Below are 144179 nucleotides of genomic sequence, written 5' to 3'. Positions count from 1 at the left end.
CATATCACAGGCTGAAGTGCTGCTCCTCCCTGTCGGCGCTACTTAGTGTGCCCTCTGATGGCTGATCGGGACACAGCTAGAGCAAGCCCGGCCCCAGTAACTGATTAAAATAAAATAAAAAGGTGACGGCAGGGGGCAAGTCAGGAGGCGGCCGGCCCGTGCTACTCTCCGCATTAGGCAGCCAAGCAAAGGGCCAGCTGCTGCCGGCCCACAGAGCGGCAGCCTACCGGGAATTTCCCCGGTATCCCGGTATGCTGAATACATATCTTACTGTTTGTCATAATCATCTGGTACTGTCTCTAAGCTATGGACAAATATGGAGGTTACTAACCTTGGCTTCCAAGCCTGTCTATTTTACTGCAGCTATGCATGATATTTGTTTCACACTCTGTATCTAATCTCTGTATCTGATCTACTAAGGCTACTGCACCAGAAAGTTGTATTCAAATTAATTTTATTTTACTACTTTTAAAAAATTTCTACTTTTTGTAAGAAAATAAATATGGTTACAATTGCCCTATAACTTTTTTATTTCTCCATATGCAACTGTAAGAACCCGAAGGGATAATCTGCACTGAGGTGTTTTGTTGTTCTGGTTACTGTGGAAAAGCCCTGTTCTCTGAATGGTCAGCTGACCTTGTTGGCTTTTCACCTGTTTTGCTCCCTATTTTAACTCTCAGTATTCATCCAGGCCCTGCCTGCAAAAGAGCTCATACACCTAGCTAGTGTTGTACTGTATCTTGTATTTCTGGCATATTTGACCCATTGGCTCCACTCTCTGACTCCTCTCCTGTTTCTGCAATTTGGCTTTTCTGTAATTTCTTGTGGACAGCTTGTGGACTGTGACATATTGTGCGTGTATGTTTAGTTATTATTTCTGTTAGTGTGTGTTGCGGTTCGTGGCTTGGGGTAAGCCATGTGCCTCTGGGGTTAACAAAATGTCTGCCAACCACCTGGTGAGTGTAGACCCAAAATGTCCGACCAAACCATGTGGTCAGTGAATACAATATTACGAAGCCCAGGTAAATTAGACACTTTAAGCAGACTTAGTGGAGCCTAAATGTATTCATAAGAACCCAAAGCCAACCTATTAATATGAGGAATTCTGGCAGAGTTATATCCTAACAGTTAACAAACAATATTGACAGGCACTCAGAAAGCAGCAAAAGATAATAGTGTTTAATAAGATAATAAACATATTCTAGTTAAACACTTGTGTTACGCCGAGTGCTCCGGGTCCCTGCTCCTCCCCGGAACGCTCACGGCGTCTCTCTCCCTGCAGCGCCCCGGTCAGACCTGCTGACCGGGAGCGCTGCACTGACATTGCCGGCGGGGATGCGATTCGCATAGCGGGACGCGCCCGCTCGCGAATCGCATCCCAAGTCACTTACCCGTCCCGGTCCCCGGCTGTCATGTGCTGGCGCGCGCGGCTCCGCTCTCTAGGGCGTGCGCGCGCCAGCTCTCTGAGACTTAAAGGGCCAGTGCACCAATGATTGGTGCCTGGCCCAATTAGCTTAATTAGCTTCCACCTGCTCCCTGGCTATATCTACTCACTTCCCCTGCACTCCCTTGCCGGATCTTGTTGCCTTGTGCCAGTGAAAGCGTTTAGTGTTGGCCAAGCCTGTGTTACCTGATCTCCTGCTATCCATATTGACTACGAACCTTGCCGCCTGCCCCAACCTTCTGCTACATCTGACCTTGCCTCTGCCTAGTCCTTCTGTCCCACGCCTTCTCAGCAGTCAGCGAGGTTGAGCCGTTGCTAGTGGATACGACCTGGTTGCTACTGCCGCAGCAAGACCATCCCACTTTGCGGCGGGCTCTGGCGAACACCAGTAGCTTCTTAGAACCGGTCCACCAGCACGGTCCACTCTAATCCCTCGCTGACACAGTGGATCCACAACCTGTAAGCCGAATCGTGACAACTTGTAATACTAACTAGACAATTATCTATGCACATATCACATGATGGCCATAAAGGCAGATCAAGTCTATCCAAGTGATTTAATCTAGACAAATATAAAATACACAGAAATGATACAGTTTTATGCTTAGCATCCCAGGATCTTAGATGAAAAATGTAGATGGAAAATTCAGCTGTTCTGGCAGATGGATTGGCCTTTGTTGACCCTTGAGGCCTACATCTTGGAAAATGTTCCATCCACAGCCAGAGGTGAAAAAAGGAAAAGAGACACCCAATAATGATCAGCAAAGTCTTTTATCTAAAAGAAGCCCCTCCCAGATTCTACAACCCCCAGGTTATTTCCTGTCCATAAAACACCTCCTAGAAGCTGTCAGGCAGGTCTATAACAAAAGGCAGGATGTTACATTGAAATGAACCCTTCCTGTGTTGAAAAGGTGTCATTTAACTCCGTGAAGCTTATGGGAATAAAAATACAAATATAGCAAATAAAATGTATGTCATTTTCATATCCATAACAGTGTGTGATTCCATTCCAGTGTCTTGACCTCCGTCTGTATTGTAAGTTTACTTTGTTGACGTTTTACTCCCTGCACTTATTCAGGCACCGTGGTTGTGGACCCGTCGCTTAGGGCGGATGCGAAAGTAGGCAGGGCTAGTGGGAGCGGGTGAGTTCAGGGCTTCACTCTTCTTTGCCCAGATGTGACAGCAATGTAATCTTTAGCTTTCATCTGTACCATTTTTGTTTTGATGGGACTTTTTAATGAATTTTTTTTTTATATATACGAAGTAACCAAAAATCTGCAATTCTGATGTTTGGCATTTCATTAATATTCAGTTTTCCACACACTGTGATACCAAGTATGTTTATTTTTGTTTAAATTTTGTTTATTTTTGTTTACATTTTTTAAGTTAAAAATTAGGAAAAGGGGGGTTATTAAAATTTTTGCTAGAGAGAGGCCTATTTATATTTGAATTCCCTTTTTATTTTATTATTTTACATGCACTTTTTAAGTCCCCATAGGGGACTATTAAAAGCAATCTTTTGATTGCTTGTACTGTTCAGGGCTGAGCCATCAGCACTCTACTTGCACAGTCTGCCTGATGCAGACTATACAATTACTGTGATGATCATTGGGATGGAGGCAAGCAGAAACCATACAGCTGCCATTTTAATTGATTTGGGCCACCGCACTGAGCTGCAATTAGTCCCCCAAACCCATTAGCACATGTAATTTTGTCTTTAAGATGTCACAATTTGACCTCATCTGCTTCTAAATGGCATCTATAGGGTTAAATGATGAACATCAGCCTGATTGCTCATGTCCAGCATTACTGGTGACTCCCAGCTGCTAATAACAGCCAGTACTCACTGGCTATGAAGCAAACTCAGCTGTTCAGTTTGCTTGAAAGTCTCTTTGTGCACACAGGGTTTACATGTGCACCCTCTGTCATCTAAGGGTTAGTAAAGGTACACCAAAGGAGAATGCAACAGAAATTGTAATGTAACTGATGAGAAAGTGTAGCTTAACATAAAAGGGGTGTGTATGGGCTGAAATGGGGTCAGGCCTAAAGTAAGCCAAAAAAAGAAGAAATGTTCTTAAATTAGAACAAAAGGGCAAATTAGACAATTACGAATGTATTTAAAGGGAACCTGTCATAATTTCAATGCTGCTTGAACCACAAGTCATCAAGACAGTCCCCAGCAGCCTCTCCTGGTCCCCCTTCCCCCATGGCCCCATCGACTTTGATTGATACTTTTCTTCCTGTTTGCTTGTAGAGTGAGATCTTTCAATTAAGGTCGATGGGGCAGGCAGGAGCCATGAGGGACTTCTCCGATGACTTTTGGCAGTGTAATCGCAATGACAGATTTCCTATAAAGGGGTACTCCGGCGGAAACCAATTTTTCATATAAACTGTCTCCAGAAAGTTAAACAGATTTGTAAATTACTTCTATTAAAAAATCTTAATCCTTCCAGTGCTTATCAGCTGCTGTATACTACAGAGGATGTTGAGATGTTCTTTTCTGTCTGAACACAGTGCTCTCTGTTGACACCTCTGTCCATGTCAGGAACTGTCCAGAGAGAGGAAAAAAGCCCCCATAGCAAACATCTCCTGATCTGGATAGTTCCTGACATGGACAGAGGTACCAGCAGAGAGCACTGTGGTCAGACAGAAAATAACTCAACTTCCTCTGTAGCATACAGCAGCTGATAAGTACTGGAAGGATTAATAGTTTTTAAAAGAAGCTATTTACAAATCTGTTTAACTTTCTGCCACCAGTTGATTTAAAAAAAAGTTTTCCACTGGAATACCCCTTTAACTTTAGCTGTGTCCAGGGTTTGGTATGTTTCCTACCTATAACTGGCTATAGTACACATAGAACACGAATAGTTAATTTCCATCAGCGTTAACCAACACATTTGTTTTGCCCCAAAACTTGATTTTCAGCAATTGTTTTCGGTCAACCCAGGCTAGTAATAGATAAAGGACAGAGGTAGAGGGAGACAGATCAGCCACTTAAATATGAATACATTCTGTAAGAAATGAAGCACCTAAAATGATGGTACATGTACAAGTAGAGCCAAATCAAGGTTCAGTTATCTGTAGTATCAGCTTACTTCTCCCATAGTGGCATATTTACTTTTTATGGGCTTGACATATGGGAAGTTATTTGGTGGTGTTTATACTCTGGAAAACTTTTCAGTCACTGAGAAAGTCCTCTCCGTAGTTCCCAACCTCCGGTATCTATAACTGCCTGCCCTTTTTACTGCTAACTCACAGACTTTTCCTAGGTAGGCAGTACTGAGTTCTATGTGAAATGGCTACATGTGTCTTTTGGCTCATGTTCTCCATCAAGCTTATCTTCAGTGGAATGTTTTTGTTGGATTAGAAAGATTCCATTACTCATGACCTATATGTGATTACATTCATTCAATGACAATAGTTTTCTGAACTCAAATGATGATGTAAAGAAAGACAGATATCTATAGTGTTTTTCTCTCCCCTGAAGTCTTATTCATTTCCGAAAATTATTCTACCACAAAGTATTGTATATGTACAGTTTTTCCCTATCAAAATGTTACCTTACATGTCTAAAGCACATTTTACTATTATTATTTCATTCATAGTTACCACATTGCTAAAGTCAACAAATAATGCATACCGGCATCATTGTGGTGCCCAATGAAAACTGAGTTAGTGAGTTAGTCTCAAAAGTTTTTTTTAAGGATTCATCAATATTCTTCAAGAACACTTGTTAATTCCATGTATTTTTGTACTTTATTTTTTATTATAGCCTGTTTGTAAATGACTGTTATTTATGGATGGCAATAAAGCAGTGGTCTGGATCATTAAAATAACGTAATGCTTGCTTACTTCATCATTTTACATGTAGAAACTGAATTGGCAATATTCTGTTTCCAGGAGTCATAGGAATACAATGTTGTCCCTATCTTAGAAAATGGTTGTTGCTCAACCAATCCGCATCAGAATCAAGAGTTATTAAAAACTTGGCCTGAATCTGTTCCTCCATTCTCATGATCAGTGGGGGATATGGATTAACTTTTCAAGCTGGGAATACTACTTCAAAGGCAAAAGATATTACAATATGCGCATTAATATACAAAAAATGGGAAACAGATAAGACATACAAAAGCAGCCAAGTGGTGACTTAAAGGGGTAGTCCTATAATTGATATAAAGGGGTGTTTCCACCATTTAAACGTATCCTCTATTCATAGGATAACATTGCTGAGTGCCACTCCATAGTCAATGAACCACCAGCCATGCCTAACCAGGAAACAACTTTCATTGCAGGGGGCATTTCACCTCCATTCTGGTGATAAACGGGGGTCTCAGAAGTCAGAACAACACTGATCACCTATTAATTCCCTATACTATGGATAGATAATACCTTTAAATTGTCAGAATACTCCTTTAAAGGGAATGTGTAATCATAAATTGACTTGTTTCAAACAATACTTGATTTGTTATTTACATATTCCCTTTAAAGGGCTATCCCCACAATTTAAAGTATTCCCTTTACATCAATTGTAGGAATACCCATTTAATTCGGGTGCACTTCCAGTTTTGTACAGATCGCTTTTGAGCAGTGTCCTCCTTATCATCACAGACAGGAGTACAGTAAAAGGGGATACCAGTATGTAGAAATGACACCATTCATAACCTCTGCATGGGTAACAGAGCATGCCTTAAAAACTGTCCTATTTATGTCAATAGTGTCTGGGCCAGGCTATTTTTTTTTTGTTTTACTTTCATTTTATTCCACAATATACAAAATACAATCTTTTATACAATATGCAATCTTTTCCTTTATTCTCCGCCCCCTCCCAAAAAAAAAAAACACCCTCACCAGCAATTAATGCCTCTCTCTCTAAATTCTTTGCATGTACTCACTGATATTTCTAACCATTGCTCTCCAGCTCTGTATATTTGGTGTTATTGGGGACATCTATTTTCTAATTATCATCAATCGAGCTAGAAAAGGCAGTGACAATAGTTTTCTCTTCTCACTTCCAACCAAATTTATCCTAGAGTCTTCCCCGAGGATCACAACCACTGGGTTTGCCTCTATCCATCATTTCCTGATCAAATACTCCCTTCCAATAATTTTGAATCTTAGCACACCCCCACATAATATGAAGAAAGCCAGAATCTTCAAGTCCACATCTCGGACAATTACCATCTCCTCTTTTCCCTATTTTATACAAGCATTTTGGTGTATAATGAATTCTATAAATGATATTCCATTGGAACAACTAATGATCAACATTGTGTTTTTTTTTTATATTCATAAACATGTTAACCCATTCATTCTCTTTGACCTCCAGTTCCTCCCGCCATTTTTGGAGACTTTTATGTTTTAAATTTCTATCATTCATTTTCCTCATTATATCATACATATAAGCAATGCATTTTCAATTTATTTTACTTTCTTGTAGCTTCTTGATTAGCCACATACTATCTTTCAAATTATATCTGGGCCAGACTATTAAGTCTATGTCCATGGGGCTTGCTTGAAAAGTAAAATAGAAAACAAATCTAGATGATACATTCATTTTGAAGGACATCTGGAGCCTAAATACACTTATCCCCTATCCACAGTACAGGGGATAAGTGTTTGATCGCGGGGGGTCTGACCGCTGGGACCCCCAGCGATCTCCCGAACGGGGCCCTGGCATTTCTGCGCTTTGCTGCGGCTAATGCACATAGCGTCGACCTCACTGAGGTCGACGGTTTGCCCCCTCCATGCCCCATACAGCTCTATGGGAGAGGCAGGGATGCACCAATGCTGCCTCCCCACCTCTCCCACAGAACTACATGGAGGAAGAGTGTCAGCCGGGCTGTCATGCTGGAGCCAGCACGCCTCCTGCATGGGAGAACCACGACAGAGCCGTGGCCCAGTGCAGGAGATTGAGTGGGGTCCCAGCACTCGGACCCCCTGCGATCAAACACTTATCCCCTATCCTGTGGATAGGGGATAAGTGTATTTAGGCTGCAGTTGTCCTTTAAGCTTACGATACACATAATTTTTTCCACCAGGGAAGAACAATTCTTAAACAAATCCACAGGCATGCTTATAGCTAGAACAGAGCAACACACACTAGGGTTACCTGGTGCTTGTCCGATTTAATGGAGAACTACTGGACAGAACAACTTATCCCCTATTCTGATCATGGGGGGTCTGTCCACTGGGACCCCCCCATGATCTGCCCGGCTCTCCCCGGGAATGCGTCATTTCGTTCCTCCGCATGAAGCAGTGGCCAAAATACCCCCTTCATGTATTTCTATGGCAGAGATGGAGATATACAGTTGCAAGAAAAAGTATGTGAACCCTTTGGAATTATATGGATTTCTGCACAAATTGGTCATAAAATGTGATCTGATCTTTATCTAAGTCCCAAAAATAGACAATCACAGTCTGCTTAAACTAATAACACACAAAGAATTAAATGTTACCATGTTTTTATTGAACACACCATGTAAACATTCACAGTGCAGGTGGAAAAATATGTGAAACCTTTGATTTAAGAACTGGTTGAACCTCCTTTGGCAGCAATAACTTCAACCAAACGTTTCCTGTAGTTGCAGATCAAACGTGCACAACGGTCAGGAGTAATTCTTGAGCATTCCTCTTTACAGAACAGTTTGAGTGGTTGAGGTCAGGACTCAATCCAGAAGGTGTATTTTCTTCTGTTTAAGCCATTCTGTTTTTGATTTACTTCTATGCTCTTGGTCGTTGTCCTGTTCCAACACCCATCTTCTGTTAAGCTTCAGCTGGTGGACAGATGGCCTTAAGTTCTCCTGCAAAATATCTTGATAAACTTGGGAATTAATTTTTCCTTTGATGATAGCAATCCGTCCAGGCTCTGAAGCAGCAAAGCAGCCCCAAACCATGATGCCCCCACCACCATACTTCACAGTTGGGATGAGGTTTTGATGTTGGTGTGTTGTGCCTCTTTTTCTCCACACATAGTGTTGTGTGTTTCTTCCAAACAACTAAACTTTGGTTTCATCTGTCCACAGAATATTTTGCCAGTACTGCCTGATGAAGCGCAGATGCGCGAAACACATTGCATACTGGGAATAAACGTATTGTTGTCTTGTGTCCTGAGACTTGCCTGGTCCTTCAGCGGCTGAGCTCCATCCTTCCTTAGAGGTGATTGTTCTTTATCTTTACAGGATGGCCACTCCTAGGGAGAGTAGCAGCAGTGCTGAACTTTCTCCATTTATAGACAATTTGTCTTACCGTTGACTGATGAACAGCAAGGCTGTACTTTTATGACCCTTTCCAACTTTATGCAAGTCAACAATTCTTAATCATAGGTCTTCTGAGAGCTCTTTTGTGCGAGGTATCACTCACATCAGGCAATGCTTCTTGTGAAAAGCAAACCCAGAACTGGTGGGTGTTTTTATAGTGCAGGGCAGCTGTATCCAACACCTCCAATCTCATCTCATTGATTGGACTCCACTCCAATTAGCTTTTGCAGATGTCGTTAGTCTAGGGGTTCACATACTTTTTCCACCTGCACTGTGAATGTTTACATGGAGTGTTCAATAAAAACATGGTAACATTTCATTCTTTGTGTGTTATTAGTTTAGTCAGACTGTGATTTTCTATTGTTGTGACTTAGATGATGATCTGATCACATTTTATGACCAATTTGTGCAGAAATCCATATAATTCCAAAGGGTTCACATACTTTTTCTTGCATCTGTAGCATTTGACAGCATCTCCAGCTCTCCCATAGATACATGGATACATGGATACATGTGGGCCACTTCATGCGGGGGGTCGACACGCTCTGTTCCGGGGAGATTCGGGGTCCTGTGCAGGAGATCACGGGGGATCCCAGTGGTCAGACCCCCTGTGATCTAAAACTTACCCTTAATCCATTGGATAGAGGATACATTTGTCTGTGTGATAGTTCTCCTTTAATCTAGCCCTTTGCAATGTCACTAGGCCCTTTGTCTTTCTTCCTGGAGCAGGCAGTACCTGGATCCTGGAACAGCTCAGAGCTGGCATACAATATCCACTTATCTCCCCAGTAAAAAAAAAATTCCATTAATGGATTACAATTTGTAGATTCCTTCTTATCTTCAGCCCACTCTCAGAATATGAATAGTTTAAGAATTTCTTAACAGGAACATAGTTCAACCTCAGCAGTTCAGCATTCACAGTAGAAGCTGTAGGTATCCCAAGCTGTCTTTAGCTATTCTTCTCTGACACACTCCATTTTCTCACGAAGAGGCTAACTTCCCCACCTCTCAGCTGAAAGGCAGCCTCAGAATATCCCTTATTACGAGCCTTACTCTAGACTCCCCATGTAAGGGAGGCTAGCTTAACCCCTTAAGGACTCATGGTTTTTCAGTTTTTGCACTTTCATTTTTTCCTCCTTACCTTTTAAAAATCATAACCCTTTCAATTTTCCACCTAAAAATCCATATTAGGGCTTATTTTTTGCATCACCAATTCTACTTTGCAGTGACATTAGTCATTTTACCCAAAAATTCACGGTGAAATGGAAAAAAAATCATTGTGCGACAAAATCGAAGAAAAAACGCCATTTTGTAATTTTTGGGGGCTTCCGTTTCTATGCAGTGCATATTTTGGTAAAAATTACATCTAATCATTATTCTGTAGGTCCATACGGTTAAAATGATGCCCTACTTATATAGGTTTGATTTTGTCATACTTCTGGAAAAAATCATAACTTCATGCAGGAAAATATACACGTTTAAAAATGTCATCTTCTGACCCCTATAACTTTTTTATTTTTCCACGTGCAGGGCGGTATGAGGACTCATTTTTTGCACCATGATCTGAAGTTTTTATCAGTATGATTTTTGTTTTGATCTGACTTTTTGATCACTTTTTATTCATTTTTTAATGGTATAAAAAGTGACCCAAAGGAAGCTGTTTTGGACTTTGGAATTTTTTTGCACGTACACCATTGACCGTGCGGTTTAATTAATGATATATTTTTATAGTTCGGACATTTACGCACGCGGCGATACCACATATGTTTATTTTTTTTTTACACTGTTTTATTTTTTTTATGGGAAAAGGGGGGTGGTTCAAACTTTTATTAGGGAAGGGGTTAAATGATCTTTATTAACACTTTTTTTAAACTTTTTTTGCAGTGTTATAGGTCCCATAGGGACCTATAACTCTGCACACACTGATCTCTCATGCCAATCACTGGCGTGTATTAACACACCTGTGATCAGTGTTATCGGCGCTTGACTGCTCCTGACTGGTACTCAGGCACGGAGCAGTAATTCGTTGATCGGACACCGAGGAGGCAGGTAAGGGCCCTCCCGGTGTCCTGTAAGCTGTTCCGGACGCCGCGTTGAAATTTTAACACGGCGTTCCCGAACAGCCCGACTGACTAGCCGGGATAGTTTCACTTTCACTTTCAGCTTTGACCGCCGCTTCTAAAGGGTTAATACCACACATTGCCGCGATCGGCGATGTGTGATATTAGCCACAGGTCCCGGCCGTTGATGAGCACCGGGACCGACGCGATGTGATGTGGGGTCGCAGTGTTACCCTGCTTCATATCGCGGGAGCCGGCGCAGGACGTAAATATACATCCCGTGCCGTTAAGGTGTTAAAGGGGTACTTTACTTGAATTTTTTTATTTTTTTTTTAAATCAACTGGTGCCAGAAAGTTAAACAGATTTGTAAATTATTTCCAGTACTTATCAGCTGCTGTATGTTCCACAGGAAGTACTTTTCTTTTTGAATTGCCTTTCTGCCTGAGCACAGTGCTCTTTGCTGACATCTCTGTCCATTTTAGGAACTGTCCAGAGTAGGAGAAAATCCCTATAGCAAACCTCTCCTGCTCCGGATCGTTCCTAAAATGGACAGAGGTGTTAGCAGAGAGCACTGTGGTCAGACAAAAAGGAAATTCAAAAAGTAAAGAACTTCCTGAGGAACATAAAGCAGCTGATAAGTACTGGAGGGGTTAGGATTTTTAAACAGAACTAATTTACAAATCTGTTTAACTTTCTGGCATCAGTCGATTAAAAAAGAAAAAAAAATTTCCAGGGGATTACCCCTTTAAGGCTGACTAACTTTCTTTACCTCAGTAAAGGGGTTGGACAAGAGCAAGCTTCTCTCTGGAAGGTATTAAACTGTGTCAATGCATGTGCATGCTAGCAATGCTATTCTCAGCAATTCTTGATACAATGCAGTTTCAATATTAACCCAGTATCAAAATTAATACCAGTATCAAGACACATTTTGCCAATGATTCCTCTATACAGGGGACAAATAATCAGTTACACCCTGATCACATATTACTACCCTTTAAAGGAGAACTCCTGAATAGAAAAATTGTCCTCCATACTGCCGGCAGTAAAAAAATAAATAGATATATACCTTCCTTCGCTCCTCCAGTAACCCACTCCGGTCTCCGCCACGATCCTCTTCCTGATTGCCGGTGGTCGGCGAGTCATAATGCACTTAGCCAATCACCGGCCGCAGCGGAGTCCCGATTAGGCCGGCGATAGGTTGAGAGGCAGTGTAACGTTTTCAACCCCGGCAGTATGACTCGCCGACCACTGGCAACCAGGATGAGGATCACGGCGGAGACCGGAGTGGGTTACCGGAGGCACCGGGGGAGCGAAGGAAGGTATGTATCTATTTATTTTGTACTGCCGGCAGTATGGAGGACAATTTTTCTATTTTAGAGTTCTCCTTTAATGACTAAACAATGCTGCCATACTGTTACAGTATGCCAAACACTATAAACAAACCAGCATTATTCCCATACAGTCACTATACACTGCAGTTACATCCAAGTGACATACAGGTGATGTCTTCTCTGATCTGAGTAATTCGTTTTTAATTTTCTTTCTGGCCTAGTTGGCAACTTCATTCAGCTGCGACTTGTTTCCACAGAATCTGTCAGACAAAAATTTTAGGCTCTGCACTTTTCCTGCATCCTACACCTATACAAACTTTGTATCCATAGCGCCCCATACAGTTATAATGCCCCCGTTTAAGCCCCCCTAACAATGCCCCTAACACAGTAGTGACCCCCTAATAGTCCCCAATAAAGTGCTCCTCACAGTAGATAGTAGGGATGTTCCGATATCGGTATTAGTGCCGTAACTGGACATTTGCATGATATCCCTATTTCAATGCCTGGCAGGTAAACAAAGAAAAAAGGGGCACTAGGCAGCATGCTGAGCGGTGGTGTCGCAGAGTTAGTGCGAGGGCCTATAAGAGCGGATGCAGGGAGACAACCCAGCTGTCATAATACTCAGTGACAACTAGTGGGAGGACAAGCAGCCCATCACATCTGGGATTTCAGGAGCCTGGGAAAGCTGGGTGACTGGCAGTACACAGTACAGGGCTTACAGTACTTCCCGAGCTTTATGGATTGCATGTCACCGAGCTTTCCAGCTTTCTCAGTCTTGGCCCTGGGTTCCTTCAGGGTTCCTCCTAATACAAGACAATGCTAGACCTCATGTGGCTGGAGTGTGTCAGCAGTTCCTGCAAGAGGAAGGCATTCATGCTATGGACTGGCTCGCCCGTTCCCCAGACATGAATCTGATTGAGCACGTCTGGGACATCATGTCTCGCTCCATCCACCAACGCCACGTTGCTCCACACACTGTCTAGGAGTTGGGGGATGCTTTAATCATGGTCCGAGAGGACATCCCTCAGGAGACCATCCGCCACCTCATCAGGAGCATGCCCAGGCATTGTAGGGAGGTTATACAGGCACGTGGAAGCCACACACACTACTGAGCCTCATTTTGACTTGTTTTTAGGACATTACATCAAAGTTGGATCAGCCTGTAGTGTGGTTTTCCAGTTTGATTTTGAGTGTGACTCCATATCCAGACCTCCATGGGTTGATAAGTTTGATTTCCATTGATAATTTGTGTTTGATTTTGTTGTCAGCACATTCAACTATGTAAAGACGAAAGTATTTCATACGATTAGTTCATTCATTCAGATCTAGAATGTTTTATCTTAGTGTTCCCTTTATTTTTTGAGCAGTGTATAAAGGACCATATAGAGGTAGATACCATCTGAAAACAGGATATATATATATATATATATATATATATATATACACCCTATAAGTGATTACAGCACCAGAACACCTTGCCTGGCACTGCTCATGGCCCAAACTCACATCTGTTGTTTTGGGTAATCAGGCCTACAGTCAGGTTTTGATTTGTGGGTAACATAAATGAAAAAATGTTCCCCCACCATTATGCTTGTGTGAAACTAGCCACAAAGAAGGAAGATAGGAAGATATAAGCAAAAGTTTAAAGGGGTAATCCAGTGGTGAAAAACTTATCCCCTATCCTAAGGATAGGGGATAAGTTTGAGATCGTGGGGGGTCCGACCGCTGGGGCCCCCTGCGATCTCTCTGTACGGGGGCCAGGCTCTTCAGCCAGATAGCGGGTGTCGACCTCCGCACAAAGCGGCGGCCGACACGCCCCCTCAATACATCGCTATGGCAGAGTTGGAGATTGCCAAAGGCAGCGCTTCTGCTCTGCCATAGAGTTGTATTGAGGGGGCGTGTTGGCCGCCGCTTCGTGCAGAGGTCGACACGCCCCTTCCCGGGGGCTGGCGGGGCTCCGTACAGGAGATCGTATGGGGCCCCAGCGGTCAGACCCCCCGCGATCTCAAACTTATCCCCTATCCTTAGGATAGGGGATAAGTTGTTCACCACTGGGTTCACCACTGGACTACTCCTTTAATTTCTTTGTAAGTTATCTTAAAGGGGTACTCCATTGGAAAAAATGTATTCTTACCAATTGGTGCCAGAAAGTTAAACAGATGTGTAAATTACTGTTAGGATCCGGCTAGCTGGATGTGGATCCTCTGTGTCAGCGAGGGATTGGCGTGGACCGTGTCGGTGGACCGGTTCTAGGTTGCTACTGGTTTTCACCAGAGCCCGCCGCAAAGCGGGATGGTCTTGCTGCGGCGGTAGCAACCAGGTCGTATCCACCGGCAACGGCTCAACCTCTCTGACTGCTGAGAAGGCGTGGGACAGAAGGACTAGGCAGAGGCAAGGTCAGACGTAGCAGAAGGTCGGGGCAGGTGGCAAGGTTCGTAGTCAATGAGGATAGCAGAAGATCTGGAACACAGGCTTTGGACAACACTGACGCTTTTTCTGGCACAAGGCAACAAGATCCGGCAAGGAAGGAAAGGGGAAGTGAGGTTATATACACAGGGAGCAGGTGGAAGCTAATTAGACTGGTGCACTGGCCCTTAAAATCTTAGAGAGCTGGCGCGCGCGCGCGCCCTAGAGAGCGGAGCCGCGCGTGCCAGAACATGACAGCCGGGGACCGGGACGGGTAAGTGGCTTGGGATGCGATTCGCATCCCCATCGTGAATGTCAGTGAAGCGCTCCTGGTCAGCGGGTCTGACCGGGGCGCTGCAGAAAGGAGAACGCCGCGAGCGCTCTGGGGAGGAGCAGGGACCCGGAGCGCTCGGCATAACAGTACCCCCCCCTTAGGTCTCCCCCTTTCTTTGTCTCCTTGTCCCTTTAACTGAGAAGAGAACATAGGGGGCGCCTCTTGAGTTTCCTTCCGGAACAAAAAAAAGTCCTGGGTAGCAACATCAGCGGCCGGTAAGAAGTGGGAATGGGGAGGGGGGCAGAGGGGGAAGCTTGTCACGGGGCAGAGTGTCACCAGGACGGGGGCTATGAGGAGGCACTGCACAGTCCTGATAGGCCTTGGGGAGACAAGGCACAGGAGGAGACACTGAGGCCCAACAGACAGGACTGGGAGAAGACGTGAGGCATTTCTTGTGGCAAGCAGGACCCCAATTCTTGATCTCCCCGGTGGTCCAGTCAAGGGTGGGAGAATGATGCTGGAGCCATGGCAGACCGAGGAGGACTTCAGAGGTGCAGTTGGGCAGGACGAAAAATTCAATTCTCTCGTGATGCAGACCAATGCTCATAAGCAAGGGCTCTGTGCGGTAATGCACAGTGCAATCCAACTTCACTCCGTTGACCGAAAAAATGCAGAGCGGCTTGACGAGATGGGTCACCGGGATGCAGAAGCTATTCACCAAAGAGGCCAGAATAAAATTTCCAGAAGAACCAGAGTCCAAGAAGGCCACGGCTGAGAAGGAGGAGTTGGGAGAAGGAGAAATCCGCACGGGCACAGCGAGATGTGGAGAAGCAGACTTCGTACCAAGAGACGCCACACCCACGTGAGCTGGGTGCGTGCGTTTCCCAGACATGGAGGACGAATAGGGCAATCCACCAAGAAATGTTCGGTACTAGCGCAGTACAGACACAAATTTTTATCCCTACGGCGAGTCCTCTCTTCATGGGTCAGGCGAGACCGATCCACTTGCATAGCCTCCTCGGCGGGAGGCACAGGGGTAGATTGCAAAGGATACTGTGAGAGAGGTGCCCAGAGATCAAGGTCTTTTTCCTGGCGGAGCTCCTGGTGTCTTTCAGAAAAACGCATGTCAATGCAGGTGGCCAAATGGATAAGTTCTTGCAGGTTGTCAGGAATCTCTCATGCGGCCAGCACATCCTTGATGTTACTGGATAGGCCTTTTTTAAAGGTCGCGCAGAGGGCCTTGTTATTCCAAGATAATTCGGAGGCGAGAGTATAAAATTGGATGAGTACTCGCCTACTGAAGAATTACCCTGGACCAGGTTCAGCAGGGCAGTCTCGGCAGAAGAAGCTCGGGCTGGTTCGTCGAAGACACTACGGACTTCAGCGAAGAAGGACTGGACTGTGGCTGCGGTCCCAGAGCGGTGTGGCCCAAGACAAGGCCTTTCCAGACAGAAAATTCACTACGAACGCCACCTTAGACCGTTCTGTAGGAAATTGGTCCGACAACATCTCCATATGTAGGGAACATTGAGACAGAAAGCCACGGCAGAGTCTAGAGTCCCCATCAAATTTGTCTGGCAGGGACAAGCGGAGGCTAGGAGCGGCCACTCGCTGCGGAGGAGGTGCAGGAGCTGGCGGAGGAGATGGTTGATGCTGTAGCAGTGGCAGAAGTTGCTGTAACGTGGCGGTCAACTGCGACAGCTGCTGTCCTTGTTGGGCAATTTGCTGCGATTGCTGGGCGACCACCGTGGATAGGTCAGCGAGACTTGGCAGCGGCACCTCAGCGGGATCCATGGCCGGATCTACTGTTAGGATTCGGCTAGCTGAATGTGGATCCTCTGTGTCAGCGAGGGATTGGCGTGGACCGTGTCGGTGGTCTTGCTGGGGCGGTAGCAACCAGGTCGTATCCACCGGCAACGGCTCAACCTCTCTGACTGCTGAGAAGGCGTGGGACAGAAGGACTAGGCAGAGGCAAGGTCAGACGTAGCAGAAGGTCGGGGCAGGCGGCAAGGTTCGTAGTCAATGAGGATAGCAGAAGATCTGGAACACAGGCTTTGGACAACACTAACGCTTTCTCTGGCACAAGGCAACAAGATCCAGCAAGGAAGGAAAGGGAAAGTGAGGTTATATACACAGGGAGCAGGTGGAAGCTAATTAGACTGATTGGGCCAGGCACCAATCACTGGTGCACTGGCCCTTTAAATCTTAGAGAGCTGAGAGCGGAGCCGCGCGCGCCAGAACATGACAGCCGGGGACCGGGATGGGTAAGTGGCTTGGGATGCGATTCGCGAATTGCATCCCCATCGTGAATGTCAGTGCAGCGCTCCCGGTCAGCGGGTCTGACCGGGGCGCTGCAGAAAGGAGAACGCCGTGAGCGCTCCGGGGAGGAGCAGGGACCCGGAGCGCTCAGCGTAACAATTACTTCTATTTAAAAATCTTTATCCTTCCAGTACTTATCAGCTGCTGTATGCTCCACAAAAATTGTATAATTATTTTCTGTCTGACCACATTGCTCTCTGCTGACCCCTCTGTCCATGTCAGGAACTGTCCAGAGCAGGATAGGTTTGCTATGGGGATTTGCTCCTACTCTGGACCGTTCTTCACATGGACAGAGGTGTCAGCAGAGATTACTGTGGTCTGATGGAAAAGAAATTCAAAAAGAAAATAACTTCCTATGTAGTGTACAGCAGCTGATAAGTACTGGAAGGATTAAGATTATTAAATGGAAGTAATTTACAAATCTGTTTAACTTTCTGGCACCATTTGATTTAAAAAAAAAAAAATGTTTTTCACTGGAGTACCCCTACAAAGCAGAGCAGGATGCTGTCAAGTTAAGAAGAGCAGCTTGCAGCAGGACTTGGCTGTGTGCTAACTGCAAAATTCCTCCCTAATACAATGATTTAGAATACCCCTTTAAATACTTCATTACTACTATCCAGGCAGCTATAATGTGCTGTTACCACTCATACCAATCCGTGTCTGCTGTGCAATGTTTCACAGCATTGTGCATTCTGCTAAGCACTCTTGCAATAGCAAATGATAAAAAATGTTCATCAACCCTGCAAAAGTAACATAAGATTACCTATATGCAAATATACTGATAGCACCAAAGTAGCTTGGGAAGTAAATAGTGAAATAAAGTAATAAAAAAATAATAATAATCAGTAGTCTAAGCATGTAAACAAAATAAAGACGTGTGCCTTATTTGTGCCATGGACCTATGCCAGCTTGGTACAGTATAATAAACATGAGGATTTACCTATGGCTATAAATAATAAATATCCCACTTGCTGACATCAGAGATCTTGAAAATGATGAATTAAAACAGTGTATTAGAAAGATGGATAATTCACCTAAACTTCCATTTATTACTCATTCATCTATCATGTTGTGACTCCAAATGTATTCACATTTCTTATAAAACAATCAAATCTGGACTTGTCTCTGGAAATTCCTGAATTCCTAAGAGATTGCTGAAATTGTAGTATTAACTGCAGATATTTGCTTTTCATTCAGCTAAGTGCGCCCAAACATTAACGCAAGCTTGCTGTGATTATTTACATCAGTATTTTCGCTTCTGGCCAGTAGGGGGAAACGTTACCATGTGATGATAGAAAACTGAGACTCCAGCCTCCCGATTAATTCACACGTTGGTATTTGTATTCCATTTTACATTTTGAAGCATGTTAATATGGACATATAAAACTTAACAAGAGAATTCCCTTTTCTATTAAGCATTCAATCCAACCATCATTACAAATTCTCCAGAGACATTTAGAGAATGCTTACTCTGCAGAAATCAAAACTCGTCCAAGATATTTTCAGAATCTTTGAAATAACTTTGCATTTTTCAAGCTGGGTAAAGTTTTGTATAAATAATGATGAAGCAAAAGCCTTATACTTACTTAATGATATCCATGACTTGGCCTAATAGCATTTCTGCTCAAACCCTACTACATTTCCATTTGCTATGTCTTTTGCAGATATTTAAATAAATTGTAGAAATAATTTTGCTTAGTTTTTCAAATTCATTTTTTCTACTTTTGTATACTTATACTGAAAATGAGTTTGGCCATAACACTGTTTTACTATACTGGATTTTTAGCTAAATCGGAATTTGTAACAAATTTATTATAATTAATACTAATTTCAAGACTAAATTAGGGATTTCCATAAATAACATTTCCCTTATATAAGCATATGTAGCTCTGCTGCTCCTTTAACATTAACTGTGTACTATAAACAGCAGTTGGTATCCACTGAACAGGTTCACATGGTAAAAGTTATGATTTGCTAATGCTATGTGGCCAGTGGCATAAGTATAGGAGTCACAGCTATGATTGGGTCCCATAGCCCAGTGGACTATGTCACCCACAGGCCCCCATTCACATCAGCTCTTTTAGCATCCAGTACACAAGGCCCAGTGCATACAAGGTCTTTCTTTAGCATCATCATATGCATTTACATTGATCTATATAAGAAATTCAATAATTGCTTATAAATGTACTAAGTTGCTTATATTTGTGGAAAAACAAATATGTGTTTTTTTTTAAATATTAAAAAATCCCTCCCCTAATAAAAATTTAAATCACCTCCCCATTGCCAAATAATAAAAATGGAAACCCACTTTATAATGTGGTATCACCATGTGCAAAATTGTCCAAACTATTTACTCATAAAATAACAAATAAAAACCACAAAGCCCAAAATTACTGATTTTAGGTTGCATTACATCCCATAAAAAAATTAAATGTAACTAAAAAGTCACATCTATGCAAAAGTGATACCAAGAAAATTGAGCCCTCACCACAGCAGCTCAGTAGTTGGAAAAAGAAAAAAAAATATAGGGGTTAGAACATAGCCATGCAAATATATATATATATATATATATATATATATATATATATATAAATATATATATATACACATAAACATTTTTTACATTTCTTCATAGTAAAACAAAATAAAAATAATCCCAACTTGGTATCCTTCAAATTGTTCTGATCCATAGACCATACAGTAAACTCAGAAACAATTATTGCCCCACAAAATTGACCAATTGCATTTCTATTTCAATTTTGCCCTACAAATTATTATTATTATTTTTTGGCTGCGTAAAGCATTATAGATTAAAATAAAGGATGCAAGTACAACTTGCAATATAATCATTCAAGGGACCTTTGCTGTTAAGAAGCACAATTTGTCCAGCAAGAAATAAAAAAATTAATAAATAAAGCAAGCCAAAAATCCTGGAGGGGTTTAAAGGGGTGAGTACATATTTAAATGTTTAAAAGTGGTAGTAAAACCCATTTAAATGTATCAATAGCTCCCTGTTACCAAAGGGGACCAAAAGTGTATCATTTTGCTCCATTTGTGCAGAATCCATAAATGTTTCTGTTTATATTATTTATGAAATAGAGCTGTAAATATATTTGATATATATGGAGATTAAAAAAGAAGCCCACAAGTGGCAGATGCCACTATATGCTATTTAGGGGCATCCATTTGTATATCAAAAGCTTTTTTGGCAAATAATGGGAAAACAGCATTGATATGTATTGAAGGGTTCATGTGGTGACCCTGCATCATATCGGGTCGGTTACGGCGGTACATCAACGGCCAGGACCCGCGGCTTTTACCGGACATCCCCGATCGCGGTGATGCCTGGTATTACCCCTTCAGACGCGGCGTTCAAAGTTGATCTCCGCGTCTAAAGTAAAACCTTCCCAGCAGCTTAGTGGTGCTGTTTGAGACCGCCACGGTGAAATCTCTGTGTCCCCAACAGCCTGCAGGACACGAGGAGGATCCCTACCTGCTTCCTCGCTGTCCGATCTCCGAATGATTGCTCCGTGCCTGAGATTCAGAACTTCAGTGCCGCATCATTAGTCATCAGGCACAGAGCGAAGTTTGCTCCGTGCACCTGATGACTACGGTGCCGCAGCAGAGCCGATGTTCTTAATGAGCGCGGAGTGCTACAGGGAGATCACGGGGGGTTACAGCAGCGGGACCCCTGCAATTAAACATCTTATCCCTTATCCTATGCACAGGGGATAAGATGTCTTGGGGTGGAGTACCCCTTTAAACTAACTTATTCCTTATCCACATGATAGGAGATAGGTGACAGATTGGGGGGGGGGGTGTCTGACTGTTGGGCCCACTCAAATCTTCAAAATGGCACTGTGGCTCTGAGGCGGTGGGTCAGCATGAGTACTATTGCTCCTTTCAATTTATATGGAGCCGCCAAAGATAATACTCTGACAATCCCCTGTGGATAGGAAATAAGTTAATTTAATTCAGAATACCCATCTCAGCTTCCACACTGCTAGTTTTCAATTACTTCTCTTTCTGGGTAAAACTAGAACTAACTATTTAAGAGCAAGGTGGGGATATTTTCTGGGGACATAATTTTAAAGGAGTACTCCGATGGAAATAATTTTTTTAACCAACTGCTGCTAAAAAGTAAAACAGATTTGTAAATTACTTCTATAAAAAAAATCTTATTCCTTCCAGTACTTATCAGCTGCTGTATACTACATATCCTTACAGAACTTATCTCCTGCTCTGGACAGTTCCTAACATGGAAAGAGGTGTCAGCAGAGAGCACTGTGGTCAGAAATAAAAGAACTATACAATTGCCTCCGTAGTATACAACATCTGATAAGTACTGGAAGGGTTAAGATTTTTATATAGAAGTCATTTACAAATCTGTATAACTTTCTGGCACCAGTTGATTAGAATTTTTTTTTCAACAGAGTACCCCTTTAAGATAACTTACAAAGAAACTAAACTGTTGCTGTCTTCTTCTTTGTGGCTGGTTTCACACTAGCATAATGGGGGCATATTTTTGCATCTACTGTATATTACCCACAAATCCAAACCTGACTCTGGGCGCGATGACCCAAAACAACAGCTGTGAGTTTGGGTCATGAACCCAATTTGTATGTGTGATACTACCATATACCACTAAATAATAGTTATACAGTTATACAGCTACTAAATAATACCAGTATACAAATGACAAGTAATACTGCCACATCATAACCACATAGCATAACAACTTAGAGGGGTAGTTCTCATCTGCAATTTTTGGGACCTGGTAAAATGGCAAAAAAATCACATGATTTTGGCCTTAGATGCAGATGTTGTGTGAATTTTTGCATTGTTTACTGTCTCTTGCAAAAGAGGTGTGTGCGATTAGAAAGGGGCGTGGTTATGGCCAAGGGGCATGGTCATCCCTGGTGTGTGGGATTTATGTAGAAAGACTGTGCACTGGTGGGGGAGCCTGTTTGTCGGGGAAGGCTTATTAACTACCCCCTATGTTAATGAATATTACCTCTATTCTGTTACTGAACAAAATATATCCTATACACAGACCAATATCACCCCCATACAGTTACCATATAGTGGTGGATACACAGACTCTGCAGACCATATAAGTGATCACATACAGTTACATCCAGTGACATACAGGGGGCATCTTTTCTGATATGTAGATGCTCTCTTTCCTTTTCTTCTTCATGCAGCCAAGACTGCTATAATGACTACTCCCATCCACAACTTATATCCGTAGAATCTGTCAAATAAACATCTTAGTCTCTGCACTTTTCCATCATCTTTACCTTTTCCCCACCAAAAATGTCCCAAATGTTCCTCTTAGTAGGTAGGTGCCTCTTTAGGTATCTGCCCCCAAGTAGGTAGATAGCTGCCTATGAGAAGGTAGTCAATTCCTCCCTAGTTGATAGATAGGCACTACTAACAGATAGTTTCCTCCCAGTAGGTAGATATGTGCTCCCAGAGTAGACAGCACCCCCTTTAGAAAAAACAAATACTTCCTTTCCGCTCCTTCACTGGCAGGGCCTGCTCCTCTGCCCAGGAGGATGTTACTGTTAATTCTGTGCTATCGGATTTCTGCAGATTGATGCCCAGGTAGTGACTTGCATCTGTTATTTACATAACCAGTAAGACCTGGTCTACATATAAAGCCAACACTTGCATGGCTTATGATGGTTAATTTCCAGGAAAATTATTAATTTTGGTTACATTTTTCTCTATATATTAAAAAATAGATCATTTATTTAACATTATGTTTATACATTGAGGGCAAAAAACAAAAAAACTTTGCAAATATATTCTGGTGATTACTCATTTGTTGCATTTAAAATATACAAAGAAATCAGAAATTGTAGATTTCCTGTGCACATTAGAAAGAGTAAATTCTGGGGTTTAATGCTTCAGTAATTTTTGTATAGTTGGTAACTGTCTACAGTTGAGCAGAGAATATGTTTATTATGTAGAGCTGGTAGAACCACATGTGAGGCCTCCAAATTCTATTAGGTTGGCCACCACTGATTTAGACTAAAGTGGATTTAAAGAAAGTCTAGTAATTAAAAGGCACATGCTGAATAAACACAAAGCTCTGTCGAGATAACACTCTGCGTGGTACATTTGGAAGCTCTTGCTATATTAGTCTAAACTGGATCTGGTGTGCATCTGCTTGATGTGGAGGATTAAAAAAAATCTCATTGTATATTTGTACAATTTGTTCTGTAGCTATTAAAATAAATACCACTAACAACACTTTCTCGGAAAAGGGTATTTCTACATACTTATAGTGAGATTATTATACACAGATAACTACATGTAAGTGTGCATATACCAAAAGTACAGAAAAACAGCAGGACCATATACATTAGCAAACAAACAATCCGTTTTCTATGAAATATACTATTAAAAAAATCCATTAATACCTAAAATTACTGGAGACGATAAATAGTGATGGGTGAATCGGAGAACATTGATCTCGTCTGTATTTACCTGATTTTCTATAATGGAGCCATATTTGCCCCATAAAATGTAAATCCAATGGAAGAAGAAATATAAATTTACAGTTCAACATTTCAGCTTCCAGTGACTTATATGAGACAGTAGAGTAGAATATACATTTTGTACTAGAAGTTGGAAATCTTTTCTGATACTTTCTCTAGCTATTTGTGAAAGTATGTTTATTGAGACAATGACTGAATGGGCATGGGGACAAATTTTAAATTGAATTCATTTCAATCTATTTAAATAAAAATACTTGATTTATAAAAGTGTGCCCTATATCAGCTCTCAATTATAAGTCTATATCAGCATTCCATATGATAGCCTGTGTAATATACAGTGGTCCCTCAACATACGATTATAATTGGTTCCAAATGAACTATCGTTAGTTGAAACCATCATATGTTGAGGGATCCGTGCAATGATAAGTATAGGAAGTTATACTCACCTGTCCCCGCTGCTCCGGACCGTCACCACTGTCCTGGATGTTGCCCTCCATTGCTGTCGCCGCATCCCTGGGGTGTCCCCGCCGCTCCGGACCGTCTCTGCTGCTTGGGATCGTCGCTCTTCTGCACGGTGGCATGATTGCGACGAAGGAGAGCAACGACAATGCAGGGGATCCTGAAGAGAACAGTCCGGAACGCCGGGGACAGGTGAGTAATCATCACCGGAATACACGGGGCACCTTAAAAGGCTATCCGGCGGCAGCTGAAACAGTCTGCGCTGCCGGATAGCCGTTTATGCGATGGCCCTACATACAAAAGCATCGTATGTTGATGCTGCCTTCAACATGCGATGGCCTCTTAGAGGCCATCGTATGTTGAAATCATCGTATGTCGGGGCCATCGTAGGTTGGGGAGTCAATGTATTTGTAAATCACTTAATTTACCAAAAATGACTCACCCCAGAAAAACAGCATTAAAGAGATACTCCTCCCCTAGACATCTTATCCCCTATCCAAAGGATAGGAGATAAGATGTCTGATCGCGGGGGTCCCGCCGCTGGGGACGCCCATGATTGCGGCAGAGGCACTGCAGACATCTGGTGCACAGAGCGAACTTTGCTCTCTGCTGGATGACTGGTGATGCAGGGTGGAGGCTCGGGACGTCATAGTAATGCCCCGCTCGTGACATTACGGCCACGCCCCCTCAATGCAAGTATATGGGAGGGGGCATGACGGCCATCATGCCTCCTCCCATAGCCTTGCATTAAGGGGGCGTGGTTGTGACATTATGAGCCTCCGGAGCTGCACCTGATGCTCTAAACGAATGCCGGGTGCACCAGGGAGATCGCAGGGGTCCCCAGCGGCAGGACCCATGCAATCAGACATCTTATCTCCTATCCTTTGGATAGGGGATAAGATGTCGAGGGGCGGAGTACCCCTTTAAAGTCATGGCCACTAGGTGTCTCCCTTCTCTGCAATCTCCTGTTTACTACCTGTTCAAAGGACAGAGGTCACAGAACATGCTCACAAACCAGCCCATAAAAAGAATAGAGTCTGAAGATGTTCATTGTGTCTATGTTCATCATTGGGCTTGGCGAAAGCATATCTGTAAATGCTGTTAAAACTGCGCAGGCAAGATGGCTTCCCGATTAAGATGTTCAAAAAGGGAAATAATAAAAGTCACAATCAGAAAATAGAAACAGATTAAAACAAAAACGTGTTTTTGTATCTGGCTCTAATCAGAAAAAAGTTTTACCAGTACGGGAAATGTACTAAATAGCCCAACGTGTCGCTTGTTTTAATTTTTATATATTTTAAATATAGTATTTATTGGGTGAAGGGCATCAATACTGCTTTTGCTTGGTGTGACAGGAAAAAATATTAAAAATAACTGACATACCATTATTATAAATTTGAGCCTTTTAACCTACAATAAGGGTCGCTTATCTATTATAAGAAGCAGAATGTGCCCCTGCTGTTTGAGATGATCATATGCAGGGAACACTTGATCCCTCTATGCTTCTCAGTAGAGCTGCAGCTGCACATTATAGGCAGGACTGTACAGTGATCACAGGACATGCTTTATATGTGACTCTGGGAATTAGTTATAGTCATTCCAAATTGAGCTTGTACATCGGACAAAGCTGTCATTGTTACTAGTGGGGATATTACAGCTATTCTGCCTGCATTCCCAGCTCCATATTCTGAGCAAATCACTTTGAGATCTAGTGCTAAAAATGGATCTCATATGCATTCTACTCACTAGATGCTCAGGTTGGCGTGACTTTATATTCGTCAAAAAGTAGAACGTCTGCAAAGTGTACATCTGTCACACAACAATAAATTTCTGTCTTTTTACATAAACCACCAAGTTGCGAACTGTGTCTCACACCCAGCTGAAATCTACATATCTCATTGTAAGCTTGAATGAATTTATGTGGAGTTTCCCAACCAGCCACCCCATGTACACAATCAGCGCATTCACATACAAGAAGAATAGAATGGGTTATTAAAGGCTTTTTTGTTTCACAGTTAAACATTTTCTCTTCTGACAAAAGGTTCGCTTAATGACTAAAGGCCTCTGTAATGCATTCATTATCAGCACTAACACAGAAGAACATGCACAGGAAGGCGATTGGACCAACACAAAATCAATCCCTTTAGAAGGTTTATTTGCTGCCTCTTTACATTGGATATACTTAGATTTAGGATTTTGTAGTCAAATCAGCAAATGTTACATACGCTAATAGTTATGTGTGAGAAGTGAAGTAGAAATCTAGTATTACTGGACAAATAAGGGATACTGGTATATTTCTAGATTTTTTATAATGATAAATTAAGATTTTATGCTGCCATTTGGGAAGAACTGAGGAATGCAAAAGACCTGGCTTTTGCTCATTCAGGGCTTTATTAAATATAGTAACATTTATTGCTTGTACATTGTGAGCTATATCATGGTGCATTTGGCATAGAGGTAGAGGTAAGCTAGCTTTGCTACTGTATAATTGACTAGATAAGATAGTTAAAGTGAGTACAGGATTAAACAGTAAAGCTGGCCATACATATCAGACATGTTTTGGTTGAATTATTATTTGGATAGTCACTGGCTTTGCTGAAGGAATGGATCCATGCTGGGTTTTGGGTTTATGTGGTTGTTATAGGTAGGTCTTCCTATTCTGTCCTACCATTAAAGGAAAACTGTCAGATATTTTCTCCCGCACTATCCACAGTACTGATGGATAGTGCGGGAGACGCTGATTAAAACGAGCTCTAACTTACCCGGATCCGCCCGGCCGTTCGCCCACAATTGTGGTTTTATTCTATGTGTACATCTTGCTGTAACTGGCATGGGCGGAGCTTCTGCAGATTAACTGGCACTGATGTCAGTGCAGCTTATCAATTTCATCCCCCCTCCCACCAGCTCTTCCTCTCTTCGTTGCTCCTAGCTGGAGGGAGGGGGATGAATATTCATAAGCGGCACTGATGTCAGTGCATAAGCCCCGCCCGTGCCAGTAACAGCAAGATATACACACAGAATAAAACCACAATTGCGGGCGAACGGCCAGACGCATCCGGGTAAGGTAGGGCTCATTTTAATCAGCGTCTCCCGCACTATCCACCAATACTGTGGATAATGCGGGAGAACATATCTGACAGTTTTCCTTTAAGTCCTGGAGTAAGGAAAGCTATTGTTAGGAACCTGTAATGGTGGTTGCTAAAAGTTCTGCAGTCTAGTGATCTGCCAGCATTGTTACAGTATGGGGGCCTCCCTATCCCCCCTGACTGTCAATGTCTTTAGAGAGAAGGATTGGATATTGGATTTCTAGTGAGCAATCCTTTTTGTTCCCAAGGAGAGAAGATGCCACCAAAGGAGCCTGCCTTTCTTTCCTCTTCCATTTTAGTATACATGCATGGTTGGGTGAGCTGGGCATTCATGTGGATGGGTGAAATCAGACATAATTCTGTGTACCAGTAGCTTAGTTTAATGGGGGGAGATTTAACAAAACCTGTGCAGAGGCAAAGTTGCCCAGTTGCCCATAGGCTACTGGGTATGGGGGAAGCTTAAATACACTTTGGAAGAGTTTGAATGGGTTTGCTTCTTTTGTTTAAACTAAAAAAAAATATGGATGTAATTATTAATATTGTTTAATAAAACATGATCTAAATTATTGTATTAGATCAGTGGGTTCGGCTGACTTTTATTTAATGTGAACGACCAGCTTTATAGTTACTGTAACTATGTGTTATATTCAACAATATTTTATATTATTATTATTATGTATATTTACTAAAGAAGTTACCTTGTGAAACATCTGGTATAATCAGGATTGTAATTTAATTAAGCATCTTTAAACTCAAAATTTTCTGTTACATAATTTCCCCATGTAGTTTCCTTATTTGCATAATTCAAATGCCAGTCATCCCATCTGTAGAAATTCAATTCCTGATACCTTTTAGCCATCAAGTCAATACCTAAATATCTATGTGTAAATACTATGTCAAAGTAAAAACAGTATACAGTAAGTACTAAAACTCTATTTCATATTATATTTCATGAGGCCGGATGAAGCGCAAGTTTGTGCAAAAACACCAGTAGTTTGCCTCTGAGCGCCACTCATCTCTGCAGCCCAAGTCCCCGGTTAGTCCCGGTTTGAGGAGCATCGAGTCGCTAGTCCAGCAGTGAGTGTATATATATATATATTTCTTGTTACTTTCGTGACTTTGTACATTGATTCCACTTTCCACATCATATCTTAGCACCTCCGACTACTCAACATAGGATAGAAGACTTATCTACAACTACTGCCGCTCCACACCTGGTAACCAGTTAAGTGCCGGATTGAGCAGTGCCGTCTCAGTATCTACTTTCTATATGACTATTTCATATGTTGATTTCACTGACTTGTAATAAGGACCATCAGCACTAACATCAAGAGTAGCATGTGAACATGTAAATGTAAACAGAGCCTAATTTTTCTTTTGACAAGCCACTGGGACATTTCAGTAAATAGCAATAATTGGGGTTTGTTGAAAACCTCACTAATAGAATGAAGGCCTGTATAGCTTTTATAAGGTCCCTGACCTTTGGAATAAATATTCAGAGATTTCTGTATTGCAAAACTATGTTCACATAGATTCTATCTAGGAACTAATATCCTTCTAGTAGTCAGTAAGATCCTGGTTGGATACCAGCTAATGGATCCTAACAAAGCTTTCTTCAGAGTTATCTGAATGACATAGGAGAATACAAGAAACAAACCCACAACTGGTTTATGGCTATAAAAGAACAATATGCATATCTAAGCCTACTAATCGGTATTGGAAGTAAAAGTGAAAAGAAAACCTAGATATGGAGTGGTGCTGCTCAGACACACTCTCCTTTAAATTATGTATATTTTAAATGTGGGAAGTCAATTCATTGACAGAACTACAAACATAGTTATATAGATAAAACCAAAATAAAAGAATTAAAATACAGATAGCAGTGAAGCAATGGTGCATTTTGAGGGCTGCATCTCCTTTCATCAGACTATCACCAATATTCAAATAATTGTTCCTGGATCTCTCATAAATGGAAATCATTAACTTTCATAGACACAGAGGGAGATTTACCGAAACCTGTGCAGAGGAAAAGTTGACCAGTTGCTCAAAGTAACCAATCACATTGCTTCTTTAATTTTCAAAAAGGCTTCGAAAAATAAAAGGAGCAATCTGACTGGTTGCTATTGGCAACTGCTCCACTTTTCCTCTACACACGTTTTGATAAATTTCCCCCATAGACCCCAATTGTAGGTTTGTATTTATGGTCCATTTTGTATACAGTGCCACCATTTATAGAGCATTATAAAGTATATCTTCATTCATACCATGGTATTTGAAAGTGAAGCTTATAATCTAAGTTTCCTATGTATGCCAGGCTTTGGATGCATTCATGAGAAACTATTTTAATGTACTCTTGTTGACCTAAAAGTAACATGAAAAGTAACATGGTGTAATTATAGATTGCACATACTGTAAGTAGACGTTGCACCCAGGCTCTGGTGCGTAAGTAGGCTAAAAAGCTTCTCTACTGCATCAAAAGAAATGGCACATGGTATAAGGAGGCCTGCTACAGCTTTGTTCTTTGGCTCTGTTAAGCCTCAGTACTAGCCTGTTCTTTTTGTAGAATTCACCCTTGTTAGAAATCAAACCCATTGCATTAAATGGGTTGTACAGAACAAGAAAACCATGGCTGCTTTCTTCCAGATATAGTGTCGTACATATCCATTAGGCCATGTCAATTATTGCAGCTTTGGATGGAAATTAGGTTAAGTTGCAATACCACACAAAGCCTGTGGACATGTGTGGCATTATTTTTATAAGAAGCCATCCATATTTTTTACTCCTGGACAACCCCTTTAATTTTCTTATCATATATTGTATACTAGGTGATGCTGAGCTGTCATACATGCTTCTGTAGGATAGTCTTGGTTCACAAGTGATTAATTGCTAAAAATGATTATTTTAAGGTCTATATGGTTACAGAAGACTCTTAAAAGCTAAATATGAGTCTTATGGATTTTAAACCATTATTATAAATGCTATAACCTCAATCTACGACCTTTGCGGTAAGGAAGTAGCAGCCAAATAGTTGTTTTGCATAATCTAGGATAATTTATCATCCATAAAAATATGTATGAAGCAAATGGAAATTGCCTGTTTAACCTAATAGAAAGTTTGGCTTTTTGACAATTAATATAAATAAACACGTTAGAAAATATGGTCTATTGCCTCATAATCATGTTATGCTGCAATCCTCATTTCTTTGCAGTACTGACGCCTTTTCGACTTGAAACCTTGAATATGATATTTGTTCAAAATACTTTCGATTTAGATTGATGAGCTTGTTTGGAAATATTGTGTGCAAGGTTTGGGACATAATGTTTAATCTTCTATCAGTGGTTTCATCTCTGACTCTTGGATACATGAGCAGCCACCAGGCAGATATGGCTTTACATCAGTGATGAAGGAGCATCATGCCAGGAACATGCTGTATTTGGGAACAGCTCAGACCATGGATTTTGTAAAGTGGATTAGGTAGTAATTAAAATAAAACAACAGTTGAAGAAATGCAATTTTTGGGAGAGCTTAGCCTCATGTGAAACATCAATTTCAATACTGGCTTTGGGTTTGTGCTCCCATGAATTATAACGTTAAAATGAAATTTAAAATTTAAATGCTGTCCACATCCGCTGATTGTCTGGCTCAAACAGAGTCGCACATATGGTACAAGCATAAGTTTGTGTCAGTCTGCCTGCGATCGGAAATTCGAAATGCAAATAGTTTTAGTGCTGAAGTTGAGGTGTTAAAATGTGTTTAGTACACTTAAAAATATTTGCAATGCAAATTAAGGAAAGATCTTCAGTGGCACAATAATCGGGTAATATATATAACATTTAGAAGGGTTTTTCAGGGTTTATTTTTTCTATATCACAAAAGCTTTTCTCTATAGTGTTGTAACAGGTTTGGAATAGCAAAACAACTTAAAGGAGAAATTTGCCTTTACGGATTTTTTAATATACAGTTCAGCATGTCACTATGAATGTATCAATGACTGAGAGGCTGAAGTTCTTTTTAGAGTAAGTTCACACGTTCATGTTTTTAATTGCAATTATTGGACACCAAGCCAGGAGGGAACTTAATAGAATTAAAAGCCTGAGTTTTTCCTTTATTCGTATCCTCCGTTTATGAACCTTTCCTGGCTTTGTATTCTATAATTTCAATTAAATAACTGACCGTGTGAATAAACCCTTACTGATATTTCTCTGAGTGGGCGTTATGCGCAGATGTCTGAAATTTTTAATAATGTTGCAGGGTCTATGATAAACTAAGCAGAGCTATACACCTGCTTAGAAAGGCTTCTGCAATGCCAAAATGGATGCTGTTTCTCAGACAGACGGGATTGTAATATTTTCAGAGCAGCATCGCCCGGGAAGAGTGGGTGTAAGTGTGTTTTTTGCACAAAAGAAAAACAAACAAACAATGGGTTGTATCAGCCTATTAACAAAATAAATGCAGTATAGACGAAAAGTTTGAAAACACCTTCTCATTCAGAGTTTTCTTTATTTTCATGACTATGAAAATTGTAGATTCACATTGAAGGCATCAAAACTATGAATTAACACTTGTGGAATTATATACATAACAAAAAAGTGTAAAACACCTGAAAATATGACATATTCTAGGTTCTTCAAAGTAGCAACCTTTTGCTTTGATTACTGCTTTGCACACTCTTGGCATTCTCTTGTGGAGATACAAGAGGTAGTCACCTGAAATGGTTTTCACTTCACAGGTGTGCTGGTGTGGAGGAGGAGGTGTGATGGTTTGGGCATGCTTTGCTGGTGACACTGTTGGGGATATATTCAAAATTGAAGGCATACTGAACCAACATGGCTACCACAGCATCTTGTAGCGGCATGCTATACCGTCCGGTTTGCGTTTAGTTGGACCATCATTTATTTTTCAACAGGACAATGACCCCAAACACACCTCCAGGCTGTGTAAGGGCTATTTGACCAAGAAGGAGAGTGATGGGGTGCTGTGCCAGATGACCTGGCCTCCACAGTCACCAGACCTGCGGTGAGCTGGACCGCAGAGTGAAGGCAAAAGGGCCAACAAGTGCTAAGCATCTCTAGGAACTCCTTCAAGACTGTTGGAAGACCATTTCAGGTGACTACCTCTTGAAGCTCAACAAGAGAATGCCAAGAGTGTGCAAAGCAGTAAGCAAAGCAAAAGGTGGCTACTCTGAGGAACCTAGAATATGACATATTTTCAGTTGTTTGACACTTTTTTGTTATGTATATATTTCCACATGTGTTAATTCATAGTTTTGATGCCTTCAGTGTGAATGTACAATTTTCATAGTCATGAAAATAAAGAAATCTCTGAATGAGAAGGTGTTTCCAAACTTTTGGTCTGTACTGTATATATATATATATATATATATATATATATATATATATATATATATATATATGATTAATGTGACATTTCATACAGTTATAACTATTTTGGAAAAAAGGTGCCCCGGTTTCTCATTTTAAATGTAATTATTTGGAATAATATTGTTAAAAAGGCTTCTGAAACACAAACATCCACTAGAATAAACCTAAGGGAAACCCATAGATTGGTATGAATGAAAACACAGAAATGTGCTTAGTGCTGGTATTGAATTGTACACAAATGTAGGGTTTTTGCGGCAAAAGATGCAACTTTTAAAAAGGGTTTGGAAGAAAAAACTTCAGGATGGTGAAAGGCTAAAGGTCAAATTTTTTTGTGCAACTAAGTATTGGGTGAAATATGCAGCAAAGTTATGCTTTAATAAAAAATACATAAAAGTGAAGATACATTCCCCCTATTTAGCGAAATAATGTTGCTGGTTTTGAGGGAGATACATTCTCCCAGATCTTGCTCCTAAGTGATGTAACAGCAGGGCCTCTTACCTGCTAATTAATTAATTAAGGTAATCAAAGGACAGATATTTTTATTTAGTTATGACTCATTCACACTACGGAAGCTTAACCCGGGTGGCAATGGCAGAACAGTGCTAGGGCTGCTTGTTAAAGCACCATCTCAAGGCAATGCATTTGTCAGTGGTTTTGGCGAAAGAATGAACATGTTCATTCTTTTGGAGGTGGCTGTAGTCCAAACTTTGTACAGCGGAACATCCCTGATGTATAGTAAACGCTGGACGGGCAAGTATTTTCTTTTGTTGCTGTTTTGTTCTCTTATGGGGGGCATTAATACTACGGGAACATTATTACAGTGGACAATATGAGGGACATTAATACTAAGGAGTGCATTATTACAGTGGACAATATGGGGGATAGTAATACTAAGGGAACATTATTACAGTGGACAATATGGGGGACAGTAATACTAAGGAGGCATCATTACAGTGGAAAAAATGGGGGACAGTAATACTAACGGGGACATAATTGCAGTTAGTGCTGGGCGGTTTACTGGTTCATACCAAATACCGGTGTGTTTTTTCTTAGCGATATGAATTTTTCACATACCACAATACCGTTTCCATAGCAACCAACTCCAATGCGTGATGGCGTAGAGAAACGACCGGCCACACAGCGTCTCTGGGGAGTGTAGTCCGAGCTGTACTGAACTGAGTGTGAGGAGCTGGGAGGGAAATACAACTCCCGACGTGCACGTGACCTCTGGGCGGGCGCAGGAAACTCGAGCAGAACTGCGGAGACATGGAAGAGAGTTACCAGACGGCCTGACCGAGACCCAGGGTACCATGGTGAGGACCCCCGGCCACCGAGAAACTCGAGTAGTACTTTGGAGACATGGAGGGGAGTTAACGGGCGGCCTGACTGAGACCCCGGGTACCATGGTGAGAATCCCCCCGACCACCTGACACTATACTGAGGACCCCCCCTCGAAATACCGTTAAATACCGTGAAACTACCATAATTTAGAAAGATACTGTGATATACATTTTTGGTCATACTGCCCAGCACTAATTGCAGTGGACAATATTGGGAAAGATATACTAAGGGGGCCTAATTACAGTAAACAATATGGGGGACAGTAATACTTAAGGGGACATTATTACAGTGGACAATATGGGGAACATATATACTAAGGGGGTCTTATTACAGTAGACAATAGGGGGCATTAGTACAGTGGACAATATGGGGTACAATAATACTAAGGGGGCATTATTACAGTGCCCAATATGAGTGATATTAATACTTAGGGGGCATTATTACAGTGGACAATATAGGGGACAGTAATACCAAGGGGACATTATTACAGTGGTCAATATATGGGCCAGTAATATTAAGGGGGGGGGGGGCATTATTGCAGTGGACAGTATGGGGTACAATAATACTAAGGGGGCATTATTACAGTGCACAATATGTGTGATATAAATACTAAGGGGGCATTATTACAGTGGACAATATTGAGGACAGTAATACTAAGGGACATCATTACAGTAGACAATATGAGCGAGAGTAATACCAAGGGGGCATTATTACAGTGCACAATATGGGTGATATCAATACTAAGGGGGCATTATTACAGTGGGCAATATGGAGTTTAGTAATACAAAGGGGGCATCATTACAGTGAATGCTATGGGGACAGTAATACTAAGGGGGCATCATTACAGTGGACAATATGGGTGATATTAATGCTAAGGGGGCATTATTGCAGTGGACAATATGGGTGATATATTAATACTAAGGGGCATTATTACAGTGGATACTATGGGGACAGTAATACTAAGGGGGCATTATTACAGTGGACAATATGGGTGATAGTAATACTAAGGGGGCATCATTGCAGTGGACAATATGGGTGATATTAATACTAAGGGGGCATTATTGCAGTGGACAATATGGGGGAAAGTAATACTAAGGGGGGGCATTTTTACATAGAGGATGATATGGGTTTATATTTATATATAGGGGCACATTATAATGTATATTAAAATAGATTTCAGGGGGCACAGTGTATTTTGAGTATCATGGCTATGGTGTATCTTGTGAATAATTTCTAGGTTGGCTCGGTTTCAGGGCCTACAGTATGTGGCAGTATTACATTCAAAAGATACAGTGTGTGACAGCTTTATATTTAGAGGATACAATGTGTGACAATGTTATAATTATTATTGTGTTTATGTAGAGGATGAGGAGCCAAGGATGTTCAGCTGTCAAACTCCGCAGAGGAAAGATGCAGCTGGAAGAATATATGGCAGTCTGGACCAGATGACAAAGAAATGAAAAGACAACAGAGAAGATGTCACCTGTGAGTCACCTATACCATAGGGTATTCTGCCTGATTATCGAGGCGAGGTGTCAGGCACTAGAGGCAGTCTGTCTCTCTTGTTCTCAGCGCCGGACACTTCCTCTCGCTGTAAGTCTAAGTTGTATGCGTCGATGTGACAGCTGGCTCCAGCATCGCGACTCCCCTCTGGCATGTGATTCCACTCTGGTGTCAGTTTGAAACAAAGGGGTCTGGAGGAGAGGGATATGTGGACTGAGGTCTGGAGCACAGGGGTCGGGAGCAGAGAAGTCTGTGGACAGAGGTATGGAGGACAGGAGTTTGTGGACAGGGGTCTGAAGGAGAGGAGTCTGTGAACAAGGGTTTGTAGGAGAGGGGTCTGGAGGAGAGGAGTCTTTGGACGGGGTCTGGAGGAGAAGGGTCTGTGGCCATGGGTCTCTGGACAGTGGTCTTGAGTGCAGGGATCTGTGGACAGGGGTCTGGGGGAGAGGGGTCTGTGAACAGGAGTCTGAAGAAGAGGACTCTGGGGGACAGATCAATCTAAGTGATGGGTTTGGAGGACAGAGGTCTGGTTGACAGAGTGGTTTGGGGGACTCTGGATGCGCCCTTGATCCAGTGGCAACACATAAGCCATATCTGTCTGTATTCCTGGAGCGCTGTAATGACGTCTCCCTGTATAGACATTAAGAGGTGAAGATGTCAGAAGCCCAGCAACTGCCGGATGATGGGCAAAAGCTTTGACCGAGCTTCTGCCTCACAGTCATCAAGCAGGAGCCAGTGGCAAGGCATCTGTACCCAGTCAAGGGACTTGAACTTCTGTCATGGCCGGAGGATCACCTAATAATAATTGATTGTTTCAGATAAAGTAGAATCATTTATTAGGGTGTTACTCAGGATCAGTACAGGATAAGTAATGTAATGTATGTACACAGTGACTTCAGTAGCAGAATAGTGAGTGCAGCTCTGGAATATAATACAGGATATAACTTAGGATCAGTACAGGATAAGTACTCCCTTATCTATCCCATGACATATAGGTACGGCAAGGGCCAGAAAGGGGTAAAGGAAATATGTGAGAATACTTAATGGGGTACCCGGGTGGAAAACTTCATTTTTTTTTTTATCAACTGGTGCCAGAAAGTTAAACAGATGTCAGGATTCGGCAGGCTGGAGGTGGATCCTCTGTGTCAGAGAGGGATTGGCGTGGACCGTACTGGTGGACCGGTTCTAAGTTGCTACTGGTATTCACCAGAGCCCGCCGCAAAGCAGGATGGTCTTGCAGCGGCGGTAGCAACCAGGTCGTATCCACCGGTAACGGCTCAACCTCTCTGACTGCTGAGATAGGCGCGGTACAAGGGATTAGGCAAGAGCAAGGTCAGACGTAGCAGAAGGTCAGGGCAGGCAGCAAGGATCGTAGTCAGGGGCAACGGCAAGAGGTCTGGAACACTGGCTTGGGACATACAAGGAACGCTTTCACTGGCAAAATGGCAACAAGATCCCGCAAGGAAGGGAAGGGGAAGTGAGGTTATATAGGGAAGTGCACAGGTGAATACACTAATTAGAACCAGGCGCCAATCAGCGGCGCACTGGCCCTTTAAATCGCAGAGAGCCGGTGCGCGCGCGCCCTAGGGAGCGGGGCCGCGCGTGCCGGGAAAGTACAGACGGGGAACGAGTCTGGTAAGCGGGCCGGGATGCGAACCGCGAGCCGGCGCGTCCCGCATTGCGGATCGCATCCCGGCTAGGGACATTATCGCAGCGCTCCTGGTCAGCGGGTCCGACCGGGGCGCTGCGAACAGGAAAATGCTGCGAGCGCTCCGGGGAGGAGCGGGGACCCGGAGCGCTCGGCGTAACAGCAGATTTGTAAATTACTTCCATTAAAAAATCTTAATCTAGCTGTTGTATGCTCCAGAGGAGGTTCTTTTCTTTTTGAATGTCTTTTCTGTCTGACCACAGTGCTCTCTACTGACACCTCTGTCCATGTCAGGAACTGTCCAGAGCAGTATAGGTTTGCTATGGAGATTTGCTTCTGCTCTGGACAGTTACAGACATGGACAGAGGTGTCAGCAGAGAGCACTGTGGTCAGATGGAAAAGAAATCCAAAAATAAAAGAACCTCCTCTGGAGCATACAGCAGCTGATAAGTACTGGAAGGATTAAGCTTTTTAAATAGAAGTAATTTACACATCTGTATAACTTTCTGGCATCAGTTGCTAAAAAAAAAATAATAATAATAATTTCCCACCGCAGTACTAAAACTTAAAGGGGTTATCCACCATAAGGTGATTTTAATACGTACCTGGCAGGCAGTAATGGACATGCTTAGGAATGATCTGCGCTTGCCTTGGGGCTAAATGGCTATGTTGTGAGATTACCATAACACTGTGGCTAGCTTTTTGTGAACTTTTATTTCTTGTTTGACTTTTCTTTTTTTGACTACAAATCCCACAATTCCATTTTCCTCCCTCCCACACATCAGCCACCTCACCCATTGAAACATATATGAGCTGCATCCATTCAAAGACCTGTGGTTTTCAATTAGGGTGCCTACAGCTGTTGCATTAGTTGCAGATCTCTCTCCCACCAAGCGATCCCTCCACCCATTGAAGCAGACAGGCTCCCTGTCATTAGCTGACCATTAAGTCAGGTCTCGGCCACACTGCAACCTGGGAAAAATCTGAGACAACAGTAATTTTGTATGCTGGTAAAAATAAATATTGGAGAGAAAATCAAAGAACAATTGTGAGAAAACCGTCACTCACAGATACAGACACTATATTATGAACTACACTAACTTTACAGCCCCTGTAGCATAGTAGAATAAAAAAAAAAATCCCGGAATACCCCTTTAACATTTATTAGTACCATTCTTTTGTTTTTTAATCCCTTTAGGACACAGGGTTTTTTATTTTAGAAATTTTGTTATTTTTCTCCTCACCTTCTTAAAATCATAACGCTTTAAATTTTCCACCTTACAGTAAAGGCCTTGTTTTTTACACCACCAATTTTAGTTTGTTATGACATCAATAATTTCACCACAAGATCTTAAAAACGAAACATAAAAAAAACATTATTTGTGGGACAAAAATGGGAAAAAAACACCCCATTTTGTAACTTTTAGGACCTTCCATTTCTACCCATTGCACTTTTCAGTAAAAATGACACATTCTATGTATTCTGTAGGTCCATACAGTTGAAATTATATCAAACCTAGGCTTATTTCATACTGCCGTTGTGACACAACAATGTGACATCTGTGGGGGAACCCAGGGAGAATAGCAGGAGAAAACTATTTATATGAAAATTAGCACATTTAAAATTGTCCTCTTCTGACCCCTCTAACTTTTTTTATTTTTCTGTATACGGGGATGTGTGAGGGCTCATTTTTGCATCACGGGAGTTGTAGTTTAGAAACAGCATGTATCACTCACATTTTAGAAGATAGGAACCCCGGTGGATGTGGATCCGCTGTGTGGCAGTTGACTCGGACCATACCAGGGAGCGGAGTCTAAGGTTTTCACCAGAGCTCACGTCAGGCGGCACCCAGGTCGCTACCCCTGGCACGGCTCGACCACACAGGTGGCTGAGGAGATGGGAGGCACAGGAGGGATAAGGCAGCTTGTAGTCTTGATTGCAGAAGGTCAGGGCAGGCGGCACGGTTGCGTAGTCAGGATGTAGCAGGAGGTCAATAGGCAGACGGCAGAGATCGGGTCACAAAGTGAAGGATCAGATACACAACAAGGCACGTCCCGCAATGCTAGTCCCAGCCCCGCCGGCAGCAGCAGGCAACGGGACCATGCACTCACGGCCAGCATGTGCGGCCAAAGTGCACAACATAACAGTACCCCCCCCCCTTTGGTCTCCCCCTCCTTTTTTGACTTAGAAAACTTTTGAGAAGGTCCCGGTCCAGGATATTCTCCTCAGGCTCCCAAGCTCTCTCCTCAGGACCGTCACTCTGACAGTCAACCATAAAAAATAGTTTACCTCTCACAGTCTTTGTAGCAAGAATCTCTTTAACCTTGAATATGTCAGAAGTGCTGGAGACAGGTGTGGGGACAAGATTCTTCTGAGAAAACTGGTTTATGACAAGAGGCTTGAGGAGAGAGACTTGGAAGGAATTAGGAATACATAACGTAGCAGATAGACGGAGTTTGTAGGAGACAGGGTTGATTTTTTGTAGAATCTGGAAGGGACCAAGGTAGCGAGGACCGAGCTTGTAACAGGGGATCTTGAAGCGGATCTACTTGGATGAAAGCCACACCATGTCACCAGGAGAGAAGTACAGAGGAGGTCTTCTACTTTTATCCGCTTGCGCCTTCATGCATGAAGATGCCTGAAATAACGAATGTCGGGTCTGTTGCCAGATGGTAGAGAAGTCATGGACCACTCATCAACAGCAGGCACACCCGAGGAGCCTGGGAGAGGAAGAGGAGGATGGGGATGGAGTCCGTAGACAACAAAAAAGGGAGACGACCTTGTGGACTCGGAATCCTTATAATTATATGAAAATTCAGCCCAGGGGAGAAGGTCGACCCAATCATCTTGGCGAGCTGTAACAAAATGCCGAAGAAAATTCTCTAGGATTTGATTAACCCTCTCCACCTGTCCGTTGAACTGAGGATGGTAGGTCGAGGAGAAGTCCAGATTGATGTCCAGACGGTTACAAAGGGCTAGCCAGAACTTAGAGACAAACTGCACACCTCGGTCCGAAACGATATTTGAGGAAGACCATGTAAACGAAAGACATGCAACAAGAAGTACTTCGCCAGCTTCGGGGCAGAAGGAAGACATAGTAGAGGAATGAAATGAGCCATCATGGAAAACCGATCTACAACGACCCATATGACAATGTTATTATGAGATGGTGGCAAATCGGTGATGAAATCCATGACGATATGGGACCAGAGAGTCTCTGGAATGGGTAAAAGCTGTAAGAGTCCTGCAGGTCTCTCTCAAGGAGTTTTGTCGCGGGCACAAGTTTCACAGGAACGAACAAAATCAAAAACATCACGTTCAAAATCGGGCCACCACAAAAAACAAATTCAAAAAGAAAAGAATTTCCTAAAAAAGTACTGAAAGTGCAAAGATTTTTAGTAGAAGTAATTTACAAATCTCTTTAACTTTCTGGCACGAGTTGATTTAAAAAAAAAAAAAAAAAAGTTTTCCACCGGAGTACCCCTTTAAGTGCTGCAGTTTAACTTACAAACTGAGCTACTGCCAAAGTCTTTCCTGAAACTCTTAGGAGATATTGGCTAATGTATTTGCCTGGACAACAGTCATTGGCTGGTCTTTACAGCCTTAGGTGGTCAGCTTGAGCATTTGATGTTCCAACTTATCTGATTTAGCATTCTTGACATGGCTTGACTTGTTGACCCAGCTTCTGAATACAAATGACATCTGTTTCCTGACCACAAATTAGCTTAGCTGTTCTTACTTTTTATTTGAAGTGGTGATTTCTATATTTATTGGTCCTGCTACCTTCAGCTGCTCCTATCCTACAACATATTTGGTAGTTACCACATCCCGGCAACTCCATGCCATCTGACATAATTCTGCACAGTGGCTGTTATGACCCTCCAGCTACAGCACACTGGTCCATGAGTGTTCATTGAGAATGCCAGACACTGCTGTTTTTCCATACTGTAATACGATGGTCAATTAATTAATCTCCAGGGTACTAGCCACAGTTGGTCTACTGTACTGGGCTTATTAAATGCCTTGATTCTACACTATGCAAGTACCATACAAAAGCTATCTTTTCTATTAGCCCCCAGATTCTCTATCTCCAATTACAGTCTTTTTATATTTAATCATAGAAGTGTATCTTGAAGCTTTTTGTTCCCAATGCAACAATTGTAATAGGGCTACCTACCTACCATGTGCTCTTTTCAAAACAGTGTTTTGGCCTTTTGGCACCAAATCACCAAGATCAAGGTGTGTCTGTTACCTCAGCACCTTCTATAGCTAAAGCCCTGGATTAATGGCAATAAAGGACATGCCTATAACTGAAATGACTAGACTTTGTCACAGTGTATCAGAGCTTCTTTTGTTATTTTTGACACTTTTGAGTGTTAATTTATTATACTGTTAAATAATATAATTGTAATAAACCATTGTGTTAACTGCATCCACACCACAGGCACAGATACAGTATTATTAGACTTTACTGTACTAAAAATCTTGTATAACATTTATCAATGTTAAAAAAGAGGCATGTCAAGATATATTTGTGGTCCAGATTTCAAACTTTAGCCTGCTTTAGTGTTAGCATAATAATAGCCTCATTCATAGAAATGGGCAAAGTTTTTTTTATTTCTTTCTAAAAGTGACACAAATGTCAGTAGCATAGAGTTAGCTAGTATTTTGGAGATATATATACACATATATGTAGTAAATTTGAGTAGCCATATTAGTCCAGTGATGCAAAGCAAATAAAAAAATGTTGCAGTATCTTGTAATACCTCTTTTATTGGACTAACAGAATTTTGTAGAGACAAGCTTTTGGGATTCCTTCCTTTATCAGGTGCAAAGCAAATCTAAGCTCACAAGCAGAATACACAGGTTACATCACACAAATATTCAGGGGTTAAGATAATAGATGTGGAGAGATTTTCATAAGAGCTCTTTCACACCATCGCTGAGCAAGTTAAAAGGACTTCTATTGGAAATTGACGAGAGTTTAGCCAGGCCAAAAATGATTGCATGTCCAGTATTTTTCATACGTATGGGCAGGGAAGGAGTGCACTCTATTCTCACCCACTCCCCTGCCCCTGCCTATTTATGTACCTGCCCAAAACAACAACAGTCCCTTCCTATATACGTGAGGGGCGTAATTGTCAAAATAATAAACTACACTGACACAGACTTAGGTCTGGGGACAGTAGGAACAGACAGACTAACAAAGAAAGACTAAACACTTCGACTACAAAATCGCTAATACCAGAGATATATATATATTTTTTTTTTTTATTTATTTTGCAACATAATAAACTACATAACAATAAGTACGTGCAATATTAAATAAGAATACAATAACAGTATATAAAGAAACAAAATTATTCGAGAAAAAAAAAATTATCAAGGGTATTTAGGTACTACTTACAATATCCAATGGCCTTAAAAAAAAAAAAAATAAAATAAAATAAAATATAAATATAAAAAAAAAATGGGGGGAGGAAAGGAAAAGAAAAAAAAAAAGAAACCCTCTTGTACAGAAACTAAATTACATTAGTGTCTTATAATCCACCTATTCCAAATCGCACTAAATTTGTCTGCTAGTCCTCTCTTTAAGTAAATCGCTTTCTCCCAAGCGACCACCTGCTCCATCTTTTTAAGAAATTGTTTTTTGCTGGGAGGAGATGAATCTTTCCAAAATTGTGCTATTAGTTTCCTAGCATTGTACAAAAGTCTACCAATAGCCACCTTTATATGAGCTGGTATGTCTAAGTTATCTAGGTACCCTAATATACAAGTTTTGAGATCCAGAGGCAGGTCAATATCCCATACAGCACCTATATATCCAATAATTTCTTCCCAATACCGCCTGATATCTAAGCAGCTCCAAAACATATTTATAATGTCCGCGGAATCTTGGAGACACCGAGGGCATTTTGAATCTTTACGGTAACCTATTTTATGAAGAAGGGCCGGGGTTCTATATGCTCTATACACAATATATAATTGAGATAGTCTCGCCCCTTCTCCAAGAGCCTGACTGGGAATATTATTGAGTACTGTTTTCCATTGTTCTTTACTGATATCCGCATCCCTCTGCCATTGGCACTGGCACTGTGCTGCCAGGAAGTATATCCAGGGGTTAGACAAAGCCAATCCGCCCTCCTGTTTTGAGCAATAAAGATATTCTAATTTTAATTTGGGCTTACGCCCATTTTTAATTTACCAGAGATATTAGTCAGAGAGAGGAGCCAAAAGTTCAAAAAGCCAGATATTACAAATACGGAAGACAGTTAGCAAGAGTACAAACTGAGCTCTATATCAAGCACTGACTGGGAGTAGACTGCCAGCTTATATGGAGCCAGAACAGGTGCTCCAATCAAGGTCAGCTGACCAGACAGACAGCTGGGCGTAACCCAGCAACAAAAACAACAAAGGACCTGTCAGAACCCTATAGGTTCTAACACCTAGCCTCAGAGATTAACCCCTTAAGGACACACACTGTAAATATAGAGCACTGCAGCGAGATACTTTGCGCACAGCACCATTCATTTACGGAGTGGCTGTGAAGCGAGGGCAGCAGACCAGAGCAGAAGATCGACGATAATTCTGATCAGTGCTATGCCTATACATAGCACTGAGCATTATTAGCAATGTAATGATTGCTATAAGTAGTCCTCTGTGGGGACTAAAAAAAAAAGTGTAAAATGAATGTAAAAAAAAGTTTTTAAAAAATTGAAAGAAAATGAGAAAAAGACCCTCCCCCAATAAAGTTTTAAATCACCCCTTTTCCCCATTTTAATAGAAAAAAAACGTAAAAAATGATAAACAATAAACACATTTGGTATTGCCATGTGCGCAAGTGTCCAAACTATAAAAATATAATGTTAATGATCCCCTACAGCGAATGGCGTAAATGTTCAAAAAAAATTCAGCTTTTTAGTCACATCACATTAAATTTATATAAAAGCGGTCAAAAAGTCACAAATATGCAAAAGTGGCACAAAAAAAATAAACTACAGATCATTGTGCAAAAAATGAGCTCTTACACATCCCTGAATACGGAAAAATTTGAAAGTTAGTAGTGGTCAAAATAGGGCAATTTTAAACGTACTTTTTTTTGTAGAAATAAGGGGGAGATTTTTTAAAAACAGTACAATAGTAGAGATTAATCATATTGACCCAGAGAATACATAAAAAATATTTGTTTTATTTTATATTTTTACCATAAAGTGCACATCGTGAAAACAAAATCCCCCCAAATGAGCAAAATAGTGATTTTTGTCTAAATTTCCTTAGGCAAAAAATAATTTTTTGGGTTTACCCTACATTTTAGGGTAAAATTAGTGATTGCATTACAAAGTACAACTAGTCACGCAAAAAACATCCCTACTATGGGTCTCTGAATAGAAATATATGGATTTATGGATTTTGGAAAGCAAGGAGGAAAAATGAAAACACAAAATTAAACACAGGGGCCAGTGATACAGGGGCCGGAGCATCGTGATGTCACGGCTCCGCCCCTCATGAAGTCATGGCCCCGCCCGGCCCCTCATGACGTCACGTCCTGTCCCATTAATGCAAGTTGCTCCTGCCCCTCTATCGCCGGTCATTATGCACAGAGCGAGTTTGCTCTGTGCAGTAATGAAAGCGGGGTGCTGCTGCGGAGATCCCAGGGATCTGACATCTTATCCCCTATCCTTCGCTCTGTGAGTAATGACGGGCGATACAGGGGATGGAGCAATGTGAGATCATGGCTCCGCCCCTCGTGACATCACGGCCCGTCCCCTTAATGCAAGTCTATGGCAGGGGGCGTGACGACCACCACGCCCCCTCCCATAGACTTGTATTGAAAGGGGCGGGCCGTGACGTAACGAGGGGCAGAGCATGACGTAACGATGCTCCGGCCCCTGTATTGCCTGTCATTACGTGCAGAGCGAACTCGCTCTGTGCATTAATGATAGCACGGTGCCGCAGCGGCGATCCCGGGGGTCGCCAGCAGCGGGACCGCGGCGATCTGACATCTTATCCCTATCCTTTGGATAGGGGATAAGATGTCTAGGGGCGGAGTACCCCTTTAAGGGGTTAAAATGCTTCTTCTAAAAACATCCCATACTGTAAGTTTTGACGCCAATAAATTATCCAAAAATGTGTCACAGCCAAGGTTTGCTTTCTGTACTTGAGATACAAAAAAAGTTTTTAAAATATTCTGCAGTTTTTTTTTTCTAATATTACATCTAGTTTATTAAGTACCAATCTTTAGACATGTGAATTACTCCTATAAAACATTTAGCTGTTGATTTTAATGATTGATAAACTCGCCCCGTGGAATTTCCAAACAATTCATTTTATTAGTCAGGAAAAACACTCCTTTTTCAGTATTTAACTATTATAACAGTCTATTATCTCTGGCCAGTGTGCCAACATCTCCTGGAAAAATGTAATTTTTTTCCCACCTTATTAATTTTGTTTTTTAGAACATTTTCAAGCCTTCTAGATTCACCCTTTTCTGTGACTTTATATGTTTTAACATAAGACCCGGCAAAAAGACTTTCATAGTATACCAGATTATTTGAGGACAAGCAAGGGCCTCAACAGAGTATTTATCTCCATATAATAGTTAGACAGTTACCAAAAAATAACACTATACAAGGGCCAAATAATATTGCTACACCATACCCATATATTACCACCACATAATAACTGAATAATACCACCATACTATTACTGAATAAAAAGCTCACCCTTGGTGCCCCTCCACACTAATAGTGCCCCCTATGTGCCCCAATACAGTAGTAATCCCCCTTTTGCACCACCACACAGTAGTATGCCTCCCTATATATACCCACACAGTAATAAGCCCCCTGTGTGCCTTCACACCATATACCCTATGAGCACGCAGAATAGTAAGCCCCTTTTATGCCTGAACTAGTAGTAAGTCCCATGTGCCCCAACATAGCTGTAAGCTCCCCGTGTAACTTTTCTGTAATGCCTATAGCCCCAACACAGTAATTAGCCCCCTCCCCTTTGTATACCCACACAGTAGTAATCCTCCCTAAGTGTCCTCACACAGTAGATAGGCCTCTGTTTAAGTAATGACCTCCTTTGTACCAACAGGAAAAAAACAATGAAGCTCACCTCTCCCTGTTCCCACACAGAGTACATGTGTTCTCTTCTTGCTGTACTCAGCCCAGTACAGGCTTGATTTAATGACATTATTATGATACCTGCTCTGGGAGGCTGACATCCTCAGCTGGCTTGATTTATTGTACAAGAACAAATGGCAGGGCAGGGTACCAGTGGTTCTCTGGTTTGTCATAGTTTTCAACTGGATCTGCATCTTGCATGCCCTACTTTTATGCTTGGTTGTAGCCCATGCAGCCACAATTGTTACACCAGTAAAAACTTTAGATCACAGGAAACTTTACATCAATGGCCGGCCGAGTCCCGCTTCCGAGTTTATGCTAGCATTAACCCGCACATGCGCACTTGTAAAAACTTTAGATCACAGGAAACTTTACATCAATGGCCGTCCCGCTTCTGGTTTTACTCAGTATCACCTGCACTACAAGCCTGTGTAACAGGCTTAGTGCAGGTGATGCTGATGACAGATTTCCTTTAATTATGTTAATTCTGCAATTATTCTATTTAAAGTGGTACTCCACCCCTAGACATGTTATCCCAAGCATAGGGGATAAAATGTCTGATTGCGCGGGGGTTGCGGCATTACGGTCACGGAAGCCTGGGGCTTCTGTGATCGTGATGTCATGCCACGCCCCTTCCATTCATGTATATGGGAGGCGGCATGACAGCTAGTACACAGCCATCATGCCTCCTCCCATAGACATGAATGGAGGGGCGTGGCGGCTGTGATCACCAGTCATCCGTCACAGAGCGGAGTTTGATTAGTGTACAGGATGACTGAGTAGCCGCGGCAGAGATCGTGGGGGTCCCCAGCAGCCGGACCCCCACAATCAAATATGTTATCCCCTATCCTTTGGATAGGGGATTACATGTCCAGTGGCGGAGTACCCCTTTAAATCCTCCAGAATATCTATCCAGGCAAGGCTAATCCTCACAGACTGACATATACCACCATACATACCAGAGGATAACTCTTACAGATGAATGGACGGCATTTGTTGGTCTGTAAAGTCCAAATGAATCATGGACAGTACTTGATGTGTCTTTGAAGAGTAAGACAAATTCCTTAAGCCAGAATTATGAATCCTCCATACCTGAGACCAATCTACATGATTTGTCTTGACTCTTCCCAGAACAAAAACATACTGAAACCTGTGGCTCATCCTGACTCATTAGAGAGTTAATTTCCAATATATTCAGCGTAATGATTTTAGTACTATTGACAACAATGAATATTTTAGTTGGTGACTGGCATAATTCATGTTCCATTAGGTGCACTAAGGAGCTGGCCATCTCTTTCTCCAATATTCATGTTGCCTGTAATAAGGAAAAGGGAGTCTGTAAACACGTTTCTCAAATTCTATTATGGAAATATCTAAATATAATTGATGTGCATGTGTATGTGATTTCCATATCCGAATAGCCCAATATATGAAAGTTCTTCTCTTTAAAGATAAGAAATATCCACACCTTTCCTTTGATTATCTGAGACACTATAGATGCTGGATGGAGCTCAGTCTATTTGTACCATATTTATATTTAAGTTATTTCAGAAGGCAGGAATAAAAAAAAGGTCTTCGTCATGTGGTTCTTCAACTTTTGCAAAAATTTCTTTCAGGATGGCCTTACCGATCCTTATGCCATAAGAGAGCAACACGTTGGTAACCACTGATCTATCGGAATCTAATATTCTTATCTCTATCAGTATACATACGACATGTCATAATAGGTCAAGTGCAAGCACTGCCATTAGCCACAAATGGACTGTATTTTAATGTATAACTTTGCAAATAATTTGTGCTTGTCAGTAAGGTATGTTTTACTGGCGAGTGCATTGGGACTTGACCCACTGACATAGGGGAATGAGGACAGCCAGTTTTCAATTTATGCATACATTTCTGAAAGGAATAGTAGAGGTTGGTTCAATGTAGAGTTCAATGTAAAGTTCTACAGGTCAGGGTAGTTTGCCTTCATTATTTATTATGCAACTCCTACACTAAGGCTGCATTCACATCTCGTTTTTGCAATACTGTTGCCGTATCCAGTTTTTGTTAAAAAAACGTATGTCACCGAACTGGACCGAAACGTATGCAAATGTATGCAACCGTATATGCCTCCTCACATTTTTAAACTGTATATGGTTTAAAAACGGATATATGTTTGCATAAGTTTGCATAGGTTTTTCTTGAAAAAAAATATATACGGTTTTAAAGTTTGTCAACATTTTAAATAAAGTTCTTCTTTTTATTGAATTTCCCCCCCAAAAAAAATAAAATAAAATGAAAAACTGTATTTTGCAAACCGGATGTAATCGTGTGCACATACGGTCCCATAGAACTCCGTTTTAAAATAACCGCATACAGGTGGGATACGGTTTTTGACCAGGACACAAAACCGTATACAACCGTAAATGATGCAAAACGTACACAACCTGATGCTACGGTTGGCATACGGTTTACAATGAAATGTCTATGTATACGGTTTGCACTACGGTTCGATACGTTTTTTTTTACCAAACCCGATACGGCAACCGTATTGCAAAAACGAGGTGTGAATGCAGCCTAAGCCTGCCTAGTAAAATGTGTAGGGGGACTGGTGTGTAGCTGGAGTGTAACACCTTTCCTTGTATGCATTCATGGCAGTTGCTGCAACACTTGGGGGAACATTACTTGATGCATTTACACTTCATTTGTAGGGTCCTGCTGGAACATTTTAGGTTTTTATTTTACCATGCTTACTAGCTTAAATATACCTCACTAATACTGCTGTGATTTTTCTTTCTCTTTCCCCTTTTGCTTCATTTGTTGCATGTGAGCATACAACTGACTTCTACAAGGCTTTTTGGCCCCAGTATTCTATTTCCTTTTCACGTTTTCTATGTTGTACACAATTTTAATGAAATGTTATGTCTTGAATTTTTTTTAAGTATGTTTCATAAAGATGCATTTATTTGCATGTATGATAATTCTTAGTGGTTTTCTATGGTAGGTGTATATATTATGCAAATGTCTTACAAGCCACCTAAACATCACTCTGAAATATGTCAAAAGTGACTGCCTATGAACTATGGAATATAATATAGAATATTATTTTTAGCTGTTGCCGTCTTTTTATATATATAGTATGTAATATAAATTGTGTTTTTAGATATGTTAACATATGTTTTATGCTACTAATATAATAACAAGCTAGTGTGCTTAGTCAGTAAATACATTAGGGTAAAAAATATAATTATCTTGTACATTATCTACAATGCCTTGCTAGGTCTGCTGAGTACATTAAAAGTAGTAGTTCAACAGCCTTGTCTTACTCCACTTAACAGATCTTAAGTCCAATGGAAGTCACACTGGACGATTATTGTCTATGGCATATATAAATGAGGTGTTTTCATTTTCTCCCTTGTTTTTGTATTTCCTAAACAGCTCTAGATGCAATGTCTATTGCTTTGTAACAACACTTCTGTTAGGGTGGAGTTAGACTGCAAACAGAGAAGTATATGGTGATAACAGATTGACGAAGCACTTCCTGCTTGCACTAATAAGGAAAATGCTAGTGGGTAGCCTCGCAAAGGTATTGTGCACATGCAGGTGCATTTAATACCCTTAGAAAATGTGTGAATTAATCAGCAGTAATAGCATCTAATTGGCAAGTAAATCAGTCCTGAACCAACAGGCACCCTGCGTATGTAACTCCACTCCCACACACATTTATCCGAACATTTCCAGGATACTAATATCTTATAATTATTCCACTTATTGTTTTTTAACCATTGAAGGCTGTTTGAGTGTAATTTTCCTGAAAACCGCTTTTGTGGCTTCACACAGAATATCCCCATGATAGATGTCCTAAGCACCATTTCTTTGATATTCTTTTTATTATTTTTCATCTGTAACAGTTTAGCGCAAGGGTTCACTTCTTAATATTTCATTTTTTTAGTGCAAGAATAAGGCTTGGTTTAAAAATCAGTAGCAACCAACAGTTAAATGTGTATAAAACATAAATGATTCTTATTATTTCTCATATCACTACATGCTCCATAACATCCAAGGCAGATAAAAATATTTATGCACCGATTTACAAAGAAGTGCTTGAATAATGAATTCATTGTAAGTTACATTTATTTTATTATCATAACTCACTTCATAACAACTGGAAAATGTGTCCGGTTTGTGAATAACCGATACTTGTTTATTCATATTATTAAAGTGCTTATCTTAAAAGAGATGTTTCATCAGAACATGACATATTATTTATATCTATGTTTTGAAAGAAAGACATTTTTTTTCTATATTCCCTTTCTACTCTTTATATCAGGGATCTCCAAATTGTGGACCTTCAAATGTGGCCAAACCACAACTCCCAAGAAAAAATTTGCTTGAAATTACCATTTAAAGATTAAACTGAAAGCTACTTACCCGCTCTAAACCCAGGATACTGGATTATAGTCCAGGTGAAGAACTTTAAATAGAAGGATTACTCACATTTATTAGTTAAGTATTCCATGTGTTCTCACCGTTAATAGTTTTATTTCTATTTTTCTATTTTGCAGCTTTGCGCAATGGAGGTAGGGAGCCAGCTCGCCCAGCTCCCCTGCCTCAACAATGTTCCCCACCTTTTCCCTTCCTGAATATGCAAACAAACATCTTTATTTTCATGACATGAGAGCCTACGAAGGGGGGGGGGGGTACTATTGGTATTCCAAAATAGTGGTAAAGAAAGAGCCCTTGTATGTAAAGCTGAAACAATTCTTGGGTTGTGTATGTGTAGGCCTAGCTGAAAGTAGCAGCAGCAAGGGGGATGGCAGACAGGTGGAAGTGGTAGCTGTCATCGGACAGCAGGAGTGGTGATAGTAGTGTCTAATCAGTGGCATCTGAGTTTTTCCATGTAGCTGGAAGACAATTTTGTTGGCTTAGGTGTGGCGATGCTGCTGGCTATGCTGAACATTCTCTCTAATGCTACACTGGAGGGTGGATAAAATATCCCTGGTTGTTGATAGTTGCCTGCTTGAGTTACAATCCACACAAAAGGATCAGAAAGCGCAATGGCTTTTTCCAGTTGTTCCAAAAATGATCCCTTTTTGTAAGTTACAACAGATTTGGTGACAGTGTCTTAAAATAGTGAAGAACAGTGAAAAATTTTGAAAATTAAAAAAAGTATACAAAATTCTTCTTTTGTCACTTGAAACAGGAACTGTACACTATAAAGAAGATTTTTTTAAAGAAGTTTTTTTCAAAAAGTATTTTTTTGTGCATTTTTTACATTTTAGAAACATTTTATAAAATTATAGCTTTAGAGGAGTTGCAACAGAACTAGCAGACAACGAAGAAGTTGTTTTTTTAAATTTTAACATTTGAAAATTTTTTCCAAAATTCTGCCTTTTTGGGAGTTATAACAGGTCTGTACACATGAAAAATCACTTTTTAAAATTTTGAACAATGAAATGGCCCTGGTTATAGCTACTACTCGAATATCTGTGGCATGCACTATACTGCACACAAACACCTGCATGGAGTGGCCCATCCTCTCTGCCTCTGATTGTGCAAAGTAGGGACTAGTGGTAACTGTAGCCAGTATACAGCAGGGAGTGGTGAACTAGAGTTAGCTGTAGGCAGCGGACAGCAGGCATAGGTGGACTACTAATAATTTTAGCCAGGCCATGTGATGTCTCTCCATGTGCTTATGTAGAGCCCTTACTAATAAAGTTGTGCCTTAGGGCTGTGCCTTACTTTCTCTCAGAAAATATGGTACTGTGCCTGGTTTACTACATCTGGTAAGATGGTAAAGAATTTGTACACAACAGGATAACATATAGTGATAGGGGCACCACCACCCAACTGTGCCCCTCTTCTAAAAAGGCCTTTTTCTCAAACCTGCAGATGAAGATCCTCATCAATAAACTCCTCCTCATTGTCCCCACCATTCCTCTTAGTATGAACTTCTGATGTGTGATCATGGGCTCCTTGCTCCCCGTACACAATGATGCCTTAAAGTATTTCCACCACGCCTACCACCACCAGTCCCACTAATGCTACGCTCGGCTACTGCATCCCTCCACCGCCTTAGCAACACTCTCCAAAGGCTGTCAATGACACAACTCCTCCTTATGCTTTGAACTGGGGGGAAGCAAAGATGGAGACAATGGAACAGACCATCTAGGACAGACATTTCCATTGCATCACGTAACTGTAGACGTGAAGACCGCTGGCTCATCGTCAGACTCTTCTTCTTGTCTCCTGAGGAGACAACCTGTCAACCACTTCACAAGGGCTGTACCATCTTGTGAAACCACACAACTCCTGGAAGACAGTGAGGACTGTTGTTTGCTGACAACCAGGTAAGTGAATTTAGCTTGATTAATCCCAGAAAATACACATACATGTGCTTTAAATGGCTTATGTGTGTTTCATTTAAATGCTTTAAATTGCGTTGTACTGTTACAACCAGGTAAAAATACTTTCTGTGTGAATAAACTCAGAAAATATACGTGAATGTGCTTTTGATGGCTAATGCATGGTAAATTTAAATGCTTTAAATTGCATTGTACTGTTACAACCAGGTAGAAACACTTTGTGGGGAATTAAACCCAGAAAATAAACATAAATGCACTTTAGATGGCTAATGCGTTTTCAATTTATATTTTTTTAATTGTGTTATTATTTTACAACCAGGTAGGAATATTGTGTGCGATTAAACCCAAACCATACACTGAAATGTACTTTAGATGGATAATGCATGTTCAATCCAAATTCCTACAGGAGGTCCCTGAGCTCAGCCCCCAGATTAATGTTGTGCTCAGCTTTCTGTGGAATTGTATACATTAGGATTTGTGCTCAGCTTGATGTGGATTGGCAGAATTGTATAGATTAGACATTGTGCTCAGCTTGCTGTGGATATGTAGAATTGTATAGTTTAGAATTTGAGAAGGCTTTCTGGTTTCTGCAATGCTTACTCCCTTTATCTCTGTTTCTCTCTAGATTGGTGCACACAGTACATGGGTCTTTATCTGTGTCTAAAACCCTTTGCTTCGTCCTATTAGTCTGGGGTCTAATTAACACATAAACCAGTAAATCATTCTATAACCTGGGGTCATCATGTGATAGTTGCAAGGTATTTTGGACTAACCTGAGGTCATCTAACTACCACAGTACTTCCTCCTTTACAGTGGGCACCAAAAGACCATGTGTTCCTCATCCCTCGTGTATTTTCTTTTTGCGCACATTGTCAGGTTCGCATGAGCCAAACCTGGCAATTTTCGAAAGCTGTGACCACCCCAGAATTCGTGTAGCGCTAATTTTTTTTTATTATTGATTGTAGTAACAGGTTTTGTTGGCTACTACTATAGAAGTCCATGTTGTAGCATTACTGTTCTAACCTGTTGTCAATTTCTTTGAATGACGGTCTGGCATTACTTACATTTTTGCATAGGCAGAAAGCATAAGAACTAAATTTTCTTTTCTAAGGTACATGTAAAAATATGAACATTATTGGTTATCTTACTACTTTTTTTAATGCAAAACTGGGTATTAACAAAAACACATTACACAAATGTATCTTACTATTAAAATCACTAATATTGCCTCCCCCACCTCCCCCCGAGTGTAGGAAGCAGCAACGACAAACAAAACAAAAACAAAAAAATGAAATACCTTGTATCCTTCAACTCATTTCCTAGCAAACCATTATGTACCAACTCATCTTTATGGCATCACCTTTTACCTTTTTCTTTCTGGAACACAAAAGTGTTTCATACCATCCAATCTTATCCATTATTGCAACCCATGCTCCTATCTGGGTAATTTTTCTAGTGAACCAGTGTCTCATAATCAATAATCTACCAAAAAAAAAAAAAAAACAGAGCTTTAGCTTAAACGGGTATTCCGGGAATTTTTTTTTATTTGACTATGCTAAAGGGGCTGTAAAGTTAGTGTAGTTCATAATATAGTGTCTGTACCTGTGTGTGACTGTTTTCTCACAATTCTTCTGTGATTTTCACCTCACTATTTATTTTTATCAGCATACAAATTGATTGCTCTCTCAGATTTTTCCCAGCTTGCAATGCGTCCGAAACCTGACTCACTAGTCAGCTGATGACAGGGAGCCTGTCTGCTTCAATGGGTGGAGGGATCAATTTTCAACTAATGCAACAGCTGTAGGCACCCTGATTGAAAACCACAGGTCTGCAACTCATTAATGTTTCAATGGGTGGGGTAGCTAATGTGTTGGAAGGAGGAAAATGGAATTGTGGGATTTGTAGTCAAAAAAAGAAAAATCTAACAGGAAATACAAGTTCACAAAAAGCTAGCCACAGTGTTATGGTAATCTCACAACATAGCCATTTAGCCCCAAGACAAGCGCAGATCCTTCCTAAGCATCACCATTACTGTCTTCCAGATATGTACTAAAATCACCTTATGGTGGATAACCCCTTTAATTTTCCTATTTCTCTGTGAGACACTTGAAGTTTCTCCCAATATGCATACTATGGGATCTAGAATAGCTCTATAATTAATTCTCTTTTGAATCACTTCAATAATACCCTCCCAGAACACCGACACCTTTCTGCAATGCCATATCATATGCAATATATCTGCTTCCACCAGACCACATCTGGGGAATTTAGAATCCTGTCGCAGGCCCGTTCTATACATTTTTAGTGGAGAATAATATAACTGGTGATTCATTTTGAACTGAACTAACTGATGGCTTTCACTGACCAGATAATTAGAAGGACTTTTTTGAATATTTTCCCATTCCATATTTGATACAGGACCAAGTACTTTTTCCCTGTTTAAATTACTGAGCATGGTTTCCTTACCTTGCTTTTGACCCACAATTACTTTATAGAATGTTGATACACTACCGTATTTGCCGCCATTCAGTTCATCCATAACAATATTGGTTTTAATACCAAACAGTTCTTTATTTTGAGTTTTGGTGTAGGCAGCATGAATTTGAAGATAACATAGTCTGTGCATTGTGCCCAAGTTATATTTATTTGACATTTGCTGATACGAAAGTATTTTCCCATCTGTGAAAAAGTGTTCTACCTTATTTAAACTTTTCTCCTTTCTTAAAATTTATAATCTTTAATTTTATAGAATTTAGTAAAATGAATATTATTCCAAAGCGGTGTAATAGGAATACTACCCTTAAAGGGGTATTCCAGGAAAAAATGTCAACTGGCTCCAGAAAGTAAAACAGATTTGTAAATTACTTCTATTAAAAAATCTTAATCCTTCCAGTAGTTATCAGCTGATGTAGTTGAGTTGTTCTTTTCTTTCTGACAACAGTGTTCTCTGCTGACACCTCTGCTTGTCTCAGGAACTGCCTGAGGCATTAGAGATTTGCTATGGGGATTTGCTCCTACTCTGGACAGTTCCTGAGACAAGTAGAGGTGTCAGCAGAGAGTACTGTTGTTAGAATACCCCTTTAAGTGATACTATAGTTTTAAATTTGTGCCAAGCTTTATTCAAATAAGTGAATTTCTTCAATATATTTATTAAACCATCTATTTCTAGCAATTCCATTAACCCCTTAACGACACAGCCCATTTTGGCCAATTTAATTTTTACATTTTATTTTTTTCCTCCTTGCCTTCTAAAAATCATAACTCTTTTTTATATTTTCATCCACAGATTAGTTTTAGGGCCTGTTTTTTGCACAACCAGTTGTCCTTTGCACACCACTCCCTTTACCATAAAAATGGTGTGGGGAAACTGAAAAGAAAACCTCAATTCAGCAAATTTTGGAATTTTTCATTTTCGCTCTGTACAATTTACAGGAAAAATGAAATTTTTCTTTATTCTGTGGGTACATACAATTAAAATGATAACCAAGATTGCATACTTTTCTATTATTGTACCCCTTAAAAAAAATCTCAAACTTTTTAACCAATTTAGTACATACCACATTTGCATATATGAAACTTTTAATACATTTTAAAAAAATTTGGGGGGGGATATTATATGACAAAAAATCAGCAATTTTGGACTTTAAAAAAAAAAATGTTTATGAGGTTCACTGTACAGGATCAATAACGTTATAATTTTATAGTTTGGACATTTACACATTCAGCGATACCAAATATGTTTGTTCATTAATTTTTTTTTACACTTTCTGGGGGTAAAATGGGAAATAGTGACAATTTACATTTTTATTGGGGGATTTTTCTAATATTTTTTACTTTTTTTTTTTTTTTTACACTTTAATAGTCCCCATAGGAGACTACACTGCTCAAAAAAATAAAGGGAACACTTAAACAACACAATGTAACTCAAAGTCAATCACACTTCTGTGAAATCACACTGTCCACTCAGGAAGCAACACTGATTGAAAACCAATTTCACATGCTGTTGTGCAAATGGAACAGACAACAGGTGGAAATTATGGGCAATTAGCAAGACACCTCCAATAAAGGAGTGGTTCTGCAGGTGGTATCCACAGACCACTTCTCGGTTCCTATGCTTCCTCACTGATGTTTTGGTCACTATTGCTGGCGGTGCTTTCACTCTAGTGGTAGCATGAGACGGAGTCTACAACCCACACAAGTGGCTCAAGTTGTGCAGCTCATCCAGGATGGCACATCAATGCGAGCTGTGGTAAGAAGGCTTGCTGTGTCTGTCAGCCTAGTGTCAAGAGCATGGATGCGCTACCAGGAAACGTGGAGGAGGCCATAAGAGGGCAGTAACACAGCAGCAGGACCGCTACCTCCGCCTTTGTGTGGGAGGAGCACTGCCAGAGCCGTGCAAAATGACCTCCAGCAGGCCACAAATGTGCATGGGGAACCTGCTTTTACCTAATGTGGGGAACCTGCTTCTACCTAATGTGGGGAACCTGCTTCTACCTAATGTGGGGAACCTGCTTCTACCTAATGTGGGGAACCTGCTATTACCTAATGTGGGGTACCTGCTACTTCCAAATGTGAGGAACCTGCTTCTACCTAATGTGGGGAACCTGCTTCTACCTAATGTGGGGAAACTGCTACTACCTAATGTGGGGAACCTGCTACTACCTAATGTGGGGAACCTGCTTCTACCTAATGCCGGAAACCTGCTTCTACCTAATGTGGGGAACCTGCTACAACCTAATGTGGGGAACCTGCTACTACCAAATGTGGGGAACCTGCTACTACCTAATGTGGGGAACCTGCTTCTACCTAATGTGGGGAACCTGCTACTACCTAATGTGGGAAACCTGTTTCCACCAAATGTAGGGAACCTGCTACTACCTAATGTGAGGAACCTGCTACTACCTAATGTGGGGAACCTGCTACTACCTACCTAATGTGAGGAAATTGCTACTACCTACCAAATGTAGGGAACCTGCTATTACCTAATTTGTGGAACCTACTACTACCTAATGTGGGGAACCCCCAGAAGTAGCATCCCCATCATCCGTCAGCTCATGCTATTACCACACGGGGGTAGGGGGAATGGGGTGGTTGCTGGTGGATGATGAGGGGCGCATGATAGGGGCATTATATATAAGGGGTGCATGATGGGGGCATTATATGTAAGGGACACATGCGGCCCAGCCTCACCCAGCTGCTACCTAAAGTGGCCCCCAGATAATTTGAGTTTGAGACCCCTGTCTTAAACCATTTATCATGGATGTTTATTGGAGCTGCAGTCAGTTAGTAAAATGATCATCTTTACCAAGGCAATGTGATCTGCCATTGATTGTGCTAACTTCAACCACATGTCAGTTCTCCTCTGGAGACTACTAATTGCAGGGCTTTTGTGCAACTGAACATATTCCGAAGCGTGGGAGGAAATCTTCACTCCCAGATATTCTAGATAGTCATCCTTAGCAAGAACTCTCAGCTATCCACTAGATAACTGCAGCTCCTCCTCCAATGGACGTAAACTAGACTTTTTCCAGTTAATTTTAAATCCTGAGATCTTCCTAAATTTTTTAATACTTTCTATAATATTTTCAATATCTTTATTGGGATTCTCGATGAAAAGTAAAATGTCATCCACATAAAGGAAGAATTTATTTGTTGAGGCCCAGAGGTCCAAATCCTGCAAATGGAACATGCTCTCTTTTTTTAATTTTAATTAAATTTTATTACAAAATTCACATACAAACAAATGTCATAAACAGAAATGTGCTGGGGTAGTGAAATAATACTGTTATTCAGAATGACATGCAAATTACAGGCATCTCTTTAAGAATCACTGCCGCAGAGCAGCACAAAGACAGAGCCTGGAGGTTGCCTCAGTATGAGGGGACCATATAGTGGCTGAATACCACAGGGTGGAGGTGTTGGCAACATGAGGAGGCCATTCAGTAGCTAAATGACACAGCATGTCATTTAGTAGTTGGCGGAAGCATGAGGAGACCATTGAAATTTAGGACTTTTTAATTTAAATTTAAGATATTGAAATTGAGGATTTTGAAATTGAAATTTTAACTCCCAAGTTTTAGTGTCCCAGGCCCCGGCGTGTGGGTACACTGGAGTTGGCTGAAGTATGGCTGAAGTATGAGGAAACCTTATAGTGTCTGAATGGCACAGCCTGGAGGTGGCTGAAGCACGAGGTCACCATATAGTGGCTGAATGCCACAGCCTGGAGGTGGCTGAAGCATGAGGAGACCATATAGTGTCTGAATGGCACAGCCTGGAGGTGGCTGAAGCATGAGGAGACCATATAGTGTCTGAATGCCACAGCCTGGAGGTGGCTGAAGCATGAGGATACCATATAGTGGCTGAATGGCACAGCCTGGAGTTGGCTGAAGCATGAGTAGAACATATAGGGGCTGAATGGCACAGCCTGGAGTTGGCTGTAGCATGAGGAGACCATATAGTGGCTGAATGAGACAGCCTGGAGGTGGCATCAGGAGTCCTGAAAGTGACCCCAATGCAAGGAATTTCTGAAACTGGGGACCAGCACCTTAATACATTTTTTTTTTTTGCAGTATCCATGGCGGCACAATGAGAGAGCCTGGAGGTGGTAGCATCAGAATGAGGAGACCACAGAGCAGCACAATTAGAAAGCCTGGAGGTGGCAGCATTAGCATTAGGAGACCACAGAGCAGCAGAATGAGAGAGCCTGAAGGTGGCAGCATCAGCATAAAGAGACAATATGGCGGCACAATGACAGAGCCTGGAGGTGGCAGCAGTAGCATGAGGGCCATGCCAACTGAGGGTTGAGTCTTAGGAACCCACGCCTGTTGACTGGGGTTGTCCGATGTCACTTGGGATGAAGTGGATGACCGAGTGAACCTCACTTGGAATGAAGTGGATGACCAAGTGAACAGATCAATCAAGGCTGCTGGGTTGCTGGTCGCAACATGACTGCTAGCTGACACCGGGAGCTCGGACCTCTCGCTGCAGCTCCAGCTGCCACACACCCCTACTCTGCTGCGACCTCTGCCTGAGCTTGATGAATTAAGGCCTCTGCCACTCCTCTGTGCATGTCCTGGCACTACTCTGCCTGACATACTTATTGTGTATAGGAGGGGAATACAATATACTTCACTACGCTTAAACCAGTATTTGTCTAGAACCGCAGCAGGTGTATACTATTGGCTGTCCTTTCACAGTATCTAGGCCCTTGACAGATCAACAGGTACAAAATAGTACACTACTTAGATGTACGTATGTAGTATGCACTTTTGAGGCACACTACTTAGATGTATGTATGTGGTATGCCCTTTTGAGGGCAGTCGGGTGACGTACGTTGGGACGGTGGAGACAGGTTTCCATTTTGGGTAAGTGAGGTTCTCTACTAACTCTGGGCATGTTATTTGTATGCATTGGTTTACACATGATAGAGCAGGTAGCTCCAATACAAGCAAAGTAGAGCCATTTGATCCCCGTTTACCTTACTTTGCATACCATACAGAGCCTCTATGTCACTCTCCTTACCTCACTTAATATACAGAGATCCATTGTGATTTAAATTACTGCTTTACCGGTGTCACCTACGTATTGTGGTTGAATATGATCACATCTCATTTGTACTGCTTTAAACAACATAGATTTGGTATTCTATCTTCATCGCATATAGTCACATGTAGTGACTTTTTAATTTTTTGATATCAAATTAATAAAATGTGTACATTATTCAGTAGCAATTGCTCTTGGTTCTTTTTGTGTAAGTAGTTATGGAGCTATACTGATTTAACAGGTTATAGACCCCCAGCACTTAGTACATATCATGAGGATTACAAAACAAACATCTATTTGGTGCTGTATTTTCTTGTGTCTAATTAGATGTACGTATGTAGTATGCGCTTATGAGGCACACTACTAAGATGTACGTATGGGGTATGTACTTATGAGGGCAGAAAAATGGGCTACAGTACGCTTAAAAAACTCTGTATTTTTGTAAAACAGCAGCCGGTGATTGCTTTTGCCTGGACTTTCACAGTATCTAGGCCCTTGACAGATTAACAGGTACAAAATAGTACACTACTTAGAGGAAGGTATGTGGTATGCACTTATGAGGGCAGAAAAATGCGCTACAGTACGCTTAATAAATGTATTGGAGTTAAACACCAGCCGGCTATTACTTTTGGCTGTCCTTTCACAGTATGTAGGCCCTTGACAGGTTAACAGGTGCAAAATAGTTCACTACATAGATGTACATATGTGGTATGCACTTATGAGGGCAAAAAAATGCAGTACAGTAACTTTAAAAAACATATTTTCGTAAAAAAACAGCTGGTGATTACTTTTGCCTGGACTTTCCCAGTATCTAGGCCCTTGACAGATTAACAGGTACAAAATAGTACACTACTTAGATGTAGGTATGTGTTATTCACTTATGAGGGCAGAAAAAAAGTGCTACTGTGCGCTTCAAAAATAATTTGAGTAAAACACCAGCCGGTGATTACTTTTGGCTGTCCTTTCACATTATGTAGGGCCTTGACAGAATAACAGGCACAAAATAGTACACCACTTAGATGTATGTATGTGGTATGCACTTATGAGGACAGAAAAATGCGGTACAGTACGCTTTAAAAGACTTATTTTAGTAAAACACCAGCAGGTGATTACTTTTGCCTGGACTTTCACAGTATGTAGGCCTTTGACAGATTAACAGGTACAAAATAGTACATTACTTAGATGTATGCATGTGGTATGCATTTATGAGGGCAGAAAAATGCGGTACAGTGCGCTTAAAAAAAAAAGTATTTTTGCACAACACCAGCAGAACACAACAGTGCTGCAGCACAAAAAAAGCTGTGTACTAAACACAAAATTTCACTCTGTCAAAGACTATTATAAATGGACTGCTGGGTATTATACCATCTACAGACCAGTATAACCAGCAGATTATTTGTTATGGAACAAAGACACAGAATTGTGCTGAAAAATTATTCCTGCCTCCTCTGCTAAGGTTTAGGAAGTTGAGGCAGCTTGTTGAAATATATGAGGCAACACATAGTTATCTGCCCCTCTCTGTAATACAATGCTGTAGAAAGTGACTGGGAGGTTAATGGCTGCAGTAAAAATCCTTTTCAGTGAAAAAAACACTGCTTTCTGTCCACCAGAACGATAATGTGACTAGGATGTGAAACGCTGGAATTAGCTTTTCTGTGTAACACACACACACAGCGATGTCCATCCTATCTCTCTGCAGCGTAATGAATGATATGACGAGCCGCAAAATGGCTGCCGAATATATAGGGCTGTGACATCACAGGGGTGACTGGCTGCTGATAGACTGCATCCTGCTTGTGATTCAGGGTCATCCTGCCTACTTCCCTTCCCGCCCTGCCTTCCCGCCTTCTCACCATTCCTTGCCCCATGTACAGACATGTGGATCCGCCATTTTAGATGCCCTGGAGCAATTTGCGCGATAGAATCGTGGTGATAATCGCATTCCTTGTGAATCGAATATTTCATGAAATTCGTAACAAATTCGGGTTTGTTAGCTCCGATTCGCTCACCTCTAGAAGTATGAAATAGTTTGCCCTAATAGGGCAAAACTTTCCATATGTATGTATATATATATATATATATATATATATATATATATATATCATAGGGAATTTAAGCTAATACATTTAATGTAGAATTAGCCATGCCACCCGCCACTAAGAAATAACTCATTTAATGGTTGTGATTAAAAGGGCTTAAGAAAACTTGTCACAGTTTTGGTTATGATGCTCACCACAATAAATAAAAGGGTTGACTAACTATGGACACTGTGATAGTGTTTCCTTAGAGCTTTCTTGCATTGCATAACAATGGCCTTGCTAATGGAAAATGCTTGTAATACCCCTAGGCTTTTAATATGCAGAACAAGAACACAATTATGATATTTCTGATGTTTTCCAATTAAATCCAACCTTGCAAGGTAAGTAAAATATAATAAACAAAATAAAATCTTAACTGAGTGCCCAGTTGTCCATCCCCTGAAGAGATGTAATCTCTGGATAACAATGAATAAACCAGCATGACATTTACAATACACAGTAAGTATTTTTTTTATGTTTCTGAGCTTTAATTGGCATAAAATATGAGCAGGTTTTCTGAAGTACTTCCATCACAGGTTTAAGCGACTGTGTATGAGAAGTGCATAAATCCTCAATCCAAAGGTTGAGGTTGTATTTTGATTTAGATTTTGCTGAAATATGTTAATTTACCATATTGAAAAATTGGCCCATTGAGAGTCACAGTTCTATGACAAATTAGTTGTTCTCATATATGAAGACTTTGAGCTTTAGTTTAATACCTTAAACTCCAATTCAGTTTGTTGTCATACATGAGCCCCTTTCTCTATTTAATCTAACAATGACAAAATAAAAATAAACTGTATTAAAGTGGTTAGAGATGAGTGAACTTTTCAAAAATTAGATTCAGCCGATTCGCTGAATTTTTGGAAAAAACTGGTTTTGATCCGAATTTATTTGCAGCAAATCTATATTAAAAGTGGCTATTTCTGGCCTACAGAGAGCCTCAATAGGGGTATAGAACACTTTGCTGTGTTCCAACATGCATATGGAGTGTGCTGGGGTAGTGAAATAATACTGTTATTCAGAAGTGCAGATTACCGGCATCGCTTTTAGAATCACTGCCGCACAGCAGCACAATGACAGAGCCTGGTGGTGGCTTCAGTGTGAGGAGACCATATAGTGGCTGAATGACACAACGTGGAGGTGTAAGCAGCATGAGGAGACCATATAGTGGCTGAATGGCACAGTGTGGAGGTGTTGGCAGTGTGAGGAGACCATATAGTGGCTGAATGACACAGCGTGGAGGTGTTGACAGCATGAGGAGACCATATAGTGGCTGAATGACACAGCGTGGAGGTTTTGGCAGCATGAGGAGACCATATAGTGGCTGAATGACACAGCGTGGAGGTGTTGGCAGCATGAGGAGACCATTTAGTGGCTGAATGACACAGCGTGGAGGTGCTGGCAGCATGAGGAGACAATATAGTGGTTAAATGAGACAGCTTTGATGAGGCTGAAGCATGAGTAGACCATATAGTGGCTGAATGACACAGCATGGATGTGTTGGCTGCATGAGGAGACCATATAGTGGCTGAATGGCACAGCCAGGAGTTGGCAGCAGCATGAGTAGACACTGGGCCTTCACAATCCCTAAGATTATAAGATGAATTCAGACATTTAAATCGAAGACTTTTGACAGCTAGTGCTACCCACCATAACTAAAAGGCCTAGCAGCAGTATCAGTAAACCATTTATTGCCTGAATGACACCGCCATGAGTTGGCTGAAGCATGAGGAAACCCCAGGGCTTCACAATCCCCAAGAAAAACACAAGAATTTCTGAAATTTAAAATGAAGATTTTGGGTAGCTAGTGCTACCTACCATAACAAAAGTTTTATTCCCAGACCCAGGCCCAGCAGCATCATCAGTAAACCATATATTGCCTGAATGACACAGCCTGGAGTTGGCTGAAGCATGAGGAGACCATTGAAATGTATGATATTTTTTTTTATAAATTAAGATTTTGAAATTTAAATTAATGATTTTGAAATTGAACTTTTAAATCCCAAGTTTTAGCGTCTTGGACCCCGGCGTGTGGGTACAAAGGGCCAAATTTAACAAGCCCCCACAGGGCTCATGTGGCCGTGAGATGTAGATGCAACGTCTCCATTGCCCTGACCAGCCATTGTTTCCAACACTTTTCACCAAGGCAAACCATGTGAAGAACAGCGTGACACCGCCGTGCCCTGCATACATGGTATGCTGAAGGGCCACTGAGACTTGTCTGGACAGTGGATGCTGAGGACACAGTGGAGGATGAGGAGGTGGAGTCACACACTGTCACGGGACACACGGGCTGACAGAGTGGAGTAGGAAGCAGCATGAGTACACAAGAGGGGTTCACAACCCCTAAAATTAAAAGGTGAATGTTGAAATCTCTATTGAAGATGAATGTTAGGTAGTGCTACATCCAAAAATTTAAGGCCCAAGTCCAGAAGCATCAGTAAGCCAAGTAGTTCCTGAAAGACACAGTCAGGAAAAGGCATCAGCAGTACACAAGAGGAGTTCATAACCATTAAAATTGAAAGATCAATGTTGAAATCTCAATTCAGCATGTATGTAAGCTAGTGCAAAACATCCAAAAATTTAAGGCTCAAGCCCTGAAGCATCAGTAAGCCAAGTAGTTCCTGAAAGAAACAGGAGCAGTCAGGAGCAGGCATCAGCAGTACACAAGAGGGTTTCATAACCTGTGACATTGAAAGATCAATGTTGAAATTTCTATGAAGCATGTATGTAGCTCGTGCTAAACATCCAAAAATTTAAGGCCCAAGCCCAGAAGCATCAGTGAGCCAAGTATATCTTGAAAGACACAGAAGCAGTCAGGAGCAGGCATCAGCAGTACACCCGAGGGTTTCATAACCCCTTACATTGCAAGATCAAAGTTGAAATTTCTATTAAGCATGTATTTAGCTTGTTCTAAACGTCCAAAAATGTAAGGCCCAAGCCCAGAAGCATCAGTAGTCCAAGTAAATCCAGAAAGACACAGGAGCAGTCAGAAGCAGACATCAGCAGTACACCAGAGGGTTTCATAACCCCTTACATTGAAAGATCAATCTTGAAATCTTAATTAAGCATTTATGTTAGCTATTGCTACCAGAACATATTTGGAGTTAATATCCCAGTCCCAGTAGCAATGGAAAATGATATATTGGCTGAATTACACAGCCTGGAGGTGGGGAAAGCATAAGGAGCCCATGTAGTGTCTGAATGGTATAGCCTGAAGGTGGCTGAAGCATGAAGAGACCATTGAAATACAAGACTTTTAAATAGAAATTGAGGATTTTTAAATGGAATTTTTAACTCCCAAGTGGGTACAAAGGACCTAATCTAACAAGGAGTTCCATGTCCCATGTCAGCACAATGACAGAGCCTGGTGGTAGCATCAGTAGGAGGAGACCTTATAGTGTCTGAATGGCACAGCCTGGAGTTGACTGAAGCATGAGGAGACCCCAGGGCTTCACAAAAATTGTCAGAATACCACCTGACATTCAAAATATTAAAATGATAAATACGTTCTCTGAAGAAAAGGAACCTTCATTAGATGACAATATCAGTATTGTGTGTTCCAGTGACATTAGCTCATCGGAGGAACAGGAAAACATGATACAACTTACCGTATTTATCGGGGTATACCATGCACCGGCCTATAACACGCACCCTCATTTTACCAAGGATATTTGGGTAAAAAAAGGTTTTTACCCAAATATCCATGGTAAAATGAAGGTGCGTGTGTGCGCTTGTATACCCCGATACACCCCCAGGAAAGGCAGGGGGAGAGAGGCCGTCGCTGCCCGCTTCTCTCCCCCTGCCTTTCCTGGGGTCTAGAGCCTGCTGCCGGCCCTTCTCTCCCCCTGGCTATCGGCACCGCTGCCTGTTCTGTCTCCCTGACTATCGGTACCGGCGCCCCATTGCCGGCACCGATAGCCAGGGGGAGATAAGCGGCGCCAACAGCCAGGGTGAGAGAAGGGGCAGCGGCACCCATTGCCGGCGCCGTTGCCCCGTTGCCTCCCCCCATCCCCGGTGGCATAATTACCTGTTGCCGGGGTCGGGTCCGCGCTGCTTCAGGCCTCCGGCGTGCGTCCCCTGCGTCGTTGCTATGCACTGCACGGCACGGCGCACTGACGTCATGCGCCGCGCCGTGCAGCGCATTGCAACGACGAAGTGGACGCACGCCGGAGGCCTGAAGCAGCGCGGACCCGACCCCGGCAACAGGTAATTATGCCACTGGGGATGGGGGGAGGCAACGGGGCAGCGGCGCCGGCAATGGGTGCCACTGCCCCTTCTCTCCCCCTGGCTTTCGGCGCCGCTTATCTCCCCCTGGCTATCGGCGCCGGCAATGGGGCGCCAGTACCGATAGTCAGGGGGACAGAACGGGCAGCAGCGCCAATAGCCAGGGGGAGAGAAGGGCCGGCAGCAGGGCTCTAGACCCCAGGAAAGGCAGGGGGAGAGAAGTCGGCAGCGACGGCCTCTCTCCCCCTGCCTTTCCTGGGGGTGTATCGGCGTATAACACGCACATAGACTTTAGGCTAAAAATTTTAGCCTAAAAAGTGCGTGTTATGCGCCGATAAATATGGTAATTCTGCAACTGAAGAACCACAACAAAGAATGAACGACTTAAAGCCTACTGGAACTGAGGAACTTCAAAATGGTAAATCTAACACCTGGGATAGTCAGTCAATTCCAACAGCCGGTGGTCAGTATCTACAGTTCCCTGTTTCTGCTAGTCCTTGGCAATATTCCTTTTATTACTGGTATGGTATAAACATGGCAATAATGCTGGGAGAGTATATATTACCTGAATGACACAGCCTGAAGTTGGCAGAAGCATAAGGAAACAAAATAGTGGCTGAATGAAACAGCCTGGAGGTGGCAGCAGCAGCATCAGGAGTCCTGAAAGTGACCCGGTGGTGTGGTGGGTGACAATACAAGTACCCGGTGATGAAGGTGGCTGGAATGTTTGTAACTGGGGAGCAGTAAATCTGTTTGGCACTATCCATATTTGTGCAGTGTTGGTGTAGCACCATGGTCAATCTACTCTGATGCATCTGGTATTGGTGGGTGGAAATCCTGGCTGAACCATGCTTGATTCATCTTCACAAAGGTCAGTCTTTCCACATTTTTCGTGGACAGATGAGTTCTCCTTGGGGCGACTATGGCCTCCGCCGCACTTAACACCCGCTTTGATGCCACACTACTGGCCGGGCAGGACAGTTTTTGCAGGACAAACTCTGCAAGTTGTGGCCACAAATCAAGTTTGGCTGCCCAGAAGTCCAGCGGATGTTCAAGGTGTGTTGGCATGGGCATGTCAAGGTATGCCACCACCTGCTGGTTCAGGTACTGCTCCAGGTCTACCTGCTGCTGATGAGTTGCTTCACTCTGCGGGTGAAGAAAGGTACTCATCAGCGACTGTAGACTCAGGCTGCTGCTGATGGAGCTGGTACTGCTCCTGCCACTCCTCCTTCTCCTCCCCAGCAGCCATGGCAGTGGAAGGTGAGCACAGAGGGCCCCCCGAGTAAGATCTGCTAGTGGATGGACGATGGTGCTGATAGGTATCAGCCAACTGACTACGTAGGATCTCTCTGTAGTAGGTCAGTTTGTCCTCCCTCTCAGTGGGCACCCATTTTGTGTCAGTAGTGAAGGTCCAATAAGGTGGAGACTAGTGTTGCTCGCGAATATTCGCAATTCGAATTTTATTAGCGAATATCGCATATTCGCGAATTCGTGAATATTCGCGAATATAGCACTATATATTCGTAATTACGAATATTCGTTTTTTTTTTTTTTTTTTTTCACAGTACACATCACAGTGATCATCCCTCTCTGCTTCCAGCTTGTGTGGTGTAAAGAAGGCTCTAATACTGCTGTGTGAGACTGGCGTGCGCATTTTCGCATATGCGAAAATTTGTATATGCTAATTTTTGCATTTGCGAATTTTCGCTTATGCTAATTGTTCTATATGCTAATTTTCGCATATGTAAATTTTCGCATACGCGAAGTTTCGCATATGCGAAAATAAAACGAGAATATTACGAATATGCGAATATTCGCGAATATATGAAGAATATTTGTCCATATATTCGCGAATATTAGCGAATTCGAATATGGCCTATGCCGCTCAACACTAGTGGAGACCCAGAAGTCATCCCGCTGCCGAATGGTGACAATTCGGCTGTCACTACGCAAGCAAGTGAGCATGCATCGTGCCATTTGTGCAAGTGACTCGGAGGGACTCCCTGCCTCCATCTCCACTGCATACTGCCACGATGTGTCTGGGTCCTCTGTCTCGCCTTCTCATAACCCTCTAGCTCCTCTAGTTCATCATGCTCCTCCTCTCCTGTCAGATGACTAGAAACACCGCCCATCTCATCAAACCTAAACTGTGCTCCACTGTGCCCCTCATCCTCCTCCTCCAGTTCAGCCCCCACAGGGATCATGTGGCCGTGAGATGTAGGCGCAACGTCTCCATTGCCCTGACCAGCCATCGTTTCCAACACTTGTTGTTGGAAATAAAGCAGTGGAATGACGTTGTTCTTCCCATAATCCTGGCGACTTACGTATAATGTGGCTTCCTCAAAGGGCCTGAGCAAATTGCAGGTGTCACGTATGAGCTGCCACTGGTTCACATTGAAGTTACACACGAGATTACCTCTATCCGCTTGGATCTTCAAGAAATTGGTGATGGCTTCTCTCTGTTCGTACAGTTTGTGCAACATATGCAGGGTGGAATTCCAACATGTGGCAATATCACAAATCAGACTATGTTGGGGCATAGCATTCTGACGCTGCAGCTCAAGGAGGGTGTACTTTGCGGTGTACGAGTGGCTGAAGTGCATGCAAAGTTTCCTTCCCATTATTAGGATGTCTTGCAAATGGGGGAACACTTCAGGAACTACTTGACAACCAGATTTAACATGTGTGCCATGCAGGGCGCATGGGTCACCCTTCCTTGTTGCAGCACGGCCACGATGTTCTTCCTGTTGTCGGTCACCATGGTTCCCATTTCCAGTTTTCGTGGAGTAAGCCATGCTCTGATTTCTTTACGAATGACTTTTAGAAGTTCATCCCATGTGACTCTTTTTGCCAAGGCAATCCATGTGAAGATCAGCCTGACACGCCATGTCCTGCACACATGGTATGCTGAAGGGCCACTGAGACTTGTCCGGGCAGTGGAGGCTGAGGACACGTTGGAGGATGAGGAGGCGGAGTCACACACTGTCACAGGACCAATGGGCTGACAGCGTGGAGGAGGAAGCGGCGGGACGTGTCCAAGTTGGTGTTGTGGCTGTGCAGGAACCACATTCACCCAGTGAGCTGTAAAGGACATGTATTGTCCCTGACTGTAGTTACAGCTCCAGATGTCGGTGCTGCCATGCACTTTGGTACACACCGACAGGCTCAAGGACTGGCCCACCTTCTCTTCCACAAAATTGTGCAGGGCTTGTACTGCATTCTTTGCAAAGAAATGACTGCTTGGTACTCTCCACCTTTTCTCAGCACAAGCCATCAGTTCTCTGAAAGGTGCAGAGTCCACCACTTGAAAAGGGAGGGACTGCGGCACCAGCAACTTAGACAGGAGCACATTCAGCTTCTGCGCCGTTGGATGAGTGGGTGCATACTGTTGTCTCTTGGACATGACTTCACGGATGGATTGTTGGCGGAATGGCTGACTAAAAGTGGGAGAAGCAGAAGCATCTTGAGCAACAGAAGGATTGTATGACACACAGCTCCCTTCAGCTGAGGTGGTGGAGCTTCACCTTCTGCCGACATATCTTGCATGTGGCTATGTGAACCTCCTCCGGATGCTTGAGGAAAAACTGCCACACAGCTAATTAGCTGATTTTCCCACTGAAAATTGAATGCTACTGCCGCCGTCTCCAGGAACCCCTGTTCCACTACCTCCCGGAAAGGTAGGCTGCCCGAAAGTAATAGTTCACTACTTAGATCTACGTATGCGGTATGCACTTAGGAGGGCAGAAAAATGCGCTACAATGAGCCTAAAAAGTTTGTAAGTTTTGTAAAACACCAGCCGGTGAGTACTATTGCTTGGACTTTCACAGTATGTAGGCCCTTGACAGATCAACAGGTACAAAATGGTACACTACTTAGATGCAGTATGCGGTATGCACTGATGAGGGCAGAAAAATGCGCTACAAGCTGCATTAAAAAGTCTGTATTTTTGTACAAAAACCAGCAGGTGAGTACTAGTGCTTGGACTTTCACAGTATGTAGGTCCTTGACAGATTAACAGGTACAATATGGTAGACTACTTAGATGTAGGTATGTGGTATGCACGTATGAGGGCAAAAAAATGCGCTACAGAACTCTTGGAAAACATATTTTCGTAAAACACCAGCCGGTGATTACTTTTGCCTGGACTTTCCCAGTATCTAGACTTGTTACAGATTTACAGATACAAAATAGTAGACTGCTTTGATGTAGGTATGTGGTATGCACGTATGAGGGCAGAAAAATACACTACAGTCCGCTGAAAAAACTCATTTTTGCACAACAGCAGGACACAACAGTGCAGCACCACAAAAAAACTAAATTGCACTCTTTCACAGAGTATTAAGAATGGTGTGAACTGCTGTTTATTATACCATACAGACTAGTATAAGCAGCAGATGATTTCTTGTGGTAAAAATACACAGAATTGCGCTGAAAAATCTTTCCTGCCTCCTGTGATACGGTTCATGAAGTTCAGGCAGCTTTCTGATATGTATGAGTCAATGAAAAGCTATCTGCCCCTTTCTGATAAAATGCTGAATAAAGTGACTGGGAGGTTTATGGCTGACGTAAAAATCCTTCTCAGTGAGAACAAGCAAAGCACTGCACTGCTCTCTGTCCACAACACTGATGTGACTAGCAGTTGAAAGTGGATCGCTGCGGTATGATCAATTCAGCGTGTCTGTGTAACACACACAGAGACGCGCAGTGTCCTCTCTCTCTCTGTAGTGAATGGCATGAAATGAGCAGCCGCAAAATGGCTGCCAATTATATAGGACTGTGACATCACAGGGGTCACTGAATGCTGATAGGCTGCATCCAGCATGTGATTCAGGGTCATCCCGCCTACCTCCCTTTCCGCCTTTCCTTCCCACCTTCCCAGCATCCCCTGCCCTATGTACTGACATGTGGATCCTCCATTTTAGGTGTGCTGGAGCCTGGAAAGCTGAAAAATGGAGTTTAATGAAGCGATTCGTGTGATAGAATCGTGGCAATATTCGCATTTGTTGCAAATCTATTAAGTCCTGAAATTCGTAACGAATTCAGGTTCATCTGCTTCGATTCGCTCATCTCTAAAAGTGGTACACTGGTGGAAAACATTTTTTTTTTTCAAATCAACAGGTGCTAGAAAGTTAAACAAATTTGTAACTTAGGAAGAAAAGTGCAGAAGCCAGCGGTATAATAAACTTCACCTTTATTCGTAATCCATATAAAACTTCGACATGGCGTCTCAAAATACAAAAGATAAAACCTCCCTGATCCAGGAGGTTTTGTCTTTTGTATTTTGAGACGCCATGTCGAAGTTTTATATGGATTACGAATAAAGGTGAAGTTTATTATATCGCTGGCTTCTGCAATTTTCTTCCTGAATTGGAGGTCTTCTTGCCATGCGGAGGATCGGGTGAGCTGACAATCCTTGTTACTGTACAAAAATGTGTAACTTGCTTCTATTGAAAAATCTCAATCTTTTCAGTACTTATCAGCTGCTGTATACTAGAGAGGAAGTTGTGTTGTTGTTTTCTGTCTGACCACAGTGCTTTCTGCTGACAACTCTGTCTATATCAGGAACTATCCAGAGCAGGAACAAATCTCCATCGCAAACCTCTCCTACTCTGGTGTCAGCAGAAAGCACTGTGGACAGACTGAAAAGAACTATACTACTTTGTCTGGAGCATACAGAAGCTGATAAGTACTGGAATGATTAAGATTTTTTAATAGAAGTAATTTACAAATGTATTTAACAAATGTATTTAACACCTGTGGATTTGGGGAATACAATTTTTTTTCCAACCCAAGTACCCCTTTAACCCCTTAACTAGAGATGAGCGAAAAACGGCTATCTCTGGATTACAGAGAGCCTCAATTGGGGTGTAAAACACTTTGCTTTATTCTAACAAGCATATGGAGTGTGCTGGGGTAATGAAATAATACTGTCATTCAGTATGACATGCAGATTACAGGCATCGCTTTTAGAATCACTGCCGCAGAGCGGCACAATGACAAAGCCTGGAGGTGATGACATAGATATAGTGGCTAAATGACACAGCTTGGAGGTGTTGGCAGCATGAGGAGACCATATAGTGGCTGAATGACAAAGCTTGGATGTGGCTGAAGCATGATGAGACCATATAGTGGTAGAATGACACAGCGTGGAGGTGTTGGCAGCATGAGGAGACCATATAGTGGCTGAATGACAAAGCTTGGATGTGGCTGAAGCATGATGAGACCATATAGTGGTAGAATGACACAGCGTGGAGGTGTTGGCAGCATGAGGAGACCATATAGTGGCTAAATGACACAGCTTGGAGGTGTTGGCAGCATGAGTAGACCATATGGTGGCTAAATGACACAGCATGGAGGTGTTGGCAGCATGAGGAGACAATAAAGTGGCTGAATGACACAGTGTGGAGGTGTTGGCAGCATGAGGAGACCATATAATGTCAGAATGACACAGCGTGGAGGTGTTGGAAGCATGAGGAGACCATATAGTGGCTGAATGACACAGCCTGGAGCAGGCAGCAGTATGAGTAGACACTAGAGCTTCACAATCCCTAAGATTAAAAGATAAATTTTGAAATTTAAATTGAAGATTTATAGTACCTAGTGCTACCATTGTTAGGCCTAGGCCCAGGCTTAGCAGCATCAGTAAACCATATATTGCCTTAATGACACAGCCTGGAGTTGACTGAAGCATGAGGAGACCATATAGTGGCTGATTGGCACAGCTTGGATGTGGCTGAAGCATAAGGAGACCATATAGTGGCTGAATGACAAAGCCGGGAGGTGTTGGCAGCATGAGGAGACCATATAGTGGCTGAATGACACAGCTTTAATGTCGCTGAAGCATGAGGAGACCATATAGTGTCTGAATGGCACAGCCTGGAGTTAGCAGAAGCATGAGGAGACCATTGAAATTTAAGATTTTTAAACAGAAATGTAAGATTTTTAAATTGAAATTGAGGATTTTGAAATAGAAATTTTAACTCCCACGTTTTAGTGTCCCAGGCCCTGGCATGTGGGTACAAATGACCAAATCTAACAAGAAGTCACATGTCACAAGGCAGCACAATGACAGAGCCTGGAGGTGACATCAGTATGAGGAGACCATATAGTGGCTGAATGACACAGCGTGGTGGTGTTGGCAGCATGAGGAGACCATATAGTGGTTAAATGACACAGCCTGGAGTTGTCTGAAGCATGAGGAGACCATATCGTTGCTGAATGACACAGCCTGGTGCAGGCAGCAGCATGAGTAGACACTAGGGCTTCCCAATCCCTAAGATTAAAAGATTAATTTTGAAATGTAAATTGAAGATTTATGGTAGCTAGTGCTACCATGAAATTTTTTAAGGCCCAGGCCCAGCAGCATCTGTAAACCATATATTGGCTGAATGACACAGCCTGGAGGTGGCTGAAGCATGAGGAGACCATATAGTGTCTGAAGGACACAGCCTGGATTTGACTGAAGAATGAGGAGACCATTGAAGTTTTTAAGATTTTTAAATAGAAATTTAAGATTTTTAAATAGAATTTAAAGATTTTTAAATTAAAATTGAGGATTTTAAAATTGAGATTTTAACTCCCAAGTTTTAGTGCCAGGGGCCCCAGCGTGTGGGTACAAAAGACCAAATTTAACAAGGAGTCACATGGCGGCACAATGACAGAGCCTGGAGATGGCATCAATATGAGGAGACTATATAGTGGTTGAATGACTGCCTGGAGTTTGTGGCAGCATGAGGAGACCATATAGTGGCTGAATTGCATAGCCTGGAGGTGGCTGAAGCATGAGGAGACCATAGAAATTTAACATATTGAAATTGAGGATTTTGAAATTGAAATTTTACCTTCCAAGATTTAGTGCTCCTGGTCCCGGCGTGTGGGTACACAGGACCAAATTTAACAAGGAGCCACATGTCACTTGGCAGTACAATGAGAGAGCCTTGAGGTGGCAGCAGCAGCATGAGGGCTATGCCAACTGAGGGTTGAGTGTGAGGAACCCACCGACTGTTGACTGGGGGTTTCGGATGTCACTTGGGATGAAGTGGATGACCGAGTGAACCAATCAATCACGGCTGCTGGGTTGCTGGTCAAGACACGACTGCTAGCTGACATCGGGAGCTCAGACCTCTTGCTGCAACTCCAGCTGCCACATGCCTCTTCTCTGCTGTGACATCTGCCTGCAGCTGATGAATTTAGGCCTCTGCCACTCCACTGTCCTGGCACTACTCTGCACTTATGAGGGCAGAAAAATGTGCTACAGTACGCTTAAAAAAGTATCTAAGTAAAAACACAAGCTGGTGAGTACTTTTGTCTGGACTTTCACTGTTTCTAGGCCCTTGACAGATTAACAGGTATAAAATAGTACACTACTTGCCTGACATACTTATTGCGTATATGAGAGAAGTACAATACTCTTCACTACGCTTAAAACAGTATTGGTCTAGAACAGCAGCAGGTGTGTACTATTGGCTGTACTTTCACAGCATATAGACCCTTGACAGATTAACAGGTACAAAATAGTACTCTACTTAGATGTAGGTATGTGATATGCACTTATGAGGGCAGAAAAATGTGCTACAGTATGCTTAAAAATACTTATTTTTACCTGTGTCCCAGATTCCAAAATTCCTTTATAATCAGAAAATGTCAGAATACCACTTAACACACCAGGACGTACATTTACGCCATATACATGACTGCAAGCACTGGAGTGGTGCTTGTGTAATGCATGGCAGGTCAAGGCTGCTATCAGCAGCCAGGGAACCGCCGGTAATGGCGCACATCAGCGATCACACTGATGTGCGCCATTAAGGTGCCGTGATCAATACAATATCACAGCATCTGCGGCATTGCGGTCACCAAAATGGATGATCGGATCGCCCGCGGCGCTGCCGCGGGGATCCGTTCATCCGTAATGGCGGTCGTAGGTCTCCTCACCTGCCTCCGTCCATCTCCTTGGGTCTTCTGCTCTGGTCTGAGATTGAGCAGACCAGAGCAGAAGATCACCGATAGCACTGATCAGTGCTATGCTCTGTGCATAGCACTGAGCAGTAATAGCAATCAAATGATTGATATAAATAGTCCCCAATGGGGGCAAAACATGGAAAACTTCAGTAGACAATATAGGTACTTGCCGGCACAAAGATTCAAAATGTCTCAGGCTGCTTAATAAGAATCATAAAGCATATACTTTTTCTTCTTACTGTTGGGAACATATGAGCTGTAGTCTCTTCTTTGTTTGCAGAAGAATAAAAATTTGGTGTGTCCTTAATTGGCTCTATTATTGATTTTTATTAATCTTACTTGCTTTCACATTGCTTATTAGTCTCTTCTGCCTTATTCTAGGGGATGAAACTATAACCCATTCTGTAGGCAGGGCCAGATTAAGGTTGCCTGGAAGACGGAGCACTTCATTATGTTGCCCCCCCGACAGCTCACCCACATTAGGTGCAGTATAGTTCCCCCCATTAGGTGCAGTACAGTTCCCCCACTTTAGGGGTGCAGTACAGTTCTCCCACATTAGGGGTGCAGTACAGTTCCCCCACATTAGGGGTGCAGTACAGTTCCCCCACATTAGGGGTGCAGTACAGTTCCCCCACATTAGGGGTGCAGTACAGTTCCCCCACATTAGGTGCAGTACAGTTCCCCCCACATTAGGTGCAGTACAGTTCCCCCCACATTAGGTGCAGTACAGTTCCCCCCACATTAGGTGCAGTATAGTTTCCCCACATTAGGTGCAGTATAGTTTCCCCACATTAGGTGCAGTATAGTTTCACCACATTAGGTTCAGTACAGTTCCCCCACATTAGGTGCAGTACAGTTCCCCCCACATTAGGTGCAGTACAGTTCCCCCCACATTAGGTGCAGTACAGTTCCCCCCACATTAGGTGTAGTATAGTTCCCCCCACAATAGGTGCACTATAGTTCCCCTACATGAGGTGCAGTATAGTTCCCCCACATTAGGTGCAGTACAGTTCCCCCACATTAGGTGCAGTATAGTTCCCCCACATTAGGTGCAGTATAGTTCCCCACATTAGGTGCAGTATAGCTCCCCCAGATTAGGTGCAGTATAGTTCCCCCACATTAGGTGCAGTATAGTTCCCCCACATTAAGTGCAGTATAGTTTCCCCCACATTAGGTGCAGTATAGTTTCCCTCACATTAGGTGCAGTATAGTTCCCCCTACATTAGGTGCAGTACAGTTCCCCCCACATTACATGCAGTATAGTTTCCCCCACATTAGGTGCAGTACAGTTCCCCCCACATTATGTGCAGTACAGTTCCCCCACATTAGGTTGTCAGTATAGTTCCCCAGATTAGGTGCAGTATAGTTCCCCCACAGACATACAGCCTCCAGCCATGTACAGTGTATGGCTGGAGGCTGTATGTCTGTGTACTGCCCCACTTCAGTGTTCCGACCACCGCCCCTCCGGTCCAAGGACCCCGGGGACCAGGGTCATGATCTCCTGCTATGGCCCATAGGTTGGTCCCGGAGGAGCGGAGGTCGGAACACTGAAGACGACGTGCCGCTGGTATCTCCGCTCTGCTTTTCTCCTATGGGCGCATGCACGGGAAGTCAGTGACGTCCCTGCGTGCGCTACCTCCCGGTGGCCCCTGAATTTTTAAAGTTAACGCGGGGGCCGCCACAGAGAGGTAACCACCGGGACATCCTTGTGTCCTGAAAAGAGTTTTCGGGACACAGGGATGTCCTGAGTGTGACGGGGGCCTCCTGCGGGCACGGGGCCCAGAGCAGGCACACCATAGCGCCAATGATGATCTGGCCCTGTCCGTAGGAAGTAATATTTGTGCATATACTGTAAAAATTTCTTGAAAAATATTCAGTTCTATATTTTTTCAAAATTTTTTAAAGCAAATTATTTCTTAAGGTTTTGAAATTATATGTATATTTTAAACCCCTAAGGAATTTTTTTTTTTACAAGTACGCCATTGACCAATCAGTTTAATTAACATTATATTTTTATAGTTCGGACATTTACGTAAGCATGTTTTTGTTTTATACATATTTTTTAAATGGGAAAAGGGGGTGATTCAACTTTTATTAGGGAAGGGGTTAAATCACATTTATTACTTTTTTTTTTCACTTTTTTTTACACATGTATAGCCCCCATATTGGACTATAACATGCTATCTTCTGATAATTTTTTTTACAAGTATGCCATTGACCAGCAGTTTAATTAACATTATATTTTCATAGTTCAGACATCTATCCACGCGGCGATACCACATATGTTTATGTTTCGTTTTGTTTACATATATATATATTTTTTTCTTTAATGGAAAAAGGGGGTGATTCAAACTTTTATTGGGGAAGGGGTTAAATCAAATTTTTTACACACTTATAGCCCCCATAGGGGACTATAACATGCAATCTTCCAATTACAGACACTAATCAATGCTATGCCATAGCATAGCATTGATCAGTGTTATCGGCACTCCGTTGCTCCAGCCTGGAACACAGGCATGGAGCAATCAAGCGACGATCGGACGCTGAGGAGGAAGGTAGGGACCCTCCTCGTGTGTCCTCAGCTGATCGGGATATCGCGGTTTTACTGCAGTAGTCCAGATCAGCTCTGCTGAGCTGCCAGGAGGCATTTTTTCCCCATTTTAGATATGGTGATCAAGTTTGATCGCTGCGTCTAAGGGGTTAAAACCGGACATCACCGTGATCGGTGATGTCCGGTATTAGCCACGGGTCCCAGCCGTTGCTAGGCGCAGGGACCAACCCGCATTATATCACGGAAGCAGGCGGAGGGAATACAGGAACACCCTGAGTCCTTAAGAGGTTAAAGCTTAAAAATGTAACAGTTATTTCTAAAATCTTGTTTTCATGATTGAAGCCATGAGTTGGAATCAACTAGAAAGTGGTAGAACATTAAATCCCCCAGCACTCCCCCCCCCTTAAAACTGACCCTACATTAAAGATTACACTCCTAAGGTATTTATTAAAGAATGGTAGTGAGTACTTAGACCCAACCAAATAACCTGAAGAACCATAGCAAAACCTATAATTGTGTCCTCAAAGCAAATCTATATATATATAAAACTCAACGTGTGTGTGTGTGTATGTATGTTCCACAAAAACTTCCAAACGGCTAAAGATATTAAAATGAAACTTGGCACACATGTTACTTTTATGTCAGCAACAAACATAGGATAGGTGATTTAACCCTTACTCACCCCCATTTGCCAGGGGAGGGGTTTATGTTTAAAGTCCCATACAAGTCTATGGAAAATATATGTTACTGCATAACTTCCAAATGGTTGGAGATATTTCGATAATACTTGGTTACATGTTACTTATATGTCCACTTAAAATATAGGATAGTTAATTTAACCCTTAACTACCCACATTTGTGAGGGTCAGGGTTTTTGTTTAAAGTCCCATGCAAATCAATGGGAAATGTATGTTCTCACATAACTTCTGTACGGCTGGAGATATTTCAATACCTGGTACACATATTACAGGTCGGGATATGAGGATGGGATGGGAGGTCGAGATAGGAGGTCAAGATAGGAGGACGGGATGGTCAGGATAGGAGGACGGGATAGGAGGTCGGGATAGGAGGCTGGGATAGGAGGTCGAGATAGGAGGAAAGGATAGGAGGTTGAGATAGGAGGTCGGGATAGGAGGTCGGCATAGGAGGTGGAGATAGGAGGACGGGATAGGGGGTTGAGATAGGAGGACAGGATAGGAGGTAGAGATAGGAGGACGGGATAGGAGGACGGGATAGGAGGTCGAGATAGGAGGACGAGATAGAAGGACGGGATAGGAGGTCGAGATAGGAGGACGGGATAGGAGGTCGGGATAGGAGATCGAGATAGGAGGACTGGATAGGAGATCGAGATAGGAGGTCGAGATAGGAGGTCGAGATAGGAGGACGGGATAGGAGGTCAAGATTGGAGGTCGGGATAGGAGGGCGGGATAGGAGGTGGAGATAGGAGGTGGAGATAGGAAGTGGAGATAGGAGGTGGAGATAGGAGGTGGAGATAGGAGGTCGGGATAGGAGGCCGGGATAGGAGGCTGGGATAGGAGGCTGGGATAGGAGGACGGGATAGGAGGTTGAGATAGGCGGTCGGGATAGGAGGTCGGCATAGGAGGTGGAGAAAGGAGGACGGGATAGGGGGTTGAGATAGGAGGACGGGATAGGAGGTTGAGATGGGAGGACAGGATAGGAGGACGGGATAGGAGGTCGAGATAGGAGGACGGGATAGAAGGACGGGCTAGGAGGTCGAGATAGGATGACGGGATAGGAGGTCGAGATAGGAGGTCAAGATAGGAGGACAAGATGGTCGGGATAGGAGGACGGGATAGGAGGATGGGATAGGAGGACAGGATAGGAGGACGGGATAGGAGGTGGAGATAGGAGGTGGAGATAGGAGGTCGGGATAGGATGCCGGGATAGGAGGTCGAGATAGGAGGACGGGATAGGAGGTTGAGATTGGAGGTCGGGATAGGAGGTTGGCATAGGAGGTCGAGATAGGAGGACGGGATAGGGGGTTGAGATAGGAGGACGGGATAGGAGGTCGAGATAGGTGGACGGGATAGGAGGTCGAGATAGGAGGACGGGATAGAAGGATGGGATAGGAGGTCAAGATAGGAGGACCGGGTAGGAGGTCGGGATAGGAGGTCGAGATAGGAGAATGGGATAGGAGGACGGGATAGGAGGTCGGGGTATGAGGATGAGATATGGGGTTGGGATATGACAACAATATATGGGGATGGGATTTGAAGTCAAAAGCTTCCTCCTTTGTTGATTTTCCTCCCCAACAAGGATGAGGAAGGAAAAACCAGGCAACGTCCTCTTTACCTTATTTGTATTTTCTGAACTATAACCAAGTCTCTTGGAGCAGCGACAGTTTATGTGTACTGTACGTTAAGATGTGCTTCCTAACCAAAATCCTCAATGTGTGTATTTATATATATATATATATATATATATATATATATATATATATATATATTTGTGAAAAAATGCCAGCAGCACACCCGTCAATAAAGTGCAAAAGTGGGATTTTATTGACCCGTATCAAGTGCAATGTTTCAACAGCATCCCGCCATCTTTTTCAAGCATCTTTTCATGCTTGAAAAAGATGGCGGGATGCCGTCGAAACGTTACACTTGATATGGGTCAATAAAATCCCACTTTTGCACTTTATTGACGGGTGTGCTGCTGGCATTTTTTCACTTCTGGATTATCTACACAGTCTGCGATTGGGATTGTTTTTCTGCCTGCACCCCAAGACTTATTATTACAGTGGAAGTGCTGCCTATCCTTGGATTGATATATATATATATATATATATATATATATGATTGCAAAAAAGGCAATTTTTTTTGATAGATAGAGATTAGGCATAAGCGAATCGAAGCTGATGAACCCAAATTTGTTACAAATTTCATGAAATATTCTATTCACAATGGATGCGAATATAGCTGAAATTCTATAGTGCGAATCGCTTCATTAAACTCCATTTACTGCGGATCCACATGTCAGTACATGGGGCAAGGAACACTGGGAAGGGGGCAAGGCAAGGCGTTTCACATCCTAGTCATCAGTGTTCTGGTGGACAGAGAGCAGTGTTTTTTTTTTCACTGATAAGGATTTTTACTGCAGCCATTAACCTTCCAGTCACTTTATTCAGCATTGTATTACAGAGAGGGACAGATAGTTGTGTGTTGCCTCATACATTTCAACAAGCTGCCTCAACTTCATAACCCTTAGCAGAGGAAGCAGGAATAATTTTTCAGCGCAATTCTGTCTTTGTTCCACAACAAATCATCTGCTTGTTATACTAGTCTGTAAACGGTATAATACCCAGCAGTCCATTGCTAATTGTCTTTTACAGAGTGCTATTTTGTGTTTAGCACACAGCTTTTTTGTGCTGTAAACCGGTTGTTTACTGTTGGTGTTGTGCAAAAATAAGTTTTTTTTTAAGCGTACTGTACCGCATAAGTGCATACCACATACGTACATCTAAGTAGTGTACTATTTTGTACCTGTTAATCTGGCAAGGGCCTAGATACTGTGAAAGTCCAGGCAAAAGTAATCACCAGCTGGTGTTTTTCTAACATGCGTTTTTTTTAAGCTTACTGTGCCGCATTTTTCTGCCCTCATAAGTGCATACCACATACCTACACCTAAGTAGTGTACTATTCTGTACCTGTTAATCTGTCAACGACCTAGATACTGTGAAAGTCCAGGCAAAAGTAATCATCGGCTGGTGTTTTACAAAAATATAGAGTTTTTAAGCATTCTGAAGTGCATTTTTCTGCACTCATAAGTGCATACCACATATGTACATCTAAGCAGTGTACTATTTTGTACCTGTTAACCTGTCAAGGGCCTAGATACTGTGAAAGTCCTGGCAAAAGTAATCACCGGCTGGTGTTTTACTAAAATGTTTTGAAGTGTAGAGTAGCGCATTTTTCTGCCCTCATAAGTGCATACCACATACCTACATCTAAGTAGAGTACTATTTTGTACCTGATAATCTGACAAGGGCCTGCATACTGTGAAAGGACAGCCAAAAGTTAGCAAACGCTGGTGTTTTCCTCCAATACGTTTAGTAAGCATACTGTAGCACATTTTTCTGCCCTCATAAGTGCATACCACATACCTACATCTAAGTAGTGTGCTATTTTATACCTGTTCATCTGTCAAGGGCATACATACTGTGAAAGTGCAGGAAAAGTACTCACCGGCTTTTGTTTTTACTTAGATACTTTTTTAAGCGTACTGTAGCACATTTTTCTGCCCTCATAAGTACATACCACATACCTACATCTAAGTAGCGTACTATTTTGTACCTGTTAATCTGTCAAGGGCCTACATACTGTGAAAGAACAGCCAAAAGTAATCACCGGCTGGTGTTTTCCTCCAATACGTTTATTAAGCGTTCTGCCCTCATAAGTGCATACCACATAGCTACATCTAAGTAATGTACTATTTTGTACCTGTTAATCTGTCTAGGGCCTAGATACTGTGCAAGTCCAGGCAAAAGTAATCACCTGGTGTTGGCTGGTGTTTTACTTCAATACATTTTTAAACGTACCATAGTGCATTTTTCTGCCCTCTTTGTTTCACAACAAATGGTTTGCTGGTTATACTTGTCTGTAGATGGTATAATACATACCCAGCTTTCCATTCCTCATAGTCTGTGAAAGAGTGCAATTTTCGGTTTATTACACAGCGACTGTGTGCTGCAGCACTGTTGTGTACTGCTGGTGTTATGCAAAAATACATATTTTTTTCCCCCTTTTTTGGGAAACACCAAACCCCCCAAACTTTTTCAAAGGGCATGTTTTAAAAAAAAATACTATTTCACTTTTTAATCACTGCTCAACAGATGATAAGGGTGCTGACTTCATTTTTCACTTAAGAGCTGAAAAGTGTCAATTCATACAAGCCAGCAAACACATAACAATAATTTCAATCACAAAATCTTTCAAATATAAATAACAATTACAAAACAACACAATCATATATTGTGACTCCTAACAAACAAATATTTAAAATAGTTATAGACACTTTAAGCAAGTGCCCTGAGGAAAACTCTTGTATAAAAATGGAAAAATATATAAAAATAAGTACTTTGCTTATAAAAATGAAATACTGGCGAGACATGTTAACTTCAGATAATATAATGCAAAAACATACAAAAAAGTTAGCACAGTGAAGAAATTTTCATTCTTTGTTGTGGTTCTTCAGTTGCAGAACTAAGTTATATCATGTTTTCCTGTTCCTTCGATGAGCTAATGTCACTAAAAGACACAATACTTATGTTGTCATCAAATGAAGGATCATTTTCTTATTTTGAATAAGAGTGGTCAGGTGGTCATCTAATTATAAAGGAATTTTGGAATCTGTCATCTAATTTTAAAGGGATTTTGGAATGTGGGACACAGGTAAAAATAAGTATTTTTAAGTGTAGCACATTTTTCTGCCCTCATAAGTGCATACCACATACCTACATCTAAGTAGCGTACTATTTTGTACTTGTTTATCTGTCAAGGGCCAATATACTGTGAAAGGGGGGGGGGTTAAAATATATATATATCATTTAACCCCTTAAGGACCTAGGACATATCCAACTCCTGTCTCCGCCGCATGCCGGGCGAGGACTGGGGTGACTGCTGATATCTATCAGCAGGCACCCCGCGCAAATGCCCAGACCCCCCATGTCGGTGAATTCACACCGCCGATTTTCGCCGATTCTGGGTCATACGGGTCTATGGTGACCCGGAATATAAGGGGGATTGCGGTTGTCTATGACACCCACTATCCCCCTGGGATAGGAGTGAGGTGGAGGGGTGTCAACCCTCCTATCCCTGTTATTGGTTGCCAGAAGCGACAACCAATAGCAGATCAGGGGCAGGGGGGTTAACTTTCGGTTTTGGTTCGGTTTCCCCCTTCTGCCCACCCATAATAGGCGGGGCAGAACGGGGAAACCGACTGGGACCGGTGGCAGAAGATTCACTTACCATCCGGAGGCTGCAGGCGACGGTGATCTGCGGGCGGCAATGTTGTGTGGCTGGCTCCCTGGATCCTACGGAAGACGGTGAGTTGCCTAGCAACATCTGGAGGGCTACAGTCTGAGACCAGTGCAAATGTGCCCTAAAAACACTAAACTACACTACACTAACACGTAATAAAGGGTAAAACACTGCATATACACCTCCTTACACTGCCCCCCCCCCCAATAAAAATGAAAAAGGTATTGTACGGCAGTGTTTCCAAAATGGAGCCTTCAGCTGTTGCATAACAACAACTCCCAGCATTTCCGGATAGCAACTGACTGTCCAGGCATGCTGGGAGTTTAGCAACAGCTTGAGGCACCCTGTTTGCAATCACTGGCGTAGAATACCCCTATGTCCACCCCTATGCAATCCCTAATGTAACCCTCAAATGCACATGGCGCTCTCTCACTTCAGAGCCCTGTCGTATTTTAAGGAAACGGTTTAGGGCCACATATGAGGTATTTCCGTACTCGGGAGAAATTGCACTACAAATTTTTTGGGGGGGATTTACCCCTTATGAAGAGAAAAAGTTGGGGGCTACACCAGACTGTTTGTGTAAAAAATTTTACATTTTTACACTAACATTCTGGTGTTGCCCCATACTTTTTATTTTCACAAGCGGTAAAAGCAAAAAAAGACCCCCAAAATTTGTACCGCAATTTCTCCTGAGTACGGAAATACCCCATATGTGGGCGTAAAATGCTCTGTGGACGCACAACAAGGCTCAGGAGTGAGAGCGCACCATTTACATTTGAGGCCTAAATTGGTGATTTGAACAGGGGTGGGTGATTTTACAGCGGTTCTGACATAAACGCAAAAAATTTTAATACCCACATGTGCCCCCATTTTGGAAACTACACCCCTCAAGGAACGTGACAAGGGGTGTAGTGAGCCTTAACACCCCACATGTATTTGACGGATTTTAATGAAATTTGGAGAGGAAAATGAAAAAAAAAAATGTTTTCATTAAAATGCTGTTGTTACCCTAAATTTTTCATTTTCACAAGGGAAAATAGGAAAAAAAAGGCCCCCAAAATTTGTAGCAGTAATTTTCTGAGTAAGAATATACCCCATATGTGGATGTAAAGTGCTCTGCTGGTGAACTACAATGCTCAGAAGAGAAGGAGCGCCATTGTGCTTTTGAAGAGAAAATTTGTCTGGAATTGAAGCCCCGATAGTGCCAAAACAATGGACCCCCCCACATGTGACCCCATTTTGGAAACTACACCCCTCACATAATGTAATAAGGGGTGCAGTGAGCATTTACATCCCACATTTGTCTGACAGATTTTTCGAACAGTGGTACGTGAAAATGAAAAATTTAATTTTTCATTTGCACAGCCAACTGTTCCAAAGATCTGTCAAACGCCAGTGGGGTGTAAATACTCACTGCACCCCTTATTATATTTTGTTAGGGGTGTAGTTTCCAAAATGGGGTCACATGTGGGGGGGTCCACTGTTCTGGCACCACGGGGGGCTTTGTAAACGCATATGGCCCCTGACCTCCATTCCAAACAAATTCTCTTTTCAAAAGCTCAAAGGCGCTCCTTCTCTTCTGAGCATTGTAGTGCGCAAGCAGAGCACTTGACGTATACACATGGGGTATTTCCATACTCAGAAGAAATGGGGTTAAACATTTTGGGGGTCATTTTCTCCTATTACCCCTTGTAAAAATGTAAATTTGGGGAAAAAACGGCATTTTAGTGAAAAACTTTTTTTTTTCATTTACACATCAAACTTAACAAAAAGTCGTCAAACACCTGTGAGGTGTTAAGGCTCGCTGTACCCCTTGTTACGTTCCTTAAAGGGTGTAGTTTCCAAAATAGTATGCCATATTTTTTATTTTTTTTTGCTGTTCTGGCTTCCTAAATGCGACATGCCCCCAAAAACCATTTCAGCAAAATTTGCTTTCCAAAAGCCAAATCTGATTCCTTCTGAGCATTGTTGTTCGCCTGCAGAGCATTTTAAGTCCTAACATGGGGTATTTCCATACTCAGAAGAGATGGGGTTACAAATTTTGTGGGGCATTTTCTCCCACTACCCTTTGTAAAAATGGTAAATTTGGGGGGAAAATGCACTTTAGTGGAACATTTTTTTTTTCATTTACACATCCAACTTTAACAAAAAGTCGTCAAACACCTGTGGGGTGTTAAGGCTCACTGGACCCCTAGTTACGTGTCTTGAGGGGTGTAGTTTCTAAAATGGTATGACATGTGGTGTTTTCTGCTGTTCTGGCACCATAGGGGCTTCCTAAATGCGACATGCCCCCCAAAAACCATTTCAGTAAAATTCACTCTCCAAAATCCCATTGTCCCTCCTTCCCTTCTGAGCCCTCTACTGCGCCGACCGGACACTTGACATACACATATGAGGTATTTTCTTACTCGAGAGAAATTGGGTTACAAATTTTGGGGGGCTTTTTCTTCTATTACCACTTGTAAAAATTCAAAAACTGGGTCTACAAGGACATGCGAGTGTAAAAAATGAAGATTTAGAATTTTCTGCTTCACTTTTCTGCTATTCCTGTGAATCACCTAAAGGGTTATCACACTTACTGAATGTCATTTTGGATATTTTGAGGGGTGCAGTTTTTATAATGGGGTCATTTGTGTGGTTTCTCTAATATCAAGGCCCTTCAAATCCACTTAAAACCTGAACTGGTCCCTGAAAAATACCAATTTTGAAAATTTTGTGAAAAATTGGAAAATTGCTGCTGAACTTTGAAGCCCTCTGATGTCTTCCAAAAGTAAAAACATGTCAACTTTATGATGCCATCATAAAGTAGACATATTGTATATGTGAATCAATATATAATTTATTTGGAATATCCATTTTCCTTATAAGCAGAGAGCTTCAAAGTAAAAAAAAAATTCAAAATTTTCTATTTTTTCATAAAATTTTGGAATTTTTCACCAAGAAATGATGCAAGTGTCGACAAAATTTTTATCACTAACATAAAGTAGAATATGTCACCAAAAAAACTATCTCAGAATCAGAATGAAAAGTAAAAGCATGCCAGAGTTATTAATATATGAAGTGACAGTGGTCAGATGTTCAAAAAATGGCCAGGTCCTTAAGGTATAAATGGGCTGGGTCCTTAAGGGGTTAAAAACTTTATGAAATACTTTTCTTTAAAATTGAGATTTTTACAGTATATACATAAATGTTACTTCCTATGGAAGGGGTTATAGTTTCTTCCCCTAGAATAAGGCAGAAGAAACTAATAAGAAATGTGAAAGCAAATAAGATTAACCCCTTAAGGACACAGGGCGTATCCATACGCCCCCGTTTCCAATTCCTTAAGGACGCCCTGCGCATTTCCGGCCCCCGCCGCTAGCCGGAGGGGAGCCGGTGCCGGATGCCTGCTGAAATCATTCAGTAGGCATCCCGGCATATCGCCCAGGGGGGTCATGATGACCCCCCATGTCGGCGATGGCCGCAGATTGCTGAACAATTCAGCCCAGCGATCTGCGGTGGATTCCGGGTCATTCGGGTCTCCAGTGACCCGGTGACCCGGAATTACTGGCTGATCTCTGACGGCCCCGAACAGCCATAGCCAGCAGGGGTGAGGTGGCACTGGTGCCACCTCACGATCGCCCTGATTCGTCGGCTGGTTTACCGGCCGACCAATCAGCGCACCTGCTGCGGGTGTCACTCCCGCAACCCGCTCCGCCCCTCTTCCGGAGGACGTGAGCGGGTGCGGGAAGAAGACCCCGGGAGCTGGGGACCCCAATCCACGGCGTCCCTGTTGGGATCGGGGCCCCAGGAGCGGCGGCGAGGGACTGACCTGCAGTGCGGCGTGGATCCTCAGTTTGAGGTGAGTGACAGCCTCCTGCTGTTGCTTAGCAACAGCTTCCAGCATGCAAAAAGGGCATGCTGGGAGCTGTAGTTATGCAACAGCAGGAGGCAGACCACCACAACTCCCAGCATTCCCTCATGGGCATGCTGGGACTTATAGTTTTGCAACAGCTGGAGGCACATTTTTTTATGGAAAAGTGTACCTTCAGCTGTTGTATAAATACAACTCCCAGCTTGCACAATCAGCTAAAGTGCATGCTTGGAGTTGTAGTGGTGCATCTGCTGGTTGCATAACTACAACTCCCAGCATGCCCATTGGCTGTTGGTGACTGCTGAGAGTTGTAGTTTTGCAACAGCTGGAGGTACACTGGTTGTGAAACACTGAGTTAAGTGGCAAACCAGTGTGTCTACAACTGTTGCATGAATACAATCCCCAGCCAAAGTATGCCTCCAGCTGTTGCATAACTACAAGTCCCAGCATGCCCTTCTGCTGTCCTTACATGCTGGGGGTTGTAGCTTTTGCAACAGCTGAAAGCACACTGGTTGCAAAACACTGAATTTGTTACCAAACTCTGTGCTTCACAACCAGTGGGCCTCCAGCTGTTGCAAAACTACAACTCCCAGCATGCACTGATAGACCGTACATGCTGGGAGTTGTAGTTTTGCAACATCTGGAGGTATTCCCCCCCCCAATGTGAACGTACAGGGTACACTCACATGGGCTGAGGTTTACAGAAAGTATCCGGCTGCAAGTTTGAGCTGCGGCAAATTTTCTGCCGCAGCTCAAACTGCCAGCGAGAAACTACTGTGAACCCCTGCCCGTGTGACTGTACCCTAAAAATACTACACTACACTACACTAACACACAATAAAATAAAAAGTAAAAAACACTACATATACACATGCCCCCCTCCCCTCCCCAATAAAAATGAAAAACGTCTGGTACGGCACTGTTTCCAAAACGGAGCCTCCAGCTGTTGCAAAACAACTACTCCTAGTATTGCCAGATAGCCACTGACTGTCCAGGCATGCTGGGAGTTTTACAACAGCTGGAGGCCCCCTGTTTGGAAATCACTGGCGTAGAATACCCCTATGTCCACCCCTATGCAAATCCCTAATATAGGCCTCAAATGCGCATGGCGCTCTCACTTTGGAGCCCTGTCGTATTGCAAGGCAACAGTTTAGGGTCACATATGGGGTATCGCCGTACTCGGGAGAAATTGTGTTACAAATTTTGGGGGGTATTTTCTGCTATTACCCTTTTTAAAAATGTAAAATTTTTGGGAAACCAAGCATTTTAGGTAAAATTATTATTTTTTTTTTTACATATGCAAAAGTTGTGAATCACCTGTGGGGTATTAAGGTTCACTTTACCCCTTGTTACGTTCCCCGAGGGGTCTAGTTTCCAAAATGGTATGCCATGGGTTTTTTTTTTTTTTGCTGTTCTGGCACCATAGGGGCTTCCTAAATGGGGCATGCCCCCAGAGCAAAATATGCTTTCAAAAAGCCAAATGTGACTCCTTCTCTTCTGAGACCTGTAGTGCGCCAGCAGAGCACTTTTCACCCCCATATGGGGTGTTTTCTGAATTTGGAGAAATTGGGCTTCAAATTTTGGGGGGTATTTTCCGCTATTACCCTTTTTAAAAATTTTAAATTTTTGGGAAACCGAGCATTTTAGGTAAAGAAATTTTTTTTTTTACATATACAAAAGTCGGGAATCACCTGTGGGGTATTAAGGTTCACTTTACCCCTTGCTATGTTCCCCGAGGGGTCTAGTTTCCAAAATGGTATGCCATGTGTTTTTTTTTTTTTTGCTGTTCTGGCACCATAGGGGCTTCCTAAAGGTGACATGCCTCCCAAAAACCATTTGTCGCTCCTTCCCTTCTGAGCTCTCTATTGCGCCCGCCGAACACTTTACATGGACATATGAGGTATGTCCTTACTAGAGAGAAATTGGGTTTCAAATTCAAGTACAAATTTCCTCCTTCTTACCCCTTGCAAAAATTAAAAAATTGGGTCTACAAGAACAAGCGAGTGCTATTCCTGTGAAACACCTAAAGGGTTAAAACACTTACTGAATGTCATTTTGAATACTTTGGAGGCTGCAGTTTTTTATAATGGGGTCATTTGGGGGGTATTTCTAATATGAAGGCCCTTCAAATCCACTTCAAAACTGAACTGGTAACTGAAAAATAGTGAGTTTGAAAATTTCAAATGAACTTTGAAACCCTCTGGTGTCTTCCAAAAGTAAAAACTCATAAATTTTATGATGCCAACATAAAGTAGACATATTGCATATGTGAACAAAAAAACAATTTATTTTGAATATCCATTTTCCTTACAAGCAGAGAGCTTCAAAGTTAGAAAAATGCTAAATTTTCATTTTTTTTGATCAAATTTGGGGATTTTTCACCAAGAAAGTATGCAAGTTACCACAAAATTTTACCACTATGTTAAAATAAAATATGTCACGAAAAAACTTTCTCGGAATCAGAATGATAACTAAAAGAATTCCAGAGTTATTAATGTTTAAAGTGACAGTGGTCAGATGTTCAAAAAATGCTCTGGTCCTTAAGGTAGGTGAAAAAGGGCTCAGTCCTTAAGGGGTTAATAAAACAAAATAAAAGAGCCAATTAAGGACACACCAAATTTTTATTCTTCTGCAAACAAAGAAGAGACTACAGCTCCTATGTTCCCAACATTAAGAAGAAAAGCATTTGCTTTATGATTCATATTAAGCAGCCTGAGACATTTTGAATCTTTGTGCCGGGAAGTACCTATATTGTCTACTGAAGTTTTCCATGCCTTGCCCCCATAGGGGACTATTTATAGCAATCATTTGATTGCTATTACTGCTCAGTGCTATGCACATAGCATAGCACTGATCAGTGTTATTGGTGATCTTTTGCTCTGGTCTGCTCAATCTCAGACCAGAGCAGAAGACCCAAGGAGATGGACGGAGGCAAGTGAGGGGACCTACGACCGCCTTTATGGATGATCGGATCCGCGTGGGAGCACCGCGGGCAATCCGATCATCCATTTTGGTGACCGCAATGCCGCAATTGCTGTGATCTGTATTGATCACAGCACCTGAGTGGTTAATGGCACACATCAGCACGATCGCTGATATCAACCGGGACCTGCCGCGCTTGACACGAGCACCACTCCAGTGCTCGCAGTGATGTAAAGGGTGTAAATGTATGTCCTTGTGCGTTAAGTGGTATTCTGACATTTTCTGATTATAAAGGAATTTTGGAATCTGGGACACAGGTAAAAATAAGTATTTTTAAGCATACTGTAGCACATTTTTCTGCCCTCATAAGTGCATACCACATACCTACATCTAAGTAGTGTAGTATTTTGTAATCTGTCAAGGGTCTATATGCTGTGAAAGGAAAGCCAATAGTACACACTTGCTGCTGTTCTAGACAAATACTGTTTTAAGCTTAGTGAAGAGTATTGTACTCCCCTCATATACGCAATAAGTATGTCAGGCAGAGTAGTACCAGTACAGTGGAGTTGCAGAGGCCTAAAATTATCAGGTGCAGGCAAAGGTCGCAGTAGTGTAGGGGCGTGTGGCAGCCAGAATCGCAGGTCTGAGCTCCCGGTGTCAGCTAGCGGTCGTGTCTCGACCAGCAACCCAGTAGCCGTGATTGATCGGTTCACTCGGTCATCCACTTCATCCCAAGTGACATCAGAAACCACCAGTCAACAGTCGTTGGGTTCCTCAGACTCAACCCTCAGTTGGCATAGCCCTCATGCTGTTGCTGCCACCTCACAGCTTTCTCATTGTCCAGCCATGTAACATGTGACTCCTTGTTAAATTTGGTCCTGTGTACCCACACGCAGGGACCTGGGGCACTAAAACTTAGGAGTTAAAATTTAAATTTTAAAATCCTCAATTTCAATATCTTAATTTCAACAGTCTCCTCATGCTTCAGCCACCTCCAGGCTGTGCAATTCAGCCACTATATGGTCTCCTCATGCTTCAGCCAACTCCAGGCTGTGCAATTCAGCCACTATATGATCTCCTCATGCTTCAGCCAACTCCTGGCTGTGTCATTCAGCCACTATATGGTCTCTTCATTCTGCCACAAATTCCAGGCAGTCATTCAGCCTAGGGCTGGGCGGTATACCGGTTCATAGCGAATACCGAAATTTTTGTGCTGCATTCCCTCTCGGGAATGAATGAATCAGCGCTGTGCTGTCCCCACATCGAGGAGCTAATCCTATTTGTCCTGCAAGCGCTGTTCTGCCCCCCCCTCGAATTAATTATTAGCCCAGCGCTGTCCCCATCAGGGTACTACTCACATGTCACCCACATGCGCTGCCCCCCTTGTCCTGTTCGTTGCGGCCGCTGGCACTGACACTCTATACCATTGGTCTCCAACCTGTGGACCTCCAGATGTTGCAAAACTACAACTCCCAGCATGCCCGGACAGCCGTTGGCTCTATACTGTGCGGTATCCCTATGCCCGGGCTGCAAAAAATAGACAAAAAAAACTTTAACTCACCACCCGTTGGTCCGGTACTGGCCTCACATTTTTCCTGGGGACGGGAAGGTCGGACAGCCGTCAGCCTATCACCGACCGCAGCGATGTTCCGCCTCCACTGGTGATAGGCTGAGCCCACTGTCATGTAAGAAGCCGGCTTCTTACATGACAGTGGGGTTAGCCTATCACCGGCCGAGGCGGAACATCGCTGCGGCCGGTGATAGGCTGACGTCTCTCCGACGTTCCCGTCCCCAGCATAAGGCCGACGTAGGTGCGTTAAAGTTTATTTTGTTTACCTTTTGCAGCCCGGGTATAGGAATACCGCACAGTGTAGAGTGTCAGTGCCGGCGGTCGCAACGAACAGGACGAGGAGGACAGCACTTGCGGGTGACATATGTGAGGATTTTCCCCAATGGGGATGTGGGCTGATAATTAATATGGGGGGGGGGGGGGCTAGGAAATACCGTTATATACCGTGGAACCACCAAAAGTTAAAAATATACCGTGATACACACATTTGGTCATACCACCCAGCCCTAATTCAGCCACTATATAGTTTCCTTATACTGATACCATGCAGGCTCTGTCATTGTGCCGCCATATGACTCCTTGTTAAATTTGGTCTTTTGTACCCACACGCCGGGGCGGGGGACACTAAAACTTGGGAGTTAAAATCTTGATTTCAAAATCCTCAATTTTAATTTAAAAATATTAAATATCTATTTAAAAATCTTACATTCCAATGGTCTCCTCATGCTTCTGCCAACTCCAGGCTGTTTCATTCCGCCACTATATGGTCTCATCATGCTTCAGCCACCTCCAGGCTGTGCCATTCAACCAATATATGATTTACTGATGTTGCTAGCTACCATAAATTTTCAATTTAAATTTCAAAATTCCTCTTTTAATCTTAGGGATTGTGAAGCCCTAGTGTCTACTCATGCTGCTGCCAGCTCCAGTCTGTGCCATTCAGACACTATATGGTCTCCTCATGCTTCAGCCAACTCCAGGCTGTGCCATTCAGACACTATATGGTCTCATCATACTGATGCCATCTCCAGGCTTTGTCATTGTGCCGCCATGTGACATGTGACTCCTTGTTAAATTTGGTCTTTTGTACCCACACGCCGGGGCCCAAGGCACTAAAACTTGGGAGTTAAAATTTCAATTTTAAAATCTTAAATTTCTATTAAAAAAATTATCTTAAATTTCAATGGTATCCTCATGCTTCAACCACCTCCGGGCTGTGCCATTCATCCAATATATGTTTTACTGATGCTTCAGCTACTTCCAGGCTGTGCCATTCATCCAATATATGTTTTACTGATGCTTCAGCCACCTCCAGGCTGTGCCATTCATCCAATATATTGTTTACCGATGCTTCAGTCAGCTCCAGTCTGTCATTCAGCAACTACATGGTTTAGTGATGCTGTTGGGCCTAAGACATTACCTATATATGTTTATGGTAGCACTAGGTACCATACATCTTCACTGGAAATTTCAAAATTCATCATTTAATCTTAGGGTTTGTGAAGCCCTCTTGTGTACTCATGCTGCTGCCAGCTCTAGTCTGTGTCATTCAGCAACTATATGTTTTAGTGATGCTGCTGGGCCTAGGACATTACTTGTATATGTTTATGGTAGAACTAGGTACCATACATCTTTAATGGAGATTTCAAAATTCATCTTTTAATCTTAGGGATTGTGAAGCCATAGTATCTACTCATGCTGCTGCCAGCTCCAGGCTGTGTCATTCAGCAAATACATGGTCTCCTCATACTGATGCCACCTTCAGGCTCTGTCATTGTGCTGCCATGTGACATGTGACTTGTTGTTAGATTTGGTCCTTTGTACCCACACGCCGGGGCCTGGGACACTAAAACTTGGGAGCTAAAATTTCAATTTAAAAATCATAAATTTCAATTTAAAAATCTTAAATTAAAAAATCTTAAATTTCAATGGTCTCCTCATGCTTCAGCCATCTCCAGGCTGTTCAATTCAGCCACAATATGGTCTCCTCATGCTTCAGCCAACTCCAGGCTTTTCCATTCAGACACTATATGGTTTCCTCATGCTTCAGCCAACTCCAGGCTGTGCCATTCAGACACTATATGGTCTCATCATACTGATGCCATCTCCAGGCTCTGTCATTGTGCCGCCGTGTGACACGTGACATGTGACTAAATTTGGTCTTTTGTACCCACAAGCCGGGGCCCGGGGCACTAAAATCTTAAATTTCTATTTAAAAAATCTTAAATTTCAATGGTCTTCTCATGCTTCTGCCAACTCCAGGCTGTGTCATTCAGCCACTATATGGTCTCCTCATGCTTCAGCCACCTCTAGGCTGTCTCATTCGGCCAATATATGGTTTACAGATGCTGCTGGGCCTGGGCCTAAAAAATGTCATGGTACCACTAGCTAAGATAAATATTCAATTTAAATTTCAAAATTCATTTTTAAACTTAGGGATTGTGAAGCCCTAGTGTCTACTCATGCTGCTGCTAGCTCCAGGCTGTGTCATTCAGCAACTATATGGTCTCCTCATGCTTCCAACACCTCCATGCTGTTTCATTCAGCCACTATATGGTCTCCTCATGCTTCAGCCACATCCAAGCTGTGTCAATCAGCCACTATATTGTCTCCTAATGCTGTCAACACCTCCACGCTGTGTCATTCAGCCACTATATGGTCTCCTCATGCTGCCAACACCTCAACGCTTTTTCATTCAGCCACTATATGGTCTCCTCATGCTGCCAACACCTCCACGCTTTGTCATTCAGCCACTATATGGTCTCCTCATGCTTCAGCCACATCCAAGCTGTGTCAATCAGCCACTATATTGTCTCCTTATGCTGTCAACACCTCCACGTTGTGTCATTTAGCCACAATATGATTTCCTCATGCAGCCAACACCTCCACGCTTTGTCATTCAGCCACTATAGGGTCTCCTCATGCTGCCAACACCTCCACGCTTTGTCATTCAGCCACTATATGGTCTCCTCATGCTGCCAACACCTCCACGCTTTGTCATTTAGCCACTATATGGTCTCCTCATGCTGCCAACACCTCCATGCTGTGTCATTTAGTGATGCTAGTACCGATGCCTGTAATCTGCAAGTCATACTGAATAACAGTATTATGTCACTACTCCAGCACACTCCATATGTGTCACGATTCGGCTTCCAGGTAGTGGATCCTCTGTGCCAGAGAGGGATTGGCGTGGACCGTGCTAGTGGACCGGTTCTAAGCCACTACTGGTTTTCACCAGAGCCCGCCGCAAAGCGGGATGGTCTTGCTGCGGCGGTAGTGACCAGGTCGTATCCACTAGCAACGGCTCACCTCTCTGGCTGCTGAAGATGGGCGCGGTACAAGGGAGTAGGCAGAAGCAAGGTCAGACGTAGCAGAAGGTCGGGGGCAGGCGGCAAGGTTCGTAGTCAGGATGGGTAGCAGAAGTTCAGGTACACAGGCTTTGGACACACTAAACGCTTTCACTGGCACAAGGCAACAGGATCCGGCAAGGGAGTGCAAGGGAGGAGACTAGATAAAGGCAGGGAGCAGGTGGGAGCCAATTAAGCTAATTGGGCCAGGCACCAATCATTGGTGCACTGGCCCTTTAAGTCTCAGAGAGCTGGCGCGCGCGCGCCCTAGAGAGCGGAGCCGCGCGCGCCAGCACATGACAGCAGGGGACCGGGACGGGTAAGTGACCTGGGATGCGACTCGCGAGCGGGTGCGTCCCGCTGTGCGAATCGCATCCCCAACGGCCAAAACAGTGCAGCGCTCCCGGTCAGCGGGACTGACCGGGGCGCTGCAGGGAGAAAGACGCCGTGAGCGCTCCGGGGAGGAGCGGGGACCCGGAGCGCTAGGCGTAACAGTACCCCCCCCCTTAGGTCTCCCCTTTTCTTTGACCGGCAACTGCCTCCCCTGGGATGAGGACCCCGGGAAAGAATGGAGGGTTTCCTCAACGGCAGGCAGTACAGCAGGAGTGGGAATGGGGAGGGAGGGCAGAGGGCGAAGCCGGGCACGGGGCAGTGTGACACCAGGACGGGGGCCATGAGGAGGCACAGAGGTTTGCCTGACGGGACTGGGAGGGGGGGAGAGGCACTTCCTATGGCAGGCAGAGTCCCAGTTCTTTATCTCCCCGGTGGTCCAATCAAGGGTGGGGGAATGAAGCCGGAGCCATGGCAGACCGAGGAGGACCTCAGAGGTACAACTGGGGAGAATGAAGAACTGAATCCTTTCGTGGTGGGGTCCGATAGACATCAGGAGGGGTTCTGTGCGGTAACGCACGGTGCAGTCCAATCTGGCTCCGTTGACCGCGGAAATGTAGAGCGGTTTGGCGAGACGGGTCACCGGGATGCAGAATTTATTGACAAAGGACTCCAAAATAAAATTCCCGGAGGCACCAGAGTCCAAGCAGGCCAAGGCTGAGAGGGAGGAGTTGGCTGTAGGAGAAATCCGCACGGGCACCGTGAGACGTGGAGAAGAAGATTTAGAACCAAGAGATGCCACACCCACGTGAGCTGGGTGCGTGCGTGCGTTTCCCAGGCGTGGAGGACGGATAGGGCAATCCACCAAGAAATGCTCGGTACTGGCACAGTACAGACAGAGATTTTCTTCTCTACGGCGATTCCTCTCTTCCTGGGTCAGGCGAGACCGATCCACTTGCATGGCCTCCTCGGCGGGAGGCCCAGGCATAGACTGCAAAGGATGCTGTGGGAGAGGTGCCCAGAGATCTAAGTCTTTTTCCTGGCGGAGCTCTTGGTGTCGCTCAGAAAAACGCATGTCAATGCGGGTAGCCAAATGGATGAGTTCTTGGAGGTTGGCAGGAATCTCTCGTGCGGCCAGCACATCCTTGATGCGACTGGATAGGCCTTTTTTAAAGGTCGCGCAGAGAGCCTCATTATTCCAGGATAGTTCAGATGCAAAAGTACAGAATTGTATGGCGTACTCGCCAACGGAAGAATTACCCTGGACCAGGTTCAGCAGGGCAGTCTCAGCAGAAGAGGCTCGGGCAGGTTCCTCAAAGACACTTCGGACTTCAGCAAAAAAGGACTGGACTGTGGCTGTGGCAGGATCATTGCGGTCCCAGAGCGGTGTGGCCCAAGACAAGGCCTTTCCTGAAAGAAGGCTTACTACGAACGCCACCTTAGACCGTTCTGTAGGAAACAAGTCCGACAACATCTCCATATGCAGGGAACACTGAGACAAAAATCCACGGCAGAGTCTGGAGTCCCCATCAAATTTGTCCGGCAGGGACAAGCGGAGGTTAGGAGCGGCCACTCGCTGCGGAGGAGGTGCAGGAGCTGGCGGAGGAGATGGTTGCTGCTGTAGCAGGGGCAGAATTTGCTGTAACATGGCGGTCAACTGCGACAGCTGCTGTCCTTGTTGGGCAATCTGCTGCGATTGCTGAGCGACCACCGTGGGAAGATCAGCGAGACTTGGCAGCGGCACCTCAGCGGGATCCATGGCCGGATCTACTGTCACGATTCGGCTTCCAGGTAGTGGATCCTCTGTGCCAGAGAGGGATTGGCGTGGACCGTGCTAGTGGACCGGTTCTAAGCCACTACTGGTTTTCACCAGAGCCCGCCGCAAAGCGGGATGGTCTTGCTGCGGCGGTAGTGACCAGGTCGTATCCACTAGCAACGGCTCACCTCTCTGGCTGCTGAAGATGGGCGCGGTACAAGGGAGTAGGCAGAAGCAAGGTCAGACGTAGCAGAAGGTCGGGGGCAGGCGGCAAGGTTCGTAGTCAGGATGGGTAGCAGAAGTTCAGGTACACAGGCTTTGGACACACTAAACGCTTTCACTGGCACAAGGCAACAGGATCCGGCAAGGGAGTGCAAGGGAGGAGACTAGATAAAGGCAGGGAGCAGGTGGGAGCCAATTAAGCTAATTGGGCCAGGCACCAATCATTGGTGCACTGGCCCTTTAAGTCTCAGAGAGCTGGCGCGCGCGCGCCCTAGAGAGCGGAGCCGCGCGCGCCAGCACATGACAGCAGGGGACCGGGACGGGTAAGTGACCTGGGATGCGACTCGCGAGCGGGTGCGTCCCGCTGTGCGAATCGCATCCCCAACGGCCAAAACAGTGCAGCGCTCCCGGTCAGCGGGACTGACCGGGGCGCTGCAGGGAGAAAGACGCCGTGAGCGCTCCGGGGAGGAGCGGGGACCCGGAGCGCTAGGCGTAACAATATGCATGTTAGAACACAGCAAAGTGTTCTACTCCCCCTATTGAGCCTCTCTGTAATCCAGAAATAGCCGTTTTTAATATAGATTTGCTGTGAATAAATTTGGATCGAACCACATTTTTTCGAAAAATTTGGCGAATCGTCCGAATCGAATTTTTCAAAAGTTCACTCATCTCTAATATAGATCCTGCATCTGACAGCCTTTGTGCCAAATGCTGCACAGGGAACATTTGGCAAATGTACAGTATATCCTGTTTTAACTAGGTTCTGCCAATGTAGGCAGTACTTTGTCCTTCGCAATGATATTATTTTACTATTGTATTGAACATTTAATTCTTATAATATACATATAATTCTTTTGAAAAGATATGATTTCTTTTTATCGTAATTCACCGTATACATCGGTTAAATGTCACCTTTTAGGTATTTGCTATTTCAAGTAAAAGTACTTGTTAAAATATTATGGAACACACAGTTTAATTGGAAATTGGAGCTTGCCAACTCATCACATCTGCAGTATTCATTGTGTATTTACATTAAGGAGTAACATTTAAACACAATCCTTTCCCCCAATGCCTCTGTTTAAAAAATATATTTCTGCTGAAGTAAAAGGCAAGCATATAAAACCACATGATGCATATTATTCTCAGTCTGCTTTGAATTTCTTCTGCAACTCTATTGCCAAAAACTATTATTATGTCATTAGTCCATAGTTCTTGCCAGTGCTAAATACTAAATTGTTGCAAAATGTTATTTACCACATCTTAAAAATGAATGTATACTTTTAAATTAGTTCATCTTTTTTTTTTTTTTTTTTTTTATAAAGCATTTTGGTTAATAGTATTGAATCATTTTTTCAAAACATAAATAGTAAGCAAGCACAAAAGAAAGAGCTATAGTAAACGTATTGGGAAATAAGCCAAAACTATGACTATAGTATTGTAAAACCTATAGTGCAAGTCTGAAACGTAAAGGGGGAGATTTATGAAAACATGTGCAGTGGATCAGATTACATTTATCATTTTTTAGAGGCCTTTTCCAAAATTAAAAAAGAAATCTGATTGATTGCTATGGACAAGGTATATCTCTACTTTACTTGAAATTAGCAATTGGACTGGTATATTGACAAGGTGCGCCAATTTCCAGATGGACTTCATAATAGGGTTGTGACGGTAATTACTTTCTAGACAACTCTAACTCCAATACAGAGGGGGGGGGGGGGGGGGGTGAAAGTATTTAGTCCACCACCAATTGTGCAAGTTCTCTCACTTAAAAAGATGAGAGAGGCCTGTCATTTTCATCATAGGTATAACCTCAACTATGAAAGACATAATGAGAAAAAAATCCATAAAATCACATTGTCTGATTTTTTATTAATTTATTTGCAAATTATGGTGGAAAATAAGTATTTGGTCAATAACAAAAGTTCATCTCAATACTTTGCTATATACCCTTTGTTGGCAATGAGAGAGGTCAAACGTTTTCTGTAAGTCTTCACAAGGTTTTCACATACTGTTGCTGGTATTTTGGCCCATTCCTCCGTCTTCTCTAGAGCAGTGATGTTTGGGGCTGTCGCTGGCCAACACAGACTTTCAACTCCCTCCAGAGGTTTTTTATGGGGTTGAGATCTGGAGACTGGCTAGGTTACTCCAGCATATAGAATAGGGGGGGAGCAAATATATATATATATATATGTATATATATATATATATATATATATATATATATATATATATATATAAAGACCTATGTGTCAGTTTAGTATTGCGTAAAGGAAGAAACACTTGGTCATAAAAGCATAATTTTATTAGTATATAATTTCAAAGAAAGTTAGCACATCTTTAGTAGTTATAAACGAGATACAAGAATTATACAGTTTAATCAAACACAGCTATTCCTAGGTGTTAGGTAGGTCACCAGGGTTGGGCTGCACTGGCCCTTCTAGTCCAATAGGACCCCCTACCTGTTACTGCGGGGAGGTCCTCCTAGAGAGTGCCAACCTGCAACAGGAACCTCCTATCTCTCCCTGATGCTGGAGGCAATGGAGGCACCGAGTACAGTGTATACAGCAAGCCACCAGTAACAAACTAGCTGGTTTGTAAAGCCTCCGCAATTAATTCGGTGAGTATATAGTTTGCAAGTACATAGGTATCAGTAAAACACTTGCATACAATATTGATACAAATCAAGCCACATTTTTCCAACGTGTTTCGTTGTGACGCATTTTTTATGGCAGCACAACTCTTCAGGGACAAGTGTATTTAGGCAGGAACGTAGTATTTCCTGTCACTTATCTCACTGAATACATATATATAGTCGTGATACGATGAACAGAGGTATAAATAATAATATGTAGATGTGCTAGGATAAATAAGCCCAGGTAGGATAGGTAGGTGATGGTTTGGTGAAAATATTCCCTCTTTAGAGTAGGTATATTGCCGTCCTGTGGGTGGATGAAAAAAATGAAACTAGTAATTGCTGTAGTTGCTTAGATATATGCATGTGAGTGCGTGGATAATGTACAAGACCTACCTCTCGCTGATATGGCAGGTATGTAAGTGCAGCGTGGTCATGCACAGACTGTTAAGGCCGACAGATAAAAACTTGTATAAGGCTGATATGAATAGGTCTACCTGAAAATAGTTGTTGTATTAGAAGTATTTGATGAAGCGGTGAGAAACTACAGAAAATATATATATGAGTAAAGGTAGAAAGTATGGTACATAAATTTACCTTTGATGTGAGGGTTATTCTCATATGGTCACCCACAAGGAGATGATCCTTACCAATTGGTTAGGGCTATGCCTGTGAGTAAATGGTTGGGTCTTAATCAGGGGATAATACATGCCAGATAAAGTATCTATTGTGTATACTAGAAAATCTATATCTATAATGTTATAGAGAAATATAGGGTAAAAATATAGGTTACTCCAGCACCTTGAAATTCTTGTTACGAAGCCACTCCTTCGTTGCCCTGGCAGTGTGTTTGGGATCATTGTCATGCTGAAAGACCCAGCCACGTTTCATCTTCAATGCCCTTGCTGTTGGAAGGAGGTTTTCACTTAAAATCTCACGATACATGGCCCCATTCATTTTTTTTTTTTACATGGATCAGTCGTCCTGGTCCCTTTGCAGAAAAACAGCCCCAAAGCATGATGTTTCCACCCCCATGTTTCACAGTATGTATGGTGTTCTTTGGATTCAACTCAGCATTCTTTCTCCTCCAAACACGACGAGTTGAGTTTTTACCAAAAAGTCCTACTTTGGTTTCATCTGTTCTTATGACATTCTCCCAATCCTCATAGCAATAGAAATCCAAACGCCACACTCAGCTTTCTTGCTTCTCCTAGTTGCTTTAGTGATTATTAAACATGAAATCACAATTTCTTAGGCAAGTGATGCCAAAAAGTAGAATATACAAGATGGAACAAACATAAAAATAAATCACCCAAGGTGCACCTTCAACTGACAAGCTAGACACTCTTCAAGCTGTTTGGAGATTTTCAGCCCATGTCGGGGCTCTCTTCAGCTGGACTACCTTCCTCTCACGAAGGGGAACAGAGTGGAGCTTGCATTGACACTTAAAAGTGTCTAGTGTGTCCGTTGAAGGGGCACCTTGGGTGATTTATTTTTGTTACATCTTGTATATTTTACTTTTTGGCATTACTTGCCTAAGAAATTGTGTTTTCATGTTTAATAATCACTAAAGCAACTAAGAGAAGCAAGAAAGCTGAGTGTAGAATTTTGATTTCTATTCCTATATGGACTCTAAGTGATGCAATTTATATTTTTATATTCTCCCAATCCTCTTCTGGATCATCCAAATGCTCTCTAGCAAACTTCATACGGGCCAGGACATGTACTGGCTTAAGCAAGGGGGACACATCCCAGCTCTCTGCAGGTCATTCACTAGGTCCCCCCGTGTGGTTCTGGGATTTTTGCTCACCGCTCTTGGGATTATTTGGATACCATGGGGTGAGATCTTGTGTGGAACCCCAGATCGAGGGAGATTATCAGTCGTCTTATATGTCTTCCATTTTCTAATAATTGCTCCCACAGTTGATTTTTTCAAATCAAGCTGCTTGCCTATTGCAGATTCAGTCTTCCCAGCCTGGTGCAGGTCTACGATTTAGTTTCTAGTGTCCTTCGACAGCTCTTTGGTCTTGGCCATAGTGGAGCTTGGAGAGTAACTGTTTGAGGTTGTGGACAGGTGTCTTTTATACTAATAACAAGTTCATACAGGTAACGAGTGGAGGACAGGGGAGACTCTTAACTCCTTAACGACACAGGACGTATATTTACATCCTGTGCCGGCTCCCGTGATATAACCCTGCGTCATATCAGGTCGGCCCCGCCGGCCATCAATGGCCGGGACCTGTGGCTAATACAGGACATGACCAATCGCAGTGATGCTCTGTATGAACCCTTCAGACACGGCGATCAAAGTTGACCGCCGCGTCTGAAGTGAAACTGAAAGCATCCCGGCAGCTCAGTCAGGCTGTCCGGGAACGCCGCAATTTCATCCCGAACAGCTTACAGGACACCGGGAGGATACCTACCTGCCTCCTCTATGTCCGATCGGCGAATGACTGCTCCGTGCCTGAGATCCAGGCAGGAGCAGTCAAGTACCAATGACAATGATCAATGGCATGTTAATACATGCCAGTGATCAGTGTAAAAGATCAGTGTGTGCAGTGTTTTAGCCCCCTATGGAGGCTATAACACTGCAAAAAAAAGTGAAAAAAAAGTGTTAATATATGTAATTTAACCCCTTCCCTAATAAAAGTTCGAATCATCCCCCTTTTCCCATAAAAAAAAACCCAGTGTAAATAAAAATAAACATATGTGGTGTCACCACGTGTGTACATGTCCGAACTATAAAAATATATCATTAATTAAACTGTCAATGACGTACACGTAAAACAATTCCAAAGCCCAAAATAGCGTATTTTTGGTAACTTTTTATACCATTAAAAAATTTATAAAAAGCAATCAAAAAGTTTGATCAAAACAAAAATGTTACCGATAAAAACTTCAGATCACGGCGCAATAAATGAGCCCTCAAACCGCCCCATACGCGGAAAAATAAGAAAATTATTGGGGTCAGAAGAGGACATTTTTAAACATATAAATTTTCCTGCATGTAGTAATGATTTCTTCCAGAAGTACGACAAAATCAAACCTATATAAGTAGGGTATCATTTTAACCAAATGGACCTACAGAATAAAGATAAGTTGTCATTTTTACGGAAAAATGCACTGCGTAGAAACGGAAGCCCCCAAAATTTACAAAAGGGCGTTTATTCTTCAATTTTGTCGCACAAAGTTTTGCTGTAGTTTTTGGGTAAAATTACTAATGTCACTGCAAAGTTAAATTGTGGCGCAAAAAATAAGCCATAATATGGAAATTTTAGGTGGAAAATTGAAAGGGTTATGATTTTTTAAAGGTAAGGAGGAAAAAAACGAAAATACAAAAACTTAAAAACGCTGAGTCCTGAAGGGGTTAAAGAAGAAGTTACAGGTCTGTGAGAGCCAGAAATTTTGCTTGTTTGTAGGTGATCAAACACTTATTTTACCAAATAATTTACCAATTAATCCATTAGAAATCCTACAATTTGATTTCCTGTATTATTTCCCCCTAAATTCTTTTTTCCCACTGTATGTGTCTTTGCTGCCGCTATAAAACTCAAAAGATCAACATTTTAACATTTCATCATCTCAGGCTATGTTGGGAGTTGGAATTTTACCTCAGTGGAAATGCCACTGGTAAGAAGCTACTGCCAATAATGTTGTTTCCTACTAGCCTATGTACAATGTTACTCAGTGATCATGTAAGTCCCATACATTTACATTTTTAGTTGACACCATTACCTATGTAAAGCGCAATTGCAAATATTTTTATGCTTAACAAATATGCAGCCCATAACACGATAGCAATATGTTTTAGTGTTTTTTTTTCACTATGTACATGCAATTCTGAGCCTTTACATGGTACAGCTTTTGGTATTCAGTAAATACAAAGTTCAGCTCACCTTCAATGCGGATGTGCACGGACCTGCACCCGACTCGGTACACACAAGACCAGAAACACCACACGATCCAGCACATCAAGATTTTTTGCAGCTTTATAGGAAAACGATTCTCTACACAGATAAAACCACTCTCTACAGCATCAAATGAGTTAGCACATGCATGCTCTTAATCTGCGAAGAGTGTGCATGTGCTCAAAATGTGTTTGATGCTGTAGAGAACAGTTTTACCTGTATGTTGTTTCAATTGAATTTCAAATAAAGCTGCAAAAAATCTTGAAGTGCTGGATAGTCGTGTCGTGATTACAGCTTTTGGCCTTGTACTTGGTACAGTTACCTAGAAGACCAGCGTGAGGCTCCTGCACAGAGTGTACATATAAAATTTACCGGGACCAGGCAAAATGCCCCTTCAGAACAGATATTTAGAGCAGAAATGTATTTTAAAAACAAACAAACTAAAAAACAGACACTGATACACATCACTATTTTGCTATGGGCTCGCTAAGAAATATACTTACAGTATACGTTTTCCAAGAGTATCTGGACTACAGTGACTGCCCTAAAGAGGTACCTTAAAACTGAATTTCTTCCTTACCCCCATTTTTTTATTGCCACCAGGTGTTGCCATTCGGCTCATCCATTTATAGGGCTCGAAAATCAGCATGGTGCCAAAAGTTGGCAGGTGAGTATGTCGAGGAAAAAAACTAATGGAAATGGTGAATGTGGCAGAAGCAAAGGAATACAATACAAGAGAAATACAAGAAAAGTTTAAATCCACCTTTTTCCATTTTTCAAATGACATATTGTAAACAAAAATAAACATAATCATATTATTTATGGCCATGTTCAGAAATGTCCGAACTATTATATTATAAAATATTGCACTAATAAAAAATACACAAGAATTTTAAGCAAATATATTTTCTTACAAAAAGTTACAATTCTCAAAAGTATTTAAATTAAATTTAAATAAAATAAAAATCTATATCAGTTGAGTATGGTTGTAATTGTATGGACCTACAGAAAAAAATAATGTGTATTAATCATAAAGTGCAATGCGTAAAAACAAAACCACCAAAAGTAATTTTATTTTGCCCCCCAAATTTTATTTTCTTTAGCTTCACCATAGATTTTGTGGTAAAATCAGGGATTTTATTACAAAGTACAATTGGTTCTGCATAACATAAGCCCTTATATGCCCTGTAGGTAGACAATTGAAATACGTTTGGCTATTAAGAAGGGGTGTACACTTGCCCATGATTGAAAGAGCGAGTGTACAAATATGAATGATTTAGTGGAGGAAATTATTGGTCCCCCCTCCCTAGTTTTGACCATGGTATCTTATGTGCTTCCCTTAAATTGTTTCTAGAGTTACCACTGTAGGGACACAGTCTACTGACCAGATGAATGGTAACACCCAGATGTCAATAAGACCTGTGCTACATGGAGACTTTTTGTAGCTACTGGTTGATAACTGTGTCACCAAAAAGTCTCCATGTAGACCTTATTCTTAAATTTCTAGAAATAACAGACAAAGAAAAAAAAAAAAAAAGCATTGAGTTCCAAGATACTCCAGATGTGAATGTCTTATATAATACGTGCTACTATATAATACGTCGACCCAGTAAATGAAGATAATGAATAGCCCATTAGGAGTCTACCCAGCCTGGCAGAATGTCAGCCTGATTGAGGTGGTTTTAGTGCTCTCACTGCTATTATAGAGATCATGAGAGTACCCTCCATGATGCACAGCTTTTTCTCATTCTCTCCATCTCACAGGGCAGGACCAGAGCTGGGCTATGTGCTAATAGTACTCACACAGGACTTCCTTTCCATTCTCTGATCAATCACAACACACCACCTACTCCTCTCTGCAATGCCATTACTACGCACTGGATAGGCTGCACTGTGTTGGGGAATGATTAACACAGTTCATTATTATAGTTGGCATGTGGGGAAAAAGGGTTTACTGATGCACTGGACTTGTATAGTTTTATGTGAGAAACACAGCAGCAGCACAGTAAGGAAAGGGTAACACTGGACACTGAACTGCTGCTCAGAAGTGAGGGAAGAGAGAGATTACACTGTAGTACTGTGGACATACGGACATAGTATTTACACAGGGGACAGCTGGCCTGAGCTGGGTGGTCAGAGATGAGGGAAGACTTAAAGTTTACCTGTCATTAACAAAAACTTTTGATATACAGGGTGGGCCATTTATATGGATACACCTTAATAAAATGGGAATGGTTGGTGATATTAACTTCTTGTTTGTGGCACATTAGTATATGTGAGGGAGGAAACTTTTCAAGATGGGTGGTGAGCATTGTGGCCATTTTGAAGTCGGCCATTTTGAATCCAATTTTAGTTTTTTCAATAGGAAGAGGGTCATGTGACCCATCAAACTTATTGGGAATTTCACAAGAAAAACAATGATGTGCTTGGTTTTAATGTAACTTTATTCTTTCATGAGTTATTTACAAGTTTTTGAGCACTTATAAAATGTGTTCAATGTGCTGCCCATTGTGTTGGATTGTCAATGTAACTCTCTTCACCCACTCTTCACACACTGATAGCAACACCGCAGGAGAAATGCTAGCACAGGCTTCCAGTATCTGTAGTTTCAGGTGCTGCACATCTCGTATCTTCACAGCATAGACAATTGCCTTCAGATGACCCTAAAGATTAAAGTCTAAGGGGGTCAGATTGGGAGACCTTGGGTGCCACTTCAACTGGCCCACGATGACCAATCCACTTTCCAGGAAACTGTTCATCTAGGAATGCTCGGACCTGACACCAATAATGTGGTGGTGCACCATCTTGCTGGAAAAACTCAGGGAATGTGCCAGCTTCAGTGCATCAAGAGGGAAACACATCATCATGTAGCAATTTCGCATCTCCAGTGGCCTTTAGGTTTCTGTTACGATTAGGCAGGCTGGATGTGGATCCTCTGTGTCAGCGAGGGATTGGCGTGGACCGTGTCGGTGGACCGGTTCTAGGTTGCTACTGGTATTCACCAGAGCCCGCCGCAAAGCGGGATGGTCTTGCTGCGGCGGTAGCAACCAGGTCATATCCACCGGCAATGGCTCAACCTCGCTGACTGCTGAGAAGGCGTGGGACAGAAGGACTAGGCAGAGGCAAGGTCAGACGTAACAGAAGGTCGGGGCAGGCGGCAAGGTTCGTAGTCAATAGCAATAGCAAGAGGTCAGGAACACTGGTAAGGCAAACACTATAAACGCTTTCTCTGGCACAAGGCAACAAGATCCGGCAAGGAAGTGAAGGGGAAGTGAGGTTAAATAGACAGGGAGCAGGTGGAGGCTAATTAGACTGATTGGGCCAGGCACCAATCATTGGTGCACTGGCCCTTTAAATCTTAGAGAGCTGGCGCACGCGCGCCCTAAGGAGCGGAGCCGCGCGCGCCAGGACGAGACAGCCGGGGACCGGGACAGGTGAGTGACTTGGGATGCGATTCGCGAGCGGGCGCGTCCAGCTATGCGAATCGCATCCCCGCCAGCAGTGTCAGTGCAGCGCTCTCGGTCAGCGGGTCTGACCGGGGCGCTGCAGAGAGAGGAACGCCGCAAGCGCTCCGGGGAGAAGCAGGGACCCGGAGCGCTCGGCGTAACAGTACCCCCCCCCCCCTTAGGTCTCCCCCTCTTTTTGTCCGGATGTCGCTCCACATGGGACGAGGACATTGGGAGCGATTGTAGAGTCTCCTTCTGGAGGACAGTGAAGTCCTGGGTATGCTCATCAACTGCAGGCAGTTCAGAATGAGTGGGAATGGGGAGGGGGGGCAGAGGGTGAAGCTTGGCACGGGGCAGAGTGTTACCAGGACGGGGACTATGAGGAGGCACGGCATAGTCCTGATAGGCCTTGGGGAGACCAGGTATAGGAGGAGACATAGGGGTTTGACTGGCCGGACTGAGAGCAGACGTGAGGCATTTTTTGTGGCAAGAAGCACCCCAGTTCTTGATTTCCCCGGTGGTCCAGTCAAGGGTAGGAGAGTGGCATTGGAGCCATGGCAGACCGAGGAGGACTTCAGAGGTGCAGTTGGGCAAAACAAAAAGTTCAATTTTTTCGTGATGCCATCCAATGCTCATGAGCAGGGGTTCTGTGCGGTAACGCACAGTGCAATCCAATTTCACTCCGTTGACCAAGGAAATGTAGAGCGGCTTGGAGAGACGGGTCACAGGGATGTTGAACTTATTAACAAAAGAGGCCAAAATGAAATTTCCCGCAGAACCAGAGTCCAAGAAGGCCACAGCTGAGAAGGAGGAGTTGGCAGAAGGAGAAATCCGTACGGGCACAGTGAGATGTGGAGAAGCAGACTTCAGACCAAGAGACGCCACTCCCACGTGAGCTGGGTGCGTGCGTTTCCCAGACGTGGAGGACGAATAGGGCAATCCACCAAGAAATGTTCGGTACTAGCGCAGTACAGACATAAATTTTTATCTCTGCGGCGTGTCCTCTCTTCATGAGTCAGACGAGACCGATCCACTTGCATAGCCTCCTCGGCGGGAGGCACAGGGGTAGATTGCAAAGGATACTGTGAGAGAGGTGCCCAGAGATCAAGGTCTTTTTCCTGGCGGAGCTCCTGGTGTCTTTCAGAAAAACGCATGTCAATGCGGGTGGCCAAATTGAAAAGTTCATGCAGGTTGGCAGGAATTTCTCGTGCGGCCGGCACATCTTTGATGTTACTGGATAGGCTTTTTTTAAAGGTTGCGCAGAGGGCCTCGTTGTTCCAAGATAATTCTGAGGCGAGGGTACGAAATTGGATGGCGTATTCTCCTACAGAAGAATTTCCCTGGACCAGGTTCAGCAAGGCAGTTTCGGCAGAAGAAGCTCGGGCTGGTTCCTCGAAGACACTACGAACCTCAGCAAAGAAGGACTGTACAGTGGCAGTGACAGGATCATTGCGGTCCCAGAGCAGTGTGGCCCATGACAGGGCCTTGCCAGACAGGAGACTAACCGCGAAATCCACCTTCGACCGTTCTGTAGGAAATTGGTCCGACAACATCTCCAAATGTAGGGAACATTGTGACAGGAAACCACGGCAAAGTCTAGAGTCCCCATCAAATTTGTCCGGCAGGGACAAGCGGAGGCCAGGAGCAGGCACTCGCTGCGGAGGAGGTGCAGGAGCTGGCGGAGGAGATGGTTGCTGCTCTAACTGTGGCAGAAGTTGCTGTAGCATGGCGGTCAACTGCGACAGCTGCTGTCCTTGTTGGGCGAACTGTTGTCCAAGTTGCTCTATCTGTTGAGACTGCTGGGCGACCACCGTGGTAAGGTCAGCGACAACTGGCAGCGGGACCTCAGCGGGATCCATGGCCGGATCTACTGTTACGATTCGGCAGGCTGGATGTGGATCCTCTGTGTCAGCGAGGGATTGGCGTGGACCGTGTTGGTGGACCGGTTCTAGGTTGCTACTGGTATTCACCAGAGCCCGCCGCAAAGCGGGATGGTCTTGCTGCGGTGGTAGCAACCAGGTCATATCCACCGGCAACGGCTCAACCTCGCTGACTGCTGAGAAGGCGTGGGACAGAAGGACTAGGCAGAGGCAAGGTCAGACGTAGCAGAAGGTCGGGGCAGGCGGCAAGGTTTGTAGTCAATAGCAATAGCAAGAGGTCAGGAACACTGGTAAGGCAAACACTATAAACGCTTTCTCTGGCACAAGGCAACAAGATCCGGCAAGGAAGTGAAGGGGAAGTGAGGTTAAATAGACAGGGAGCAGGTGGAGGCTAATTAGACTGATTGGGCCAGGCACCAATCATTGGTGCACTGGCCCTTTAAATCTTAGAGAGCTGGCGCGCGCGTGCCCTAAGGAGCGGAGCCACGCGCGCCAGGACGAGACAGCCGGGGACCGGGACAGGTGAGTGACTTGGGATGCGAATCGCATCCCCGCAGTGTCAGTGCAGCTCTCCCGGTCAGCGGGTCTGACCGGGGCGCTGCAGAGAGAGGAACGCCGCGAGCGCTCCGGGGAGGAGCAGGGACCCGTAGCGCTCGGTGCAACAGTTTCCGTTGATGAAGAATGGCCCCGCTATCTTTGTATCCCATACACCAACCCATACCATCAATTTTTGTGTTCCAACAGTCTTAGAGGGATCTATCCAATGTGGGTTAGTGTGAGACCAATAGCGGTGGTTTTGTTTGTTAACTTCATCATTCACATAAAAGTTTGCCTAATCACTGAACAAAATCTTCTGCCTAAACTAAGGGTCCTGTTCCAATTTTTGTTTTGCCCATTTTGCAGCACCTGAAACTACGGATACTGGAAGCCTGTGCTAGCATTTTTCCTGCGGTGTCACTATCAGTGTGTGAAGAGTGGGAGAAGAGGGTTGCATTGACAATCCAACACAATGGGCAGCACATTGAACACATTTTATAAGTGGTCAGAAACTTGTAAATAACTCATGAAATAATAAAGTTACGTTAAAACCGAGCACATCATTGTTTTTCTTGTGAAATTCCCAATAAGTTTGATGTGTCACATGACCCTCTTCCCATTGAAAAAACAAAAGTTGGATTCAAAATGGCCGACTTCATAATGGCCATCATGGTCACCACCCATCTTGAAAAGTTTCTCCCCTCAGATATGCTAATGTGCCACAAACAGGAAGTTAATATCACCAACCATTCCCATTTTATTAAGGTGTATCCATATAAATGGCCCACCCTGTAATGTAGATAATACCATCATATGTATATTTGTAATATACATTGATTACATAAATTTTTTTATATTTTTGGGTGAAAAAATGCTGTCCATACAGCTATTGCCTATGTGTCTCTATGAGCAGTCCAAATACAGAACGTGTGGGCAGGACAAGCAGAGCTCTGTTCAGGCTCCTGGCTTGTCAATCATCCTGATGTGTGAGCCGGGAGCATATCACAGAGCCATAGTGCACAGAGCCCTGCTTGTCCTCAGTGCAGAGAGCCCTGCTTGTCCTCAGTGTACAGAGCCCTGCTTGTCCTCAGTGTACAGAGCCCTGCTATTCCTCAGTGTACAGAGCCCTGCTTGTCCTCAGTGTACAGAGCCCTGCTTGTCCTCAGTGCACAGAGCCCTGCTTGTCCTGAGTGTACAGAGCCCTGCTTGTCCTCAGTGTAAAGAGCCCTGCTTGTCCTCACTGCACACAGCACTGCTTGTCCTTAGTGTACAGAGCTCTGCTTGTCCGCAGTGCATAGAGCCCTGCTTGTCCTCAGTGTAAAGAGCCCTGCTTGTCCTCACTGCACACAGCACTGCTTGTCCTTAGTGTACAGAGCTCTGCTTGTCCTCAGTGTTCAGAGCCCTGCTTGTCCTCAGTGTACAGAGCCCAGCTTGTCCTCAGTGCACAGAGCCCTGCTAGTGCTCAAGTTTTGGTTATTGACAGGTGCACTTTAAAGATGCGTATGGATCTGCCATGCCCATGGGATTAAAGTAGTTTAGCTTTTTGGCTTAAACAAGAGACCAGTAATTTGGTCCCATCTAGCATATTAATTGTACAGTAAAGTAATTTACTCATTAAAACAGTATAGAAATAGTTAATAATAGACCTTTAGTGCCATGATATAGCTATTTAGTCACCTACAAAATCTTGCTTAGCAACAAGTGGTTGACACAATGAAAGGTGTACCACAGCAGGATCTGACTATATAGGGTTTGTGTAGACTTGTACCATGAAGGGCCATGTGTCTTAACTGAGCTGTAGACACAAAACAGTAGGAGATTATTGCTGAAGACTAGAAGGTACTGAGTATGTTCTCTGTCAGTAGAAGCAGTGACTGCTGAAGGACTGTATTTTGCAGTCCTCAGCAATCTTGGGGTTATCTTTATAATCCATATTATACAATCTGCTTTGGATAAAAACTTATATCTTATATCTTAAGGACGCTACCTGTGATGCTAGTTGATGCAAACACATCACTCCAGTTTTTGTTTCAAACACCTTCATAAACCTGGGTCATTGCTTTTAATATTTTATTTAACAAAACATATTGCTTATTATTGACTGCAAATGCCCATAATAGAATCCACAGACATGCTTGTACTGGTTCTTGTAAACAATATATTTCATTTTCCTCTAACAGCAATGAAAAGGAAGCTCATTGTTTGGAAGTGACTCACAGGCATATCTGAGAGGTTTGTCATCAGGATTCTGTTTCAGGAACTGACACACCCTAGATATTGGCATGTTATATTGTACTTTACCTAAGACTGGTGAAAGGAGATGAAAGTCAGTAGAAGAATAATGAGTATGGGAGATCAGATCAACAAATTTGACCTTATTTCTAATATAAAATTTGTCGTATGCATGTATGAGATCATCCTATTATTGAGTAACTTTAATCCCTTCCGCTGACTTTTACTACATATCTTTGTTTTATCTCTCATTCAAAGCCAAACATACCACTTGTATATTGAACATAGATGCAAAACTGCATATTAATTTTATTGGAATTTTAGTGTTGCATTTACAGTTAATGGTAGCTTACTCACTGGGTTTGTATTTTAGACTCTAGCAGCCAAGAAACATCAGACACAATGACTGTATACCAGTATGGCTCAGAGCTGAGCAGGGCTGAGCTGCAGGATCCGGCACAGTTACACTCATATAGGTGTTGATGTGCCTAAATAAATAATAAACTAATTGGTGGGGGTCTGAGAAGGGCTACATAGACTGACTATACATTAATGACCTATTCTCATTGTCAATCCAAAATATTTATTGGCTGATAAATATTTTATGTCTATAGTAATGAACAAATGGGTGGACTTGGTCTACAACAATGTTTAGGTAGGTTGTATGTGTCAAAGTAACATCCACATGAATGCACGGACTCAAGCTGTCCCAGCAGTACATTCACATAAGTTGTGAGCAGGATGTGCTTGAGCATCAGAACTAGACTATTGCTTTATAGTCTAGTTCTGAAGCTCAAGCACATCCTCATAACATTGGACAGAGGTCATAATCAGCACTCTGACAATTCTACAATTATTCAACCCCATACAGCAAGCTGTGATGTACTGTCTATTCTGGAGTTTTTCTCTCAAAGCTAAAATTAACTTTTTCAATAATCTGTGCCACAGTGGCCCTTCTGTAGGATCAGTATATATGAGCTAGCCTTTTCTCCTCATAAGCATTAAACTTTGGGCATCAAAGACACAGTTGCCAATTCACCGTTTGTCTTTCATTGGGCCAATTTTGTTAGGTACAAACCTCTGCAATTGGGAACACTGCACAAGACCTGCTGTTTTAGAAATATTTAGACCTAATTGTCCAGTAATCATGATTTGGCCCTTGTTGAAGTCACTCAGATCTTTGCAAAAGGCAATTTTCCTCTTTCAACACATCGAATACAAGACATGACTCTTTGCATATTGTCTTATATATCATACCATTTGACAGGTGCAGGTGTAAGGAAATAGAAGGTGCCCAGATTTAAACATCAAGAATAGATGACAGAAATAAAAGACCGCAATGGTCACAATTAGTCAGTTGGAAAATATTTAAATGGACAATTTCAGATCCAAAATCTTTTCATATCTTGTGACTGATGAAAATTAAAGACCTTTTGCAATAGGGTTGCTTAATTATTATTATTTTTGAATATTTAATAAAGAAAACTGCTCCTGAAAATCCCACCACTAGGGGTTAGCATACCTGCTGGAACACTAATCAGCCCGGCAGCAGCATCAGGCTTGTCCATGAGTCATGGACAGAGGATGACTCATAGACAAGGCTGCATAAGCACAGACACCAATCACCTCCCACAACCACAAGAGAGGGACGTGCCCCCTTCCTCTGAGAGGATTTCTAACACTGTGAGCTAATGAAAAGTGGTATTTTTATAATACATATAGGTGATAGAGGCAGAAAAATTTGATGTACATGGTCAGGATACGGGTATGCTTTAATGTCAAATTGAAGAGGAGCATATTTTAGGGCGCTCAAAACTTTGTTAACTCTGGCACAAGAAGAGAACTAGATGGATAAAAAAAAGTGTTTGAAACATTTTAAGAGAGTTAAAGAGATTCTAGACAATATGATGTACATATTTACTGCAGTAAATAATATGAACAATCAGCCTGAAAACTGCATTCATGGTACATTGCAACAAATCAAGTCTATTTAGGGAATGAGCAATAATTTGTTGCAGTTTTAAGGTCATTAAAGTGCAGGTAATCGCCCACAAATTCTAATAACTGTTGAACAGCACCAATAGAAAAGCAGTGTGCACTCAATTGCCTGTATACTTATCTCTGACAACAGTAGTTATAAAATCTTTTACAAATATAGTCCATATTAAAATGTTGTCACAGAAAAGGACCACCTACTTGGGACTCTCTTAGTACTATGTACAATCAGTAGATGGTTGAAGCAGCTTCTAGAAGGAATGTATAATTATTGACATATTTAATTAAAAAATGTATAAACATTTTGTGTTTTTTCATCCCTCACATAAAAAAGGAATTATTAAAATATTTGAATAGCAACAGTCAAGTCTAAAATGTGCTGAACAAATATACAAATCTGCTGCATATGCAGATGATATATTATTCACATTGACCAACTCCACAACATATGTTTCTGTTCTTTTAGCAGGATTTATGATTAAGATTTCCAACTTTAAGTTACACTTAAAAATAAATCTGAAATGTTTAACATAAATATTCTCCAACATGAATGGCGAATTATTACTAAAATGTTTTTCTTTCTTTGCTAGGAAAGAACACATTACATATTTAGGACCTAAAATTAGCAGAAACTTTAGTGAACTTTTTAAACTGAATTGAATATTTTTGCCAGCAAATATAAGGAAACTTTAAAAGTTTGGGAACTCTTAAAGAGTACCTGTCACCAAATATAACTTTTAATATAGTGTTCCTTGTGTAATTAGCAGACACTTTCCTATTCACTTGCTTTTAAAATGATCAACAAAAATATGTTTAAAATGTAAGATAAAAAAAAACTGCTGGCTCTGTTCTGTTCCCTGCCACAATTAATACAGTGAGTTTGGTCTCCTCCTGGCCTGGCAGGAGTCCAAACTCAGCAAGTGTTTCTCTGCACTGAGCTTGATTGACAGCATCACAGAAAGTGAAAGCTTCACAGATTATCACAGAAAGGGGAACAGACTTAAAGCTGCAGGAGAGCCTCACTGCAGGAGAGCAACACAAACTGAAACATGCACAGAGCCTAAGGTCTTCTATTCATCACAATGCTGCAACAATGTGAGGGTGGAAGTTGTCCCCCAGCAGACTTCAGTGATGTCATGCCTGCTGGAAACGCCCACTTTCTTCTGCTGGGAAATTGCACTATGTGAGCAAGAAGAAAGGTATGTAACACAGCTTTTTTTTAAGGGCAGGAGGGGTGTTAGGAGTAGTTAGGAACATAGCCTGAGGTAGTTGAGAACAGTTGGTTTAGGAGAAATTACTTAGTCAAAATGGTCATTCCACCAAAGTATTGTGAGTTTTTTGGACACTACCCATTGACGGTCCAGATTTCTTTAATTTTATTAAACACCATTGGCCGTTTTGTACAGAAGTCGACCAATAACAGGGTATGTCATTTCATATTGATCCAACACAATAAAAAAAGGGGAAATAGGTCTTACAGATTTAGAAACTTCTAGTCTGGTAATAGAAGTAAACGGGATCATTGCTTGGTAGGTTCAAAAGATTGTAAGGATAGTAGATTCTTACACACTGTATGGTTAATAAAACATAGTAAACCACGTTATAAGCAATTGACAGATCCACTTTCTAAAACCTTCATCAAAATCTGGCTTAAAACCAGTAAAAATATGAGCCATATGTACAAAGACCCCTCTATGAACAATCAAAACAAATAAATTACGACTTCTGAAAAAGAAACTAGGTTTGGATAAGGGTACGATGAATATCACTAGCAGAGCTAACCTGTAGAAAAAAAAGGCTCTGGAACGCATGGTTTTGGTGCCATTTTAGCATAGGAAGAGGGAATAGGGACACAGATATAATGTCAGGGTATCCCAGAATACAGTACAATTAGCAAGACCACAGGGCCTCAGGTTAGCCAATGATGGCTTGCATACAGCTCCCAGTGAATTAGGAGGCAGTAAATGGGAGGGAAAAGACACCAAATAAGACTATACACAGTGCTTTAGTGGCCATTTTAGGGAGAAAAGCTAACAATAGAACATCTCTGTCAAGGACAGTATGTGAATACCAGAGGCCAGAAAAGCAGTGTTGCACTCAGTTTTAACATTACCAAAGGACCATAGCAGCTGCATTGTGGTGGTGTGTGGGCTATTTGCTTGTCAGGTCAGACTCAGGGTGAGAAGAAGATCTGAAAGGGTCAGTTAAATCAGTGTGTTTTTTAAAGACTAAGCACTGATATATCCATTTCTGCACTCACTACAGCATTACAGCAGCTGCTGGGTCGTGGACCCACAGAATTGCTGCAGCATCTTTGTAAAGTGCCATTTTTTGTGTGGCACACTGAGGAGAAAAAGGTGTGCAAACAAGAGTTTTGCGTCAAATTTGCGCACAGTTGTAAAATCTGCTAGTGCAGTGTGTTTTTAAACAAGCTGTTAGTTACCAAGGGATAACTACTGAAGATACTTTTCGATAGACTATTCCTTTAACCCCTTAAAGACGCAGGACGTAAATGTACGTCCTGGTGCGGTGGTACTTAACGCACCAGGACGTACATTTACGTCCTGTACATGACCAAGGACCCGCCATTAACCCCTCAGATGCCGGGATCAATACAGATCCCGGCATCTGCGGCAGTACGCGATTTCAATGAATGATCTGATCGCCCGGAGCGCTGCTGCGGGGATCCGATCATTCAGAACGCCGCACGGAGGTCCCCTCACCTGCCTCTGTCCAGCTCCCGGCGTCCTCTGTTCTGGTCTGAGATCGAGCAGACCAGAGCAGAAGATGACCGAGAACACTGATCTGTTCTATGTCCTATACATAGAACAGATCAGTATTAGCAATCATGGTATTGCTATGAATAGTCCCCTATGGGGACTATTCAAGTGTAAAAAAAAAAGTAAAAAAATTTAAAATTCAAAGTAAAAAAAAGTGAAAAATCCCCTCCCCCAATAAAAAAGTAAAACTTCCGTTTTTTCCTATTTTACCCCCAAAAAGCGCAAAAAAGAAATTTAATAGACATATTTGGTATCGCCGCGTGCGTAAAGGTCCGAAATATTAAAATAAAATGTTAATGATCCCGTACGGTGAACGGCGTGAACGTAAAAGAAAAAGTCCAAAATTGCTACTTTTTTAATACATTTTATTTAAAAAAATTATAAAAAATGTATTAAAAGTTTTTTGTATGCCAATGTGGTATAAAAAAAAATTACCGATCATGGCGCAAAAAAATGAGCCCTCATACCGCCGCTTATGCGGAAAAATGAAAAAGTTATAGGTCATCAGAATAAAGAGATTATAAACGTACTAATTTGGTTAAAAATTTTGTGATTTTTTTTTTAAGCGTATTGACCCTCAGAATAAAGAACACACGTCATTTTTACCGTAAATTGTACAGCGTGAAAACGAAACCTTCCAATATTAGCAAAATTGCGTTTTTCTTTTTAATTTCCCCACAAAAATAGTGTTTTTTGGTTGCGCCATACATATTTTGATATAGTGAGGGATATCATTAAAAAGGACAACTGGTCATGCAAACAACAAGCCCTCATACTAGTCTGGTGATGAAAATATAAAAGAAATATGATTTTTTGAAGGCGTGGAGGAAAAAACGAAAACGTAAAAATTAAGTCCTTAAGGGGTTAAATGAGTCTTAAAACCACTTCAAAACTACTTAGATACATTCACAAATGACCTAGCAGTGTTTATATAGGGCTTAAGAAATTTGAGGCAGTGTTAAATATGAGTTTTAGGGTTACTGAAGTTTTTACTTCAGACCGAAGTTATATGCTCAGAAGCTTTTTGAAAACTTTCAGTGAAGCTGCTGAAGCAAATTTTTTAAAACTTCACTCAACACTACTCTCCAATTTCCACCCTTGACCCACCGCTATTGATATTTACCCCTTTAAGGAAAATTGTTTTATTGTAATGCTTCACAGACTACAGCTATCTTGAAGAACTCTCATTCGGGTTAAATTTGCACCAGAATACAGGAGTTGAATAAGAAAATAATATATAGATGGTATAGGACCCCGTCACTTCACTAATAGTTCATTTCTAATTGTTGGAGATATGAACTTGAACTAGGAGACATTTCATACATATTGTACAGATGGAAACAATAATTGAAGATAAATTGGGCCTCATTTACTAAAAGTGTTAAGTTTTTACTAGCGTGAAATGTTGTTTCTGACTTGTAGGATTCCTTTCTATTTACTCTGGGGATTTACAGATTTACAAGTTGGGAACATTTTCTGACCAGCTTTTTCTAGGTAGAGATTTTCAGCCATTTATTCACAGGATTTTCTGTGAATTTAATAGTAAATAGGTTGGATAGTGAAACCAAGCCCAGCCACGCCCCATGTGTGACAGACCAAACCCATTTTTAGGCTTTTCACATTGTAATGTCGGGTTAGTTGGATTTTCCTGGTGCACACTGTCTCAGACATGTCTCAGACATTATGCACCAAAACAACTTGGCAAAACCCAACAAAAACTAGTGGGTTTTAGCTTAGTAAATGAAGGCCATTATCAACTACACGTATACTGTCAGAGGAAGGGATACTACCAATTTTGTATGAAGGAAACACCATGTCCATCAAACATCCTTTAAGAGAATTTCTTTGAAATGCAGTGAAGTTGCTAATTTCCAGACTTGGAAAGAGATATCCATCCCTACCGTTAACAAATGGATCTAAGAACTTTATATTTTAAACATGCTAAAAGAAAGAAAAAAACAAAAAACAGGTGGAAAATAGCTAATAGATTTGGCAAGTACTTCTGAACCAAATATTTAGAATCTAATTAATTATAAATACTGGACTAGAGAGAGATTGAGCAGCACCGCTGTTCCACCTCCACTAACCAGTGAGCAGGTAACGCAGGTCAGCTTTGGTCTCCAGGTACAAATTGGGATCCCCAGTGGTGCTAGGACCAAAGAAATAGCTCATAGAATATGAAAACAAAAGCAGCACAGTGTACACCTGCACTCATCGCTAGGTTCGCAGTTCTCGGCTCCTACATGGAACAACCGGCGAATGGGACACACAGCATATGTGTTGGTTGGGAGCTCAGAGGTTAAAGAGTACCTATCTTGATCTAAACTCTCCCTAATCCCCCCATCTGTCCCTGACTCTCACTGACATTATCCCTGTGTTTCTTTTCATTCAAAACCCCCTCTTTCTACCTGATTTATTGTCTTCTTGGCTTCTCATTTAGCTGTCCTAGTGTGAGGGAGCAAGGGGGCGTGGCCCAGCATAGAGGCTATGAACACGGCAGCTGGCAGCTCTGAATCTTCTCCTCTTTGTTTACAACCGCATGTGTAGAGAGAGTAGAAAATCAGAGCTTAGATAGTAAAATAAATGAGGGCATGCAATAAGGCAGAGTCAGAAGTATGCCCTGCTGTGCTATGAGCACAATTCTGGTTCCTGCCTGTCTGACTGACAGGCAGGGAGCAGTGCTGAGCTTGTCTGTGTCCCAGCTGCAGTCTGAGATTTAGGACTCCAGCATGAGTCTGAAATCTATAAAAAAAAAAGGGCTTGCGGCCAGGACTGGTAGGGAGACCTCTAGTGGTCATTTTTTCAAAGTAGAAAATTAAATAGAAAGAAGCATATTTTTTTTATAACATGCAATTGGAAAGTTATTCTGCATACATTAATCTATAATATAGCAATTTTTTTTTTTTTTGTCTCTGTAATAAAATAATGCACATGTTCCCCTGGCTATGCTTTATTGTTGAAGGTTTACACTACAGTTAACATATTTATAATATATATTGCTAGCCTAGTATATATTTCTAATACCCTGTGCTTTACCAGCATAAGGAATAAGTTCTTGATTTCAAAACTCCCTACCCTTGTTTATTGTTATCCCTTCCAGTCTATACACCCCCCCCCCCAAATAACAGTTTACAATGAGATCTAGGAACTGAAGTTATAATGATTTATAAAGGATTCTTAAAGGGTACCTATCATCAAAAAAACTTTTGATATATTATAGATTAATGTATGCAGAATAACTTCACAATTGCATGTTATTAAAAAATATGCTTCTTTCTATTTAATTTTCCACTTTGAAGAAATGACCACTAGGGGTCTCCCTACCAGTCCTGGCAGCAAGCATTTCAGACTCATGCTGGAGTCCTAAACACTACGAGCTGCCAGTCTGCTTTGTTCACAAAGGAGAACACTCAGAGCTGCCAGCCTGCTTTGTTCACAGCCTGTTTGGTTGTGAACAAAGCAGGCTGGCAGCTCTGAGTGTTTAGGACTCCAGCATGAGTCAGAAATGCTTGCTGACAGGACTGATCGGGAAAAATACAATAGAAAGAAGCATATTTTTCATTAACATGCTATTGGAAAGTTATTCAACATTCATTAATCTAAAATATATCAAAAGTTTATTTGATGAGAGCTACCCTTTAAAATTGCAATTGTAACACATATCCTATGTAAGTCATCTTTTATTTTATTTCTTAGTTATTTTACATTGTTGAAAATGCATTCTTAAAATAAATAAATAAAATAACTCTAAAATGCTAATGCCTTTCATCTTGTGTAGCCTGGGGGTATTGAATAGTATATTATACTGCTGAAGATTTAGATAAGGCACTACACTATATCCTGTACATATACAGTAGACTAGGCTGTGTATGCATCTCTCCGGCCTTATCTTGTTAAGGGGCTGTACTCTATCAGTTCCTGCACAGTATAATCATTTATGGCCTTTTCTCTTCATTGACTCCCATTTATTTTAGCAGCTATAAAACAATGTAGAAAATGTTTGTTTCCAATATGGCAATTTTTTTGAAATAAACAGTTACAATTTTAAAAAAGAAAAAAAAACATGTTTCTCTACTGTATGTACTGTACATGAAGGGACAAGGGAAGGCTACCGAAGTAAATGTTGTATTTGTGTAAAAACGTTGTGTTTGTGAATACGAGAATGAATGGTTCTGCTTGTGTTACACACTGCACAAATGGTATGTACATAGGTAGAAGCTAATGATGGAATTGTCCGCAATTAAACTGAATGATTGCAAAAGACAACTCCTGCACAATGAACTGATATGACTAAGCCGTGTGTTCTCCCTCCATACATTATCATCCATTGTAAGCATTCCATAATCAGACTTCTGCTTCCTTTGTTTATTTGAGCTGTGAGAGGCACATTAAGACAGTTTACTTTTCATTACCAAGTATGCATGTAAAGGTTAAATCTGACAGTCAGATGATGTGGTTAGGGGGAAATAAATAATGAACAGAATGTAAGTTGTTCTGGTATTACATGTTCTTAAAGGGGAATTAACGCTAACATTCCAGTTAATGTGTCTTAAAGACATTTTAAATATATGTTATTTTGCTGTCACACATAAGATTTACAGAGAAATCACCACTTCTTTGTGGCACATTTTTCTGGTGTTTTTACATAAAAAAAAAAATCTTAAATACTGAAATAAACGCTGGTGGCAGAAATTAGCTGAAATAAAAAATTTGCAAAAACAATGCATTCTTTTCAGTTTTTTTTTTTTTTTTTTTAAGCACAGCATGCTCTAGGTATAGCATTTTGTTCTGGCAGTATAAAATGAAACTGACAGCCTGTTTACCTGCACTAAACTCAATATACTGGATGCAGGTGAACAGCTTTAAAAACAGTAGTTACTTATTTTAATTTGTGTAGTAGAGTTATGCCCATTATTTTCAGTTATTGCTATTGAGCTGCTGTACGCAATGGAGGCAGGGAGCTCGTTTCCTGAGCTCTGCTGCCTTCTCAATATTCACTGCCCTGGCTGTCCCACCCCCATGATGAAATTTAAATGTTCTCACTGGTCTGCTGGTGGTTAGCGCTCACCTCCGGCATGCTCTCTCTCAAGTGACATGAAAGTGAAGGCATTTTGCATATTCATCACAGTAGCAGGCCAAGCGGTGAATATTGAGGAGGCAGGGGAGCTCGGTGGATAGGGATAAGTTTTTAATACTAGATTGTCTTTTTACTAAAGACCCCTCCCCCTTAAAAATTCTTTATTGGTATGCTTTAACACTTAATTATGGTAAATGTATTAACAATAAATAAAAACCCAGAATGTACACTAAGTTCAATTTAATACAGAATTCTGAATTGTTATGCCATAATAAAGCCTCTGATGCTCGAAAAAGCTAGTTTGCCAGTAAAATATCAGGGAGGTTTTTCTATGTTGACTCAAAGGAGAACTCAGCTGAAGCTTTTTTTCTATCCATTTTGCCTGGGCTGCAAAAAGTAAAATAACTTTAAAGGGGTATTCCAGGCCAAAACTTTTTTTTTAATATATCAACTGGCTTTGGAAAGGTAAACAGATTTGTAAATTACTTCTATTAAAAAATCTTAATCCTTCCAATAGTTATTAGCTTCTGAAGTTGAGTTGTTGTTTTCTGTCTAACTGCTCTATGATGACTCACGTCTCAGGAGCTGTACAGTTCCTATGGGGATATTCTCCCATCATGCACAGCTCCCGGGATGTGACATCATCATTGAGCAGTTAGACAGAAAACTTCAGAAGCTAATAACTATTGGAAGGATTAAGATTTTTTAATAGAAGTAATTTACAAATCTGTTTAACTTTCTGGAGCCAGTTGATTTATATAAAAAAAGGTTTTGACTGGAATAACCCTTTAACTCACCCTCTGCTACTCCCCTAGTGCACCAATATTGGTCTCCTGCCTTCTGGGCCTAGTCTTCTTCCACATCCTGGAGCCCAAAGCATCACACTGCGATCAATTTATTGCCAGCCGCAGTGATGTCCTGCCTCAGACAGTGATACACTGAGCACAGTGTCATGTAATGAGTCTGGGCCCCGCCTTCTCCCTGCTGCGTGGTCCAGTTGCATGACACTGTGCTTAGTGTATAACCAGCCGAGTCAGGACAGCTCTGCGACTGGTGATAAGCTGATCACAGTGTGACATTTCGGGCTCCAGGATGTGGAAGAAGACCAGGCCCAGAAGACTGATATTGGCGCACTGGGGTAGCAGCGGAAAAGGGAATTAAAGTTTGTTATTTTACTTTTTACTGACTGGGCAAAGTTTCAGCTGTGTTTTCCTTTAAAGGGGTTGTGCGCTGCCCTAATTTTCGGAGCTCCGCTCACAGCGTCCGGAAGTTCATTACTCCGAACGCTGTGTGCGGCCTCCGTGTTCGCCGGGCGTGATGTCACGCCGGCCCCTCGCGATGTCTCGCCTGCCCCCTCGTGACGTCACGCCCGCCCCCTCTACCAAAGTCTATGGGAAGGGGGCATGACAGCGGTCGCGCCCCCTTCCCATAGACTTTCGTTGAGGGGGCGGGCAAGACGTCACGAGGGGGCGGGCGAGACCTTGCGAGGGGCCGGGCGTGACGTCACGCCCGCCCACAGTGTTCGGAGTAATGAACTTCCAGACGCTGTGAGCGGAGCTCTGAAAGTCAGGGCAGCGCACAACCCCTTGCACAACCCCTTTAATATTAGTGATCAAATCTGAATATATTATCCAGAATCACACAACATATACTTTAACCATTACTACTGGATATTCCAGCAGAGATGTAATTGGCAGTTGGTGTCTAGCGCTATTAACATAACATCATAGATAATGTATATTTCTGGCAAAACAACTAGAAGTTTTTTTTTTCTTTTTGCAATAAAGGTTTATTAAAGGTTTTCAAGGTACATAAATCTGAACAATAAAGGTTCAATATCAGGCAAACTTGTCAGGAATATGACCAAAACAAAAACAAAAGTACAAGTGCAAGGCTAAGCCAGCCCTGACTCAGCCTAGACGAACAACTAGAAGTTTTATGTAAAATTAGACCTGTTAGTGTACATGCTGGGTTTTTAATTTCTTGTTGACCCATTTATCATGAATACGTTTCGAAGCATATGAAATATTTTTAAAGGGGGGTCTTTAGTAAGTTTGGGTGGCTCAACAATTTGTACAGTCACAAATGCCTTACATACAAGAAATACTGATTCTTAAACATTACATGAATGTATATATAGAGAATACAGAATGTGTGGGGGTTCTCATGAATTACACAGTAAGCTGAAGGTTCCAGTGCATTTTGAACTATACTCGAAGACTTTGGCTCCCTGTTTACTATGACAAGTTCACCAGGACACACCGTACACATTCTCTGGACTCTCACAATACAACAGTGGCTTTGAATCTGGGCTACTTACAGTTCACCTGTCTCCTGCTCCACAAGCTCTTGACTCTGTCTGGGCAAATAGCAGTCTTTCTCTGCTACTTACTCCCACTACCCATTACATATTTTGGCTTATTCCAGAGCCTTCAAGCCAGGTATGTGGCGTCCCTGCAATCCATAACCTGCATAGCAATCCAGTGGACCACAGCTTTACACCTCCAGCAGACCACAGCTTTACACAATTTATCTTTGAAAGCAAAAAGTACCACACCATGCTTGCTGTTTTTTCTGATGTTCATGATGCCATTTCCTGAAGCCACAACTCAGCTTAGCAGAGCATAATTTCTCTGATCACACTAGAGTACGCACTGTTTGGGAGTGAACACAGTTCTTATGGTGAGAACTGGGACCCATCCACTCATAGTAGTCCCTCATAGCGGTAACATGGTACCAGAGGTAAGAATTCCCTAGCACTATGTTGCTTTACAGCTGGGCAATCACAGCAATATAAACAACATAACAAGTAATTAAAAATAACAATGTGCAAATTTTTTACAACCACAAACAGATTTTACAGACTGAACACAGCACATAATCCCGAAGTTCATCCTCCTTATGGTCCTAATTCATTAGCAGCATATTCAAAGTGCTGCTATTTTAAGTGCATTGGAGAGATACTGCAGGAAACTGACTTAGAGTTTGCAACTGTTTTTGCTTACCTCTGCTTGAGAAAAGGTAAGGAATATGTTATTCAGGTGTTTGCTATTGCATGTTTGCTAATGAGCATAGCTCATTAAGGTGTTACATTTGTTGTTGGGGGAGGAGCTTGTGAGGGAGTGTTTGTATATATAGGCACAGACTCATTAGCTGGCCTAATTCATTAGCTGTTATTCTAAGTGTATTTGAGAGATACTGCAGGAGATAGTCAGGAGGTAGGCTGGAGGTGGATACAATCTAAAAAGTAAGATTTGTTTGTTTTAAAATTTCTCCTCTTCAAAATGACAAGTATACTTCAGTGCAGGAATTGTTGTGCATCTGTTTCATGTTCCACTCTTTGGAGGTTTGGATGCTGTCAGATCTGTAGACAGTTCTCCTTACTACAGCAGGAAATAGCATTTTTGAAATCTGAGATGTTATACCCCTTAAGGACGCAGGGCGTCCATACGCCCCTGTTTCCGAATCCTTAAAGGGGTATTCCGGGCAAAAACATTTTTTGGATAAGATGTCTGATCGCGGGGGGGGGCAGCTGCTGAGACCCCCCGCGATCTCCCTGCAGCACCCGCATTATATGCGGGTGCTGAATCTCCAGTTTCCAGTGACCTCACACCACGTCCCCTCCATTCATGTCTATGGGAGGGGCGTGGCATTCAGACGTGCGATTTGCGGTTATTCCGGGTTAATCGGGTCTCTGGTGACCCGGTGACCCGGAAAGAAAGGGTGAATAGGGCTGTCCGAGACAGCCCCATTCACCCTTACTCAGCAGGAGTGAGGGGGCATGGGTGACACCTCATGATCACGTGATTGATCGGTCGGAACACCCGACCAATCACGGACTTGCTGGGCACAGCGATCGGAGCGGAGAGCAGTGCTGGCAGGGGTCTCCCACCTTACCCTGGTCCGGTGGGGGTCCCCTCAGGATCGGTGGCGGCGACAGGAGCAGCAGGATCGGTCCCGGCAGCAGGATACAGCGGCGGTGGTCCCAGCAGCAGGATACAGTAGGAGGTGAGGCCTGTTCACCTCCTGCTGTTGCTTAGCAACAACTCTCGGCATGCAGAGCCAAAGGGCATGCTGGGAGTTGTAGTTTTGCAACAGCTGGAGTTCCAACTACAACTTCCAGCATGCCCTTTGGTAGTCTGTGCATGCTGGGAGTTGTAGTTATGCAACAGCTGGAGGCACATTTTTTCTGTGAAAAAATGTATCCAACTGTTGCATAACTACAACTCCTAGCATGCACAGACTACCAAAGGGTATGCTGGGAGCTGTAGCAGTGTGCCTCCAGCTGTTGCAAAACTGCAAGTCTCAGCATGCCCTTCGGCTGTCAATGCATGCTGATTGTTGCAGTTCTGCAACAGCTGGAGACACATTGGTTGTGAAACAGAGTTTGTTACCTAACAGTGTTTTGCAACCAGTGGGCCTCCAGCTGTTGCAAAAATATAACTCCCAGCATGCACTGAGAGACTGTACATGCTGGGAGTTGTAGTTTTGCAACAGCTGGAGGTTTGCCCCCCCCCCCCCATTTGAATGTACAGGGTACATTCACATAGGCAGATTTACAACGAGTTCTGCTGCAAGTTTGAGATGTGGCAGATGTGAAGATTTTCTACTGCGGCTCAAACTCCCAGCTCAAACTCACTGTAAACCTCCGCCGTGTGAATGTACCCTAAAAACACTACACTACACAAAATAAAAAGTAAAACACTACACACCCCTACACAGTCCCCCCCCCACCCCCCCAATAAAAAAAAAAAAGTCTTGTAGAACACTGTTTCCAAAACTGAGCCTCCAGCTGTTGAAAAAAACAACTCACAGTATTGCCGGACAGCAACTGACTGTCAAGGCATGCTGGGAGGTTTGCAACAGCTGGAGACAACCTGTTTGGGAAACACCGCCATAGGATATTTTTGTGGTGGATTCAAATCCCCAATTTAGGCCTCAAATGTGCATGGTGCTCTCTCGCTTCGGAGCCCTGTATTTCAAGGAAACAGTTTAGGGCCACAAATTTTGGGGGGCTTTTTCTCCTTTTACCCCTTATGAAAAGGTAAAGTTGGGGTCTACACCAGCATGTTAGTGTAAAAAAAGAAAAAACAAATTCCACTAACATGCTGGTGTTGCCCCATACTTTTAATTTTCACAAGCGGTAAAAGGAAAAAAAGACCCACAAAATTTGTAACACAATTTCTCATGAGTACAGAAATACTAGTAAAGTGCTCTGTGGGCGCACAACATGGCTCAGGAGTGTCAGTGTGCCATGTACAGTCGAGGTCTAAATTGGTGATTTGCACAGGGGTGGCTGATTATACAGCGGTTCTGACATAAACGCAAAACAATACCCACATGCGACCCCATTTTGGAAACTACACCCCTCATGGAATGTAACAATGGGTATAGTGAGCCTTAACATCCCACAGGTGTTTGACAAATCTTCGTTAAAGTTGGATGTGAAAATAAAAATTAAAAAATTTCACTTAAATGCTGGTGTTACTCTACATTTTTCATTTTCACAATGGAGAATAGGAAAAAAGCCCCCCAAAATTTGTAGCCCCATTTCTTCTGAGTAAGAACATACCCCCTATGTGGATGTAAAGTCCTCTGCCGGAGAACTACATTGCTCAGAAGAGAAGGAGCAACATTTGGCTTTTGGCAAGAGAAGGTGTCTGAAATTGAAGGCCACGTGTGTTTACAAAGCCCCCATAGTGCCAGAACAGTGGACCCCCCCCCCCACACATGTGGGCCCATTCCGGAAACGACACCCCTCGTGTAATTTAATAAGGGGTACAGTGAGCATTTATCTGCAATTCTGACAGATTTTTGGAACAGTGGTCAGTGAAAATGAAAAATTTAATTTTTAATTTGCACAGCCCACTGTTCCAAAGATCTGTCAAATGCCTGTGGGGTGTAAATGATCACTGCACCCCTTATTAAATTCTGTGAGGGGTGTAGTTTCCAAAATGGGGTCACATGTGAGGGGGTCCACTGTTCTGGCACCACGGGGGGCTTTGAAAACACACATGGCCTCCCACTTCTATTCCAACCAAATTCTCTCACCAAAAGCCTAATGGCGCTCCTTCTCTTCTAAGCATTGTAGTTTGCCCGCAGAGCACTTTACATCCACATATGGGGTATTTCCATACTCAGAAGAAATGTGTATACAAATTTTGGGAGGCTTTTTCTCCAATTACCCCTTGTGAAAATGAAAAATTTGGGGTAACACCAGCATTTTAGTGAAAAAAATCTAATTTTTCATTTTTATGTTCAACTTTAGCAGAAATTTGTCAAGCACCTGTTGGGTGTTTAGGCTCACTGTACCCCTTGTTACGTTCCTTGAGGGGTGTAATTTCCAAAATAGTATGCCGTGTGTTTTGTTTGCTGTTCTAGCGCCATAGGGGCTTCCTAAATGCGACATGCCCCCCAAAAACTACTTCAGCAAAATTTGCTTTCCAAAAGCCAAATGTGACTTCTTCTCTTCTGAGCATTGTAGTGCGCCAGCAGAGCACTTGATGTCCACACATGAGATATTCCCATACTCAGAAGAGATGGGGTTACACATTTTGGGGGGCATTTTCTCCTATAACCCCTTGTAAAAATGTAAGATTTGGGGGAAAACCAGCATTTTAGTGAAAAAAAAAATGTATTTACACATCCGACTTTAACGAAAAGTCATCAAACACCTTTTGGGTGTTACGGCTCAGCGGACCCTTTCTTACGTTCCTTGGGGGTGTAGTTTCCAAAATAGTATGCGATGGGGGGGGGGGTTCTGCTGTTCTGGCACCATAGGGGATTCCTAAATTTGACATACCCCCCAAAAACCATTAAAAAAAACTCACTCTCCAAAATCCCATTGTCGCTCCTTCCCTTCTGAGCCCTCTAGTGCACCCACAGAGCAATTGACATCCACATATGAGGTATTTCCTTACTCAAGAGAAATTGGGTTACAAATTTTGGGTGGCTTTTTCTCCTTTTACCCCTTGTAAAATTTCGAAAACTGGGTCTACAAGAACACCTAAAGGGTTAACACTCTTTCTGAATGTAATTTTGAATACTTTTTTTTTTTTTTTTATAATGTGGTAATTTATGGGGTATATCTAAAAAGAAGACCCCTTAAATCCACTTAAAAACTGAACTGGTCCCTGAAAGATTCCAATTTTAAAAATGTTGTGGAAAATTGGAAAACTGCTGTTGAACTTTGAAGCCCACTGATGTCTTCCAAAAGTAAAAACATGTCAACTTCATGATGCAAATATAAAGTAGACATATTGTATATGTGAATCAATATATAATTTATTTGCAATATGCATTTTCCTTACAAGCAGAGAGTTTCAAAGTTTGAAAAATGCTAAATTTTCAAAATTTTCATAACATTTTGGGATTTTTCACCAAGAAAGGATGCAAGTAAGTTTACCACTGCGTTAAAGTAGAATATGTCACGAAAAAAACTATCTCGGAATCAGAATAATCGGTAAAAGCATCCCAGTTATTAATGCTTAAAGTGACAGTGGTCAGAATTGCAAAAAAAGGCTGGGTCCTTAAACTCAGGCTGGGACTGTTTCAACGCCACTGCCACAAAGGCCCCCTAGAATGGTTACTGTATGTTCTGGAAGACACTGTAGTTGTAGATAGTAGGCATGTCCCACAGTCTGTGATTCTCCATAATTAATTTGTAGTACTTTCTGAATGTAAGGGCAACATGGATATTGGCTCAAGCACAGAGGGTGAGGAACCATCGACTCCTATGTCTAATGTATGCAAGACTGCAGCCAAGGACAAAAAAGATAAAGTGAAGCCTGAAAGGAAGCAGCTGTTGCTGGGTGATTCAATCATAAGAAGTGTGGAGTTTAAGGAAAATGGTTTTGTGAGTTGACTCCCTGGTGCTACTGCTAGAGGTGATAGAAGACTTATTCTTAATATTGTTAAGCAAGCAAAGACGGAAGGGGAAGTGGATGTTCTTGTCCATCTAGGGACAAATGACCTGGCTTACAATGAAGTTTCAGAGGTGAAGGAATCGTTTATCACAATTGGTAATGATGTACAGGATTTTGCATCCACTGTTTCATTTTCTGAAGTTCTGCTTGTGCATAATGTTTAGAATGATAGGCATAGGTGCATTAAGGAGTTCAATATATGGCTTAGTAAATGGTGTCAAGAGCAAGGATTTGGTTTTGTGTCTCATGATAGCTCTACCTGGAATAGAATGTACTCAGTGAGCAATTTAACAATTCCAAGCGTTTGCTAAGGAGTATTTAAACTAGGAAGGGGGGGGGGGGCAAAAACTTGATAACCCATGAGGCCAATTGCCCCCCAAAACAATACCTGAACATGTCAGTAGAACATAAGTTAAGAAATGACAAGCTTATAGTCTTTTCTAGAAATGCTTGCAGTTTAGGTAAGAAGATCAATGAACTTGGGTCAATAATGGCATGTGAGAATGTAGATTTAGTGGCTTTTACTGAGACATGGTTTAATGAGAGTAATTAATGGGACATAACTATACCCGGGTACTCTTTATACAGAAGAGACAGAGAAGGCAAAAAAGGGGGAGGGGTGGCCCTCTATGTGAAAGATGACATAAAATATAACCTAATACAAGTTAGTGAGGCTAACATAGAGACAGTTTTGGTTAAGTTGCAGTTTGGTAATCAGACAGTAACTTGTGTAGTTGTGATATATCGACCACCTGACCAAGTTAAAGAATTAGATGATCTACTAGTTAAAGAAATAGCTAAAATGACAATGAAAGGAGAAGTTATCATTTTGAGAGACTTCAATCTTCCGAATATAAACTGGAAAACCAAAACAGCTAGTTCTGCCAGGAGTACAAATATTCTACATTCCCTACTGGGGTTATCTCTACAACAAGTAGTTGAGGAGCAAACCTGGAAGGAGGCCATTTTAGATTTAGTATTCACAAATTGGGATTTGGTATATGATATTACTGTAGGTGAAAGCTTGGGATCTAGTGATCACCAGTCAGTGTGGTTTAATATAAGAACAGTGATGGAGTCATACCACACAAAAACAATAGTTTTAGATAAAAAAAAATGATTTTCAAAAACTAAATTAGACATAAATGAGTCCCTATCAGACTGGAACGAATTACATGGAGTCCAGGAGAAATGGGACTACTTAAAAGATGCATTATTGAAGGAAACAGATAATTGCATTAGACATGTCAGTAAAAGCAGAAAAAGGAAGAGACCACTGTGGTACTCAGCAGAAGTGGCTAAAATCATGAAAAACTAAAAGATAGCATTTAGTAATTATATAAAAAAAAAAACAGAGCCGTTAAGATAGGTAAATCTACAAGATTAGGCAGAAAAAGGCAAGCAAGTTATAAGATCTTCCAAAAGCGCAGGCAGAAGAAAAACTAGCTCAATCTGTGAAAAAAGGGGATAAGACATTCTTTAGAGATATAAATGAAAAAAGGAAATTAAAACAAGGAATAACTAAATTAAAAACAAAGGAAGGAAGGTATGTAGAAGAGAATAAAGGGCTAGCGGACTGCCTTAATGAATGCTTCTGTTCAGTTTTTAGAGAAGAAAAAGAAGGAAAAGGACCTCAATTAGAGAATAAGACTAATAAATTGTTTGATGCATGTGTTCTTTACAGAGGAAAAGTTTCTACGCTTGCTGTCTAAAGTTAGGACAAATAAGTCACAGGGGCCTGATAGGATACACCCAAAATTATCAAAAGAGCCTAGCGGTGAACTAGCAAAACTGTTTACAGATTTATTTAGCCAATCACTGGTAACAGGAGTCGTCCCGGAAGATAGGAAATTAGCAAATGTCAATCCCCTTCACAAGAAAGGTAGTAGGGAGGAATCAAGCAACTATAGGCCAGTAAGTCTGACATCAATAGTGGGGAAATGAATGGAAACCCTACTTAAGGATAGGATTGTGGAACATTTAAAATCCCATGGTTTGCAAGTTGAAAAACAACATGGGTTTATTTCAGGGAGATCATGTCAAACAAATCTTATAGATTTTTTTGATTGAGTGACTAAAATAATAGATGTCGGAGAGGCAGTAGACAGCGCATGCCTAGATTTTGGTAAGGCTTTTGACACTGTCCCACATAGAGGTTTGTAGTCAATGGAGTATATTCAGAGCAAGGTCTTGTTACCAGTGGGGTACCTCAGAGATTTTAACTGGGACCAATTTTGTTTAATATCTTCATTAGTAATATTGCAAAAGGTTTCGATGGTAAGGTATGTCTTTTTGCTGATGACACAAAGATATGTAACAGGGTTGATGTTCCTGGAGGGATATGCAAAAGGGAAAAGGATTTAGGAATACTAGAAGAATGGTCTGAACTCTGGCAACTGAAATTTAATGTGGATAAGTGCAAGTGATGCACCTGGGGCGTAAAAACCCAAGGGCAGAATATAAAATATTTGACACAGTCCTGACCTCAGTATCTGAGGGGTAATTATTTCAGAAGATTAAAAGGGGTACTCCGGTGGAAAACATTTTTTTTAAATGAACTGGTGCCAGAAAGTTAAAAAGATTTGTAAATTACTTCTATTAAAAAATCTTTACCCTTCCAGTACTTATTAGCAGCTATATGCTACAGAGGAATTTTTTTTCTTTTTGAATTTCTTTTTTGTCTTGTAAACAGTGCTCTCTGCTGACACCTGATGCCCATATCAGGAACTGTCCAGAGCAGGAGAAAATCCCCATAGCAAACCTATGCTGCTCAGGACAGTTCCTGACACAGACAAATGTGTTAGCAGAGAGCACTGTGGACAAGACAAAAAAGTAATTTAAAAAAGAAAAGAATTTCCCCTGTGGCATACAGCTGCTAATAAGTACTGAAAGGATTAAGATTTTTAAATAGAAGTAATTTGCAAATCTGTTTAACTTTCTGGCACCAGTTCATAAAAAAAAAAAATTCCACCGGCGTACCCCTTTAACACCTTAAGGACGCCGGGCGTATCCATACGCCCCCGTTTTAAAGTCCTTAAGGATTGAAGGCGTATGGGTAAGCCCGTCGGAATTCCGGTCCCCGCCGCTCGCCGGGTCGTGAGACCCCCCATTTCAGACCGACGATTTGCGGCCATTCCGGGTCAATCGGGTCTCTGGTGACCCGGTGACCCAGGAAATAAGGGTGAATGTGGAATTTTCAAAATTTTCATGAAATTTTGCGATTTTTTACCAAGAAAGGATGCAAGTAACGACAAAAATTTGCCATTGTTTAAAGTAGAATATCTCACGATAAAACAATCGAGGAATCAGAATAATCCGTAAAAGCATCCCAGAGTTATTAATGCATAAAATGACAATTGCAAAAAAGGGTTCAGTTCTTAAAGTGAAAAAGGTCTCAGTCCTTAAGGGGTTAAAGATAATGTAATAGAGCAGCAGGAAATGCTAACAGAATGCTTGGATGTATAGGGAGAGGTATAAGCAGTAAAAAAGAGAGACGTGCTCATGCCGCTGTACATAACACTGGTGAGACCTCACTTGGAGTATTGTGCACAGTACTGGAGACCGTATCTCCAGGAGGATATAGATACTCTAGAGAGAGTTCAGAGAAGAGCTACTAAACTAGTACATGGATTGCAGGATAAAACTTACCAGGAAAGATTAAAGGACCTTAACATGTATAGCTTAGAAGAAAGAAGAGACAGAGGTGATATGATAGAGAGTTATAAATGCATAAAGGCAATCGACACGGTAAAGGAGGAGAGCATATTTAAAAGAAAAAAAACTACCACAAGAGGACATAGTTTTAACCCCTTAAGGACCGTTTTTTTTTTCCGTTTTTGCATTTTCGTTTTTTGCTCCTTGCCTTAAAAAAATCATAACTCTTTCAATTTTGCACCTAAAAATCCACATGATGGCTTATTTTTGTGCCACCAATTCTACTTTGTAATGACTTCAGTCATTTTGCCCAAAAATTTACGGTGAAATGGAAAAAAAAATCATTGTGCAACAAAATTGAAAAAAAACGCTGTTTTGTAACTTTTGGGGGCTTACGTTTCTACGTAGTACATTTTTCGGTAAAAATGACACCTTATCTTTATTATGTAGGTCCATACAATTAAAATGATACCCTACTTATATAGGTTTGATTTTGTCGGACTTCTGGAAAAAATCATAACTACATGCAGGAAAATTTATACGTTTAAAATTGTCATCTTCTGACCCCTATAACTTTTTTATTTTTCCGTGTATGGGGCGGTAGGTGGGCTAATTTTTTGCGCCGTGATCTGAAGTTTTTAACGGTATCATTTTTGCATTGATAGGACTTATTGATCGCTTTATATTCATTTTTAAATGATATAAAAAGTGACCAAAAATGCACTATTTTGGAATTTGGAATTTTTTTGCGCGCACGCCATTGACCGAGTGGTTTAATTAATGATATATTTTTATAATTCAGACATTTCCGCACGCGGTGATACCATATATGTTTATTTTTATTTTTATTTACACTGTGTTTTTTTTTTTTTTTTGGAAAAGGGGTGATTCAAACTTTTAATAGGGGAGGAGTTAAATGATCTTTATTCACTTTTTTTTTTCACTTTTTTTTGCAGTGTTATAGCTCCCATAGGGACCTATAACACTGCATACACTGATCTTCATCATTGATCACTGGTTTCTCATAAGAAACCAGTGATCAACGATTCTGCCGCATGGCTGCTCATGCCTGGATCTCAGGCACTGAGCAGTCATTCGGCGATCGGACAGCGAGGAGGCAGGTAGGGGCCCTCCCACTGTCCTGTCAGCTGTTCGGGATGCCGCGAGTAGCCGCGGCTATCCCGAACAGCCCGACTGAGCTAGACGGCAACTTTCACTTTTAGCCGCGCTGCTCAGCTCTGAGCGCGCGACTAAAGGGTTAATAGCACGCGGCGCCGCGATCGGCGCTGCGCGCTATTAGAGGCGGGTCCTGGCTTCACTATGACGCCGGGCCCGCCATGATATGACGCGGGGTTACTGTGTAACCCCGCGTTATATCAGGAGAGCAGGACCAAGGACGTACCGGTACGTCCTTGGTCCTTAAGGGTTTAAATTAGAGGGGCAAAGGTTTAAAAGTAATGTCAGGAATGCTTTCTCTCAGGCTCAAGGCAACAAAGTTTCCGTCAGGAAACTGAGGAGGGTGGAGGAATTTATAAATGAGCCACAGGTGGATTACACTAATGAGCTTACTGGCCCTTTAAATCTTAAAGCTCTAGGGCCCTAGGGGACGGGGACACACGTGCTGGAGCAGAGAAGCAGAGGCAGGAGAAACACCCGGAGAGTGACAGACGGGGCTACAGCAGGTAAGGGGACCATGTGCTCACGGACAGCGTGTGCGGCCAGAGTACATAATATAACACCCTTGACAGATTAACAGGTTTAAAATAGTAGACTACTTAGAGGTAGGTATGTGGTATGCTCTTATGAGGACAGAAAAATGCACTACAGTACGCTTACTAAACGTATTGGAGTAAAACACCACTCGGTTATTACTTTTGGCTGCCCTTTCACAGCATGTAGGCCCTCGACAGATTAATAAGTAGTAAATAGTACACTACTTAGATGTAGGTATGTGGCATGCACTTATGAGGGCAGACAAAGGTGGTACAGTATATTAAAAAAAAACGTATTTTAGTAAAACACCAGCTGGTGATTACTTTTGCCTAGAATTTCACAGTATGTAGGCCCTTGACAGATTAACAGTTACAAAATAGTACACTACTTAGATGTACGCATGTGGTATGCACTTATGAGGGCAGAAAAATGCACTGCAGTACGCTTAAAAAAAAAGCATTTTTGCACAACACCAGCAGAACACTACAGTGCTGCAGCACAAAAAAAGCTGTGTACTAAACACAAAACTGCACTCTGTCAAAGACTATTAGGAATTGACTGCTGGGTATTATACCGTCTACAGACTTGTATAACCAGCAGATAATTTTTTGTGGAACAAAGACACAGAATTGTGCTGAAAAATTCTTCCTATTACACCATAAAGAAAGGAAGATACATAACAGCGCACACAAAGATAAATATGCCCGCTACCTCTTGATAAAGCTGCAGAGGCAGCGAAACATGTCGAGGGGGGCAGAGTAGGGATTCAATTTTAATACAAAACAAAGCAGCAGCTCAGAATTTGCTCAGCGTGCACTGCAGGCACGCCGGGCATTTCCACCTTAGCAGAGCTAATCAGATAAGGCTAGAGTATACTGGCCTCTATAAACAGTAGCTAGATATTAGTCCAATCACTGAGCTGCTGCTCTGCCATTTTGTAACCTATGTGAGTTTTCATTATATGTTTATGCACAATTACTTTATTAAAGCTTGTGGGTTCACCATAAAGAGAATATATATGGGAAATTAGGGATTTTTGGATTCCTATTAATAGGGATCTATAGGTTGATAACACAAAGATAAATATATATCAAAGTTTAATAAACATACCCATGTACAAAAAGCAAACAGAAACATTTAAAATCACTTAAAACAGGCCAAAGGCCACTGCACAAAACAGGGGGGGGGGGGTTTCACAACAGGACCCCCTCCCAGGGCACCTGCTTCTCACAATATCACAAGACCTGTTACTCTAATCTGTACAATAAACAGTATAGCATCACTGAACAGAAATAATAGTCAATGCAACCTGTATCCAGGGAATAACAAGTACAGAGATGGACAGTAGATGGAGGAGTATACCAGGCAGTTACCCACCCTAGACCCTGGGTCTTGGGTCTAGGGTGGGCACCTGCCTGGTATACTCCTCCATCTACTGTCCTTCTCTGTACTTGTTATTCCCTGGATACAGGTTGTATTGTTCAGTGATGCTATACTGTTTATTGTACAGATTAGAGTAACAGGTCTTAGGATATTGTGAGAAGCAGGTGCCCTGGGAGGGGGTCCTGTTGTGAACCCCCTGTTTTGCGCAGTGGCCTTTGGCCTGTTTTAAGTGATTTTAAATGTTTTTGTCTGCTTTTTGTACATGGTATGTTTAATAAACTTTGATATATATTTTTCTGGGTGCGCGCTGGGTTGTGTATCTTCTTTTTTTTTTTTGGTGTAATGTGTATGTATTGATGCATTTAGCAGCACCCCTGTTATAAATAGAGTGGGGTTATCACTCTGAGCCTACTTGTCATAGAGTGTTGAAAAATTATTCCTGTCCCCTCTGCTAAGGTTTATGAAGTTGAGGCAGCTTGTTGAAATGTATAAGGCAACACACAGCTATCTGCCCCTCTTTGTAATACAATGCTGAAGAAAGTAACTGGGAGGTTAATGGCTGCAGTAAAAATCCTTTTCAATGAAAAAAACACTGCTCTCTGTCCACCAGAACGCTGATGTGACTAGGATGTGAAAAGCAGCTGGAATGAGCTTTTCTGTGTAACACACACACACACAGCGATGTCCATCCTATCTTTATGCAGCGTAATGAATGATATGATGACCCGCGAAATAGATGTCGATTATATAGGGCTGTGACATCACAGGGGTGACTGGCTGCTGATAGGCTGTATCCTGCATGTGATTCAGTGTCATCACGCCTACTTCCCTTCCCACCTTGCCTTCCCAGCATTCATTGCTCCATGTACTGACATGTGGGTCCGCCATTTTAGATGCCTTGGAGTCAGAACTGCTGTAAATGGAGTTTAATGAAGCGATTCGCGCAATAGAATCACGGTGATATTCGCATTTGTTGATATTCATGAAATTCGTAACGAATTCGGTTTTTTTTAGCTTCGATTCGCTCATCTCTACTTATATAGTTTACAGAAGGGTGCAATAGTCTCATTCTTATAATGTATATGCTGTAAATATTCTCTGCTTATTTATCCATTTCTAACATGCATTTTTCCTTAGCACTTAACCTTCTGTACTGTAGGTGAGCTGTGTTAAGGTTGTCTGTCTGATTTGCCTCAGGTCTTCCAGGTGTTGTACAAAAGAATAAGGAACAGTAAGTATCTCAAATCTTGGTTGTCAGCCATTGGATTGTGGCCATGGCATTATTAAAACACTGAAGCATGTTGGGTCTCAACCACCAAATTAAATTTCCCTTACTGCAGAGACTAATCATCATTCACAGGCTATATGTCCTAAAGAAACAGCTTTTCATCCTGGGTTTCTTTTTAGAAAGTTCAGCTCAGTTTAATTCTGTTTTGTTCTCTCCTTAGGGATTCAATGACAGAAATGTAAGTTGATGAGAAACAGATAAGGTGAGGAATGTAATGTGTGCGATGTGACATAAATTAATAAAAGATGGACCCATGTAGAGAGTTCAGCTATATTGCTGGCAAACCTGTTTAGACTACTGAGATTTAATATCTTCTCTGCTTCCTCCTTTGTTCAATTGGTACATTTGTTCTCTAGTAAAATACAAAGAAACCTCTGTTGAAATGAAATTCACCTTTCCTTTGTCAGTTTGACAGATGTTTGATTCTGACACAAATGAGAATTAGTGTCCTCGTGCCAGAGAAAATGGAGATGCTTTATGATCTCCAAATTTCAAGATGTGTATGTTAATTCTGTATAAGTGATGTCTATCATTCCAACTTTACTGTCTCATAAGTCATCCATATATAAAGCTATATTCTTACTCCTTATTCCAACTTTTTTTCTCTCTTATGATCAGTAAAATTAGATTCACCAATGCATGCTCAGAATATATTTATGGATTGGTAGACCTCCATCACAGGTATTATTTTGAAGCACTGCAGTCATTTTAAAGAAAAGTTTTGACGAGTCAAACAGACATGTCAAAAATTTTGACTGTTAAAGGTCTCAGTGTTTAGACTCGTACTGATCTCAAGACATAGCAAGGTAAAGAGTGTGGCAGTGCGTCCCCGGCTTTCTGCTTTATCTGACTTACTGCGGGAGACAGGCTTTATAGACTTACAATGGAGCCCATCTCCTGAAATGAGTCAGATTAAGACCAGTCAGGGAGGGAACCACACAGCCATATACTTCTCCCGGCTACATTTAGAGATCAGTAGGGGTCTCTACATGGAGACCCTGACGATCAAAGCATTTGACACGTCTGTAGGACACTTTATGCTACCCAGTAACACTTTAAAGATTTTGTCATAATTTCCTACAGTCTCTCTTTAATGGTGTGATAAACATAGCTCCACAAGCTCAAGCTCTTTTTCTGTCTTCTCCTAGAGAAAATACTGGGCTAGCTAAGGTACTAAAATTCTAGCGTAATAAAACATTAACAGAAAATTTACAAACAAGGAACATCTTTTGACCGAGTACCTCAAACCCAAACCACGAGACAAGGGAAATATGTCATCTTGTTGATTCCATCCCTGGAATGAGATCTTTGCACGTGTCCCTTACATGCACTCCACTGATGATATGATCTATTCAGCTAGGAGTAATGAATGCCAATAAATGTAATAAGAGTCAGAACTGTATTAAAGTCACTGTTAGGCTTCCACTTGTTTTTTTTTTTTTTACACTTAAAAAAACGCCAGCAAAAGCGCCAAAAACTGGCACAGTTTTTTCACTGCCTTCAGGGTACCACTCTGTGAGTTGGATGCAGGGTGCCTGGTCCACAAAGTGTAAGGAGGTGAGGAGTGATGTTTAGCATCCCTACTCACCTCCTCTTGCTGTATAGTACACAAGGGTGCATAGTGTAACCGTGTATACTATATAGGAACCGGGAATCCCGTCACCAGACTGACAGGACTCCCTGCTCCTATAACCCCTTTGGGCGGTATACACTATATACAGCTATCTATAGATAGCTGTATTATAGTGTATATAGAACGGGAGGTGCACTTACCTCCCACGCTCCTGTCACCGCCGTATAATGTAGCCCCACCCCCTGATGATGATGCCATTAGGGGGTGGAGCTACAGATGGGAGGCAGAGTGGTAAAGTGTGAGGCTCTCTTCTCTGTTGTATAACGTGAACAGACCCTTCTGCCAATGTCTTCCCAGACAGAGAGAGTCCAGCTGTTGCTAAACTACAACTCCCTACATGCACAGACAGTCAAAACCTGTCTGGGCATGCTGGGAGTTGTAGTTTTGCAACAATTGGAGGCTCTCTGCTTGGGAAGACAATGCACTGTGGCTACTCTTCGCAGCGGAGAGCACCAAAAATGTCCTAACCCATTTTTTGTTTCTTTTTTCTTCTCGTTTCAGATCCGTGTATGCAGAGGATTACAGCTGATTTGTTACCAGGGTGGGCGAGGACCATTGCAACTGGCCCTCCCCATCCTAAATAACGCCAGCCTGTTACCACCTACACCCAGGAGCGCCAATTTTGATGCTCCGGGCCTGTTGGTACCGGCTCTTGCTGGTACCCCTGTGGCGGTGGGTTTTGGGGTAATATTTGGGGGTTAGCGTTAGCTGTTTTCGGGGCTAATGCTAAGCCCTGGCTTAGTAATGGATTCCATCAGTAAGACGGCTTCCACTACTAAGCCTGAAAATTCTACAAAAAAAAAAAAACATGACATATTGGAAAAATTATTTTATTTTAAAAAACACTCCCCCACAACCCTCATTAACCATTTTATTTAAAAAAAATCCATTTAATCCGCAGTAGTCCACTGAATCTGCCGTAATCCTCTGCATACATGGATCTGAAATGAGAAGAAAAAAGAAACACAAAAAATAGGTTAGGACTTTGGCTATCTGTGAATGCTGGGAGTTGTAGTTTAGCAACAGCTGGAGTCTCCCTGTCTGGGAAGACACTGGCAGAAGGGTCTGTTCACATTATGCATAATGTACAATGTGAACAGAGCCTCACACTTACCACTCTGCCTCCCGTCTGTAGCTCCACCCCCTAATGACATCATCACTAGGGGCAGAGCTACACTGACCCGGCGGTGAAAGGAGCGAGGGACATAAGTGGGCCTCATGTTCTGTATACACTATATACAGCTATCTATAGATGGCTGTATATAGTGTATACCACCCAAAGGGTTAACCCACACTGTGCAGCACAGCTCAGCAGGGGTTTAAGTGAGCCAGCAGTGTGTATACTGTATACACATTGCAGGCTCACTGTAAGTTCTTGCTGGGCAGTAAATATACAACTTAAATCTACTGCCTAGCATCAGCTGTTCTCCCAACTCTGTAGCCACAAGCACAGTTAAACTTTGCAGGGACATGGCTGCGGAGGGAAGTGGGGATGCTATGCATCACTCCTTCTCTCCGAGGATGCTGAAACTATGGCGTTGTTTGCTTTAAAAAGCCAGAGTCTCAGCATTGCTGCTATTTGGAAGAACTGCCAGATTGCAGCAAAACGTCAGGGTCAGGGGAAAAAAGCCAGACCCAATAACGCAAAGTGGGTTTGGCATTTTGCAATTGCCCATTGACTCCCTGCTAACATCTGGCCACAGAGTTTTTCACACAGAAAACCCCATGCGGACGTTTTGGCTTTTTTTTTTTTTTGCAAACTTAGCCTGAGCAAAGCAAAACCAAGGACCAGTATGTATATTTTTCTTTTCATTGCTAGACAGATTGGATCTTTCAGTAAAATGCATTAGTTGCTGTTGATGGTATGCTGTGGTGTATTATTTTCAATATTACATTTTAATACTTCTAATTGACCAGATTATAGAGAGAACAAAGATAAGAGAAGACAGGGACATCCTCTATCAAGCGTCTTTACCTGTCAGTTTCCTCAAGTGCTTCCCAAATAAAACATGGGAATTTATAAATTACCACTGTTACCTACAGTAATGTTAAATAATTTATATCAGCATAATGACTTTTATTATGTTAAGTATATTACTAGAGATGAGCGAACTTGAACTTAAAAATTTGATTTGGCTGATTTGCCAAATTTTCAGAAAAAATTTGTTTTGGGTCGAATTTATTCGTGGCAAATCTGTATTAAAAACTGCTATTTATGGCCTACAGAGCTCCTCAATAGGGGTGTAGAACAGTTTGCTTTGTTTTAACACACATAGGTAGTGTGCTGTGTTAGTGAAATTATACTGTTATTCAGTATGACATGCAGATTACAGGCATTGCTAATAGAATCACTGCTGCAGAGTCTTGATGTGGCAGCAGGGAGACCCTATGGTGTCAAAATTGAAGAAGATAAAGAAATTGTTTCATTTTTATTTAATTTAATTAGGATTTATAAAAAAAATTGAGTACCCATTCTGGTGAGCATAGAGCTGGCGGTCCTCCGCCAGGCAAAATACCACCTGTTCCAGCCCCTGCCTCTAAGCGCCCCCTGACTATGAAAGTGCAAATGTTTCATTTAATCAGATATAGTTCATTGTTATCGCTCCAAGCTGTTTAATTGGATTCTTGGGATAATTCCACAAGAATTTGACGTAGATGACAATAGGGCCTCAGTCTTGAAAAGATTACATCGATTTTTAAAAATTTAAATGTAAGATTTATAAAAGATTCCAAAGTTTAATTTCCTGGTATTTACTTTGAACTAATACTGTATGACTACAAAACCCAATCTAACAAGTAGTCACATGACAGAGCCTAAAGGTGGCAGCAGCACAAGGAGACCATAATCTGGCAGAATGACACAGCCTGGAATTTGAATTTAAGATAATGACCCAGGTCTAGCAGCATCACTAAACAGTATAGTTGCTGAAACAGCCTGGAGCAGGCGGCAGCATGAGTAGACACTAGGGCTTCACAATCTCTAAGATTAAAAGATTCATTTTAAAATTGAAAATGAAGAATTATGTTAGCTAGTGCTACCATAAAATATTTGTAAGTAATGTCCCAGGCCCAGCAACATTAGTAAACCATATATTGGCTGAATGACACAGCCTGGAGGTGGTGAAAGCATGAGGAGACCATATCATTTCTGAATGGCACAGCCTGGAGGTGGCTGGAGCATGAGGAGACCATATAGTGTCTAAATGGCACAGCCTGGAGTTGGCAGAAGCATGAGGAGACCATTGTAATTTAGGATTTTGAAATAAAATTTTTAGCTAACTCCCACGTTTTAGAGTCCCAAGCCCCGGCATGTGGGTACAAAGGACCAAATTTAGCAAGGAGTCACATGTCAAATGGCAGCATGTCACATGGCGGCACAATGACAGAGCCTGGAGGTTGCATCAGTATGAGGAGACTAAATAGTGGCTGAATGACTGCCTGGAGTTAGTGGCAGCATGATGAGACCATATGGTGTCTGAATGCCACAGGCTGGAGTTGGCAGAAGCATGAGGAGACCACTGAATTTTAAGATTTTGAAAGTGAAATGTAAGATTTTGAAATTTTAGCTAACACTCCCAAGTTTTAGTAGCGCCTTAAATCTGTTTGGCACTATCCATAATTGTGAACTGTTGGTGTGGCACCATTTCAGGTAACACTCCCAAATTTTAGTGTCCTGGGACCTGTTGTGTGGGTAGAAAGGACCAAATCTAAAAAGGAGTCACATGTCCCATGGCAGCACAATGACAGAGCCTGAAGGTGGTCTGGAGTTTGTGGCAGCATGAGGAGACCATATGGTGGCTGAATGGCACAGCCTGGAGTTTGTGGCAGCATGAGGAGACCATATAGTGGCTGAATGGCACATCCTGGAGGTAGCTGAAGCATGAGACCATATAGTGTATGAATGGCACAACCTGGAGGTGGCTGAAGCGTGAGGAGACCATATAGTGGCTGGATTGCACAGCCTGGAGGTGGCTGAAGCATGAGGAGACCATATAGTGGCTGAATGGCACAGCCTATAGTTTGCGGCAGCATGAGGAGACCATATAGTGTCTGAATGGCACAGCCTGGAGGGGGCTGCTGCATGAGGAGACCATATAGTGGCTGAATTGCACAGCCTGGAGGTGGCTAAAGCATGAAGAGACCATATAGTGGCTGAATGGCACAGCCTGGAGTCTGTGGCAGCATGAGGAGACCATATAGTGTCTGAATGGCACAGCCTGGAGATGGCAACAGCAGCATCAGGAGTC

At 42.3% G+C, this 144179-nt stretch overlaps 1 long non-coding RNA gene across 1 annotated transcript; it reads left to right on the top strand.

The window, feature by feature from the left end:
* Nucleotides 1-28088: 28088 nt before the first annotated feature.
* Nucleotides 28089-105226, top strand: LOC130307362 (uncharacterized). The gene is made up of 5 exons (XR_008856552.1): nucleotides 28089-28219; nucleotides 28298-28366; nucleotides 50454-50589; nucleotides 50689-52473; nucleotides 104993-105226. It is a non-coding gene; the product is annotated as an uncharacterized LOC130307362 (long non-coding RNA).
* Nucleotides 105227-144179: the final 38953 nt, after the last annotated feature.

The sequence above is a fragment of the Hyla sarda genome, chromosome 1 (genome assembly GCF_029499605.1).
Source record: "Hyla sarda isolate aHylSar1 chromosome 1, aHylSar1.hap1, whole genome shotgun sequence".
Lineage (NCBI taxonomy): Eukaryota > Metazoa > Chordata > Amphibia > Anura > Hylidae > Hyla > Hyla sarda.
This window is presented reverse-complemented; position numbering and strand designations above follow the sequence as displayed.